The 144,179-nt window shown below is 40.8% G+C and overlaps 3 protein-coding genes across 3 annotated transcripts; all 3 read right to left on the minus strand.

The window, feature by feature from the left end:
* Positions 1-1,848: 1,848 nt before the first annotated feature.
* On the minus strand, positions 1,849-36,761 carry LOC307254492 (uncharacterized protein; the record flags this gene model as incomplete). Its single annotated transcript, XM_080032886.1, has 15 exons — positions 1,849-4,406; positions 4,692-6,090; positions 6,197-6,487; positions 7,403-7,536; positions 8,152-8,388; positions 8,788-9,009; positions 9,942-10,084; positions 10,849-11,375; positions 11,520-11,705; positions 19,827-19,961; positions 20,694-20,863; positions 23,702-23,840; positions 25,154-25,312; positions 29,102-29,218; positions 36,708-36,761. The coding sequence occupies 15 exons, from the start codon at positions 36,759-36,761 to the stop codon at positions 1,849-1,851; spliced, it is 6,471 nt and encodes a 2,156-aa protein (XP_079889012.1).
* Positions 36,762-53,068: 16,307 nt separating this feature from the next.
* LOC307254707 (desmoglein-2.1-like) lies at positions 53,069-77,094 on the minus strand. The gene is made up of 14 exons (XM_080033186.1): positions 76,937-77,094; positions 71,093-71,182; positions 69,847-70,005; positions 68,101-68,242; positions 67,028-67,188; positions 63,438-63,572; positions 63,154-63,339; positions 61,784-62,250; positions 61,559-61,701; positions 60,353-60,574; positions 59,822-60,052; positions 57,568-57,698; positions 57,203-57,442; positions 53,069-55,147 (listed from the first exon to the last, which is right to left on the minus strand). The coding sequence occupies exons 1-14, from the start codon at positions 76,979-76,981 to the stop codon at positions 54,056-54,058; spliced, it is 3,444 nt and encodes a 1,147-aa protein (XP_079889312.1). The 5' UTR covers positions 76,982-77,094; the 3' UTR covers positions 53,069-54,055.
* A 30,514-nt stretch (positions 77,095-107,608) lies between these two features.
* Positions 107,609-132,041, minus strand: LOC307254705 (desmoglein-2.1-like). Its single transcript, XM_080033184.1, has 14 exons — positions 131,923-132,041; positions 124,747-124,872; positions 123,526-123,681; positions 123,231-123,372; positions 119,972-120,132; positions 118,870-119,004; positions 118,594-118,779; positions 115,790-116,247; positions 115,565-115,707; positions 114,226-114,447; positions 112,701-112,931; positions 112,056-112,183; positions 111,647-111,886; positions 107,609-109,898 (listed from the first exon to the last, which is right to left on the minus strand). Exons 1-14 carry the CDS (start codon positions 131,965-131,967, stop codon positions 108,807-108,809), a joined length of 3,465 nt encoding a protein of 1,154 aa, XP_079889310.1. The 5' UTR covers positions 131,968-132,041; the 3' UTR covers positions 107,609-108,806.
* Positions 132,042-144,179: the final 12,138 nt, after the last annotated feature.

Below are 144,179 nucleotides of genomic sequence, written 5' to 3' on the forward strand. Positions count from 1 at the left end.
GATAGATAGATAGATGGATAGATTTTGCAGTTAGAACCTTCTTAAAAATGTAAACTTTTATTCAATACATAAAATCAATGTATTAGAAAAAAACTCAACAACTCAGTGATGTTTTTAATGTGTACACCGAACCATCTGTTCACATCAAAGATTTGATATTTTCTTGAAAAAACATATTACAACTCATAACATTTTACAAACAGAAAATTCCCCAAAGTTGTCTGTACTAGTTTATGCTGACGCTTTATGGCATTTCGCATTGTATGTTTTAATTTGCTTCTGTCCCTTTTTGACTGTCATGTTTTTAAATCAATTATTTTCGCTACAACATTTTCTTAATAGTCTGGACAAGAGAAGCCAGTGTTTTACCTCTGAATATAGTTACTGTCCTTGTGTGTCCTGCAGTGCATCATCTACAAGCTTGCTCTAACACAAACCCAGATGGAAGCATGGCAGAGTTAGCATCAGACCACTAAACTGTTCACCTTAGCAACAACAAACATTCAACCCCTTATTGCCTTACTGCTGCAATCGCTCAAGTACTAAAAGTAACTAGATTAACTAATGATAACAATGTAAACACACAAACATCAAATGTGTTGAGCTCATTTAACCGCTGCTGCAAAGAAGTGTGACACAAGGTGAAATTGATAGGTCCTCCTGAGTAGATAGAGACTTTATATTTATTTTAATAATGAAGAAAACATTTAGGATAAATAAAGCTATCCAAAATCCAAAATGTTACTATTTTTTTAAAGTAGTGCATGTAAATAACCCATTAATGACAAAAAGTCTGATGTTCCCTAATGCAATATGACACAACAAAGTTCAGGATCAACTGCATTTATGTCACTGGTATTAACTACTAGGCCATGTAGTCACCCCTAATGTAAACCTCATCAGGAGATCATTACTCCTAAACAATATCACTTACTTTTAGCAAAACCCAATTAGAAAAATGCTGAATACTGTAATTTTATTTAAGAAGACTATCAATTTAAATTACAGTATACTTTCTGTTGTGTACATTTAGTGTTCTCTTTGGATTTTGCATTTCAATTAAGTAATAGTTTTTATCATTTTAATCTTAAAGCTTATATGATGAGGAAATACGTATGTTCAGTGTGGAGTATTGATGGTGTCAATTGACTGGAGCAAAGTAAACTGGTGACAATTTCAGATAAAGGTTCCCTTTCCACCAGTTAAACATATTCCGTCAAGTAATGATTTACATTTACGTAAAAGCTAGAAAGGAGAGATGCCTCCTAACACAAACAGTAAAATGAAAGATACATCATGCAAAATATTTCAAATTCTATTTGCAAGTGGTTGCAATTAAAATGATTTACCCATCACCAAAATGTTAAACAGAGGATTGGAACTTGCTATATTTACATCAGTGATGTTTGCAATCAAAACGAAAAGCAAAATGTGCATCATAGGTTCAACTGTTGCACTGCAGTGTGTTATGTTTCAGCATTTACTCTTTTACTGTAAATGTAAAATGTGCCACAGTGGCTTGCTTTGAACTAAAAATGTACCCACCATCATTTAAAAAATACTCTGACCAGCCAAAATACATTCTGTTGTTGGTCTCTGGGAAAGGACTCCATTTAGAAAGGGACAAGGTGTTTGCTAAACAGCTGTGTGTAACTGAGCTTTGGGAAAGATAAACACAAAGTCTCAACACTCCAACACAAAGCAAACAGCTGATGTGGTTAATCACTGCCATCTACTAAGCTGAATCAACACATTCAGGAGTTTCCAAATCAACTGGAGCCTACTGCCTCCACATTGAAAGCTGATGGAAGCTGTATACTTGTTGATGCAGCTTTAATCTGAAAGCAATCACTGTTGCTTACATTTTCCAGATGGGCTTTTTGGACTTTGAGACATCTTTTTGGAGCCCTTTTTACTCTTTCTGGATTGGTTCCGAGGAGTTTGGCTGATAACTGTCTCAAGTTGTATAGGACTCACTTGATCACCACCTGCTTCAACTTTTGACTCAACCTCTATGGAAGCAGGTTCCCCCAAGAGGTCTGGGCCTACCCCTGCTGCTCCTCCAGTCATGTGCACACTCTCAGTCTGAATAAGACTACCAGCCTCCTCAGTTACTTCACTCATTGCAACAAAACCTGCAGCTGCTGTCTCTGCTGAGCCTGGGATTGTATCATCTGGTCCCTCTCCAACCTCAAAAGTGACATCTGTTTGGCCGTTTTTGCATGTGAGAACTTCACCCTCACTTTGTTTAGTTGTAATTACATCAATGTTCTGGTACTCACGAGTTGTTTTGCCCTCCGCTACTTGTTCAGATGCCAATATGCTAGTTATGGCCTCTTGTACTTCCTTTGACATAACAACCTGTCCTGTGGCCACCCTGGATGATCTCAGTTCCTCTGTAAATGTAACCACATCGTTCAAACCCTCAATGTCAGCACCCTTCACTAAATCCATATCCATGTCTCCCATCTCTGAAGAGTCTATCTCTTGACGTACTTGATGTGTAGTAACTATACCAGGTATTTTCTCAGTTTCAGTCACCAGTGACATTGTTGCCACCTGAACCATCTCTGCATGTTGACTTGCTAAACAAGAATCTTCCTCAAATAAACATTCAGTCTCTGAAGACTGAGAGTTCTCTTCTAACATTGGGTAAGACCTGGTAGCTTCATCCTCTTCTGAATGTTGCCCATATTGGTCTTCTGGGACACTAGCATTTGGCTGTAAAGGAGACGTCAAAATAGCCTCCTCTTTATCTCCATCATTTATGGTATCTGAGCACATGAGTTGATTCTGCGGCTGAGAACTTGTCCCTGTTAAGTCTTGTCTTTTGCCATCTTGGTCACCTGAAAATCCATAGGTTAGCTGTATGGGGGGCACATCTTTGTCCCCTTTCTCTCCTTCACTTATAGTATCTGAAATGAGCTCCTCCTCTATTTGAGCAGTTGTGTGGGAAGCATATTCTTCTTCACTATCTTCCTCTTCATTTGAGATGCTGGTTGTTTGCTGTATAGATAAATCATCTTCCTTCCCAATATTATCCTTTTTGTCTCCATATCTTATGTTGTCTTCTGAGATGAGCTGATCTTCAACTTGGGAAATCACACTTCCTGAATCTTCACCTACAATCATATCCTGATCATTCGAAATGCTCAGATGTGGAGTCACTTCCTTCGCCATATGCTCGTCTTTTTCTCCAATATTTATATTGCCATCTGTGATGAGCTGATCCTCCACTATAGAACTCTTCCTTGAGGACTGTTTTTTTTCACGGTCTTCTTCAATATCTGAGATGTTACTCGTTTGCTGTAAAGGTGACAACTTTTCCTCCATGATATTCTCATCTTTCTCTCCATCTCCGTCTTCCTCCACCTGGGAAATCACACTTCCTGCATCTTTTCTTCCAATCACTTCATCTTGGCTGTCTGTGATGCTAACTTGTTGATGTACAGGTAAAGCCACTCCCTCCACAACTTTCTCCTTTTTCTCTAGAACATTTTGCTTACCATCTGAAATCAAGACGTCTTCCATTTGACAACTTGTGTGTGATGCATCATCTTTTGAACTATCCTCATCTTGGTCAATTGAGGAACTTATATGTCGCTGTACTGGTGAAACCATTTCCTCCATAGCATCCCCATCTTTCTCTGTCTCTGTATCAGTAATGATGTCATCTGAGATGACCGTATCTGGCATTATAGGACTTGTGCTCAAAGCATGGTGTCGTTCAGTGCATTCATCTTGGTCATCAGGCATGCTGAAACTTTGCGATAACACTTCTTCCTCTAAAATGATCTCACCTTTCATATCTGTCTTTGCATAGCCTAAGTCTGTCTCAACCCCTTCACTATGATCCATCTGGAGTTCTGCCATTGCGCCTTCTTTAGGGATGGACAGCTCTCTAGTCTCATTTAACGAGTCTGTTGAAATCTCATTTGGAGGGGTTGCTGACAATTGATCACCCACAGTGTTGAGTCCTAGTTCAGAATCAGACAATTGCTCCTGCTCAGCCTTAAAATCTTCATGTGCATTACTGGTGACAGTAGTTATTTCTTCTGCCTGGATGCTATCAAGATTTGTTTCTAAGTCTGAAACAACTGTTTTTGCTGGACTGATAACTTCCTCCAGTTCCTTTCCATTTTTAGCATCTTTGATTTCATTTGATTGAGGTTCTGACCCCCCGTCTTCAGAACTTCCATCCTCTGGACCTTCAGCTATGCCAGGTTGAAAAGGTTCTCCTTCTTTTTCCACTTCTTTTTCATCTTCAATGTTTATGTGGTCTGGAGTTGAAGCAGCTCCCTCTCCTTGAGTAAATGCTGTTGTGTCATTATTTTCTATTCCTGTGTAAACTAAATGTGTCTCATCTGATCCAGATAGCAAACCTTCAGTGGAGGCCATGTTAGTGGCTATAGAAATATTTTCCATAGAAAAGCATTCAGAAGGAACATGATTTCCCTGCTGTTCTGTTTGTTGAGCCTTAGCTTCAGTCATTTCATAGAATTGATTGGTCACAATTTCAACCAGCTCATCTCCTGTTTGTTCTACTACTATGTCAGACTGCTCAAATGATGTATGTAGTACATCTGGCCCTTGTAATGATGTCACAATATCTTTCTCAAGATTTGAAATTGAATATTTTTCTGACCCTTTTGTTGGATACTCTTGGATATTCTCATTGTCTTCAAATGTACTTTGGACCAGCTCACTAGGATCCTCATGATCTAATGTTGTGTCTTGCTTAAATGTGTAGGTGATCACATGTTCTGATTGCTTTTCAACAGTATCATCTTGCATGTTCTGAGCTGGATCACTGTCATCCTCAAACAGATTTTCCATCATTACCTCTTTCGCTGAAGGGGAATGAGTTTCAGTGGTTTCAGCGGTAATGACCGTATTTGCAATTATAAGGGTTTTGTCTTCCCCTGATGAATCTATTCTAGGTACTTCTGGAAAACCACTTGCACTGCCTGTTTGCTCCAATGGACAAACTCTGACCTCTGCCTTCTCTTCTACTACATGTCCCATTCCCATTCTTGGCTGCCCAACACCAACTCCCCAAACAGTGACCGACCCTAATCCCATCTGCCCTGGTTTCCCAACCCATGTTTTCCCCAAATTTCTATTAACTTCGACAACACCCCCCTGTTTAGCAACACTGTGTCCTGTTTGAAACTCATACACACTTCCCTGGGCTGCTGGACGTAACACCCCCTGAGGGGGAGCAGTCTCACTTACCAGGATAGAACCTCTGGGCAGAGTGCCCTGAGATGAGCCTGGAGCCACACCTGCCTCACCTGGACCGCTCTTATCTGTAACTAACATATAATTACAATTAGGATTCGGGCCAATTATTTTCCAGCCATCCACAGGGGCCGAGCCCTGCGACACACCTGGGCTAACAGGCAGCAACAGGGTGGAGCAGAGTGGACTGGTCGGGCTGGCAGGGGTTTGGGGGCTTTCAATGCCCCGGATAACTAGCCCAGAAGGAGAGCCTCGCGTTTCATTGACCACATACAGGCCACCAAAATTGGCTCCATGGGTCCCATCTGCCAGTAGAACTGTGTTTTGAAGCTGTGGTTGAACTAAATAGTGCACAGGCTGTAGCATAGGCCTGGTAGTGCAATAAATTGGCTGCTGCTGCTGTAGTACCACTGTCTGAACTTGACAGGGGAGAGTGGCAGAATAACTCATGTTAGAGGAATGACTGATGTTAGTAACAGAAGGGAGTGTCATGGATGTCGGAGCACTGCTATGGTCGGATGATGTTTTGATCTTAGTAGATGACATGACTTTCTCTGTTTTTATGTCAACACATTGCTCAATGTTGGGCTTAACAATGGGTTCAACAATATCAACAGTGGTTTTGACAGGGCCTGCTAATTTGCTTGTCAATAAGGGTTTGGGTGTTTGTTTGGGAGGGGAACAGACTTCAGCCAGAGTCATGAACTTTGACCCAAGGTCATCAAGGAACTGAAGGTCATTGTCAGATTCCAGGAGGCTACAGCAGCCCACTGAGCCAGCAGAGGAGCCCTGGCCCTCGAAATCATACCGCACCAGACCGTCTTTCATTGGCGCAACACAGAGCGCTTTCTGTTCAGAGGAAAGAAAAAGCAAAGACACTGGTATCAATAAACTTTGAACATTTGTTTGTATGTGGAAGATCTGACGGAAAAAAATAAGCATGTGCAAAGCTAACCTGTGAGTAGTAATCATTGAGGAAATAATCAGGTAGTGCCATTTCCTCATACAGGTCTGTCGTGTGTTGTGCACCAAGTGCTTGCCTGCTCAATGTAGCACTTGCATTGCTATTGCTGAACATGTAGGTATTGTCGACTTCCATCCAATTTTGTCTGAATTCATTGCAGGTTGTAGTTGTCTGATAATTTTCTGGGATTTTTGAAGGAACGCAGTTGAAGTTCGGTTCTGATGCCACCTCAATTTTCTCTTTGGTACCCAACATAATAGGAATACTTAGGAGGGGCACTTCCTACAGAAATAACAGAAGCAATTCAATGTGATATAGAATGCATCAATATGACTTGGTGTGGGCGTGGACTGAAAAGCATAATGGTCACAGTGGGCTTAAAAGTCATTACCATGCTAAGATAACATTACAACCAACAGCTGTATTTTTTTATTTAAGGCTTTACATTTTAAAGCAGAAATGTCATACTGTTTTTTTTAAGAAAAGCATTAGTCCACATTGAAAGTGGATGTAACAAACTTTACATAGATGTGGGATATTTGAGTCAGAACTTAACCATCATTTCTTGGAGGGATATTAAAATAGATAATTGAAAGATACAATTACTTATCTTAAAAATAAAATGGGTATAGATGGGTTGAATGAACCATCGGCCTTGTCCTTATTTGGACCCAATTAAAATGGTGATGTCTCTTTATTAACTAAATCTGTCTCATCTGATCTAGATAGTACACATTCTGTGCTATAGTGCTTATAGATATATATTCCTTACAAAATCCTTTAGAAGGAACATTACTTTCCTGCTATCCTGATTGTTGAGCCTTAGGTTCAGTAAATACATTGAATTCATTGGACACAATTTAATCAAGCTTAACTCCTGTTTGTTCTACCACTGTTTCAGACTGCTCAAGTGATGTCTGCAGTACACCTGGGTCTCATAAAGATTTCAAAACATCTTCCTCAGGATTTAAATTTGAAAAAAAAATCTGATTTCTGATCTGTGATGGGATTTGCCCATATGATATCCCAATGACAGACCAAACGGCCTTCTCCAACCTATAGCCTCCAAAGTGTGCATCATGGTGTCTTCCTACACAGGCATGATATTAGGAAATCATCTGAGCCTGTGTATTATTAAACTAAAATAGAACAACTTAAGCATTCTTTTCTTCACATAAAAAGGAGATTTCTGCCAACCTTATCCTCGCCTTTGCCTTCAGTGTGATAAGATATGAGGTGTTCTTTGGCATCAAATGGCAGATCCCTAAATTGGTCAGGGAAGATAGTGCCTGCTCCTCCACACTGACAGAACATCAGGAGAAGAGGGATGACTGTGGAGAGAAGCAAACATTCTGATGAATGTACGGCAAATTGAAATAATACTCAAAGGATAAACATTTAATATTAGCAATTTGATGTTATACATTTACACATTATGGCGAGAACCTTCATAAGTTAAAATTATGTTGAGTCAGAGTGTTATCAGGTAGTGACCTAATGCTTTGGTCATTAAAGCTATACTTCATAGCATCATTATTTCCATTACAACACCATCACGTAATCTATTCCTTTCATAAATGCAAATTAATTTTCAGTAAGTACACTTATTTGCTAATAACTAGAATTGCCCTTAAACATTATGCATGTAACTGCATAATACTGTACTGCATTAAATTAAAACCAACACTAATATTTATTAAGGAAGCACTTAGCATGTACACATCACTTACTTCCCTGAACATCTGTCCTTGCTTAAAGCAAAGAGGTATGTTTGAGACACGGCATGGTTTATTAAGCAGTATACCTTTAGTAACTCCTGAGTAGGGCAATAGCTACCAACAGTATAAACGAATAAAATGAAAATATTAAACATTTGTTTGAAACTGGGCTTATGTTTATCCAATGTGGTAATAATGTACAGGAGTGTTTGTTAAAGCTCAACTCACACAGCAGTAAGCACATTGCCAATAAAAGCAGGCCGATGGCTGGAGCAGAGAGATCAGATGAAGGACTAACTAGTCTCCCCGTTCTACCACAGTCGCCCATTTCCACACAGGTACAAACGTCCACAGTGAACACCTGAGGGGCCGGGCAGGACAGACCCTGAGCATCAAACACTGCCATCTGCACTTCATATGAGCCAGGCCACAGCACCTCACGTGAGTGGAGAGCAGCACTCGTCTCTAGAGACAGCAAAAGAAAGAAAGCTGTCAAATGTGCACTGTTTTATCAATGTGTAGTCCCTATTTTTTTAAATTTAAATATCAGGTTTTAAACTTTATTGTGTCTGATAGATTAAAATAAAATGTACACAAGCACAACATTTTCTTATATTGCATGGAACTAAAATCTCAAATCTTATACTTCTGATTCTGATGTAAATGCATATTCTTGTAACTTGGAAAAAAAATATCCGAATTTTAAGAAGATATGGGCTCTTTATAATGTAACCACATACACTGTAAGTCTGCTATTCATATAAAGATAATTATCAACAATTGGTAATGCAAAAGGGAAAAAAGCTCAATAATAGTGTGTCTGATTTTGTCCTGAGTGCCTGACCAGTGAGCACATATTCTTACCATTGATGATGTCTATGTCCCAGATCCCCTGTGTCCCCTCAGCTATGATTGTGAATGTGAATGGAGCAGCGTTGGGACTATCATCTTCATCAAAGCCAGTCACGTAAACAGTTTTTTGATCAGAGCACAGGCTGCTGTGAGTGGTAGTCAGGGTGGGACAGTGGTCATTGGAGTCAGTTACTTGAATGGCTATTGTTCCTGTGGCTGTCTTTGACGGCATGTCTGAGGATGACAACAGCTTAGTGAGTCAAACAACACACCAACTGTAAGGCTACACCAAAACACAGATCCACTTTCTAGTGTAAATGTCAAGTCAGTAGTGAACACCTGTGTCACTACCACAGCTTTACACAAAATAAGACTTGGACATTAGTCTTGGCATTAGTCTGACATGCTCAGTATGATGACAGCCAAAACCACCTTTATTCCTTTTTTCTGCTTGCTACTACACACACCCTTAATTTAAATTGTGTCCTATAGGAGGTCTGTTAATACTAGCAGTGGATATACATTATTTTGTTCTGGGGCTTCATCTCAGTTTACGGTTGACACACCTTGACTCAGAAAGTGGTTTGGCAGGCTCTGAGGGATCATTGGGTTCTATTTCCTAAATAACCTCAGGCAACAACGTTTATGAACTGCTCAACATGTAGGTGAGGAATCATGTTCAGAGAAGCGCTACATGAATGTACATAAATGTTGCTGATGCATTATTTATTAAAGCATTTACATGGGGCATTCGACTTCCTGAGAACTTACCGGACGATTTACGGCAGGCAAAAGGAAAAAACCTGTGTTAATGAACACTACTAAATCAAAGTTTATTTTGCTTCACCTTGGTCATATTACTATTATTAATCTTACAGAGTCACATATAAATACATTACCTCGTAGCCATATATCCTGCCATCTCATTTTCACTCGCTTCCTAAAAAAATGCACATGCCGCCGGCACGCACTAGCAAAGATCTTTAGCACAGCAGGACTGGTGCCGTAGAAACATCCCGCTTTGGTCTAAAGGGGGCTACAATCAACTACAACTAAAAGTTCCTTGTTGCTTTTAAAATCAGATAGTTCCCCTACACATTAAACAGGAGGAAATTAAGCCTAATTGTTGACAATAAATTTACAGGATTATGTACAAATGGAATTACCTTTAGTTATTGCCAGAATCTTGCCAATGTAGGTACCGTTCACCAAGAACGGCGATTCTCTATCTGGAACCTTGTTGAGTTTAATCTCAGCTGTTTCTTCATCGATGGTAAACCAGTTATCTGGATCAAAGGCTTTGGCGTAACTGGAGCAGAACAAATGTGTAAGAGATGATACAAAAACAGTAATAAAAGTGAAAAATACACAATAAAACGGGACAACAAAATAACAATTAAGTTCAACATTTGCTTAGACACACTCAATCAACTTCTTGCTGAGAGTTAGATGAGAAGATCAATGCTACACAGCTGAAGCCAGAGGACAATAAGATAAGCTTAGCATAAGGATCTGCCAACTCATCTAAAGCCATCAAGTTAATTTCGGGTGAGTTAGAAAATAAACTGGACAGAACTATTGTATATTCAAAGGAAAGCATTTGCTTTGAGTTGTAGAAGGCATGGGTTCTCAGGAAATATATTGACATTATGCCAGAGAGATGTGCTGCTGTGATTGCTGCTGAAGGTGGACATACCAAATATTAAAGTTAAACGTGGATAAAAACAGTAGGAGTGACTGATATTTGTTGTGCTAAGAACAACCAACTGCATATTTCATGAACATTTTGAAAAGAAATCAAGTTTTGGAGACAACAAAAAAAGGGAATATTTTCAGATCTGTCAGGTGTTCTAATTATTTTGGCCACCACTGTAAATATCTTGAAAACTATTGGATCATCATCATCAGGTCAAAATTGTTGTTTACTGTATATGTAAATTATTTATAATGTTATATTATTAAAAATACTTTGGTTAACACTGATGACATCCCGACCAGAACTGTACCAATGCCAACAGTCTCACAGGTTTAATCTTAGACCCTTGAAGTTCTCTTAACTGCAGCTTGAATTACCTGACGTCTTCAGCTGGTTTTCCTGTGTCTGGATCAACAGCGGCAAACTGTGTGATTAAACCATCAACAGGTGCATTATTTGGATCTTCTGATACAGGAACATGCTTGGTGTCAGGTATGAATGCTGGATCCTCTGGCATATTATTCACTGCTATCTTAATTGAATAGTTATTCGCTGGTGCATTTGGTTTGACACCTGGTTCAAGTCCTGCATCCACTCCTCCATCTAGGCCCACGTCTACACCTCCATTCCCCCCTGCATCCAGCCCCAGGTCCACATCCACATCGACTCCAGCCCCTGCTCCAGCACCAGCCCCGGCTCCAGCACCAGCCCCAGCTCCAGCCCCTGCTCCAGCACCAGCACCAGCCCCAGCACCAGCCCCTGCTCCAGCTCCGGCAGCTGGGGAGCCACCCTCTCCAACCTGAAGGCCCACATCCATGGCTATAGCACCACCCTCCACAAAAGGAGCTACATTCTCAATGAGCAAGCCTAGCTCTAGATCCTGGATTTCTTCAAAATCCAGTGGCTGTTTGGTCCAGGATTGAAGGTATAAAATGTCATGGAGAGAAAAGTCAACAGCAGATAAATGTTAGGGAGGTACCCAACACTAGTACAGTACTTCATCAAAAATATTATACTATTTAGAGTTCCAGAACACAAGTCTAAATACCTTGATTAGCTTAAGGATCCCCTCATTTGTTTCCTTGTCTGTCTCAATAGAGAATATATTATCCTCATTTCCTTTGGAGATTGTGAAGACAGTGAGCCAGTTGTCTGTGTGTTCAAGGTCTTTGTCCAGAGATTTGATTTTCATCACAATAACATCAGCAACATTTTCATCCACTGAGCCAGTGTACTGAAAACAGAACAAGATTCAAAAATGCAGTCTGTTATTGAAAAACAGTGAATGTGCCAACAAATGTCATCAAGATTTACTGTCAATTCTCTGTCTGCATGGGCTCTATGCCTTCCTGTGCATATTTTCTTTGCAATTTCAGACTATCAGTGATTCTTAAGAAGCGGGACAAAAGGCCGTCTTCCAATATTAACTGCTGTTATGTTTAAAAGTAAAAATATTTAAAATTGTAGATGTTATTAGGGATTAAGAATAGAATGTCTGGAGCACAATTATCCCCTTACATTTTATTTTATCATTATTATGTCAAATATATGACACTTGTTATCTTCTCACGACATCCAAACCAGTGTCCACAGAGAAGGGTTCAATCATTCATATGCAATAAAACCTATTAAAAATGTACTTTAATGATTAAAAAGAGCTTTTTAATCAAAAGCAACACTGCATAATCTCTCACATCAATAAAAACTGTTTTTCTACAACACATTCATGTTTTATATGGTTTCAAAGTGCTGGGACACTTTTAGTCACCACCGTCAGACAATCCATTCAAATGTAATAAAATCAGGCAAAATAAGGGGCAGCTGTCACTATGAAGGACCTCTTGTCACATTATACCTCTGCAGAGTACATTAGAGTCAGACAGGCTCTGATTAGTGTTGTAGTTTTAGAAGATTTTACATTCCAAATCTTGAAAGTCCTGCGTTACAACCATGTCAACACCAACTTACAATTTCTGAAGAAGTTATTTGAAATGTTTCGATCATTTTATTTTCCTGAAGCAGTTCATACTAGCACCTAACATCAACAGAAAAACCAAATGGCTACTAGATAATATCCATTATGTTATGTAAATATAGAAATAGGGTTTTGTTTTTCTAATACTGTATTTATGGAAACTCTCACAATCTTCTTTTGTCATTGATGATTCTTAAAAAAGTACAGGATGATATACAAAATGAGGCGATTTGGTGTGAGTCTGTTAGAGCAAGTCTGATTGAAAGACTGTAATGTGAATCTTGAATTAACGCTCAACCAATAATACAAGCTGTTATGAAATATCTGTTATTGATTATTGATGGTTAAAATGACTACATCTGGGTTTTTGTCACCGCCGTCAGATATGTCAAATCGATAAGATATACTTGTCAACCCCGTCAGATATGTGTAAACTCCATCAGATTTTAATTGGCTAATATTGCAAAATGCTATTTCATAGTTGTTGAGGAATGGTTGGTCATATGTGAAAATCCAACCAGTCACCTAACATGAGAATGTGTTTTGAAATTTGAAACACATCTTGATTGATGTTCATTCAAAGTAAAAATTCTATTACACAGTTCAACTGAATAACTAAAATGTATATCCATATACATTTTGAAAATATTTTTTGTGGCCTCTGTCAGTCTTGGTGAATATTTGTGCTCACTATACATATCATGGGTCTAGCATAAATTGAGGGAAAATTCATTTGTGTTTTTGGTGTCTGACGGTGTTGACACAAAATAAGGAATAGCAAGGTAAAAAGCCCATTTTGATGAAAAGGATAAAAGCTGGGAGGTTGTGTCAAAGTTAGCTCAGTAGCTTAGTATATGTTGGATACAAACATGTAATTTAATTTGCCTAAACATAGGGTTTGTATTTTTTTAACATTGCACCCTGTTTTGTCCCACTTCTCATGAATCACTGATATGCAGGTTATTTATGAACCGTTATGATCTGTTGGTGTTGTCATCACGTTATCATAAAGAGTTAACCAGGATAAAATAGATAAATAATAAAACATTACATCCATTAAAAAAGAACAAGCTGCTTTTAGAGCTGCAAGACAAAAGCTAAACTAAAATATTATGACTGGAGCAATGTGGCATTTAATTTGATATTAAAATGGGAACTTAAGTACTTACAGTGGCTTGCAGAAGTATTCATACTCCTTGAACTTTTCCACATTTTGCCGCGTTAAGACCACAAACGTACATTTATTTTATTGGGATTTTATGTGATAAACCAACACAAAGTGGTGCATGCTTGTGAAGTGTAATGAAAATGAAACATAGTTTTCAATTTTTTTATAAATAAAAAACTGGGACTCGTCTTCAGAAAGAGTGAGGCAGTGGTTCAGCGAAGCGTTTCGAGCTGTGCTGGCGGTCGGCGCCTGGGGGCATGCACTTTAAAATTTCTGTGGAATTTTCTAGTTGATGTATTGTTCCTGTGTTAAATCATGCAAGAGATACCATTAATCCTAGTGAATTTCTGATAGTTCATGAAGTACTACATGAGTAAATTCATGATAATTCATGTACCTGTACCATTAATATGTTTATACTAGGGCTGTCAAAATTAACGTGTTAACGCAGGGTGATTAATTTCTGGAATTAACGCATGTGCAGAATGATCCGCCCCGTGCATCCCACCCGCTCTGTACTACAGTCACTCTAACGTTGTGGCTGACCCAGGATCAGTAGCTGCGTGCGGCCAAACATAGCAGCACACTAGTCTGTGTTTTAAACTGCTAACCACAAACTGGGGGGTCAGCTGATGGGTTAGCACCTGCTGTGTTTTCAGTTATCTGTGTTTTGTTTTCCTTTTTTTGTGTGTTGTTTTTTTGTTTTTTTTCCTCTGTATTTTGCTACTCTTTTTGTTATCGGAGCAACTCTTTTTACTCTCACTATAACTGAGCTAGATGAAGGGAAATCTTAATTTAATTAGTTGGAATGTCAAGGGGCTAAATCACCAAGTGAAAAGGGGTAAGGTCTTAACCCACCTAAAACGGCTCAGGGCTGGAATAGTTTTCCTTCAAGAAACCCACTTGCATGACTCTGACCATGGGCGACTAAGTAAATGCTGGCGTGGACAATTTTTTCGTTCTAATTTCAGGGCTAAGGCCAGGGGCACAGCTATCCTTATTGATAGTAATATTCCTTTTGAGTCCTCAAACATTATATCAGACAAAAATGGACGTTTTATTATTGTTTCAGGCAAACTTTACAATAAGTCAGTCATCTTGGCCAACGTCTACGCGCCTAACGTCGACGATGTAGAATTCTTTAAGAGATTTTTTTCTCAACTCCCCGATCTCAATTCCCATTCTCTTATTCTTGGTGGGGATTTTAATTGTTATCTAGATCCAGTCTTAGATCGCTCTTCCCCCAAACCTGCCACTCTTAGCAGATCTGCAGGTTATATCAAATCATTTCTTGCTGATTATAGCCTCTCTGATCCATACAGGTTTTTATACCCCACAGGAAGAGAATATTCATTCTTTTCACATGTCCACCACACTTACACCCGAATTGATTATTTTTTTGTTGATAATTCATTGATGTCAGACCTTAAGTCATGCAGTTATGAAAGTATTGTGATCTCTGATCACGCTCCTCTGCTCCTTCAACTGGCTTTCTCTGACGTTGAGTATACAAGAAGGCAGTGACTGGAGACTGGATCCATTGTTGCTCTCAGATGAGAGTTTTCTTTCACACATCTCTACACATATTAAAACTTTTTTGAGTATAAATAAAACACCAGATGTGTCCAATGCAACAATTTGGGAAGCCCTGAAAGCCTATTTGAGAGGTGAAATTATATCATTTGCAGCATACAAAAATAAGTGTACAAAACAGAAACAAACTGAAATTGCTGATCAGATTCTGAACATAGACAGACAGTATGCTAATTCACCTTCATCTGAACTTTACAAAGAACGTTTAAAACTTCAGACAGAATTCAACCTTCTTTCCTCTCGTCAGGAAACCTTTTTCAGTAACCTAAACATGCCTTCCCTTTCTCAAGACCTGAGACATAGCCTTGAGGCACCTATTACTCAGAGGGAAATTATTGCAGCAATAACATCTATGCAATCAGGCAAATCTCCTGGTCCAGACGGACTTCCATCTGACTTTTTTAAGAAATTTTCAGCCGAATTATCGCCTTTTTTATGTTCAGTATTCTCAGACTACTTATTCTTTTTATGTTCAGACTTCATTATGTTCAGACTTCATTTGACTCAGGTAAACTCCCGCCTTCGTTCTACCAGGCCTGTATTTCCCTGTTGTTAAAAAAGGATAAAGATCCTCTAGATTGTGCATCATACCGACCAATTTCACTATTAAATACGGATGTGAAGATACTTGCTAAAATTCTCGCCCACAGATTAGAGGATGTTCTCCCCTCTATCATATCCCCCGACCAAACTGGGTTTATAAAGGGACGCCAATCATTTTATAATATCCGCCGGCTAATGAACATTTTATATTCCCCAGAAATATTGAATCAGAATGCCTCGCTTCTATGGATGCTGAAAAAGCTTTTGATAGAGTAGAATGGAATTATTTGTTTTTCACCCTTGAGAAATTCGGTTTGGGTCCTGTTTTCACTTCTTGGGTTAAATTATTATATGCATGCCCTTCTGCCTCAGTATTAACAAACAGCCGTTACTCAAGTAGTTTTGATCTGCACCGTGGGACCCGGCAGGGTTGTCCTTTGAGCCCACTCCTTTTTGCTATTGCAATCGAACCACTTGCGATTGCCATCAGAGGTAACAAACAGATTCAGGGGATATGGAGAGGAGGAATTGAACATAAGGTATCATTATACGCCGATGACTTACTTTTGTTTGTCGCCAAGCCAGCTACCTCTTTACTGGAGGCACTTTCTGTGTTGGAGGTCTTTAGTCAGTTTTCTGGCTATAAACTTAACTTGAGCAAGAGCGAACTCTTTCCGATTAATAAAGAAGCTCTTAAACTTGATTACACAGCTCTCCCACTCAAAGTGGTGACAGACCATCTGAGTTACCTTGGGGTATGTTTCACCAGAAATTTTAAAAACCTATTTAAATCGAACTTCCTCAAATTATTGGATCAGGCGAAGCAAATATTATCAAAGTGGTCTCCTCTGGCTTTCTCTCTCATAGGCAGAATAAATTCAATTAAAATGACATTACTCCCAAAGTTCCTATATCTATTCCAATGTCTCCCCATCTTTCTCCCCAAATCCTTTTTTCAGGCCCTTGACTCTTTAATGATAAATTATATTTGGAATGGTAAACACCCTCGGTTAAGGAAAGCATTTCTTCAAAGACCAAAACAAACAGGCGGAATGGCCCTCCCTAATTTCCAATACTATTACTGGGCTGCTAATATCCGTTCTTTAGTGTATTGGGTGCATTTTCACCTTGACGACTCAGCCCCAGTATGGGTGACAATGGAGTCCAGCGCTGTTAGCCCATTGTCTCTATCTGCCCTCTTAAGCGCCGCACTTCCACTCTCTTCGGCTATTCCCAACAGTAATCCCGTGATTAAGCACTCCCTTCGAATCTAGACACAATTTAGGAAGAATTTTTCACTTTTCAGCCCAATTGCAGCTAATCATTTATTTATCCCCACGACGGTGGATGGTGCATTCAAGATCTGGCATAAAAAAGGCTTAAAATGCATCGGTGATTTATTTATTAATGATCTATTTGCTAGTTTTTCCCAATTGACAAAACATTTTGGTATCGAAAAGACACATTTTTTCCGTTTTCTGCAAATCAGGCATTTTACGCAGAAGTTAATTCCCCAATTCCCTTATAAACCGCCAGCCAATCATGTTGATTTGTTTCTTTCTGTAAACCCCACATTAAAAGGCTCAATTTCTGTGTTTTTCAACCTTATTTCGAAGTTGCATAGCCCCTCATTAGCAGCTATAAGAACCCTGTGGGAGCAGGACCTAGGTTCTGCCTTCACATATCACATGTGGGATTCAGTCCTGGATCGGATACACTCTACCTCCATGTGCGCCCGACATGCTCTTGTGCAATTTAAAGTAGTACATCGTATCCACATATCTAAAACCAAATTAGCTCGTATGTTCCCCGATGTAGACCCGACCTGTGATAGCTGTAAGAGCGCACCGGCATCACTCTTTCACATGTACTGGTTGTGTCCCACCTTGACTGAGTTCTGGACATCAGTTTTTCAAACGATTTCTGAAGTACTTCAGCATCAAATTAAGCCGAACCCTTTCACTGCAATTTTTGGCATTGCACCAAATTCGGGCTTACCCAAAGTGAAGCTGAGAGTACTGGCCTTCACCTCACTACTTGCTCGCAGGACTATCCTACTCAAGTGGAAAGATCCTGCTCCTCCTTCCCACTCACATTGGATTAGAGACATTATGTCATGTATGAATCTGGAAAAAAATCGTTGCACTACCCAGGGATCTGAGACTAAATTTCATAAAATATGGCGCCCCTTCCTAGACTATTTTAAGAAACCGACCACATTAATTGAAGAGTAGCTACCCCCCCCCCCCCCCCTTTTTATTTGATTCAATTTTATTTCTTTGTGTGTTTTTTTTTTTTTCATGTTGATTGTTTGTTTTTGTTTCTTGTGGTGTGTGTTTTGTGTTGTTGGGTGTGAGGGTGGGATGTGGGTGGGGTATGTTCGGGAGAAAAAGGTGAAAAAATTTGTACTCGATGTGCTACAATTTTGTTATTATTAACATTTAATAAAAAACCTTTGAAAGAAACTGCTAACCACGGACCTCTAACTGCTGCTAACGGCTACGTCTGTGTCGCGGGCGGCAGTTGCTCTCGGAAGCAACAGGAGAAACATTCTGCTCCGTTCACGGGAGGAAACAAACGTCTGCAGTGTGCAAACGTCTGTGTGTGATAAATACGTGACATCAACATAACGTCGGCTTTCTGTTACAAATGAACAGTCCCATAGAACGTGGTCGCGCGTGCAAACAAACACACACACACACACACACGTGCGGCGAACTGCAATTAGGTTGTATTCAGGGATGCAAAACCATGAATTCACCAAATAAATGCCATTCTATAGCCTATCCTTTATTTGCTCAAAGACATAGGAACTTTGGACAGCCAAATTGAAGCATGTGTTTTAGTTGATTATAATTTATTTGCAGAAGGGGTTTTCAAAGTGTGAGAGAGTGAGCCCCCCCTCAGAGAACAAATTTCAGCGGAGTCCCCCCCCCAATTTATTTTTTCTAAAACCCTGCTTGTTTTGAAAGATCTTTTAATTATTTTACAAATTTAAACATATTTTTGAAACATTTTAGCATCTTAACTTGAGTAGTTAAATGTCATTCACAGACCCAGTGTTTTTTCGCTAAAGCCTTCAATGTTCTGATGGAGGAAAATAGTAGCCAGTGGAGAAGAAGACCCTCCTAGGGTAGTCCGGGGGTATGCCCCCCCGGGAGATTTTTTTTCACCCTTTTAAAGGGAAATGCATGAATCTGGTGCACTTTGAGAGGAAAATTAAGAGGCTAAATATGAGGAATTTTGCGTGAACAAATAATTTGGAGACACTGGGTCAGATGAATTAGAAGCTATTGAAGAAAGACACACGGATTTTCCATTAAAATATTAATTTAAAATAAAACAATTTATGAAGGGTCCTCTGGGTTGGGCTTGGTGCTTTTTTTCTTTAACGAGACCCATTTCTCTGTAATATAATGAATGCATTTAAATGCAGTGAGAGGAACGAAGCAGGAGAACTCTTGTCCAGCTATGCCGTGATCTTAATATAAAAAATAAATAAAAATAAATAATCTTTTTTTTTAACATATTCATCCGCGCCCCCCTGCCATAATCCCTCGCCACAGTTTGAAAACCACTGATTTGCAGTATTTACACCATCATTTGTATTTTCAATTAATAAAAAAACTAAATTTAAATGTATATATTCACCTTCTGTCCCTTATCTTTCAATTCATACTACAATATACAGAGAAAATGGTAATTTTTCGGGCCTATTTCGAATGGTAGAATTAATCGCGATTAATCGTGATTTATCCACAGAATCCTGTAATTAATCTGAATAACATTTTTAATTGTTTGACAGCCCTAGTTTATATAAGTGAAGAAAAAATCTGGGTTGGTCCATGTTTAATCATGTTGCACATCATACCACTCTTTCACCTATCTTCCCCAATCCCCTTCTCATTTCCTTATTTAGATACCAGATATATGAATATGGTGTGTGTGTGTGTGTGTGTGTGTGTGTGTGTGTGTGTGTGTGTGTGTGTGTGTGTGTGTGTGTGTGTGTGTGTGTGTGTGTGTGTGTGTGCGTGCGTGGGTGTGTGTGCGTGTGTGTGTCTGTGCATGCTCCTCACATCAGATTTTTCCAGAGTTGGGATGTTGTCATTGATGTCCATGACCTTGACCTCCACAGTTCCTGTTCCCGTCAGCGCCCCTGCTGCCCCTCCAAAATCAGTTAGCTTTACTACCAGTCTGTAGAAGTCACAGGTCTGACAGAGAAGAAAACAAAACGTTTTCAGAAAAACACAAAGAAAGGAACCAGTTCAGTTGGTGAGGGCATCTGGTAAGAATACCCCCTGGGTGCCTCTCTAGGGAGGAGTCCAGCTGGGTGGAGGAAGACCCAGGACTAGGTGGAGAGAGAGTATATCTCCACACTAGGAGCACCTCAGGATCCCCTTGTCAGAGCTGGTTAATGTGGCCCGGGAAGAGAAGTGTGGGGTCCCCTGCTTGAGCTGTTGCCCCTGCAACCCGACCCCGGTTAAGAGGTTGACGATGAGTGAGTGAATGTGTCAAGAAAAACTTATTAGGTGTCAGTCAAGTTCATCAACAATAGCTTTTTTACAGGGTGAGAATCTAGCTCTGGTAAATTGTGCATCCATAACAATAAAAGAACTGTCTTAATTTCCACTTTTCCTGCCAATTTCGCAGACATTTTTGTATAGTTAAAGTTTTCTCAGTGAAACTTTCCCGGAGGAAACCATAGCTCAATGAAGGGTTGGCTCCACCTTTTTATAGGCTAGAGATGTTTTGAGTAGTTCAAATGATGGGGGAATAAGAGAGAAAGATTATATGAATTCAGCCTTAATTCTGTCATTCATTTCACCTGTCAAACTAATCAGTCATATAGTTAAGAGTGACAGTAAAGATCTTTTAAAGCTTTTATAATGAGTTTGCACAAGATAATTCTGCAGGGCATGTGGAGTGTGTTGGTTTATCCTCACCTCTCGGTCCAGCAAGGGCTCTTTGACAAAGAGTTTGCCTGTCTTTTTGTCTATAGTAAACATGGGGCCTGTGCCTTCTGGCTCCTGAATGATGATGTTGTAGGATATCTCTGAATTGATTGTTCCAGCTTGGTCGTCATCTTTCCCTACGATCTGCATCACAAAGGTTCCTGCAGGAGATCACAGCAAGATAACAGGATGAGTGTTCTGAGGACCTGTTCACACATCCACACTGTGTTTACATCTAAAAATACAGACCGCACTCATATCATGACATTGGAGAATAATGAGAATGTTGTGTGATAAGGGAATCTGAAATAAATTTGAATTGGTGCTAAATAAACATTGTTCGTCCATGCAATTTTACTTCCATAACATATCTTCTTTCATACTAGTATAACTTATAGGTCCAAAATGTACATAAAGGTGTTTATTCTTGTTTGTTTGCGTCTGTATATTTCTCCTATACAACCATCTTTTCTTATCTCAACTTGTAAAGCACTTAGGGGCCACTCACACTAGGGCCGCGGCCCCGTGCCAAAGCTCATTAGCATACTAAAGTCTAGAATGTTTGGCTAGTGTGACCACACCATCCGTATTCCAGCATGGAACAGCCCCTTGGCCACGGCACACCTGGGAGAGGTGTGCCGTGGCCAAAGTACAGATGCTAATGAGATGACACGCGCACAAGCAAGCGCACAGGCGGCGTTCCTGACGTGAATTTATTAAGGACGCATTGCATAGTCCTTTAACACCCGCTGCCTTACTAGTCGGCACCAGAATTGCCCACCACTTGGACTTGTAGCTACATAAAATGTGTGAGAATTAACGTGTGTGTAGGCCTAGGTGTGGGCTAATAAAAGAGGGAGAGAGCTAAATAGGTGAGCGCAGAAAGCAAAGCAAAAAAGTTTTCGTGTTTATGTAACCAGGGTGAAACAGCGTTTTTTAGTTGTGTTGAAATGTCACCAATGCTGATTTAAATGTACCAGTATGTGTTTAGGTACATTTGGTAACCTGTTCCTTTGTTGATGTGTTTTTGTACCTGTACTGTAGCTTTAAGAGAAGTCCGTGTTTTGTGACGTGTGTGTGGCGCCAAAGCTCAGAATGCTTTTTACTGTCTGAGCGGAGGTACGTTGTTGTGTTTCTCGTCATACTTTAGCATATAGGTCATTTTGTGTACAATGAAAATGTTTAATTTGCAACTTTATGTGTTAGAGATTAAGTCTGTAAACATGCTACAGCGCTGTTTTAGCAGCTAGCACTTAGTAAATGCACTTTTTCAGAGTTTTTGTTGTGTACATGTGCGTCCGAGTATTACAGTGGTTCCCCGTGTGTTTGTTTGTTAGGAGGGAATGTGGTACCGGCTACGACCGTTATATGCAGTAACACTTTTATGTTTGGCTCATGCAGGTATGAATGTTTATCTGTTTATGTTATTATCAATGCTGGTTATATTTACATTTGTGGATTGCATTTGATGTGTTGTTTTATTTATTTTCATATTATTTTATACATTGAGAATGCTTTTTACTGTCTGAGCGGAGGAGGGAATGTGGTACCGGCTACGACCGTTATATGCAGTAACACTTTTCTGTTTGGCTCATGCAGATCCGAATAAATGTGAACAACCTGCCTCCATTGTGGTCCAATCTCCCATCCTTCCATCCATTCACACACCCCCAGAACACAACGCAGACAATCACACCGTTAACAGATGTGCACTTATATATTAACTTAAGAACATTTGCACACCCGTTACATTTACTCACGTTCGTCAGATGATTTTTTTCTTTTTCCTCCCGTCAGCTGTCATAATACTGCCTTTACGCATGGCGGTGGAGACGAACACAAAACAACACACAACGGGACTCCGCGGCCCGGTGATAAGAAAACGTTTAACAAGACACTTTATAAAGACAGTAAGACACACTTAAAATAACGCTCTCTGCCCATACAAAAAGCTCTGCCTTGGATTACATTACAATTACAATAATGAATAATAATAATAATGGAGAATAGAAGACGAAAAGTACTGTAAAAGTTGTAGTGTGTAAAAAAAAAAAAAAAAAAACGCCTGCTGTTTACATGCGTTTTGTGTTTTAGTTCTAGTTCTAGTTTACAAATTTTGGCTTACAACAAAGTGGACATCATTACAAATAGATGGAGGGGGTGAATCTGATGAAATAAGTTCAACTCTCTTTCAAAATATCAGGTATTTCATGGAAATTACATAATCCAATATGGCCGCCGCCATATGACGTCATAATATGCAAATTAGATGAAAAAATGTATTCCCTAGATAAACTTCAGGACATTCTCAATATTTGTCTCATTAACTTTTTGTCTCTATCTCAAACCACTTTCAATCCAGAGCCTTCTGAAATGTAGGTGTCAAAATAAAGTATTTTTCAAATTTAAATCCGGCGCCTAAAGGGTTAAGATGGAGATTAGATTACCTGGTAGTCTCCACATTAACCTCCATTATTATATTGTTTGAAACAGTATTGTTGTATTAGATAGTATGTAAATTGTGTGAATTTTATTTTATTGATATAAAATAGTTTATTTGTAAGTTACTCGTAATTATATTGTTAAAGTTAATTGTGTTAAATGTGGCACTATTTATAAAAGGGCATTATTTTTTGACAAAGTGTGTGCAATTTGAGGCTTTAAAGTACCGTTTAAGCACCGGAACCGTTTCAAAAGTACCGAGTAGTAACCGGTATAGGAAAAAACCCAACCGATACCCAACCCTACCTACCAGTATGGGTAGGGTTGGCGGTGGAAACACCACCGAGATTCTTAAAAGCGAGCTGTCCCGCTCTGAGCCGCTCCGACCCGACCCGCTCTACTCAGTGGAAACGAGGCAATCTTTCCAAAAGAGCCCTGCCCACACAGACCAGTGAGCAAGAGCCAAAGCACAAATACAGACTATTTGTCTCGTGTTTTGTGTTCAGGATCCACAGTAGCAGGAGGATGTAGACAATAGATGTCAAGGTGTGCCATACCTTCTTGGCTTGCCTCTGTGATGTTGCCACTATGCAGCTCAAAGTAAGGAGCGTTGTCATTCTGGTCCAGGACTGTGACCATCAGTGGGATGTCTCTCTCGGCTGTGGTCCCATCGATGTATCTAGCAATGCCTGTTAGCTGCATGAAGAACATGAAAAGATGGAACAGGAAAATATGGTTGACATGAACACATCTCCAGGTCTGTAGGTGCTGCAGTTGTTACCATGTTAAGGTTACAATGTTACAAACAAATACATAGAAAATTTAGATTTAAATTTTTGTGCAGCAACAATAATTTTTTGATACAGTTAGCCTTGTGTTCACATATTGATTTGACTGGTCCCGAAAACTAATTTAGTAGTTTATCAATTATGACTTGCTTATGATTTGTATCTAAAGTAAGCATTATAATAATGAAATTCACCTGGACTTGTTAATCTTCATATGGCCGTCAGTGTGGAATATTTTCTGCCCTGAATAATATGTGGTCTATTAGAAATATTATATTTCCATGAATAGTTCTGTCAGAGTATTCAATTGTTCCACAAATAAACGTAATGTCATACAAATAAAAGTATTTTCAGCATGTATTTTCCAAACAAAAGTCCCTAAGAAAAAATATACGTAGATTTACACAAAAATAAATAATGAATGAATCACCCTGCTAAGAAAGGTATTAAACTGCTACAAAGAGACACAGAGGTGAGAAGACAGCTGGAAGTCATACAGGAAACTTAGTATAGCGGAGGATTAGAGTAAAGTGGAACTATCAAGTGTGCACCTTTTACCATTGATTACATTGTTAATATAAAGAATGGAGATGGGGATGACCAACCTACTGTAATGGTTGGTGTGTATTCCCTAAGTAAGTGATGACACCACTTTTTTGGTGAAATCTAAATCAATGTTGTTTATATCATAGTTGGAGGTTGTATATCTTGAAAACAAAACTAATGTATCATTTAGTCAGATAAAACTATATCAAGGCATTGATATTCATAGCTAAATGTTATGCAGTTCCATTTGGCCAAAAAGGCTCTGTTTTGTGAGGGAGCTTTCAATTAAATTAATTTGAGCCCTGAGCAGATCTAGGTAGAAGTCAATAGCCATAACCTTGTTCAAACCTCATACACAAGCTGATCACAAGCCTATCACATTAATTCATAACTTATAGCTCTAAAAGGGAGTTAACATGGATTCTTGAAATGAACCAAACTTAAACGGCCATCTAAAGAAAAAGGGGTTGAGACATAGGCCCACTTTAATTCAACACTTTGTCTTCATGATCTACACATATGTGTGAGGGAAGCTTAGTGACATTAGCTTTATGAATTGACATTCATAAAGCCTTAAAGGAAACAGCTATGTTAGGACTGAACCTGCTCTTCCAATAATAACAAGTCCATACAAGTACAGAACTAGGCCTGGATGTTACTTAAAGAAAGACTTACATTGTATGTGTCGCATTTCTCCCGGTCTAGGATATCAGTGACGCGTACAAACCCAGTGTGGCGGTCCACCACAAAGAGGTTGAAGGGTGGCTTGTCGGCTCCTGGTCCAGAGAGATAATACTGCATCTTTGTATTGTCTATGTCTTTATCAGAACGAATCTAAAAAGACACAGACAGGGAAATCAAGGGTTTTAAGCACTGTTAAGATTAGTGGTATTTTAGAGTTTAGGTTTCTTTATTGGAATACTGAATATGCTTAGTGTGCTATTACAGCTTAACCCTCTGGGGTCTAGAGGTATTTTCTCGGATTTTACATACTACTATAAATACCTATTTTGAATGTGCAAGAAGATAAAATATACCATTTTGTATGGAAATGTTCAGAAGACATTAGCCCTTTGTTTTCCGAGTTTGACCTAGACCACTGTGTAAAACATGTTTTGGCTTGAATGCTGAAATAATGAATTGCGGTTTTTGAAAAACCTGGAAATTTGTGTAAAGAAGAACCTTTAGTCATCCTGTTGAATTGTTTTGGCTCTTGAAATTGCTTCTCCTAAGCCTTAGCTTCAAAAATGCAGTGGAAATCTTCCAAAACACAGTAGGGAAGTGCACAAAACATGACCTCAGCATACCATAACATACCGTAGTAAGCGCAAGTTTTAGATTGTCACCATAGCTTCCTCTGAATAAAAGCTGTTTCCTTCGATAAAAAACCCCAGGTATTACGGTAATGGGGGGTGTCCTTATTGTTTTACTTAGTGCTGATTGGTTCATTTTGTTTGACAAACGTTGATAGACAAGCAGATCCAACCAATAGTCACACACAATGGGCTGGCTGGGGGATGTGTTGCGAGCATGGACAAATAAAGAAAAGGACACCGGATTAAAACATGGCTCCCATTCATTCCTATGAAAACTGCTCATTTGCGCAGAGAAACATACAGGATCAGAATTTATTTCGCATCATGGGTGCCTAACACGCCCCTAAAGCATGACGTTCGGATGTAGAAATATTCTCGTTCTCTAGCATTGAAAGCTAGAAGTCATAGGCCCCACCCCTCCTTGGGCTAAACTGAAAATAAAACGGCGATTAAACGCTTGCGGTGTTGTTTTGAAAAGAGAAAACTTCCATTTTATGAGTATATGGTCTTCAGATAAGTATAAGCCTTTGATGGATATCCAGAAACATTTTGCAAAGACACATTCCTGTTTGACGCTTGTATTGGAGTGAACGGGAATATCTGCTTTCGCGCTCGTATGGAATTTACCACCCGTCCACAGCCACCCAAAACAATTTCAATACCAGGCTCGGCCACTGAGGACTGCTGGATTGTGGCCTGGTTGCAAGGCTTGCTTCTTGCGTTGTTTTCTAAGACTGTAAAGGACGGATAGTATCGCAAGAACATACCCCGGAAACGGAAGAAGCTATAGTTTAAGACAATGTTTTTATTTCTTCGCCGTATTTTCGCAGAGATATTCCTAAAAATATGCGCGCACATGCATTTGCGGGCATAGTGGCCCCCGTTGTAGTTTCTGTTAAATGGCACCATTAGAACCAGTTTGGCCATTGTTACAGAGTTCTACCATATTCAGAATCTTTCAAAATTCCACACAGGAAGAAAACACATGAGCAACAAAAAAACACCAGGATGTTCATCGAAAATGAATCTCAAATGCAAATTGAGCTGTTGCAAACTACACCATTTTGAATTCTACTTCTACCACATCTTCAAATAACAACCTTTATGCTGGTTCATGCCTGGTAGTCATATTTGAAATCAATTCAAAAGTTACTACTGCAGGAGTAATTCTAGGTACCAGGCCAAGTGTTTTACCAAACCTGGAACCTTTTTGAACAGGCTAGTCTAAAATGCCTCACACTCAGGCCTTTTATAAAGAAAATTCAAATGTATGTTACACTCAGCTCTAACCCACTTCGTATCACAGCAGTGGAGTTACAAACAACATTGAGCTGGTTGTTGGCAGTCTAAAAGGAGTTTTCACTAGCCAGGTGTGGTCCTGGCTAGTGAATCTACAATAAGTTAATAATGGTAAACTAGAAAATCCCGCAGAGATTTTGAAAGTACGGGCCACCCGGCGCCGACCGCCAGCCCCGTATCGGCGGCGCCCCACCCGTCGGCCGGGCTCGAACGCTTCTACGAACCGCCGCCGCGCGCTTTCCAAACTCGAGTCCCGAGTTGTGGCCAATTGAAGGCTGCATTCGTGGCAAATGTGCAGAAAAATGGCCGCTATCGCGAAGACGTTTTGGTCAACAGCGGCCATGTTTTTTGAGCTATCTCGCTACACGTGTGTATGTCGGTCCCCTGATGCTGTGTACACAATTTGGTGATGATAGGTTGGAAATCCATAAAGTAGATGGCACTTGACTGTAATTCAGGTCACGCAAATTATGGAAGATGATGATATGACCTATGGTCAATGAGTTATGGCCAATTTGCTGATAAGCCACGCCCCTGCGTAAACATTTTGGTCAATGGCGGCCATGTTTTTCAAGCTATCCTACTAATATTTTATGGTCATGTAAACCTTACGCGCCCCACACACATCCTGCGTCTACCTCTGGAGCGCGTCGCGTTACCTTACTGCTGCCTCTCTCGGACTTTTCTCGGACACACATGCAACGTCTCAGCAGCTGCTGCTGCTGCAGCGCTGCTTCTAAAAGCCCTATCTTTCCACATAGAGTTTTCATAGATAATTCCCATTAAAAATGAAGTTCTTTCATGTCATCCATGATGCATATGATTTATATTGAGTCTGCAGTAATCCGTGCGCCCCATTGCCATTTTTCTTCTTTTCTTTTGCCATATTTTCGCTTGTTGGAAGTTTTATTTTGAAGGGGACACACCAGGAAATGGTGAAACTACAGCGAAAGCTGCCAGTATGAAGTCAATATGATTCTCAGCAGAGTATTTCAAAAATCACTTTACTGATTTATACGGGAGAGAGAGAGGGGGGTGTGGTCGGGGAAGAAGAAGGCCGTAGACACAGATAGAGCAACGGAAAACTGTTGCGCTCATCATGATCTTTTTTATTTCTTCACTATATTGGATCTCTATATGTGTCATTTATCCAAAAATGAAATGCCAGAACTAATTGAAAATTAGGTTTTAAATCCCTCGGATTTTGATTGCACAATTAAATCGTGAAATAAAGGGATTATTTGCGTATACGACTGAGGGATGTTTTATTTTGAAATAAACACACCGGGTAAACGTGTAACTAGAGTGAATGCTGCTGGTATGACTGTCAGCAGAGTATTTCTCTATCAGTTAAAGCACAGAGACGCGAGAGAGACGCGCTGCTCTCAGAAAAAAATAGGCGAGCCTCCTGAGGTGAAGGGGAGCGTCGCTGCAGACGTGCCTCCGACGCGCCTCAGCAGTGCGTCTGAGGTTGGATGTGTGCTCGCTCTACGTTGATTTCACAGTCTGTGACCAAAAGTCAGACGCAGACGCGAGGTAGACACGCAGTAGAGGTAGGATGTGTGTGGGGCGCGTTAGTCCCCCGGGGCTTCGTGAGAATTTGGTGTTGATAGAGTTAAATTTGAGAAAGTTGTGGTTAAAACCCTATTTTTCAGTTGATGCTAATTTGCGAAAAATATTGCCAGGCGGACTTTTATAGTCCCAGAGGCTTTTTTGTAGAATACCCTAACATACACCTCTGTGAGAAATTTCAAGTGAATCGGACTTACGGTGTAAGGGGCGTGGCCTCTCAAACTTTTTTCAGTCGGGGCTTAATAACAGCACCCCCTTGTGGAAAATCAAAAAACTGTATAATAGCACACCCCGTGGGGTAGGGACCCACGTTCTGTGAAATTTTTGCATGTCTGCGTGTAACGGTGTGGGAGGAGTAGCGGCTAGAAAAATGGAAGGAAGAAGAAGTAAGAAGAAACAGAAGAATAAGTATGGTGGAGAACAAAAGCCAAATTACCTTAGCAATGAATTCCCTGTTTGTGTAGTCAGTGTTCTCCATCAGCTTGGCAGGAGGAAGGATCCACTCTCTCTTCTTCCTCCTCAGTGTCTTCTCTCTGGCCTCAGCACTGAGCACCTGGAAGAATACACGGATACTTTAATCAGACAGTACACTGCACTACTTTATGGTGCTAGTATAGCGTTAGGGCAAACTAGTAGCTTCCTGAAAGAAAGAGTGTATATATATATATACTGTATATCGCCTATCCAACAATGCTATTTTGGAGCTTGTTAAAGGCTTATTTAGAACTAGAAAATCCCGCAGAGATTTTGAAAGTACGGGCAGCCCGGCACAGGCCGGCAATCCTCGCGTCGGCGGCGCCCCGCCCGTCGGCCGGGCCCGAAAGCGTCTACGAACCTCCGCCGCGGGCTTTCCGAACTCCAGTCCCGAGTTGTGGCCGATCGAAGGTCGCAATCGTGGCTAAACGTCAGGAAAATTGCCGCTCTTAGCAAAGACGTTTTCGTTAAGGGCGGCCATGTTTTTTGAGCTATCTCGCTAAAACGTTATACACACGTGTACGTCGGTCCCCTGATGCTGTGTACACAATTTGGGTGATGATAGGTTGGAAATCCACAAAGTAGATGTCACTTGACTGAATTTCAGGTCATGTAAATTAGGGAAGAAAAAAAATCATGGCTGACCCCTATGGTCCAAGAGGCTTTATTGCAGAGCACCATGAGCTGTACATGTGCAAGCAATGTCAAGTCAATCAGAGTCAGTGGGAGAGGGGCGTGGCCTGTCAAACATTGTATTTTTGAATGATGGTTTTCGCATTTGTGGCACCCCCTATGGGTTAATCTCGACAAGCTTAGAGGGCCATGCTACCACATGTCTTCTGCACATATCCTGCAAGTTTCATGATGATAGGCCCTATGGTGAATTAGTTATGGCCAATTTGTTATTAAGTCAATGGCGGCCATATTTTTCAAGCTTTCTTACTAATCCTGTACGGGCATGTGTGCCATAGTCCCCCAAGGCTCCGTGAGAAATTTGGTGTTGATAAAGTAAAATTTGAGAAAGTTGTGGTTCAAACCCTGTTTTTCAGTTTATGCTAATTAGCGAAAAATATTCCCAGGCGGACTTATATGGTCCCCATAGGCTTTTTTATAGAGCACCCTAACATACACCTGTGTGAGAAATTTCAAGTGAATCGGACTTACGGTGTGCGGGGCGTGGCCGCTGAGCACACACTGCTGTTGTTATTGGTGTGAATGCAGCATTGATATTCTGCATATTTATTCCGTATTATTATTCCGCCCGCTTTTCATGCCGGGCCATATCTTCAACATGCTTCATTCCACAAACTTGGTTCAAACATCTCCATATTCAGCCCATTTTCCACATGCTTGCTTTCATTAAAAATTCTCAAAAAAATTCATAACTTCATAATTAATAAGCAATTTAACCAAAATTATGAAAGGTTTCAAATCTCTTCTTCTCCCTGAAAATTCATCCTAGAAACACCATTCTAACATCTAAATGTTCAGCTCATTCCAGACAACAATTATTCAATACAGTTTTTTCATAAAGTCCATAACTTCAAAGAAAATCTACTTTTTATGAAATTAATATTTCATACAAAATTATGATTTCTCCTACTCATTCATACTTCATCGTAGAAACCAGGGTTCAACATAACTTTTTTTTCCTATATTTTCACTGGCCCTGCACACACTTTTTTTTTCTTCATAATTTAGTGTCAATAATTATAATACCTGTATTAGAAAAATAAAGAAAGATAACCAGACCTAAAGGGAATATATATACTGTAACAGTGTAGATATTCCCTTTAGATTTGGTTATTTTTCTTTTAGTTAATTATATGAAACGTTGATATTGCTCATACACATAATATAAAACCAGGCAAACATATTGAATTAGAAGCCTACAACTGAAAGTATGTTGAAAGAGTCGGCCAGTATTTTAAAGTCCAGTAGTTTGATGGTTGTTTTTATTCTTGAATTTGGGCAGTTTAATGAATAGTTCACCTGCAGAAATCATGTTCAAACTTTAAAAAAAAAAGAGATGAAGGTCTGATCATTCTTTGTGGTGTGGTAGGCTGTTTTTATTACTATCTCTATATGCATTAGGGATGTGAATGTGTCGACCGAATGACCGGTTTTCCACCTGCGCTCAAGTTGACTTTAAAAGTAGAATAGAAATCCGAAAATCAGTGGGTTATGCCGTTTTTTTAATGGGAGATTTCACCGTGTATGTGAGTTCACGTCTGGTCGTGAGCGCGCTGCAGGAGTGTCACTTCTCCATGAAGTGTCAGCTTCACATAAGAGTCCGGTGTGGGACCATTTTTTCAAACTATTGATAAAAAACAATGCAGTGCAAAATATGCAGCATAAGTTAAACGCTCGTCTAAGACTATGACGTTAAATCACCTTAGAAACACACAATGCCTTCGTCCGATCACAGCAGCGTTTCACCGTGTGATCTCGCCAGCGAGTGAGTGAGCCGCCGCGCAGATGAACTGTGGTTTGTGGCTAAACTAATAACCGGGAATATTCTCCCCGTTAGCGATTTCAATGGGAAAGACTTCCGCGATCTGATTGAATGTCTCGAGCCTGAAAACACAGTGCCAAACTGCGCGACTATAGGAACTGTACAGTGAGCGGAGTCCCTCCGTTCGTTTCTGTCTACAACCGACACAATCACCGGAGACGCATTCACAGCGTTTAAATAACGCCTCTCATTTGTATTACCATTGGGGCTTGGATGCAAATACTGTAACATTACGGCGGCAGATAAAGGAAAAGCGCAGTTATCATTTTCTGCACCTCAACCTCTGCTGTGGGAATAAAGAAAGGGGGCAAAGCAAGTCGATTCATTTGTCGACTCGCAGGCGGACGGTAGGCACTGGCAGCTCTGCCAACGGAGCGAGAGTGCACCCGCTTGTTGCTCCGCCTGTCAAAACGCCCACGCATCGGTTGTCCACTGGCCTTTCACTAAAAAATATATTTTATATTAGGTTTATTATATTGAGTCTTAAATAAACACTGCTTTCATTCCGACTCTCAACGCGCATTTCAATGAACCATGATGTAGTCTACAAAAAGATACTGAACTGTGATTGGCCAGTCACTGGCCCGGGCGGGACAGTGACTGGCCAATCAACTTGCCCTGCATATGATTTTACTGGCCCCGGGCCATCGGGCTGTACGTTATGTCGAACCCTGGAAACTCCATTCAAAGTTTTTCATGTTCGTCTTGCACAGGAGCACATTTCCATAATTCACTATTTTTTCATAAAATTCATAACTTCAGAGATAATTAAAGGTTTATTACACCCAAAATCATCATCCGGAATGAATGAGGAAATTGGCAAAATGCTCAGCGTTTTGCCATGATTTCAAACACTTCCAGCTCACTGATAATTCATCCTACAAAGTTAATTCTTTCGACAAACTGTTCAGCTATCTTTCTTCTTTCATTGTTAAAATTTAACCTTTAACCAAAAAAAGCATAGTTTTCAAATTAATCAGCCATGTTTGACGCATGAAACATCAATATTAGTGATTTCTAGAGTGTGCACATCAACTGCCAGAGTGGAGAAGAGGGAATAAAAAAGAACACCAGACATTTTTAAGATTGCGTCAACTCACAAAAATCTAACTCCTTGCGGATGATTTTGGTCTCTAACTGTAGATATTATTGTTGCGGTCGCAGAAATGTTTCTTTGGAGGCAAATGGACATACATATTGGGAGCTGGGAGCTTCTAAGCGGAAAAAAAGTCATACTAAACGAGGCCTCCTGCCTCGTCCACTCTCTTGTTAAATGAGATTCTACATTCCACGACAGAAAATCTAAACGAAAATTGCTCTCAACTCGAAATGTTTTACATTAAAGAAACACATTTGACGCTGAATATTAATTGGAATCTTCTGGTTCTCACGGTATGTTCATTTAATTTTTGTATATCTACGTCTGATCTCAGAAACGGCGTCGGTGTTGGCCCAATATGATCAAGAGGCGAGCCTCCTGCGTTCACGCGGCCAACCGCCGCAGGGGGCCAATGCAGTGTGTTCCCAGCTTTAGATATGAGCTGTCCGGCCACTCATTTCATTTCACTTCAGTAGCTGTAGTGTATTCCTGGATTCCTGCTCGAACCGGTCCAATCGGCGAACAGAGCGAGTGGCTGAGAACGATGACGTTGAAGTCGCGCGGCAGTTTCAGTTGAAGTCAAACGTTATGCGATTGGTTGGCCTATCCAGATTGGCACTGGGCAGATCCAATAGTTTTAAACTTTAACAGACAGACCCGCCTCCAAGTGAGTGAATGTTTGTCAATAGAGCAGTTTCAGACCTTCTGCACAAATTAAATTAAGTAAGATGGTCTGGTAGCACCAGGCTACCTCTGCTCTCCACCCAAACACGGAAACCAGTAAAACACTCAAAACACTCATTTAAATCTACTTCCTCTAACATGTTTGCACCCGTTTGCACCACTCATTTGGGCAGTTAATCAGTTGATCACACGCAGAACAGCCACAAACCTAATGCTCATGCAACAAAGCACTCTTTGTTTTGGATTTTAGTAGATCAATCCCTTTGTGTATTAATTCATACAACATTTTAGTTTAATAAACTGAGGTGTGATCTTATTGAAGAGTGTGTTGAGTCTTGAGGGGAAGAAAGAAAGAGGTCAGTCTGAAGAGGTGGGTCAAGTCTGCTAACATTAGGATAGTGACATGTTGATTATTGTTGGGGCTGCTGTTTCCAACACTTGATGGCGTGTGCAGTTTGACAGTAAAATGGCACACTCAGTGGATAATGTGTTTAACCAAGCAATACATGTTTCATTAGCTCCTTCATTTAACACTGCGTGGGTGTGGTGATCTGGGCGTAGATGAAGCTAGTAATGTGGAAGTTTAGCTGGCATAGTCCCAGTGCTTTTGCTTTTTTCTTTCCTCTCTTGCATTGCTTGTGTAGGCATCATTATGCATAATCAGTCACTGTATGGATAAATAATATAGCAATGCTAGAAATTATACAAAATAAATAAAAAAGTTTTGGTTTAAAATGTTCAAATGTAAATTGAATAGTTTTCAGAGCCACTGAGGGGGCTAAAGCTGGGGGACAGGGCTATTATTTGAGAAAGACAAATTTAAGTCAGACATTCTCAGAAAAAAACTCAGATATGTATGTCGCAATTTACTAGAAAAACATGTCTTAAGAACGTAAGCAACATCTTTTAAATTTCTTAAGTGTTCATTTGCAGTTCATGCCTCTACATTTTCATAAAAGAAAGTACATGTGACATGTAATGCCAGTGCTTGAATCCATGTATCTTCATTTCAATCCATATCTGTTTTGAAATCAAAACATGAAAAATTTAAAAACAAGATTGATTTCATGTTTAAATAATTTTTTAATTTTTTTTTTTTTAAACGGACTGTTTTATTCAAACTGTGCCTGTAAAATATGAATTGATTGCCATTTCTTATTTTGTATGTCTCCCTTAACAAATGGGAAATGAGACAAACAGAAAATGTAAAAAAAAAAAAATTAATTTGTGAAGTTCCAAATAATAATTGAATTAATCAGGGGGCTATACACTGTGTTCCGCTGCCACAATGACACGAGCTATGTGCGGCCAGCGTTGTGAATGGCTCTGACCCATTTTTACCATGGCTATCGCCGTCGGTCATAAACCCCATTAAGGTAGCCTACTGTCGTAGTTGAAACGCATGGTAGTGGAAACGCATGGCAGATCTAGATCCGGACCGACACTGCATGTGTAAAGTAATCCTTTTGTAAAACAGCAGGTTATTTCTGATTGGGTCACAAGTGTGTAAATGTTGTTTCTAATAGTGACTGTGTTACTGCTCTGTCTCTCCACTCATTTACAGTGTGTGTGTACAGTATGTTCTGCTTTGACAGACATACACTGACTGACAAATGCCATATGATTTTTTTTCAGACATGGAAATGTTTAGATCAATGTATTTGTGTGTTGTATGGTAATGAACAATTACAAAAAATTATGTGTGTCTTATTCTGTGATAAACATAGAATGCATTTATAGCCTATATCTTCCATGTATGGCTCACACAAGTACAAGATCAAACTCCCTGTTTGTGTTTTTACATACACATTATGTGTGATATGTGTATTTATGATACAGAGCCCATAAGGGGCTGTTGCAGTGGTCAAAGGTCAGCTGGCGTATACAGTGAAGAGTGGAATTTCCTGTCCAAGAAGAAAGACAGGCTGTTACCTTCGGAATGACTTTTAGAAATTCAGAGCATTTTTCCCCTGACATTGTTGGAATGAGCAGTTGCCCTGAACTGTTGTTACATTGCTTCTGTTCATAGCTGTACTGGTTGCTTTGTAAGGTTTTCACACTATGTCAGGATGTCAGACATGGTGCAAAACAAAATATGTTTAGCTCAACTTCCATTGGAAATAGTTTGATTTGTTTAATGTTAGGATTCTGGTCGAAGCAGTTTCCCACCAACACAAAAACGGAGCCAATAGACTCATTCATGAAGTGCATCATATGTTGTTTTCATACAAAAACCTGTTTTATCCTCCAGTAAATCTGTGGATTTCTGATAATATGATGGTAATATGTTGTCACTTTTTCTGCTGCTTAAAATGTGTAAAGGTAGCAAATCCTCAGGTCTGTGACTTTTTTCTTTGAAACTTAGGTTTGAATTATTTAATGTTATTGGAATTGGAGAGGGAATCCTATTTGCTGAGGCTGAGCTGAAAAAGGAAAAGAAAAAGAAGAACTAAAACTGTCTAGTGGAAATAAATCTGCTTTTATGTGGGCTTCCTCCATACGTTTTTAAACAGGTAAAATTCTCATAAATCCTCAGAATTTCCGTCTAGTTGCAGCATGAATTTTAGCGTTTAAAAGCCCACCAAGAATTGGACATTTGAAATACTTTTCATCATTTAAAAGGCTTTATTATTATACGACAATCTAACTAAGTATTTTTCACATCTCACTTTAATTATGAATAAACATAACTAAAGTTGGCATGTGAACAGAAAAGAGATGGTAATGTCTGTTCTGCAAGCTAAATGACATTACCTCATGAACATGTGTGACACACACAAACACACTACAACTGCATCTAACTCTTTCAATCAAAACATTATTGTTCAGGCATATCTCAAATATAGCAGCTGCATTTTAGGGAAGGTTATTTATGCAGCCAGGGTTAGGGATTTGAAACGAAGCATCTTCTTCTTTATTTATTATCTCTGAGTGTTAACAGTCAGAGAAAGATTTGCAGCACAGAAATATGACTACAGACAAAATGCAGCATCTGTCCTCTATCTCTGTTTGTCAATTCATTATACAATGATGCAGCATCTTATTCATATGAACATTGGGTGCTGTAAATGAAATATGTTCTGCTGTGCATGTGCATGCAACCCTGCATCTGACTTTGAAAGATAATGAATCATGTCAACCTGTTTGCCACGACCAGCAGTTACATGTGATGATTGCACTGTAATCTATTCCACTTGAAGAACAAAGTCCTCATGGCTGTAGCATGTTCTGGTGTGTCAAGGTATGAGTAGCTTTAGGGTGAATACTCACCAAGGCCAGCACTAACAGCACCAGGCCCACTGCTGCAGGGGAGAGCCGAGCCATGAGTTCAGGGAGCCCAAGTATCCTTCAGCCTATATCCTTTCTATGTGTGAAATACCACGGAAGACTTGAGTCAAGTGGTCCAAACATGGAACCTTATATAATGTTCTGTTGAAGACACACCTATGTGTCAGCTTGATCCCCCTCCTTCAATACCTTCACTAACGTGTAGACCCTCCTCCCTTCTCTTCATGTGTGCTTTCATAACCTTCAACTGTCACATGTACGCATGTTTCATAAAGGCGTGTCTGGAAGTTTCAAGTAAAGCCTCAGGGTGTTAACCATCCATCAGGCTTGAGAGCACGCTAACAACCTCAAACCATTTACAACTCTTCAATCATTTGAAGTTCTCACAGTTCAGTTTATTTATTTTGCGTGATGTTTTGGCAGGATTGTCCACAACATAATGCGCTCAGAGGGCTAAGAGTAGCTCCTAATTTGCTGATTTAGGAGTAACTCTTCAAAAAGCTAAGAAAGTCCTCGAGAGGACTCCTAAGTCACTAAGAGTAAATCACAGACAATCATTTGATGGTGTTTTGGAGAGATTTAATGCTAGTGAGCTTTACACATTTTTTATTTTATTTAACCTTTATTTAACCAGGAAAAATTGCTTGAGGTCAAATGACCTCTTTTCCGAGCAAGGCCTGGCCAAAATGGCAGCAGCTAGATGAATAAAATACAAGACAAGAAGAAAGCACAGACATGAGAACATAAGGAGAAAGCACAGACATGAGAACATAAGGAGAAAGCACAGACATGAGAAAACAGAGACAAATACATTTCAGTAAGTGAAAAAGAAGAACAGTTTTCAGACAATGATAAAGTGCTACTCAGTGAAACATTGACACATTCCAAAATTCGTCATTAAAAAACATATTTTAAAATCATTCATAGTGACGAGTTCTTGTAATTTGAGTGTTTTTTGTAAAGTGTTCCAGGCGGAGGGAGCAGAGTACATGAAAGCCCTCTTCCCAAACTCAGTACGAGTTCTGGGGACAGAGGTGGAAAGAAAGTCCAGAGAGCGTAAACTGTATGATGGATTTGATTTAAAAGTGAGGTATGTGCAGAGATATGAGGGGAGTAGTCCAGTAATTGCTTTGTAAATGAAGGTGTACCAGTGAAGAAGCCTGTGAGCTGACAAGGACAGCCAGCCTACTTTAGAATACAGGGTGCAATGATGGGTGAGTGATTTACAGCCGGTAATGAATGAAATTAAAGCACAATGATATGTAGCATCAAGCATATGCAGTGAAGTAGAGCAGGCATTCATGTACAGTACATCACCATAATCTAACAATGGGATAAAAGTAGCAGCAATTAGCCTTTTTTTAGAAACAAAAGAAAAACAGGATTTATGCCTGAAATAAAAGCCCAATCTCACTTTTAGTTTCTTTGCCAGGTTCTCAATATGGGGTTTAAAAGACAAATTGTCGTCAAAGATGATACCAAGGTATTTATAAGTGGAAACAGTCTCAATAAGTGTACCTTGAGCTGTAAATAAAGTGGGCCAACAGTTAGTTTTATCCCTGGATTTAGTGAAGATCATAATTTTAGTTTTATCTACATTAAAGGTCACATATTATGCTAAATGCACTTTTTAAATGTGTTCTAACATATCCATGGGTCCACGGTGTGCCTAGAGACTGCCAAAATATTAAAAAAAATAACAATCTCTCCTTTGCTCACTCTCCCCCTTTCTGAAACACGCACCCCTCCCCCCCCAATATACTCCAGTCAGAATTCTCCTCGTTTCTGACCTCAAAAACTGGAAAGCCAGAAGCTTCCACTGTGCAGCCCACACCTAGCCTGGAAATCCAGACCCTGATATCTTGAACGATAGAGGGTCTGGCCACGATCAATAGTAATTTCCAACTCAAGGGGCGGCTCCTACTCGTGCATTTCAAATGCCACTGCACGCAGTTGGATAGCACTACAACCAATCAGAGCGATGCACAAGGTGACGTAAGCCCCTTTCGTTTAGCGAACAGCTGTTAAACTGTTAAATTAAACGTTTGCCGTTGTCGGTCGGCAAAACAGAACATTCCACTTACTTGCTAATGAAAGATTTAAGTGCCGTCTTCCAAATCGTTAAGTAAAGTGTCGAGGCCAAAGCCGAAGCCAAAGCAGTCACAAACTCACACAACATATCCGCAGCCATCTTTGATGTTTACTATCACGGCTTCGACGTCGCATGCACGTCACTGTCGTCATCCGGTTACGTCCTCCCCAGAGTACCATATAAAGGGCTCTGGCGCGCCCATATTAGATAGAACCAGGCCAGGCTAGCCCACACCCCTATTTCTTATTGGTCCACGGCCCTGACAGACAGAGGACAAGGCGTATCTGGCTTCGCTTTCGGACAGGGGGCGAGGGGAGCTCAAAGATTGTATATTTACGAGCCCCCTACCTGCACCTTCTCTTCTGAGGTGTGTGTTGTTAGCGTGCCAAGTTACCGCTGATAAGAATTGTGTCCCCGCCGGCCGGTGAGCGCGCATGCATCAAACATATTAACCCTTCAATTTCACTCAAGTAAATTCAGAAGATCTTTGGATCGTTTTGTATATTGTTTTTTGGTAATTTAGTTTGAAAATTAGGTTTGCAAAGTAACAAATGGCTCATCCGCCAATAAAAATGCTTTTATTATTCTGTGTAATGAACTGTAGCCTATGTATTGCACATTTATAGCACTTTTCATAACACAAATCTAGGTAGCCTAAGAGGAGGGACCAAGTAACCCAGATGTTTTATTTTAGCCTAGTAGTTTGCATTGGTGTTGAACTGTTCCCTAATTTTTTTTCTTTGAATAAAGCCTAATGCTGCTAGTAAAATACCATACTCAATAGTAGACATGATATAGAATAATTACCTTTATTACAGTTTAACCAAATGTTTTAACAATAGGCTACAGGCGATATTTGAAAGCACTACACATGAATTGAATGCTATTCAATAACATTTGTGTCAGCGAAACTGTGAATGTTCTCTTTTACTTTACATAAAAATGAATGCAGAAAAGGCACACATTGCTTCATAAAAATTAACCAGAATGCAGGAAAGTGTTTAATGCTCAACATTTTCTGGGGGGGGACCCCCAGACCCCCACTTATAATGTGTACACACCCAATGTTTAATTAAAACCTGTCCTACGACTTTGCAATTCATGAATTTGTTTATTTTAATAAGATTTTTGATGTTTTATCACATTTTCCAATTGTCTTTATTTCTGATTTATGAACAATATATAAACTTGCATGACACTAGCAAAAATTATTGGGTGGGAGAGAGGACACGGTTTTGGGTCCCTCGGACAAAAAATCTCACTCCAAACTTTGGGTGAAACTTGGCAGCCCTGGCATAGTACAATAAATTATCTGAAAGTTTTTTTCAGCAAACAATTAAAGAAAAACGTATTAGGGACCACTAAGACCATATAATATGGGAGCTTTAAGTACTAGTCTTAAAGACAGGAGTTGGGCTTCCATCTATCTATCGATCGATCTATCTATCTATCTATCTATCTATCTATCTATCTATCTATCTATCTATCTATCTATCTATCTATCTATCTATCTATCTATCTATCTATCTATCTATCTATCTATCTATCTATCTATCTATCTATCTATCTATAAAGCAAGAAACGTCTGTCTGTCTGTCTGTGTGTCTGTCTGTGTGTGTGTCTGTGGCTCGCATATCTCTCTGAGTTTTGGTCAGATCGGCATGAGCTTCCGGATATTGCTTAAACACAGCACGAAGGTGTGCATCCTTCATCCTTCATCCTTCATTTTGAAGTTGTAGAAGTTATCATATTTATATCATGCTGGCGAATAGTAGCTTACGTGCGCACAGAGCCGACTAAACCCCGCCTCCCTCTGACGAGCGACACACACACACACACACACACACACACACACACACACACACACACACACACACACACACACACACACACACACACAGCAGACCGACACAGCCTTACTTCCTCAACAACTCCTCATCAACTCCTCATCTGCTCCACCTGTCCGCTTTAGTGGTAAAGACTGCACTCCACGCTATTTTCACTATAATAATACAGCACGGTCTCGGATGCTTCCACAAAATGTTTTATATCCGTTTAAAATCTAAACTGAAAGCCCGAGCACGACCGCGCGCACACAAGTCCCCCCCCCCACACACACACACACACTGCTGCCTGCTACTGACACAGTAACGTTAATTGACAGTTATCCAAACTCTGTCTTATCTTTCAAATACCTAACAGTAGCCTGATGGTAATGGGGTTGACCATGTTGTCATGGCGTGCAGCATAGCCTCCTTTTATACACAGTGCAGCCATTTATCAGGCAACTGATTGTAAGTTTGAGTGCATTGTGCAGTATGGATGGCAGTTTGCAAGGTACCATAATATCAGATTGTATAGGTAACACCTGTACAGCTCGATTCTTCTTTAGGATTCAACACTTAATTAATTAACACACTTTCTGTTTCATTTCACTGAACAAAACACATGGAATTAGTTTGTGGTTATCTTTACACAATACACTAAGGAATGTTGCCCTACTCTATAGCCAACTTCTACAAAGTAAGTTACTGATAATAACCTTCAACAGTGTAAAATTAGCCATCACTGATAGCAGCCAAATGTACTGTCTAATATGTTTCTTTGTTTACCTGCTTCCTACGGGCACTGCACTAGTTTCTTTAAAAGCAACTTGCAAGTGTTCAACAGCCATTAACACAGATTCTCCAAAACAATAAATAATAGTATCGTCAGAATAAAAATGGGCATTTGCATTTTGAACATATTTTCCCAAATCATTTATATAAATTGTAAACAACAAGGGACCTAATATAGAGCCTTGTGGCACCCCCTTGTGGACAGCCAAAGTATCAGAGAAGCAGCCATCAATTTTGACACATTGAGTCCTATCTGAAAGATAGTTAGAAAACCAACCAACAGCAGAATTAGTCCTATATTAGCCAACCTTTGCAACAATACCTCGTGGTCCACTGTATCGAAGGCCTTGGAAAAATCAATAAAAGCACAGTGTTTTTTGCTATCCAGGGCCATAACAATATAATTTACTACTTTAGTAGCTGCTGTGACTGTACTGTGAGATTTTCTAAAACCAGATTGAAAACAAGATAAAATGTCATTAAGACTCAAGAAATCCTTCAACTGATCACTAACCAGGCTTTCTAAAATCTTGGCTAAAGGAGACAGATTTGAAATAGGCCTGTAGTTACTGAGGCTGGACGGTTCACCACCTTTTAAGAGGGGAAGAACGTTTGCCGTTTTCCATATTTTTGGGATTTCCTTACTAGTTAGAGTTAAATTAAAAATGTAGGTCAGTGGCTCTGCAATAAAATCTGTGGCAAGTTTAAAAGAATAAACACCTATATTATCTGGCTCTGTTGGTTTTTTGGAATCTAATTTCATAAGGGCTTTATGTACTTCCGAAACAGTGAAGGGTCTAAAGTTACATTTATTATCCAAAGGGGGTTCAGCAAAAGCAAGTGGAGCCATTGCAGTATTGGGCGTATTTAATTTATCAAAAAAAACCTTAAGAAACAAAATACTTATTAAAACAATTGAGCATCTCAGCTCTGTCATGGATAGTGGCAGACTGACACAATGGAAGTTGGAAGACTAGGGGAGTTATTTGGAGATAGAGATTTGATTGTCTGCCAGAATTTTCGTGGGTTATTCAAATTTTCAGTTGTAAGAGAAAGATAATAGCTAGATTTGGCCTTCTTCACTAAGGCATTTATTCCTTAGGCATCTAAAAGTAGTCCAGAGAACATCAGCGTTCAACTTTCTTGCTTTTGCCCAATAATAATTTCTTTCTCAAATTAAATTTCACAATTCTTCAGAGAACCATGGATTTTCCCTGCCCTTAACTCTATACCTTTTATAAGGGGCATGTTTATCAATGATTGGCATAAGCATTTCAGCAAAATAAGACCAGGCTAGTTCAACATCAGGTATTAGGGAGATCCTGTTCCAATCCACAAAATGTAGATCAAATCTGTAGGTCTGTTCACTAAAGTGTTTAGTATCACGTTTTGTGATGTAACGAGGTTTAACTTTTGGAATTCTAGTATCCCTGACACCTGCAATAACACAGTGGTCACTCACGTCATACGGAAATACACTTACAGAGGTATACTTATGAGGATTATTAGTTATAAACAAATCTATTAGAGTAGATTTTTCTGGGCACTTAAGGTTTGGACGAGTGGGGGAATCAACTAATTGTGAAAAAATCATTGAGTTACAGTATGTTTTAAATTCATTTGAGACTGGTGACTGCCAGTCTCAGTTTAGATCACCACAGAGGGCTATCTCATTGTCAGATAATTTAGAAAGAATATTAGATAAGGAGGACAAGGTTTCCTTAGCTGCAGAAGGAGGTCTATAGCAACCAACAACAGTAATATGACAGCCCTTGGACAACTCAACCTGTAAAGCTAAAATGTCCAACTGATTTGGTATTGACTTCTTGATCAATACTTTAGTGTGGAAATTACATTTCGAGTACACAATTATTCCACCACCACGTTTGACACGATCAACACGACTTATATTGTAACCATTAATAGAAACAACACTATCATTAATAGACTTGTTCAGCCACCTCTCAGAAATTACAATTATATCAGCATTAGTTGTCTGTGCCCAAATTCTAACAAAGTCTATTTTAGGTAGAAGACTACGGACATTTAAATGAATGATGCCCAACCCAGACCTTGAGCTAAAATCAGCAGCAGTTTGAATACAATTTAAATCAGGACCAGGGTTAGACTGAACATCACCAGATAACAATAACAGCAACACAATCAAGCACCGTGATTTAAACATCTTGCCTGAGTTAGAGTTTGCGTCTGTGCAATGAATTGAAAATAAGAGAGCATTCAATGGGACAATGCAATATGTTTTGAGCGCATAACTACACAACAAACCGATAGGCAGTTTAGCAGGCACAATGGTGGCAGATTGACTCGGTAATTGTATTGAGTTGATACAGAAAGTACATGTTTTGGAGCTAGGTAGAACCGGAGACGAGAGCAGTCACCCCGGCTCACTCGCACAGGGGTTACCAGCGTAGCCCCAAAATGCTAGCGCCAGTAGCAGGGCTACGAGGCGCCGTGTCGGTCCCATAGTCCGTGATCGGGTCAGATACAGACACGTATGAGACGCGCAAAGTCACTGGTGTTGTATTGTGTGTGTGTGTCTGTGCGTACGTTGGCGGGGGCAAGGAGCAGGAGGGCAGAGTGTGGAGAGAGATACCTGACCCAGGCTAGGAGTGGTAGCAGGTAGACAGGCAGGGAGGAGGAGCAGCAGGTGAGCGCTGGCTGCAGGTGGAGAACGCCAGCAAGCCAAAGCAGAGCAACAATCCACCCAGATTTTCAGGTGAAGCAGGTTTAAAAGAAGGTTTAAAAGGTATAAAAACCAAGTAAAACCACAGACAGAGCAGAGACAGAGCATGCAACCTAACGAGCTGCAATATTGGTTTGTGACACTAGGTACCTTAATAGCTCCAAGGGTTTAATGATCTGTATTTAGAAAGTATAGACACATTTATATTTATTATATTTATATAAAAAAATATTTATTAAGTTCCTTTTCCTGCAGTTGCTTTGGGTTTATGATGCACTGAAAGTTACTGTTGGTGTCACGTTTGGGTTTAATTTCCTACTAGAGGCCTATATGTGGCGCTTCGCAGCATCTCCTCCATTCTACAGTTCCGCTACTGTATAGTTACAGTAGGTCAGAGACTAGCCTATATATTTAACGTGAAGCTCTACTCTACTCTATAGTCGCGTGTCTCGCCTTTTCACCGATTTAGCTGGCTGTTGTTTCTAAATGGTGAATTTCACGGTTTTTCGCTGTCTGACTATCACTCCACAGGGCGTGCAGCTCTTTAAGACTCAAATCATATATATATATATATATATTTTTTTTATGAATATGTGGTGCTATTGTAGGCTAATTGTGGACAGATGTGTGGGAACCCCTGCAGTTTATACTTTGTTACATATTAAATCATTGTCACTCTTCGAAGGGCAGAATGGCACAGACGGCGGGGGAAAGAGAGGGCCAAGAGGCGGTCTGCCTTCATCGCAAACCCCTTTGGAGTCACCAAGCAGTTACTTGGGCAAAAACGAAGCGGCAACCTCGTTTGTCCCAAAGAGGAGATCGACAACCATCTCTGCAACACATACAGTGATGCTGCTTGGGAGGAAGACCTAGGTCCCTACAGATCTTTGATAGACCCCCCTGGACCCACCACAGACTTCAACAGCAAGGAGCCCAGTTGGAAGGAGGTTCAGGAGGTTGTCAAGGCAGCCAGAGCCAGCTCAGCCCCTGGACCAAGCGGAGTGCCATACAAGCTATATAAGAGGTGTCCCAGACTCCTTCACCGGCTGTGGAAGATCCTGAGGGTTATCTGGAGGAGGGGAAAGGTAGCCCAACAATGGAGATTTGCTGAAGGTGTCTGGATTCCCAAGGAGGAGAATGCTAAGAACATCGAGCAGTTTCGAACCATCTCGCTGCTCAGCGTTGAGGGGAAGATATTCTTCGCCATCCTATCCCGTCGGTTGACGGAGTTTCTCCTGAAGAACGAATACATCGACACCTCTGTGCAGAAGGGTGGAATCCCAAAGGTGCCAGGATGCCTCGAACATACAGGTGTGGTCACGCAGTTGATCAGAGAGGCAAGAGAAGGCAAAGGAGACCTAGCAGTGCTGTGGCTCGATCTCACCAATGCTTATGGATCCATTCCTCATAAGCTGGTGGAAACAGCACTGGACCGGCACCATGTCCCAGGTAAAATCAGGGACCTTATCTTGGACTATTACAAGAGTTTCAAGCTGAGAGTCACCTCTGGGACAGTTACATCTGAGTGGCATCGGCTGGAGAAAGGGATCATCACTGGATGCACCATTTCAGTGATCCTCTTTGCCTTGGCCATGAACATGCTGGTCAAGTCAGCCGAAGTCGAGTGCAGAGGTCCGCTCACCAAGTCTGGAGTCCGCCAGCCCCCCATCAGAGCCTTTATGGACGACCTGACAGTAACCACAACGTCAGTGCCGGGGTGCCGATGGATCCTTCAGGGCTTGGAGAAGATCATCACCTGGGCTCGGATGTGTTTCAAGCCTGCAAAATCTAGGTCCCTGGTGCTGAAGAGAGGGAAAGTGACTGACAAGTTCCGCTTCTCTCTGGACGGCACCCAGATTCCATCGGTGACTGAGAAACCCATCAAGAGCCTCGGAAAGACCTTTGATTGCACCCTGAAAGACGCTGCATCCATCAAGGCCACAAATCGGGAGCTGGAAGCGTGGCTGACAGCAGTGGACAAGTCGGGTCTGCCTGGTAAATTCAAGGCCTGGATTTACCAGCACGGTGTTCTCCCCAGGATTCTGTGGCCCCTGCTGGTGTACGAGTTCCCTATAACAACGGTACAGGGCTTCGAGAGGAGGATCAGCTGTTATCTCCGTAGATGGCTGGGCCTGCCACGAAGCCTGAGTAGCATCGCTCTGTACGGGCACAACAACAAACTGAAGCTCCCCATTAGCAGCCTGAATGAGGAGTTTATGGTTACCCGTGCAAGAGAGGTGCTGCAGTACAGGGAATCCAGTGATCCGAAGGTCTCCAAAGCTGGCATCGTAGTCAGGACTGGGAGGAAGTGGAGGGCGCAGGAAGCAGTCGAGCAGGCGGAGTCACGCTTGCGTCACAGCGTGCTGGTCGGCCCAGTGGCATCTGGACGAGCAGGGCTTGGCAGCGTTGCAACCACGCGCTACGACAAAGTTCTGGGCAAAGACAGACGCCGATTGGTCCAAGAGGAAGTGAGAGCTGGCGTGGAGGAACTGCGTGCTAGCCAGATGGTGGGGATGAAACAGCAAGGCGCATGGACGAGATGGGAACAGGCAGTGGACCGCAAGATCTCCTGGTCTGAGCTTTGGCAAGCTGAGCCTTACCGGATCAAGTTCCTGATTGCGTCCGTCTATGACGTCTTACCCAGCCCATCCAACCTCTTCTGCTGGGGCAAGGTTGACGCACCATCATGTCCTTTGTGCCTCAGGAGAGGAACCCTAGAGCATATCCTCAGCTGTTGCCCAAAAGCCCTGGGAGAAGGACGCTACACTTGGCGCCATGACCAGGTGTTGAAGGCGATAGCAGAAACCATCTTCACCAGCATCACTCAGAACAAGCCTCTCCGACCAGCAAGACAGGCGATTGTTTTCATTCGTGCAGGGGAGAAGCCTAAGCCCCAACCAAGGGGGGCAGCAGGACTCCTTGGAACCGCACCGGACTGGCAGATGAAGGCCGACCTGGGAAAGCAGCTCAGATTCCCAGAGCACATCGTGGAAACCACCCTGAGACCAGACCTAGTTCTGTTCTCAGATTCAACAAAACAGGTGGTCCTTCTGGAGCTGACAGTTCCCTGGGAAGAGCGCATGGAAGAGGCCAATGAGAGGAAGCGTGCCAAGTACGCCAACTTAGTGGAGGAGTGCCGCAGTCGGGGGTGGCGTGCCCGGTGTGTGCCAATAGAGGTGGGCTGTAGAGGCTTTGCAGCGCGATCTCTCTGCAAAGCATACAGCATGTTTGGAATCGCAGGTGCACGCCAGAGAAAGGCCATCAAGACCACCACAGAGGCAGCTGAGAAGGCCTCTAGATGGCTGTGGATCAAAAGGGGTGATCCGTGGGTACATGCTACTTAGACACAAGTTGGGACTTGATCAATCCCGGCTGGGTCGCCTGGGTGAGGGTGTATGATGTTGCGAGACCCGAAACACCCAATGACCCCAGGTTCCATCACTGATGATGTGTCTAAGTGCATCAATAGATGTATACTAAACTATCACTTATTATTTTAAATTTTTACTTTAAAGGTTGAGTAAGCGAAATGGTTCGGTTAGTTAATTTCCTTTCACTGACTGCAGTTAGCAGTCTCGTCCCCACTTCACCACATTAATGCATTGCGGTCTTCAAGCAGCGAGTTATCTAGGTTGCGTTCCGAATCGCATACTCTTTATTTTTTCTATTCTACATACTACATCCGACGATGAAAAGAATCTAGTTAGGATGCAGTAGGCATACTATCGGGACATACTTTACTCTCTTATTTCATCATAACATTGCGCCTTGATCTTGCCTCTTGCTTTTATATCCGTCGCATCCCCGTTTGTTTTCATATGGAGGCTTCGTCGATGTTACGTCATAGGGCAAGATAAGTACAGAACTAGATATCTGATCTATTGTAACGTATAAGATAATACCTGTGTTTTATAGTAGAAGTTGTCTACTAAGCTGATACCCTGTTATGTCAACCTTTGAATAAAGTGAATCTTGTTAGACCGACCTCCTACCCCTCCGTGTCTATCTTGAAGCCTGTTGAGATGACTCCTCTCTCTCTAGTAATATCAAATGTAGTGGAACAATGGCCCACTCGGCCACGGTCAACAACACCTCTTGTTCCACTACACTTTTGATGGTGTTTTGGAGAGATTTAATCCTAGTGAGCTTTATAAAAGGTACCTTAATAACTGTGAGGGGTCAATGATCTTAGTAAAGCTATATTTAGAAAGTATAGACACATTTATATTTATTACATTTATATAAAAAAATATTTATTAAGTTTATTTTCCTGCAGTTGCTTTGGGTTTACGATGCACTGAAAGTTACTGTTGGTGTCACGTTTGGGTTTAATTTGTTACTAGAGTAGGCCTATATGTGGCGCTTCGCAGCATCTCCTCCGTTCCACAGGTCCGCTACTGTATAGTTGCACGTCTCGCCTTTTTCCTTCCGCATGCACTTTACGATTTCACCGGCTGTTGTTTCTAAATTGTGAATTTTCTGGTTTGTCGCTGTCTGACTATTGCTGCATAGTCGCCGTTGAGAGAAATACAGTGAGAGTGCATGGCGTGCAGCTGTTCAATGAGGATATTTTTTCTGATTCAAATCATTGTAAAATTTTAAATTAATAGACCTATGTGGCGCTTTTGTAAGTTAATTGTGAACGAATGTGTGGGAAACCCTGCAGTGTCTTGGTTTCATGTTAAATCAGTGTCACTTGACATTAATTGTATATAAAAACTCTTTACTTTAATACAGCGACACGATATGGATATCTCCCACAGTGTTTCTATCATAAATTCACTCTTAGCTCTCATTCCCTCTCCAATCACTGTGGGCATAGAAGGTATAAACATGACGTCATCCATAGCAACAGGGTCAACCACACCCTCTAGTCTTAGCTAAGGAGTCCCTCCCATTCCTTAGTAAAAGTTGGTCTTATCAGCTTTGTGAATAGGTTTTAAGAAATTACTCCTTACTAAGAACTTTTAGTGCTCCTTAGGAGTACTCTTAGCGCTAAGATAAAATGTTTTGTGAATACGGCCCCAGATCCGTAATGCGATAAATCTTGATAAAAACCATCAAAAGAGACAATGGGAAGGATTTTTACCTGCTCCGCCATCGAAGGCGCATACACTTTCACCCCTCTTTAGCTCTCTGTGTGTGCACAGTTTGTAGTGTTCTCTCTACTGATTGGATATCAGGTTGAGAAAAGTTTATCTGCTGATTACATGCAGAGCAGGTGACTGAGAGATCTGTGTTATGAAGTGTGCAAACTATTTAAGTGATCACTGTATGAATATAGAGCGATTTAACATGTATATTAACATAAATATATCACTGACTTCCTCTTTAATAAAGCGACACAACGTGTGTATCTCCCAGTGTTTATATCATAAATTCACTCTTAGCTCTCATTCCCTCTCAACCAATCACTGTGGGCATAGAAGGTATGAACATGACATCATCCATAGCAACAGGGTCAACCCCGCCCTCTTATCTTAGCTTGGAGTTCCTCCCACTCCTTAGTAAAAGTTGAGCTGCATTCCATTAGTAGTTGCACTTCCCCTCGTTCATTTACCCTCAAGGCCTCCACACACATCCTGCGTCTACCTCTGGAGCGCGTCGCCTTACCTTACTGCTGCGTCTCTCGGACTTTTCTCGGACACACATGGAACGTCTCAACTGCTGCTACTACTGCTGCTGCTGCTGCAGCGTTGCTTCAAAATCACTGTCTTTCTCTGTTGTTTCCCTTTGATTATTCTCGTTCACATTGTAACCGAGGGTGTATAATGTGTCCTACTTTGTCATTGTAGAAATAAAGATACGGGAACTCCATTCACTGAACTGCACTTTATTCTAGCGCTCACAACATCGAACTTTTAGTCAGACACATTTACACGGCTGACACTTACGTTCTGCCCCTTCATAATAAAAGCACTCAAGAGGAAATAGATAGACCAGTTGCGCCAACAGCCGATTGCACAATTAAATCGTGAAATAAATGGATTATTTGCGTATACGACTGAGGGATGTTTTATTTTGAAAGAAACACCGGGAAATTGTGTAACTACAGTGAATGCTGCTGGTATGACTGTCAACAGAGTATTTCTCTATCAGTTAAAGCACAGAGACCCGAGAGAGACGCGCGGCTCTCAGGAAAAAATAGGCGAGCCTCCTGAGGTAAAGGGGAGCGTCGCTGCAGACGTGCCTCCGACGTGCATCAGCAGTGCGTCTGAGGTTGGATGTGTGCCCGCTCTAGGTTGATTACACGGTCAGTGACAAAAAGTCAGACGCAGACGCGAGGTAGACGCGCAGTAGATGTGGTGGTAGGATGTGTGTGGGGGCCGTCAGCCTTTGGTATGACGTACCAGCATACGTTGCACGGAGGGAACTTGGAGCACGGAGGGAGAGTGGGCGGGGGAGGAGCAGGGGATTTAAATGGAACCCACTTGCCCTTGTACTCGCAATGGACCGTCAGTTACATAGGTGGTTCTGAATGCAAATAATAAAGAATTATAACATTCTGCTAAGGTAGCCTATATTGCAGAAAGCCATTTCCATAGCATAACAAACATTGCATTTCGACATGGTAACTCAGATTATCAATTACATGTTAGGCTACTTACACATGTAAATTGTTTGCTCCGACGTATTTTCTTATTTCTGTTAGTTTCAACCAAAAACATTTGTTTTAAATAGTCCTATAATTGGCAGCCATCTGTGTTATAGCAGCAATGTGTAAACTGCAATACATTCACTGGATTGTTCCTATGGAAATTGGATAGGCAAATTGAGGCGTTTTGGAATATATTAGGCTAGACTATATATTTGTCCTGTGGGTGGCCGCGATGTCCCTAAAAGCATACAGTCTACCGGAAAATAAAAGAAGAAGAAGAAGAAGAAGAAGACAAACTGCAATGCACTGTGGGTGATATCCACCTCGGAGTGACTATGGTACTCGATTATTCAGCCCTCCGAGGGTCCATATCACCAAGTTCACTTGATGATCAGAGCTCAAGATAAGATGTCCATCTTTGGTAATAATTTTACCAAAACTGTATGATTCAAGTTTCTTGACAAAAACTAAAAAAAAAAAAATTCTGGTACATTTGAACAAGTCATGATGAACTTTTTTTTAAGCTAACTAGCTCTTATCCTGCCAATTTTAACATGGATTTTAAAAACTGGATAACTGTTTTTAACTGACAGGACTTGTTACAGTCCGGTTGTGTGCTTACCTTCGCTGCTTTCAATGTCTGTTGATGCAAACGGTGCCGTTTTTGGACTAGAGTTTAAAGATTTGTTTTAACCCAAAACAGTCGAATGTACAACACTTGTATATATAGGCCTACAGTCTTTGATGCGGACCAGCGATAAGATATGACGCTGAAGTGGTTCGATTTTTAAATTACACGATTAACTTGAAAGCTATTGATTTTCGGATTTTGAATAAAGCAGAACCGGGTCCTTAAACCTAGAATACGCACGCTACATATTGTAACACTATCACTAACGTAGGGTGTATTTCACCCGATATTATATACCCAATACTTCTTGATACTACTTTTCATCTAAATATTAGGGCTGTCAAGCGATTAAAAAAATTCATCAAATTAATTACAGGCTCTGTGATTAATCTAAATTAATCGCATGCTTTTATGACACTTATACCATGTATACCTGTTTATATACTACAGTTTGTTTCTCTCTCTCTCTCTCTCTCCGTCTCTCGCAACTTCTGTCTCCTCCCCTCAGCCAGCTTTATACATGAACTAGCACCAAATTTTCTCAAAAAAACAAGCAGACTAAATTACGACTTTCCAGCTCCCACAACAGACAGCGCTGCACTGCCACCGATGAATCGGCATAGCCTATGCCGATTCATTCACCATTTTCGTACTCATAGGCAAAAATATTGACACACACACAAACACACATGGGGCGGGTGTCCGTTTAAATGCGAGACAGCTAGCAAACAAAATAAGATTGAGAGATAGGCCTACTGTTTTGAACCTAGCCTACATTGTTGCACCCACTAAATCAATAATGCACGGACACTGCGGAGAATAAAGTAAGATGTCTTCCTACCTTCATGCTTATTTGCCCGAAGCATCGCATAAACCGTCCATAGAGCCCTCAAGTCGCTACAGGTGCAGCTCATATGTCCATGGTGCAGCTCCGCACCACTTTTGCACCGGGTCAAAGGGCATTATAGAAGTGCGATTAATCTGCGTTAGTTTTTTTAATCGCGTTAATTTTTCTGTGATTAATTAATCGAAATTAACGCGTTAATTTGACAGCCCTACTAAATATATTAAAGTACAATAACACATTGAGGTACATTTCTTGTATATCCCCTTACACAAAGTCTCATAAAACGAAAAAAGGATATCATGGGGGGGTCCCTATAAAAATGCTGTAAATGCTTCTTGCTCTGGCATGCTTCTTGCTCAGTGAGGCTATATGGTGGTGTTTGGAGCTAAAGGATGTACAGCAAATATAATGTTTACTATGAATCAAAGTATTTGACAGATTATACAGACAGGAGATAGTAATAATTATTTGATTTGCACTTTTCAAAACAAAGTTACAAAGCGCTTACATATTGTGTGCTTGGATAAAAAGTTACAATTATTTTATGAACAATAATGCTAATTTATCTATTGTTGGGTATATTTAACAAGATAAATTAAAACGTTTGCCTCATGGTGACACAAAAGGAATATTCTGGCAGAACACCACAGTATTTATTGTTCATTTTTTGGGGACCATACATGTCTAGAGATTTTATAATAATCCATCCAATAGTTGTTCAGACAATTCAGTCTGGATCAATGTGATGGAACAACTGATCGGCACTGCAATCCCTAAAGCCATGATGCATGGCAAACAGATCAAGACACAAAACCAAGGCAAGGAGAAAGAAAAGATAAATAAGCCAATTAACCAAGTGGTTAAGAAATGATTTAATGGTAAAAAGCAGTTTCCCTGATGTTTAACTCTTACAATATCTACTGCAGAGATCCAGAACACCAAATGGCAATGTCATGAAATAATACAAGATAACTATATGACTGTAGTGCAACCGACATACTACTAAACATTTGGTTGGCCGAGGTGGACTAAGGGGGCTTTCACATATACCTTGTTTGGTCAGGACTTTCGGACTTTCCCATTTGATTGACCTAAATTACAGATGTGAAACCTCCCGCGGACCAAGGTCTGGACTAAACAGGCGGATCTTGGTCCAACCTAAAGCGGTAGTCTCGGCCCCGATGGTTCGGTCAGTGTCCAGTGTGAAAAAGGTTTTGGATGGTTCGGACATTCGGACCAATTACAGGAAGTCCTTTGTGACTATCGCCTGTCACAAAGAAGAGAAATGAGCTGCTGACGGGCGAACTGTAGAGGTTGTAGGGACTTTAAGGTGTGAAAGCCCCCTTAGAGTCGGCTCAACATTTAAAAACTTAATTTTCTGGTATTGGTCTTTGAAACTAGAAACACCCCTGACATACACTGGACAATGAGTGAAACTGGTTTGATTAACTTGATCAAATCAAATCCTTTACATGCTACATGCAAAGTTACAGAAACACTGTATCATTGCAGAAGATAATCATAAAACAAAACATCAGACAGAAATATACTTCATTGTAAAGTTAGGGCAGCTATATGTGGATATAAAAAAATCTCAAAAACCAGGACCATTTTTTGTATAAGAAAGCCCTAGGTTAGGTAGTGCAGAATGTTTAGATATAAATGTGGTTATCAAGTAGAAGCTGTAGTATGAACTTTCAGGTACATGAGGCTCCATTCCCAGACTATCTGCTGACCAACCCTCCACCAACAAACATTTACATGCCGACTGTCTCTCATTAACATGCTTGGGAGACTGCCTTGGAAGAAGCTCAAACTGTAAACAGTGTCTTTACCCACATCACAATTCAGTGAATTTGTCTTGCACCACCACCTTGCGATAGGCAGGGGTTGTGTTCACTGTAGTGGTAGATGAACCCACCACTCTACTCTGAGAGCCACTTGCTGTGCTTCCCTTGCTGTAGAGGACTCTTTGAGCACCAAAGACTTCACTCTTCTGGGACAGACCTTCTGTCTGCTGGAGCAGCTGTCCTCCACTGCTTGCTGACCCTCCGACCACCAGGACTCTCTGAGACCCTGAAAGCCCTCCTGATTGTAGAGTTCCCCCCTGCATGAAGCAGGTCTGGCTCCCATTCAGCACTCTCATTGACCCTGAAGGGACTTTGCCCTCCACGACCATCATGGCTTGAGAGCCTGAGGGGTTGCCAGTGTGGATCAGATTGGAACCACCACTTGTGACCCCACTCCTCTCCACCAGCACCATGCCGGGGCCCTGGGCATGTCCACTGGACATCACTGTCTGCCCCTGGATGACCATGCCTTGGGCAGGTCCAGTGTGGGCGCTGTTAACCAGTACCATGCCCTGTAGGTTGGTGGATGGTGCCTCAGCTACCAGCATGGTGTTCTGAACCTGTGGCTGGACTAAGTACTGCATCGGCTGCATCATGGGGGTGGTGGTATAGTAGACGGGCTGCTGCTGCTGTAGCAGGAGCATCTGGCCTTGATTTGCCATCCCTTTCTCGACTGTAGTTATCCCTTCCCTCACAGCGGCTGTGCTTTCCTTCACAATCTGAGAACGCTCAGATGTATCACTGACCACAGTCTGCCCAGTTTCTTGGACAGTCGGTTGCAGCTTGGGTGAAGGGGGCTGAGGTTTGGTTATCATTGAACTTGATACTGAGCTTTGAGTGCTGATTGAGGCACTGGGCAGAGGAGGGAACACTTGTTTGACTTTAGTTGTGATCTTCTTGCCTCCACAGACTTCAGCTAGGGTCTTGAACTTTGGCCCAAGGTCATCAAGGAACTGCAGGCCATTGTCAGACTCCAGGAGGCTACAGCAGCCCACTGAACCAGCAGAGGAGCCCTGGCCCTCGTAATCATAAACCAAAAGACCGTCCTTTAGTCCAAGGTTCTCATTTCCAATCATGACTTTCTGTGAAAAGACAAACAGGAAATCACCACTATAGGTTCTGAAGTGTAAACCCAGGACAATTTGTTACGTTGTTACATTTGCAGTTGAGCTTTCCAAGCTATAGGAGAGAACGGGGTTAGTTGTCACACGGGTTGGTTGTCACATTCGTTATATCTCCCAAACAGTTGGCTCTGTCTCTGAAATTTTGGTATGGAAATGTCCAGTATTGAGTTCAGAGGTCACCTACATTGTCCTCTTTGGAGTAAGTCAGCTGAATTTTAGGTGAGAGGACTTTTTGTGTTTTTCATGTCAAATTATAAATTGTATTGTATATTATCTCAGTATTCTAGGCTTTTACACAATGGGTTTATAACAAAACACTTTTTACCTTTAAAAGGTGTGAAGGGAAAGCTATAGTTTAGATTGTTGTTAGCTAGCTAAATAGCTGTTTAGATGGTTGTAAGCCTTGATGCTTGCAAGAAATTCCAGTCGGGGTTGGTCGTCACATTCTCTTTGGGGTTAGTTGTCACATGTTATCCAAAGGCTGCAGCCAGAAAAGGAACCCAGTAACGAAAGAAAATGTCAAGCTGTATCCTCACTGACACCCCAGAGAAGGAGAGAATAGAGCAGGAAAAGGCAGCTAGCATGCAAAAGTAAAAAAGGCCACAAAATCTAAATGACCCAGTGCATCCCAATCTAGACCAGATGCCAAGGCTACTGCACCCCAGTGCACTCCACCCCAGCTGGGGAAGAAAAAACAGGAGATAAAGAGACAGGAAGAGTCTTCATCAAATGAAGAGGATAGTTTTTGTTTGGTTTGTATGGAAAGCTTCTCCAACAGCCATTCAGGGGAGGTAAGGGAGAAGCGTTGTATGTGCAACCAATGGGCAAACAAGCTCTGCTTTGTTGGAGTGGGCAGACCCTACATTTGCCATCACTGTGACTCAGATAGTGAATGTGTGTAAACACTAAGAAATCCATGTACCTAAAAGGGTACAAATGCTTTGTCCCCCCAGTGGTACCTTAGCAGGGTACAACACTGTACCTTAAACATTGGTACATACTGTATTTGTACCTTCTTGTCTGTACCCATAGCACATTCCTGAACCCCTAGTGACAGTAATGTACCCATTGGAAAGTTTGCTGCATTTCAGTAAAGCAGTAATCGCCTCACTGTCTTTGTTTGGACGATTATATCTGTAATCATGGCCAATCAGACAACAGATTAAAGAAGTTAGTCTATTCTGATCTAAAGATTACTGCTTATGAAATGCAGAAAACTTGCAGAATTCACATTTTCACTGTAACTTTCCAATGGGTACATTACTGTCACTAGGGGTTCAGGAATGTTCTTTTAGAGGTACAGACAAGAAGGTACAAATATGTACCAATGTTTAAGGTACAGTGTTGTACCCAGCTAAGTTACCACTGAGGGGACAAAGCATTTGTACCCTTTAAGGACCATTCCTGTACCTTGATTTCTTAGTGTATAGCCTAGTTGAGTAGGCTATTATTGTTAGACCAGTTTGTTTTGTTCTTTATGTTGTTACATAGGCTGGTCTTAATATGGGTTTCCTGTTCGTCTTCCCTGCTCATTTTGTGTTAAGATGCATTCAGTTATATACGCCTATTTGTCAACTTAACCATACAAGTACACTTTCAAATTGAGTTCTGGCTTCTTTTTAAGATTTTCCCATCAAGATAACATTGTGACAAACAACCCTATAGTGTGTGACAACCATCCCCGTGATTGGGTTCGTTGCCACAATGTGTCAGGGTGTCTTTGATGGTTAATTTCTTCTTTATTACAATAAGTTGGAAAATTAGAGGGATACACATTTCAAGCCAATGCCCTAAGCTTCAATTTAATGTAGGAATGACTATTGAAAGATGTTTTGGTGATGAGAAATTCACACTAGAGTAAAAAGTGTGTTTACCAACCACGTTCTCCCTTATCTCTTATCCAGTTTAATTTGTTTGTCCACAATTTCAAAATCATCAAAATACATTCAAGATGACAAAAGCTGCAATAGGTAACATAACCTTAAAAGTGTACATATTTAAATTATTCCTCACCTGAGTGTAGTACTCTCTAAGGAAGTGATCTGGCAGAGCCATGCCATCATACATTCCTCCACCTACTCCTGATTCTCTGGTTTCAAACCCAGAGTAGTGGCCACTGTTCCTTGTCTCTGTTAGATAATCCCTGGTCATCCTTTCCGTAGAAAAACCTAGCAAGGGCCTTGGTGCTGATTCAAAGGTGGGTGCTTGATTAGTGGTGTCCACTTGAGTTGGCATGTTCAGTAGTGGCACCTCCTACAAATGGTCAATTATCCAAGGTTAGTGTCAACAGTTATTCTGCTTTTTCAAAAGCGGCCTGTCTGTATGACAACATTCCTGTCCTCAACAGTGTGGTTCAAAGGTAAATATGTTGGAGTTACCGTGTTCTCTCCCTGTCCCTCGGTGCGGTAGTTAATTAGGTGTGACTTGGTGTTGAAAGGCATCTCAGTAAAGCCCCCTGGTAGATCCGCCGCCTCCCCACAATGGCAGAAGAGCAGCAACAGAGGAATCACTGTTTAAGCAAGAAAAAAGTTTAAGTCTGACTTAGTGGATCCTTCAGAGTGATGAGACCTGCTGGAAAGACCCAAATTCATCTAAAATTAAAAAGTTAACAATTCTCAGAATGAACCTTAAACTGGGGATGGAGACTGTTCTTATTCAGTTCTCTTCAGAAAAGTTTCTTCTTTTCTTTAAGATAATTTTTTGGTAGTATTTTTTTGCTTTATTAGACAGTTCGGAGTGACGAACCTAAAGCTGGGAACACACCGCACTGGCCGCGCGGCGAGATTACATACAAAGTCAATGTACTAGCGCGTGGCCGCGCGTCCACCCAATAATCGGCGGCGGGGGCTTGCGCGGCGCGTGGCCGCGCCTCATGAGAGGCGCGTGAATCGGGAGCGCGGCCATTAGCGGCGCATAGAAATTGTGTCATCGAAGGAGCGTGAATCGAAGGCTTGTGCGGCGAGCACGGCGCCGCAGAAAAAGATGAAAATTTTCATCTTTTTCTGCAGCGCCGCCGGGCGCCGCGCCTCCACAGCCAATCAGCGTTGAGATTGCCCGGTGGCGGTGGTCTGCAAGACGAGGTGGGCGTGTGGAGTGAGGACATTGGGCTTCCAATACATTCTGCAAATATGTGTATTTTGCATCTGTTTAGCTGTTGGTTGTACTTTAGCCAAGGTAGCGCCGGTTAGCATAGTGAAACTCACCCAGCTGTGTGCTGCTCCTGAGGATAATATGAACCCAAAGTTGATGGCAGTGTCCGTGTGGAATTCCATATAGTACAGCGAAGCACCGGTGTTGTCCTCCGTCAGCCGGCACACTTTCACTTTCAGGTAGACTGATGTCTGCCTTTATTTGTGCTGCTGAGCACACACTGCTGTTGTTAATGTGTTTAGTATGTTGCTGAATTGCTGTTAATGTGTGTGTATTTGCGATCGGGGTGCGTGTTCAGGCTGTTTTAATGATATTTGTGACAAGACTGCCGCTGGTTACACAGTGAACCTACATCTGTATTTTTTGGCACAGCTGGACCATGTTATTGTTGTTGTTGCACCGTAAGTGTGACAGGTCTGATCTCGGCGTCGGCGTCAGGAATATATGGCCCAATATGATCAAGCGGCGAGCCTCCTGCGGTAACGCGGCCAACCGCTGCCTACGATGAGGCGGCGGTTGGCCACGGCGGCGACTGCGGTGAACATGGCCCAATATGACCAAGCGGCGAACCTCCTGCATTCACGCGGCTAACCGCCGCAGGCGGCCAATGCGGTGTGTTCCCAGCTTAACTGTGTAACTCCCCAACAACACTGGTTTTTTAACATTTAAAAGTTTACATTTAAGTCAATCCGCGATCTAACTGTGGATGATGGGATCCTTCATAAACACTGTTTTCTGAGTTTTTGAGAATTAAAGGTTCAGTAAGTGATTTGGTCCTTTTAGCTAACTTCCTGTCAGTGTCTGCAATTAGCCTCCCTCGTCCCTATGTCACCACCACATGAACACACAGCTGTCTTCATCAGATAGTGCTGCGATGGAGAGCAGCGAGTCATCGTTCACGGGCACAGAGACCCACCTCTTTATAGCACACTGTCTCCTGATTGGATAAAACAAACGGGATACTTAAAATGTTATCTGGCAATTACTGCAAAGCTTAATGACTGGGAGACCTGTGTTATGAACTGTGCATATTGTTTAAGTGAGTGCTGTATGAATATAGAGTGATTCAACATAGATATGAACAAAAAAATATCACTTACTTCCCCTTTGATAATATGTTAATTACTTTAATGGATGATTATATAATCATGGATCTCTAATATGTTTTAGGAAAACACTTAAGATTTTGTTACGATGCAGAGCTTTGTTTGTCAAAGCTACTATTCAATGTTACTCCCAACCTAGCACTACTAAATATTTATGGGGCTGTATATGATATGTAATAGTCTTCAAAAGGCTTAGCATGCATTAGGTAACATCCTGTGAATTCTTAATTTGTATAATAAATATATAAATCTACAATTTTGTTACTAGTTAAAAAGTCTACGAGATAGTTTTGGTCTTTGTTTTAAAGCATTTGCTCTGGAATTATCTTTGGCCTAAGTGTTTTGATTACACGGCCCCTCAGCAGACTATACTCACGCAGCAAGAGTAGCAGACCCAGCAATAGCAGTCCGATGCCTGCAGGTCCTAACTCTGTTCCTTTGCTGGTCCCACGGTTTCCACACACCACTCCATCTTCACAAGTACAAACTTGGACTTGCACTTTCTGTGGTTCTGGACAGGCCTCTCCCTGCTGGTCTGTCACCAGAAATTCCACCTCATAAAAGCCTGGCCACATGGTCTCCTGGGCCCTCAGGATAGCTGCAGTGTCTACATGCAAACAAGATCAAAATGAATGTAAATAAATGAATAGGCTTTATTGTCAGGTTAAGGGTAAGATTGAAGCCTACATTTGGCCTTTCTGTGTTCTAGTTCAATAACAAGGTTATTGGTTCTGGTAGTCCTGGTCTAAGATGCATACCAGCAGCCTTGTTTATAACAAGCTCAGTGCCAGTTTTAAGGTTATAACCTGTTATTTGCTAAGCTTAAAGCAACTCATGTAGAAGTATGAGGAGTTTTCATATGGCAACCCCTAGTTGTAAAAATTGTATTTTATATATTTCTGCTCACCATTGAGATGCTCCACCTGCCATTTGCCCGAAGTGCCCTCTGGGATGATGGTGAAGTCAAAAGGAGGTCCGTTAGGGAATAGATCCTTATCAACAGCGTTCACAATGACAGAATCCTCCGTGATACACATAGTCTGGCTGTTACTGGTCAGAGTGGGGCATTCGTCATTAAAATCTTCCACCTGGATAGCTATGGTTCCAGTTGCTGTTTTACCGGGCATGTCTGTATTGGAAAACAGATCAGATCATTAAGCATTTAGTATTTTTCTATTACCATTCTTCAGAGACAAGTTCATAGACAACTACTGTTGATGGACAACAGGTGTAAACAACTGTTTTCCCTGCTAGCACTAATTGCATGCTCAGGTTCAAGATAAAGCAAAGGCTCTCCTTTCTCCATTCATGACAATTTGACATATGACTAATACCCCTTTCCCACCAATGGGAACCAAGTTTCAGTTTCGGGCTGGTGCTGGGGCCGGTACGTTTCACACCGGCCAGAGCCGGCAACAGAGAGCAACGTCATGACGTCACTGTAAACGTCTGTGTACGACACCTGACGTCTCTGCTATCCTGGCTAGCGCGAAAGCTAGTGCTAGTTTAGGCACAACAACAGCTGCGGATAATTTTACACGTGTTGCCTCTCGCTTTGCTTTGTTAACCAAACACGACCGATCCAGCGTATGTTCGCCGGTCGATTTGATCTCTACGTTTGGTAATAAAGTTATGTTTACGGCTCGTAGTAGCGGTGTTTTTAAATATGCCGGGCATGAAGTTTTAGTTAATCTGGTTTGTCAGGATAATCCCTCCCCTGGCCCCTGACGTAAGCGGAACCAGTTTTTCAGGCTGGGAACCAGCTCTCTGGCGGCGGGAAACCAAAGAACTGGTTCCCGAACCAGGCACAATTTTGCATCTGTGGGAAAAGGGTATAATTGGTGCAGTCCGTGTTTATAATAAAACAAACAGTGTACAGATGTTAGTGGTAGCTAAAACTATTGGTGGTAGCAAAAATTGTCTGTTTTTGTTTCATCTGTCATTTCCATATTGTCGGGTATATGGATACACACTCCATCCTGTAAAGGTCTGAAACAGAGTGTACATTTGTGTCATACCATTGCACAGTTACACGTAGTCACATACAGTTACACAGTCTGCAGTAAGAGTACATGTAAAACATCTGATGCAGTCACAAAGTGGAAGATAGTACCTTCTGAAATGCACAGTACTTTGGCCTCATATGTTCCATTGACCAGGTAAAGAGATTCTCTGTCAGGCATCTTATTCAGTCTGATCTCAGCAGTGTCTGGGTCGATGGTTAGCCAGTTGTCAGGGTCCCAACCTTTGACATATCTGCAGCAGGAATAAACTGTGTCACTTCTTATGATTGTAGGAAATGAGGCATTCATGTTTATGTGTTTGTGTATCCACTGACCTGACATTCTTAGCTTCTTTCCTTGTGTCTTTATCCGTTGCAGGGTAGCGGGCAATAACATCCTTCATGTTGAAGTTGCCTCCTTCTGAGATGGGTATAGCTTTGGTTTTAGGTTCAAATCCCGGTCCCTCAATCTGGTTCTTTACATTGATTTTGATTGGATAGGTTTTCAATTTGGTCCCACCTTGCCATGAAGACCCACTTCCACCACTTGCTCCCCCTCCCCCTCCTGCTGCCCCGCCTGCTCCTGTTCCTGCTCCCCCTCCTCCCCCCCCTGACCCTCCTCCTCCTCCTCCCCCTGACCCTCCTCCTCCTCCCCCCCCTGACCCTCCTCCCCCTCCTCCACTGCTGCCCCCTCCGATACCTATACTACCTCCAGAACTTGCTCCAGATCCATCATAAAATGCAGCCTTGTTTCTGACAGATAGTCCTAGGTCAAGGTCCTTCACGTCCTCATAATCAACAGCCTGTGAAATGGAACACACAATGAATGAATATTATCATTATAACAGCAACAGGTATTAACAATTGTCAAAACAGGGTTACTAAATTGGTTAAAATGAGTACTGAAATGCGGATGTTGTAATTGTGTAGAACTGTAATGTAAAGGTAATGGTCCATGGCTAAGTAATTCTCACTCTTCCTACACATAAAACAGTGATGTTGATGCCTATACCTCAGGACTGATCTAAATGTAATTCCCTGGTGGGGAATAAGTTAGAACTGATATGGGAGGTGGACAAACATGAAACCAGCACTGTTCCTATTGTATTGGGAGTTGGATGAGTTAAAGGCTCATGGGTCGGTCTGTCTGTCTGTCTGTCCGTCCATCCGTCTGTATGTACGGCAGGCTGGGGCAGTTCTAATTCTGTCCAGTACAACCAGAGTGAGTTTTGTCCAAATACTCAGGAAGTCAAGTGCTCAGTAGAAGCAAAGTGTCCACACCGGAACTCTGTATTGTTATGAAGGTAAACCTGAGCCCAAAGTTCTTTATGTACTGCTTTATGTTTGTTCCAACCCTGACCTATTTATACATATTTGGTAATGACCAAAAGAATGGTTTCACCTCACAGAAAATAAGTATAAATTAGTAAAGCAGGGAAACACTGCAAATTTCCATTGAAACGACTCAGCTGAGGTAGTTCCAGCATCTGAAGTCTTGCTTAGCCCACAGCCACACCTTTTTGTGAAATACTACTTCTGTTTCGGAGAGATTTCTATACCTACATCGTTAATTATGTGCTTTATCCCCCTTTTTGTGTGCAGCATTTTCAATACCAAATTCCTCCATCAAAAGACTGGGAGACCAACACTGACAATTCTTCTCAATTCAAAGGGCAGACACACTGCTGTATTGCTGTCAGCAGTACCTTGTCAAGCATTAGGATGCCCTCATTGGTTATTGGGTCAGTTTTAATGCTGAAGTATCCAGCTTCATTGCCTTTCACAATGTCATACACAGCTTCCCAGTTTTCTGTGTTCTTTACGTCCAGGTCCTCTGCTTTGATTCTCATCACCTCCACACCCTGTGTGTTCTCCTCAATGCTGCCTTCATACTGCAAGTCAAACACAGAATCAGATCAAAGTAACAAGGTTCATTTCTTCAACATGTAATGTTGTGAGAGTTGTGTGATAGTGCGAGAAAGAAAACTACCTCCTCTCTTTCCAGAGTGGGAAGGTTGTCATTGACATCCCTGACATTAATAGTGACAGTGCTTGTTGCACTGAGTCCGCCTGGTTTGCCATTTAAGTCTTGAGCTTGCACTGTCAGAATGTACTGATCTGCCGCCTGAAATTAGAAGAAAGAGACTGTATCACACATTGAGAATAAACTCAAGCTGAACGTCGACAAGACCAAGGAGCTTATAGTGGACTTCAGCAGGAAACAGCAGAGGAGCTTCCAACCTCTCTGCATAAACAGAGCCCTGTTGGAAAGGGTGGATAGCTTTAAATACCTCTGTGTTCATATCACACAGGACCTGTCATGGTCCTGTCACACCAACACTGTTGTGAAGAAAGCCCGTCAGCGTCTCTACTATCTCAGACGACTGAGAGACTTTAAACTCCCACTCAGTGTGCTCAGGAACTTCTACACCTGCACCATATAACCTATACCATAACCCTAACCACCATAGAGAGCATTCTGAGTGGGAGTATCACCACCTGGATGGGGAGCGCCACCAAGCAGGATCAGTTGGCTCTAAGGAGGGTGGTCCGCTCAGCTGAGAGAACCATCAGGACCAGCCTCCCCAATCTGCAGGACATTCACATCAAACCATGCAGAAAAAGAGCCAAAAAGATCACTAGTGATGTCAGCTACCCCAACAACAGTCTGTTTACCCTGCTGCCTTCAGGGAGACGCTACTGTCTGCTGAGGGCCAACACAGAGAGGATGAGGAGGAGTTTCTTTCCCCAGGCCATCAGACTGTTAAACCAGACTGACAATGTCACTTAGCCCACCACCCACTGACCACCCAATCATTATTATAATCTTGCACTTTATGTATGTAGTTGAATTACAGCGGGACTGGTACATAAGAATTTCACTACGCATTGCCCTGTGCAATTGTGTATGTGACACATAATAGAAACTAAACAAAACATTGCTGTGATATAGGACCTATGTAAAATGTGTGAATTATAAGAGGTGCAGTATAACTAAACCATATAACCATTGCTGTATGGTAGCATCCTATTTTACTGTAATTTATTAGAAATTATATGATTTATTCACAATGAACAATGGTGTTGTACTTAGAGAAGAAGTTGACATCCAAGACAAGTTTTTGTTGTTAGACCTCAAAAGGGAATGTAACATAATCCCCTGAACTACCTGCAAATGAATCAAGAACATGACCACCAGGTGATGAATAGTGTGTAGCCTATTTAAAGAAAAAAGCATGCAACCATATATTTTGAAGGTTGCAGAGCCTGTATCCCTAGAAAATGTCTCAAGGCCGAATTCCACCGGCTGCATCTCCGGTCCTTCTCCGCTCCAGCACGGCAGAAACAAAAATAGAATTAAGAGCAGTCAGTGGGTGAGTTTCCACCACGGCCGCTGCGCCGTCTCTCTGCTCCGCTGCTGCTCCAGCTCTCCGGTGAAATACGCAGTGCTTCTATTTCTGCCGGATGCCTGAGCTCACTGCATCAATTTAGCACAGAACACATCGAGATAGACAGGAACACAAGCGCCGACAAAACAATAAAACCTCCGGTTAATTTTCAAAATAAGACACTCGGTGTTCACTGCAGGTGACATTCTCAAAACAGAGACACATACAAGCATGTCCACTGTTCTTTTACTCGTTCGGATGGGAATAATAACCTTCCGTGCGTTCGTTGTTGTGTAAATACCATATAGGAGAATCATATTATCAAGAGCGATCGCCCGTCACTTTTATTACCGCGGGAACTCCTCGTTCTCGCGACTCCAGCTGTTCAGCGGAGCTGGCCGTGCCTGCTTTGAAAACGGAGCCGGTGGGTATTGCCGGACGTGAGCGCACGGAGCAAAACCGTTGGACACCGCACCCGCAGCCAGTGGAATTCCGGGGTCAGTCAAGGTGGTCACTGCCCAGGGCCATGGGAGGCGCGGCGCTGTGCGCGGAAATTTGGGCGGTATTTTGCTCAATGATGCCAATGCACAGTAAAGAAATAAACAACTGCTTATTTGAATACAAAAATACAACAGACCTTACAGTTGTGCAATTGTGTTTGCTATGTGCAGGTACAAATTTTGTGCAAACATGCAGACAGTACAAAGCACAATTAAAGACAACTTCTACTGTTTTGGTGCAATACCATGCAGACATAATAAATACAAATACACTTAACATGTGTATGCACATCAAAGTGCAAATTCAACTTTTTAAAGTTCCTTTTTGGAAGGGGGGCTGTTGTGCGATTATTGTGGACAATAGGCCTACTGTGATGCGATAGCCTATAATTCATTATGGTTATATTAGCCTACTTGCTTGATTTCTTTTTAACCCATTGATGACGGCTGCTGCGCGACGCCACATTGTATCTCCTGCCTGATGCTGCATTGCACAGCATTGTTACTTTTTCTAATTTTCATGGAGTGCGCAGCATAGAATGTACCGTCATTGGATCAAATACACATGAGGTGGGTCTTGTTGATTTTTTAAGACCACGTGACCACCCAAAAGTTGTGTGGTTTGCCAAAAATCACGTAAATAAAAAAATAATGAATAAAAAATAATAATAAAAAAAATACGCCGGCTGTGACGGCGATAGTGTATTACAGAACAGTTTGTGGCGTTCGGAGCGCAGAATCTAGGTCTACTATAGGCTACTGACGAAAATCACTCAACACATTGCATCTATTTATTAACAATATTTATGAATTTAGGCTATATTTTGCTGCTCCAACTCAAATTCAGCCCAGCCAGGCGATAGTTAAGTTTCAGTTTCGTTTTCATCTCCATGGTATACAGCTGTTTGGACCAGCTGATCGGCTCCCGACAGCAGGAGTCAGTCAGCGTTCCAGTTGTACTGGGAAGTTGGATTTATGGTGCCAGTGAAAGCTATAAAATAAAGCTATCTCCTCCTTCCTATATCTGTCTATCTTTATCCCTCCACTGCACACTCAGTCACTACTATCCATGCTAAAAGGAAGCAGGATTATAACCTCATTTAGCACATTATTTTTAAATATTTTATATTATTTATTATTATTTTTTCTCCCCCATCTAATTTTGACGATTTTTAGAAAAATGTGTTGGTTTGTAAGCGCTAAGGGAGCATGTTTAAATAAAACCTGTGAACCTTAACTTTTAAATGTATTTTATTTCATTTTTCTATGTGCTACACAGGCTTAGATATTAAGGTTTTGGTAGACTTGACAATTCGTACTATTTTTCAGAAAACCCTCAGGCATTAAGGACATGCATCTTAGATTGCCATAGTCATCAATGGGTTAAATACAGAGGTAATTGGTCGTTTTGGAACATGTATTTCCCAATTTAAAACATAAAAATATAGCAGCATCCTTTGCACTGATGATATTGTTTGCTGTGACATGTAATTTATGATCGTCAGAGGAAAAATTTGACTGTTTCATAAATATTAAAAATGTCCTTAAAGTACCTTTAATGTGTAGTTAATGAACTGTTAATGCATTAACTAACAGTTAAATGTACCCTAATTGTAAAGTGTTTCCAAAGTTTTTAGTCTTCTGGAATCGACAAGATCCCTGTGAATGTGTTAGTGAACCTCATACTGTACCTCTCTGTCAAGGGCAGAATTTTTGACAGTGATGGTCCCATCATTGCTAATGGAGAACATGTCATGGGGTGGATTCTGATCTACGATGGTGTAGGTGATTTGAGAGTTTTCATTGCCTGCTTCGTCAGCATCAGTTGCAGTTATTTTCATAACTGAAGTCCCTATAAACAAAAGCATTAAATAAAATCGTCAAACTCAAATGTGCCCTGTACAGTTTTGTTTGTTACATTTCAACATTTCAAATGTTAAGCTTTTTGCCTCACCGGTTGGCTCAAGAAAAGGTGACAGAAACCGTTCCTGTAACTGTGCGTGAATTTTTTATATAAAAATAGGCAATGTAGTAATTAAACAAGCACATAGGACTGTTTAATAATTTTGTAAAGTTTATCTGTTGACTTGCTTCCCTTGCGACTTTTGCCCACTTCTATATCAAAAATGCACACACAGTTACAGGAACGGTTTCTGGCGCCTTTTCTTGAGCCGGAGAGTAAAGCAAACAAATAAAAATTCAAATTGTTCAACTATTCCTTTAAACATTTCTTTACAGCCAGTATCTTTACCTAAACACATTGCATGTATCCTTGTGGTCTGACAAATGTGTTTTGTCATTGCCTTAGTCTGCATTGATAAAGCACAAAATGGCATCACAGAACAGAGGTTGTGATCTACTAGCTGATGGCATCAGCATTTTCAAACATGATTCAGAATCAATGGAACATTTGCAACTGTATAGCTGGTAACATGCTGCATGGGACAAAGGAAACTAAAAACAAAATTGTCTGCGGGTGAGGTAATGAACAATCCTAATAACCATAACCTGCTTTGCAAATGTTTAAGGAAGAATACAATTCACTCAACATGTTTGTTAGAGCTCAAGGATACCATGTTTTTGGTGACACTGAATGTAAGCATAAGATACGTAAAAAAAAGAAAAAGAAAAGCTTGCAGATACAAATTTAAAGGTTTTGCCTTATTTGTCCTTTTTTTATTATTTATTGAAGTTTTCATTAACTGTGCCATCACAAACAGGATAGACATTGGTCAGAGATGTACACTAGAGCAGAAACACTAACCTGCACCACTGAGCTCATACACCTCCCCGGGCTTGATGACTCCAAACACTGGAGCGTTGTCGTTCTGATCTTTAACCTTGAATTGTATTGGAATTTTTTCCTCTGCATGACTGCCATCCTTGTATCTAGCAACACCTGACAGCTGGAACAGAACATACAAATGTCTTTATCATCACTCTTAGTAAATACATTTATAAACATATACAGTTTGTGTATATGGGCTGCAACAACGAATCGATAAAATCGATTAAAATCGATTACTAAAAGCGTTGGCAACGAATTTGGTCATCGATTCGTTGAGTCGCGCGATTAATAAGTCACTTGCAGGCGCGTCACTGTTTACATCCAGCCGCCGACAGGTTCATGCACGCCCACAGCGAGCCTTCCGCACGTGAAGGCTCGCTTCACGTGCGGGAAAGCTATAGTGTGAGCGGCCACAGCTTGTATTTTGGTCATTTCTAACACTGGACTGTAGCCCTATATAAAAGTGTTGTACCTTTGCTTTCTTTGGGTTAAAAAAACTCCTTCAACTCAGTATCCGTCTAGTCCAAAAAAACTGTCAGCTGCTGCTGCTGCAGACGGTGTGCAGACGGGCTCGGAGAGTCGGCATCGGCGCATCAACAGTCATTCAAAGCAGCGGCAGTAATCACACAACCGAACGGTGTAGAAAGTCCCGTCAGTTAAAAATAGTAATCCAGTTTTTAAATCCATGTTAAAATCGGAAGGATATAGAGCTAGTTAGCTTAAAAAAAGTAGCAAACATGTCAACTGTGATGTGTTCAGCGGGCTCAGTAATATGATTGATGTGTTCAAATGCAACACAAAAAAAATCGAAACTTGTTTTCCCAGCAATATAAAATAGATAGTAAAGATGGAATTATGACCTGTTTAATGTCTTATCTTGAGCTATGATCATATCAGCAATTAAAGCAATAATACAAGTTCTATTTCAACAAAATACTAGAAAATTATCAATTGTGATATCAATAAAGACTTGGATCGTTAAGGAGTCTTGAAAATGGTATCAATATCAATACAAATTAACGATCTCCTGTCATCTGAGAAAAATTAAGATGATTTAATTTTTTCAACCGTTAGTATTTACCGGTTAAAAATCTTAACGGTTGACTGGTTTACCATGGACATCCATTATATACTGTATAAATGTATATCATACATTGTATTTTTTTTTGTGTTATCCCAGTTAAGTTTATTATACATTTTTTATCATTTAATATTACTTTTAATAGTTCCGGGACGTTGGAGCAATAACCTGGTGTTTTGACACTTCAGTCTGCACTGTGAATTTGAAGTAATGTTCAGTTTTTTTTTTTAAAAAGAGTTATTTTTTTTGGCATTTTGAAGCTTTATTAGATAGTACAGAGTTGAAATGGGGAGACAGAGAGAGAGGGGGGATGACCTGCAGTAAAGGTCCGCGGGTCGGATTCGAACCCGCGACCACTGCAACGAAGGCCGGAGCCAACATGGTACGCGCTGTATCCACTACGCCACCGGAGCACCCGTAATGTTCAGTTTTTGAATAAAGATGCGGCATTTACAAATGTTTCTTTTTTTTATCCGATTCATCGATTCATCGAAAAAATAATTGACCGATTAATCGATTATTGAAATAATCGTTAGTTGCAGCCCTTATGTGTAGCACATCACTGCCCAATGCATCAATATCAAATGTGAAAATAAAAAGCATAAAGACCAAGAGAATAGAACAGAAAATGTATCACTCACATTGTACATATGGATGAACTCCCTGTCAAGCACTTTGGTCACACGAATTAGTCCACTGCTAGGGTTGACAACGAACACATTGAAGGGATCCTTGGTTGCACCAACTCCTTCTAGAGAATAGCCAATATTCCCTTTGCCATCGTCATTATCTGAATGAATCTGAAACACAGAGAAGAAGTGGCTAAGTCACAGTGGTTTCAGTGCACAGAACAATACATACCATTTGCAACAGAAACAAAACAAGAACAGCAAGTTGCATGTGTTTGGGATGTACAGTATATGCAAAACTAAGCATACTGTGTGTACATGGGGGTGATGTCTTGACCATTGGCTATGATTGATATAACAGTCATTTGATCAAAGTTATTATGGTCGATGCATTCTCATGTAAGCATTTCATCAATTCAGAGACATATTAACATATTTCGGACCAGGAGTGGTGTGCTCAATAGCCAGACCTTGACATGCATTCAACAAACAGATAGTGGAGCTCTTGAAAAAAAGGGTTGAAATCTTAGGCAATTTCGACATACAGTGTAGAATGTAGAGTTTTGATAAAAAACCTTACATACCTTACTTACATGGCTTGTTCATGCCAATTTTAAAGAATTGTTTGTCACCATAGTCTGATCCTTTTCTAAATTGTTTCACGGTTATGTCCAATATATATAAAGATAACCCTATCCCAAAATTGCATAACATCATTCATTTCTACCTGGATATACTGTTGCATCCAGTTTGAAAATCATAAAAGTCTCTCAGGAGTATGTAAAAGATACCCATCTCTAATACTTGGTGTGTAACCCCTTCCAAACCTTCAATTCTTGAAATGAACCATTATTTATGCAAACAGTCCTTTTAAATTATGGAATTTAGAAAGTCTTCACAGCTTTTTTTATTCTGTATTTTTTAGAGAGTTCATACCTTAGGTGTCTTTATGTGTGTCCCAATATATAAAATAGACTGGAAAACAAAATGCTATGCCTCAAATGTGCTGTTACAATTACGAAATATTTTCCAATTTAACGTCCAATCAGTTTTAAAAATCGATCAATGTGTCAATGCCATAGCAGTGATGATAAAATTACGTACCAACTCTATCTGCTGAGGGATAACATAGAACTACTTTTTCCTTTATGGGCATCAGGTAAAACGCTTTTTTTCTGGCTGCGGAGTCAGCTGTGATTCAAAGACAAAGTTAGTGATTGGCATTCAAGAGCGCTGAAGACAAAGAGCAGTGACTCACCTTAGCAACAGATTCATCTCGAGTGTAGTCTACATTTTCAATCAGTGGCTTCCTTGGGGGAATCCAGTTGGCCTTCACCACAGCAACACACTGTAGAGTGATACAACAGCAGATGTTCTCACGTCACAATTAACCCTTAATTGTCAGAGAGACGGTGTAACACAAGTGGGCATATCCAATAGAGCAGCATGAGATACAATTGTTTAAATAGATAAACAATGTGATTACAGGGATTTACCTTAGAAACCATCCAATGTCTTTCCATATGCATAGACAATCTTTATGATTATGTGAGTGCTATCCAAACTAGTCGACATCTTAACATAACTATACCCTTATTATATTACAGACAATTAGACACAAATTAATATGACAAAATGACTATGTTGTAGTTTTAGATCCTTTGTATTTGTGCTAAGATGAGGGGGATAAGGTAGTAGTTGTTGAACATCTGTATGTTCACAATTAACCTTTGTGTGAAAAAGAAATCACAATTCTAGATGTGGAGGACGAAGAAGAGGGATATGAGAAAAATGACAGATACACAAGGGTTCTGTCAGCAGAAGTGCCAAACAGAGACATTCATGCAAATCGGGTTGAGTATGTCCAAGGCACAGGCTGTGTTTGGAAAGCCATACTAACGTCATACTCATACTAATTTTGACTTCAATTTGAGTATGTGACGGTTGGGTATGCGAGTTTGGGTATGCAAGAATTGCCGGTATGAGTACTAACTTCCAAGATTTTGGGTATGGATCGATTGGATACTTTTCCTACTTAACCATTATAACTATTCTTTATTGACAATTCTGCATTTCCTTCACAACACAGGACTGTATGTAAAAATCTAGTTCAATATCTAACCTGTGGAGGGCGGTAATACGCTAAACAGGCAATTGATAGCCTATCTATGACTGCCATTTAGCCTACCAAGCCATTGATGAGAGCACTGACAACCCAGATATGCTATAGCTTAGTCCCGATGTGCATAGGCTATAGCCGTACGTTCGTTATGTTGATGGAAAGCAGCTTCTGCTTTTTTTGCGCCGATTAATGTTTGTAGCCTATTGCCCCATTCTTCTTTCTAAAAAGCTGTTAATGTAAATGCTTTTCTTATGTGCAGCGCGCTGTATAATATTAAGATAACGTCCTGTCATCAGACACACAGCCTACCGGATGGATTTAACACATGGGTCGCTCCGTCCAGTTATCCAACTTGAGCTCTTTGTATGGGCAGAGATCGTTATTTAAAGTGTTTCTTCATAAAGTTTCTTGTTAAACGTTAGCATAGGCTACTGTTTCCTTATCACCGGAGCGCCGAGTCCAGCTGTGTGTTGTTTTGGGTTTGTCTCCAGCGCCAGGAAAAAGGAAAAGAAAAAGAAAAAAAACGGCCGACGAACAAGAGTAAACACAGCGGACCTTCAGCGGCCAAGAAAACCTTTTTTGCTTTGTGCTCTCACCTTTTTACCTCTCTCCCTCTTTTATTAGCCCACACCTACAGGCCTACACACACGTTCATTCTCACACACGTAGCCTAATGTTCAAGTCCAAGTGATGGGCAATAGCCTACATTATAACCGACAATTTCTGGTGCCGACCAGCGAGGCAGCGGACGTTCAAACGTTTAACCGACTAGTCCTGTTCTATAGTAGCAGTAGACCTACTATAAGCCATAGTAGGTCTACTGCGGCGTTTTTATTTATTTAGCCTATTTATTTTTACAGCCCACATGCTGGCTATTTCAGAACCAGGCGCTGTCTACTAAGCCTACCTGCCGCCAGACTGATAGGCTATAGGCCTACGTGAAATAGGCCTAAATGTTTTAAAGTAGCCTGTGTCTTTCATAGCCTACTCACAACACTCATTAAAAAAGCATAATGTTACACCTTTCCTCACAGCAGCACCCATACGCTATAGGCCTACAGGATACTCTCTCTGGCCCTCATTTATCAACCGTGCGTAGACCAGAAAAATGGGTGTACGTACATTTCCACGCAAATCTCGGCATTTATCAATATGGACGTGAGCGTAGGATACGCTCAAATCCCACGCCAGCTCTCAGCTCGTGTACGCAATTTTGTAAACAGCATGGACTCGCAGTGCAGGCTGTGCCGGGTAGCCGATTACTTTGTTGGACAATTATTAGAAGATAATACAAATGCAGTGTTTGCTCAGACCGAAATAAAGATATTAATCACTTAAAATTGTGCAGCTTATGGTGTGCAACTGAGTAGGAGCACTGATTCAATAGTGCGCACACTGGCCACTTAGGAGCGCTGCATGGGACTGTGTAAGGGCAGTTATCTCCGACTTGGAGCAGCTGGGGGGACACTGAGCACGGGGGCTGCATTCATTCAAAATGTTAGCCTAAGTAGCCTATTAAATATGTAGTAGGCCTACTCTGCTCTTTATGATAAAAAATACACATTAACATTTAAAATTAACATTTTATTTATGTGAAGCACTTTTTAGATGTTAGTTCCTCTTTTAATGTGTCATTGATCGCTTAAGCGAGCGATTTATTTCCACCGTTAACCGGCACGTTTTTCCGACCTGCCGGTGGAGCAGGACGGTGGGCGCTCTCACAGCTGATCGTTGCCGGGTCGGTTTGTGCAAATGTGTTATTTTTAGTTTTTAAACCCCTTTTGAGTAGTGCTATCTAAAAGGGCCAATACATTTTAATCATTCAAATCTCTGCAGACGTGTATTTCTTTTATGGGGACCATTATCGGACAGTTGGTGCATCTTTTTCTCCTCTACCACTTATATTATGCCCGCACCCCCAGCCCAGTTGGTTGCATTTCAGAACAGCAACACACTTTTTTTAGTGGCGATTTTTGAGTCAGACCACTTTTTCTTCGTCTATGTAAAGAAATGGCGACATATAATTGTATAATTGCTGTTTTATAGAATTTGAGCGATAGCCTTCTGATGTAATCCTCAAATGCAAAATCCTCAGCTGGAGATAGTTTGTTGTCAACACCAACGCTGTTGACCGCAACAGTTATTTCCTTCCTAACTGCTGCCTTCTGTCGTTCTTTGATGCCGCTTGTAATGCTCCGAAATTAAACTCTTTTTTTTTTCTACTTTCGCTGTAATTTCTACTTCAGTGAAGTTCCTCTTCTGTGCCGTAAAACGCATATCCATGTCGTAAAACCTCTGGTCGAGGCCTCTAAAATGAGAAAATATAGGGGCGTGATACGATTGTTTTCAGCCGCCGTATTTATCAATAATGGCCTGGCGTACGCTGAGATTGGCGAGATACGACTGTTTGATAAATCCCACGCGATACTTGGCGTAGGGAGGTATTTGCGCCAGAATCTGCACCAGTTTCCACGCAAGTTTGATAAATGAGGGCCTCTGTCACTCCGCTCGCTCTTTTCGCTCGACCACGCACACACACGCACACGCACACACACACACACACACACAATTCTCGTAACACAGGCATTCTTTGCGGGGCTATATTATGATCACTATGACAAAACTGGCTTCACAACATTGAGTAGACAATGGGCAGGACTGCATGAAAACGCAGAATTTAAACAACTGGCAAGATGCTATATTTTCCATTGATCTTAAAGGCTTAGATGCAGATACAAATAAAATAAAATAAAGGCTTTTTTTTGCACACTAAAATATAAAGTCATTTTTTCCCATGAACATCTGGGGCCGTATTCACAAAACATTTTATCTTAGCGCTAAGAGTACTCCTAAGGAGCACTAAAAGTTATTTCTTAAAACCTATTCACAAAGCTAAGACCTACTTTTACTAAGGAATGGGAGGGACTCCTAAGCTAAGAGTAGAGGGCGGTGTTGACCCTGTTGCTAAGGATGATGTCATGTTCATACCTTCTATGCCCACAGTGATTGGCTGAGAGAGGGAATGAGAGCTGAATTTATGATAGAAACACTGTGGGAGATATCCATATCGTGTCGCTGTATTAAAGTAAATAGTTTTTATATGCAATTAATGTGACACTGATTTAACATGAAACCAAGACACTGCAGGGTTTCCCACACCTTCGTTCACAATTAACCTACAAAAGCGCCACATTGGTCTATTAATTTTAAATTGTACAATGATTTGAACAGCTGCACGCCATGCACTCTCACTGTATTTCTCTCAACGGTGGACTATGCAGCAATAGTCAGACAGCGACAAACCAGGAAATTCACAATTTAGAAACAACAGCCGGCGAAATCGTAAAGTGCATCTGGAAGGAAAAAGGCGAGACGCGCAACTATACAGTAGTGGACCTGTGGAACGGAGGAGATGCTGCGAAGCGCCACATATAGCCCTACTCTAGTAACAAATTAAACCCAAACGTGACACCAACAGTAACTTTCAGCGCATCGTAAACCCAAAGCAACTGCAGGAAGAGGAAGTAATTTTTTATATAAATGTAATAAATATAAATGTGTCTATACTTTCTAAATATAGCTTTACTAAGATCATTAAACCCTTACAGTTATTAAGGTACCTTTTATAAAGCTCACTAGGATTAAATCTCTCCAAAACACCATCAAAAGATTGTCTGTGATTTACTCATAGTGACTTAGGAGTCCTCTCGAGGTTTTAGCGCTAAAATGCTTTGTGAATTACACTTATCTTAAAAAGTTAGGAGTCCTAAAATTAGGAGTGAAACGCCCCTTATTTTTGAGAGTTACTCCTAAATCAGCACGTTAGGACCCACTCTTAGCCTTAAAATGAGAATAAGAGGTTTAAAATGTTTTGCCATTTAAAAAAAAAAATTTGTTATGGATTTATTGGCATACAAATCGGAAAGATTAAGTTTGGCATAGGACTGGATTTCTGTGCATAGTTTGGTGAGTTTTCACACATGGATTTCTATGGAAAAATAATCAACTGGCAAGATCAATATGACCCTCTCAGCTTCACTGCTCGGCCCCTCATAATTCTCACTACAGTTGCGATATCTCTGCTATCGTGAAAGTATGTATTTAGTATTTTTCCTTTAAAAGGAAATATATACGTTTTGTCTTTTCACCCTTTCTGTAGTTCTTCTATTTAAATAGGTAACCATTTAGATCTCCATTTAATATTATTATTAGTAAACTTATTGCCTCATTTTTGTATTTTTCATACATAATAAATTAGAAAAAGCATTTTATCAATTACTCTGCCAGGTTAATGCTATCATAAGAAACTGCCAGAAACTTATTTTAGTTTGCTGCAACTAGGAGGCTGACATGAATGTTGTTTCCTACTGGAATGTTTATAATTAGGTACTGTGAGGCCTTTGTGTAAAAGTTTGAACCTGTGAGGCAGCATGTAGCTGCTTGTGTTCAGAGGACACACCCTACCACTCCTAGAACTAAGCCTCATGAAGCCAATGCTTAGGCATGTCAGGATAACAGAGAGCTATGATGAGAAAAAGAGAAGGGAGAGGCTTCACATCTTTTAATGAGAAAGAACTTAGTCTGACTCATCCTGAAAAAACTGCTGAGCATGTAATGTAACTCCTAACAGGAGCTCTATGTCTTCATCATTCATCTGAGCGATATCTTGTAGAGAAGAGAATGTAATAGGAATTGTCTGAAAATGTATTAGCCTAGATTATAGGCCAATATGGTGGTTGAATAAGATAACAAGCAGCCTGACCTAGTTGGGCCTGAAGTGAGATCAGTCACAGTAAATACATCCACCACAACTGTCAACACTATGACCAAAACAGAAAGACACTCCCTTAGAAACTGAACAGACTATCAAGCAGCCTTGACAAGTACCTGTACAGCTTAAAAAAAATCAATTTAGGCTATTCTGTTACAGTAGTAAACAGTTAACAGTTAAAAGAGAAAGAGTCCTTCTTCTGTACTCACCACAACCAGTAACAACACAAACAGGGGCGAAGAGACCCAAATCATGATTGGACTAAAGTCCCTGTGTCCGTCTCAGGTGAATAGATAGAGTTCCAATGACACTGAGTAGAGTTCCTGAGTGACTGTGAGCTGATGGAGAGGAGGAGGAGGCTTATGAAAGGAGACAAGTGCTCCACCACCGAAACACCTCAGGACAGGGTGTGTGTGAGGGTGTGGCAGCATTGGCCAACTGCTACACTCTAACATTTAACCTTTCAGTGGCCTACTGAAAGAATGTTGTCATCAACCATGTGATGCTCAACATGGGTCAAAAGTGACGACTGAGTTTCTATTTTGCCTATCTTTGCAATAGATACCTTTTATTATCCAGTATTTCATCTAATTGGTTTTCTTGTTTAATTTTTCTTTTTGATTGAAGTTAATTAAACTTCACTACCCTTTTAATGACCACAACATGGGTCAAACATAACCCACATTTATTTCCCATGACATGAAAAAGACATTATAATATTATTTTTCTTTCCATCTTTACTTTTGACAGTGATTTGGATTAAACAATAATACATGTAATATTTTAAAAGTGTTCCTGTATATGACTAGAAAATATTCACTGAAGAAACTATCCATATGCTACAAATTTGACAATTCAACACAGCCGCATTTGGGCATGTTAAAATTGGTCTACCTATTCAAATAGTTCATGTCTTGTTAAATATAACTGTATATGATAACAATTACGTTATGGTTACCTTGACCTTGATATTTTTTTACTAATGAGAAGGAGAAAGATGTTTAATACTAGCTTGGGCGTGTTTACACCAGCTTTGTATAGTGTGATTGAAACGAAACCCTGGAGCGTTTAAGCCCTTGGTGTGGTTCATTTGGGTTGGTCTGAACGCAGTCCCAGACTCTGGTGAGCACTAAAGAACCAGACTCTGGTGAGCACTAAAGAACCGGACTCACACAAAGAGGTGGTCTGGGCTGTTTGTAAGTGAACTCTGGAGCGGATCATCTCTGGTGTGAACCCCATCCGCACTAATCACGCTGTATTTACACATCATTTTACCGTCTTTTGCATAATATCTTTCATTAAATGCACATGATATTAAGTTATTTAACACACATTGTCAGAGCCCCTATGCTCCGCCCATCACTAGATAACTAGATCAATAAATTAAGTAATTTATACTCAATCCCAGTGGCGTTTTCTCCCGGAGGCCAAGGGAAGCCAGGCTTCCCTGTTTTTTAGGCTGTAGTTGTCATCCAATAAAAACATTTATATTAACAGTTTTGGTAATTATTTGATGCTGTGCTCCTATTTATTCCCCATTTTTCTCCTCTCATTGAGCATTTCACAATGCGCGAAACAGCGCCCCTTTAAAGTTGCATACTGAAGACGCGGCGAAACACGACACTGCACACTGTACTGTATGTCCCGAGGAAGCCAGCCCGAGCTGGCATCCCTTAGTGAAAAAAAGAAAGAAGGATTGACCAATCAGGTGAGGCTGTTGTCTTGACACTGCCCTCCTGTGATTGGTCAGGAGGGTGTCATGAGGGTGCCAAGGGAAGCCACTCGGCCCTTGGCTTCACACCAATCAAATCAAAGCATCATTATCAACGTCACTGAAATTTAACAACAATAACAATAGCGGGAGATTAGCATGTTTGCATTGTTATCATATTAGCAAGAACAGTTATGGAGGGTGGAGATTTTGAGTATTTAGTAACAAATTATTTTACCAAACTGCCAATTGAGAAGCCATTAAAAATCAAATCTGACGGCACACAATGCGTGTGTAGAGAAAGAAAGTTTATCGCACTTTCCGTGAGGAGAACTATGTCCGCACCGAGTGGCTAGCTGGTAGCGGCAAACTTCAGCTAATGGCCTTCCTCTACAAATAGTGAGTAAAATACACACCTTCTCCCGGCGCGGGTTAACTGTTCCCTTAACTGTCTGTGTAGCTATGTGTGTTATGTTTTGTGTTATTTTATTGCTAATTGTGCCTTGATTGCCTGGATTAAGTTGCATTGGTAGGCTTACTGTATATCCACTGAAGTTGTTCTGGGTTGTCTTAAGTATAGTGTTGTAATGAACATTTGGCCTAGTTCTTAAACGAAAAGGATGTATAGAAAGTATGTGTGTATGTCAAGCACCTACAACTGATTGTGTGAGTCCTGTCTCATGTGAACGTGAAACTTAAAATAGCCTAAAACGTCCCCTAATTATATTGTGAATGAATTCGAATCTGCATTGGGCATTAAGCGGCTAGTTGTGCATTCCGGTCGGGGTGGGGGGTGCATTTATAATAAAATGTATAATTTAATAAGACAATAAGGAAGTGTGTGAGTGAGTGAGTGAGAGAGAGAGAGAGAGAGAGAGAGAGAGAGAGAGAGAGAGAGAGAGAGAGAGAGAGAGAGAGAGAGAGAGAGAGAGCGAACGAGCGCTGTCGGACAGATTTCAGGCGTGTGTAAGTCCTGGTAAAGTGACCAGGCGCTATAATAGCTCTTGTAGTTAGGCCTACATTAAATACAAGCTGCGACGTAGCCTACTCTTTTCTTTCCCCCACCTTCCAATACACATGTAGATTAAAGGTGTTGTCTCACTTGGCTTCCTCAAAAAAAATACCCACGCCACGCCACTGCTCAATCCTCCAATTGATTTGCATTTGAAGAAATATGGAAATAGGGAAAGTTGTAAAAACTGCCTCAAAAATTACTGGCATCCAGTTGGAGAGCCTCGACTCTTTTTACCACAGACAGTTGCTTAATAAAGCTTTTTACATCCGTCAGGACCAGGCCCATCCACTCTACTCTGAGTTTATGTTGTTGCCATCAGGCCTTCGTCTGTGTGTCCCTAGGATAGCCAACAATAGATACAAATACTCCTTTGTCCCTTCATCCATCCGTGCAATCAATTCGGCCAGCAGCAGGTGATTGATGATGATGTTGATGTTGACTTGATTTTTATTTTGTTGCAGATGTCTTTGTTTTTATCTGTTTTTATTTTTTAATTGTTTTTATTTTTATTTAGTTTTTATTTTTATTTAGTTTTTATATCCAGGCACTTTATTTTTATGCACTTTCTTGTCCTCCTCAGGCTTGTGTACATATTATTGTGCACATAATGGTGTTGTGTGCCCATTGATGTCATTGTCGTGTGTTTGATATCCTGTTGTAAACAATTTGCCCTTTTGGGACATTTAATAAAAACCTTGAACCTTGAACCTTGAAATATTCCCTTTACCAATTTGATTTTATTCCATCAATTTCTTTTATTCAGTTACTACGCCTCAATATTTTGGATGTATTTTCCTCATCAGCACTATTTAGAAGAAATTGAAGGTACTATATACTGCACCACCATTGTCATACCTTTCTATGAACCTAATGACACAATAGGCCTTTTTTATTGTCATACTTCTCAAAATTTCAGTTTGCTGTTACATTTTGGGTTGTTACATTTCGGCTCTTACAGGCCTTCGTAAGACGCACCTTGTGAATGTAATTAACCTCTGGATTTGTTATTTCACATGCCATGTTAACACCCTGCAAGCCTCCACAGCCTTATTCACCTCTAGAGAAACAGTGAAGGTTGTTCCCAACACTGTGAGAGTAACTGCCATGATTGTCACACCAAAAGAAGACTATGGGTTACTCTGAATTCCTTGAATTCAATTCATGTTCTGATTGGGTCATTCCTTTTCCAATTAAGCTCATTTTGATATTGATTTGCAAACGTACGGTCTCTCGGCACAAAGACATCCTGGTATGTTTATTCTTGTGTTTTGTAGTGTGTGAGCAGCACTGCAGGAGCATCATGTTCCATCCTACTGGTTTGTGATATGGTCTGTCTTCTGCAGGACTCCTAAAACCAAAGTGTTACACAGTGTTCTATGCTTCATGACCAGAAATGTGAATACATTTTTATCTAGCCGATTGTGTTAGATCTGTATGAAACTGTAAAGAAATGTATCATGTGGGTAACACCTTACAATAAGGGTACATTAATTAACTGTTAGTTAATGCTGAGGTAATACTTGTAAGCATCAACTAAGCAATAACTAGCCACTGCTTAGTTAATGCTTAATACGCATAAAGTAATCATTAACTAAGCGTTTTGCTTAGTTAATGCTTAACAAAACATTAGTTAACCAAAATTAGTTAATGCTTAACCAAGCATTAACTAACCACTACTAACTAAGCATTAACAGTTACTTAATGCTTAATAAGCATTTACTAACCATCGATATCATTAAATAAGCATTAACTAAGAGTTCATTAATGTACCCTTATTGTTAAGTGTTACCGACATGTGATATCCAGCTGTATACAAAAGGTAATCTGCTATTTTTCCAAGTTTTGATCTAAGATGAAACACTCGAGTGTCCTTGGTAAATTATATTTTTGTCTGAGAAAGCACAAAGCCGAGTGTGGACAGAGACTGCTGTGCGCGCTCAGATGAGAGGAAGAGTTTCCCGAAAATCTACATAGTTTTTTGTGATGTGATTCGTGTCAGATTGCTCTATAGCAGTTTTTAACAAGAAATTAAGACCAGAAAAGTAGTATAATAGGAGATCTTTAAACTACTGTGCCTGTACTTCTTGGTCAGACTTTCAAAGTACACTGGTGTACGAGACCGGCCCTTTCAGCTGAAATAGATTGACATTGTTAAACTCTGTTCTGTTACACTCTTTACTTTTTCAACTTTATTAAAAATACAAAAGTCTCTTATTGTCGTATGAACTTTATTTGTTCGGTTATCTGCAAGGACATTCATTTCCACCACAGTATCATATGGACCAATTGGTGGACAAGTGAGTCATCAACTACATACTTAAGCAGGCTTATGTCTCGTTTGTCTGGATGCTTTCATAGTTTCTCATTGCTGTCAATAGGCTCTCTGATTTGATCCGTTTGTGAAAGTGTTCATCATGAAAAGGTTTCAAGACATTGAAATCTCTAAAACTGCCCCAAAATGGAATGTTTCCAAGGTGCAATTTAACCATATATTAGGATTGAAGCTGTTAAATGAGATGATTCAATGGAACTAAGCAGAAAAGAAATCCTTCTATTATTTCTAATCCAAACAAAACAAACAGGCAGGGTGTGGTGTTACCAGCAGGTGTGTCTGTCTATTTATGACTCATGGTTCTTTGTGAGATGTGTTGCTTGGTGGTAAAATTTAAATGCGTTAATTGTGTCAGCGAGTATCTGTTGGTGCCTCCAGCAATTTGGCACGACTCCTCACATGGATTTAGTGGGATAAAATGTGCATGGCACCTGGGTGGTGCAGTGATTAAAGTACCTGAATGTGACATGTTCACACATTGGGCCTCATTTATCTTGCGTGGAAACTGGTGCAGATTCTGGCGCAAATACCTCCCTACGCCAGGTATCGCGTGGGATTTATCAAACAGTCGTATCTCGCCAATCTCGGCGTACGCCAGGCCATTATTGATAAATGCGGCGGCTGAAAACAATCGTTATTTGAATATCACGCCCCTATATTTTCTCAGTTTAGAGGCATCAGTAGGCTATCGCTCAAATGCTATAAAACATATACAATTATATGTCGCCATTTCTTTACATAGATAAAGAAAAAGTAGTCTGACTCAAAAATCGGCACTAAAAAAGTGTGTTGCTGCTCTGAAATGCAACCAACTGGGGGTGCGGGCATAATATAGCCTAAGTGGTTGATGAGGAAAAGACGCACCAACTGTCCGATAATGGTCCCCATGAAAGAAATACACGTCTGCAGAGATTTGAATGATTAGAATGTATTGGCCCTTTTAGATAGCACTACTCAAAAGGGGTTTAAAAACTAAAAATAACACATTCTGCGTTTTACTGTGACAGCATGCGCTTGGCATGAGTTGTCAGCCCGGCCGTCAGCTGCACAAGCCGACCCGGCAACGATCAGCTGTGAGAGCGCCCACCGTCCTGCTCCACCAGCAGATCAGAAAAACAAGCCGAAACGTGCCGGTTAATGGTGGAAATAAATCGCTCGCTTAAGCGATCAATGACACATTAAAAGAGGAACTACCATCTCAAAAGTGCGTAAAATTAATAAAATGTTAAGCTGAATGTTGTGCCGGGTATTTTTTATCATAAAGAGCAGTGTAGGCCTACTACATATTTAATACTTAGGCTAACATTTTGAATTAATGCAACCCCCGTGCCTCAGTGTCCCCCCAGCTGCTCCAAGTCGGAGATAACTGCCCTTACGCAGTCCCATGCAGCGCTCCTAAGTGGCCGGTGTGCGCACTATTGAATCAGCTCTCATACTCAGTTGCACACCATAAGCTGCACATTGTTAAGTGATTAATATCTTTATTTCGGTCTGAGCAAAAACTGCATTTGTATTATCTTCTAATAATCGTCCAACAAAGTCATCGGCTACCCGGCACAGCCTGCACTGCGAGTCCATGCTGTTTACAAACTTGCGTACACGATGCGAGAGCTGGCGTGGGATTTGAGCGTATCCTACGCTCACGTCCATATTGATAAATGCCGAGGTTTGCGTGGAAATGTGCATACACCCACTTTTCTGGTCTACGCACGGTTGATAAATGAGGCCCATTATCTGTAGTTCAACATGAAACTCTGAGGTACATAAGGTCACACACAAAGGACATGGGCAACATCACTAGCTGGATCTCGATTCAGGGGTTGCGGCCTACGAAGGCTGCATTTGAAGACCGATTGCGTCATAGCGGCGCGCAAAGGCGTGTTCCATTTGCAACGATTTGCAAGGCTCCTTCATATGCGGCCGAGAAATGCAGCCTTCGTTTCACGGTTTTGAAGGCTGCAACAGATGGATCCTTCGCGGCCCAACATATCCCAAGATTCATTGCGTTTTTTTCAGAGATGGCATAAAATAAGATAAAAAATAACAAAACAGCAACGTGTTGCTCCATCTTCTTAACTTTTATCTTCCTTTCTTTTTTTCTTGTACTTTTTTTGCTTTTCGTCTGGTAGGCCATCACAGGCTATAGCCTTCATAGACCGCGTAGACCGCGTCCTTCCAAGGACCCGGTCTCTGGATTGAGATCCAGCTACTGTGTGAACTTCAGTCAACTGAAACGGGGTAACTCAAACAATGCTATAATTATCCAAAAAGAGCTCTTATGCAAATTGCATAAGCTGCTATACATGTATTCCGCTGGCACTTTTCACAAAAGTATTCTTCACCAAAAGAGCTTTTTCTCTAGCCTGGAAATCCAGACTTGCCACTGGCAAATTAAATTTGCTGCGCCTGTTGGTCTGGGCACGATCCATTGAAGCTCATTAACTATGTCTGAAAATTCAGGGTTGCCAATCAAATCATGCTATCTGATATGGAAGGGCCAGAGCCCTATGTATTGGTCTCTGGGGCGGACGTAACCAGATGACGACAGTGCTCAGCATAAGCTGTCATGATAAAAATCAAAGGTGGCTGCAGATACGTTGTTTCAGTTTTGAAACGGCTTCCACACAATCATGGTCTTCTTGAAAGATGCAGACTTTTTCCTCTTGAAAATTAACAGCAATCAAGATGTGTTTCAAATTTCAAAACACATTCTCTGTTAGGTGACTGGTTAGATTTTCACATATGACCAACCATTCCTCAACAACTATGAAATATCATTATGCAATATTATCAAAGTAATATAAATCTGACGGAGTTGACACATATCTGACGGAGTTGATAAGTATATCTTATGGATTTGACATATCTGACGGTGGTGACAAAAACCTAGAGTAGTCATTTTAACCATCAATAATCAATAACAGTGATTTTATAACAGCTTATATTATTGGTTGAGCGTTAATTCAAGATTCACATTACAGTCTTTCAATCAGACTTGCTCTAACAGACTCACACCAAATCGCCTCATTTTGTATATCATCCGGTGCTTTTTTAAGAATCATCAATGACAAAAGAAGATTGTGAGAGTTTCCATTAATACAGTATTAGAAAAACTGAACCCTATTTCTATATTTAATAATAATGGATTGGATTTATAAAGCGCTTTATTCCCTAAGGACTCAAAGCACTTTACAGGGTTCCAGGTTCCATTCATTCACACACAGTCATACCGGTGGTGGTAAACTATGATAGTAGCCACAGCTGCACTGGGACAGACTGATGGAAGCGTGGCTGCCATTGCGCGCCAACGGCCCCTCCAACCACCACCTCAAATATACAGCAGTCATACACATTGACACGAGGCAAGGTGGGTGAAGTGTCTTGCCCAAGGACACAACAACCATGACACATGTTGCCGGGCGGGGATCTAACCGCCAACCCTCGGATCATTGGCCAACCCGCTCTACCAACTGAGCCACGGTCGCCCTGATATTTAATATCAGCGTAGCGCACGCTCAACTTCTAGTCGGTCGAGAGCTTAGTTCCCTTCCCATTTAGGAGTGGGCAAGGAATTATGACAGATGTTTTTTGACACATGTTTGTCATGTTTGTCATGTGTGTCATCACTTGTGGTGTGCACTTTATGTGGCAGAGGGGAAGTTTGGTGGATTGGTAGGGTCAATGAGGGAGTTGTAAATGATCTCCACAACTTCAAAGTTTGTTATGTTTTGTAGATGTAAAACAGCAATTTTGTTTTGTCTGACCATCTTGATTTTCTCCCACAAACACTCTCACACTTGTTGCTGGTTTGCCTCTGCTGAAGGCAGTGTACAGCTGGCCGTGTCCTGTGGGGCAGGAACACACCAACTCTCTTGTCCTGCAGAAGACACAGGGTCAGGTATTACCAATCAAAAGAAAGTGCAATGTGAAAATGTGCATATGCAAGATGGATTGTATCTCACCTTTACTGATTGTGACAGCAAAGGCCAGGCGAAGGGGGAACTGACTCTGGACCACAGTGAATAGGAACTCCTGGGCCCGGTCATGGTGAGGAGTCCATGGCAGGAAGTAAGAATTCTGGCACAATGTGTTGTTGTTTAAGGTGTGGAACCAACGCCATGGTGCGATTGTCTCTTACTGGCAGCTTGAGTTCCTTCCAAGACCATCCACATTTTCGGCAGCGGTTAACAGTTGGTTGTTTTTGTCCTGTGTATGAAAAAGTATTTCTGTTATTATTACTTAGGCCTATATAACTAACTTTGATCTGGGATGTGAATGTGATCCGTCATGATAATGATCAGTTAAATGCATGTGTCATAGGGGAATGTTCACAATTGTTAAAGCCACTACGAGTAACAAGCCACTACGAGTAACATTTAAATATCTTTAAAACAGCCTCATGTTTCCTCTCATAATCATAAATTACCTTTAACAGCAAACGAGACCATCAGTGCAAAGAAAGACGTTTTGATATAGTTTTTATTACTGCATTTGGTCTGGTCGCACACCCAGTCCGATTTTCGGTTTGCGCATGCAAGCTCTATGGTCACATATTCGTATTGGTCGCAGATTTCAGTGTAGCGCAGCAACGCGATTTAAGAAGCCTATCCCTCCAGGTGAGGGAAGGGGAGCGGGAGCCTTGTTTGAGACAGTTATTTGTCGTCATAATGACTGATAACGGGGCTGAACCATCAAAGAAAAAAAAGAAAATGCAATGAAGAAAAGCTAAAAGGGAGAGTGATAGACGGGCGGGAAGAAGGGAGTTGCCAAGCAACGTGTACACAATTTCATGGGAGTGAACTAGACTGCAGTGTGCAGTGTCACTACCGCTCATTCATTACTAAATGAATGAGCGGTTGGTACTAAAACAAAGTTTACTTTGTTTCACCATCATCAGATGACCATTATTCATCTGAAATAGTCATTATTTACAACAACATAAACACATTACTTCATCGTGATCCATACTAACTGCCGTCTCTCGCTTTCTGAGAGGACACGGAATCTTTCAGCTCCGTGAGAGTAGTTAGGTGACACTGCATCAACTCATTGCAATCAGGTGTGTGTGGCACTGACTGGCATTATAGTAGTTATATTATAGTAGTATGATTATAATAACTTGAAAACCACCCACATATGATGCCTTCACATTGAATGTCAACTCCGTCATTGGCCTGTCACCACCGTCAGACAGGAAATCTGACGGAGTTGACATCCGCTTTATAAGAAAGGGAGTAAACTGGACCCTGGCAACTATAGACCTCTCTATTCTGAGTAGTCTCTCAAAGATCATCGAAAAGATCATTTTTGAACAAATTGACAAATACGTATCTTCACAAAATATACTTTGAGTTCCAATCTGGCTTCCGTAAATCTCATTCTACAGATTTACACTCAACAAAAATATAAACGCAACACTTTTGTTTTTGCTCCCATTTTTCATGAGATGGACTTAAAGATCTAAAATTCATTCCAGATACACAATATTACTAGCCTGGTGCTACCAGACCATCGTACTTCTTTTCATTTGTACAGAAGGTCTGGCAGTGCTGTAATTGGCAAACGTTCACTCATGGAGGCGGGTGTCTGTTAAAGTTTAAAACTATTGGATCTGCCCAGTGCCACTCTGGATTAGCCAACCAATCGCATAACGTTTGGTCGTCACGTGTGTCATGAGCCGGCTTCTGGCAACTGAAACTGGAGCGCGACTTCGACGTCATCGTTCTCAGCCACTCGCTCTGTTCGCTGATTGGACCGGCTGTCGAATCTCCGGCAACACCCAGACTGACTACTGAAGGGAAAATAAAATTTGGCCGGAAGTAGGCGGGCGGGCGGAGCCAGGCTACAATATTACCATTTCTCTCAAACATTGTTCACAAATCTGTCTAAATGTGTGATAGTGAGCACTTCTGCTTTGCTGAGATAATCCATCCCACCTCACAGGTGTGCCACATCAAGATGCTGATCTGACATCATGATTAGTGCACAGGTGTGCCTTAGACTGTCCACAATAAAAGGCCACTCTAAAATGTGCATTTTTTTGCTTTATTGGACTCAGAACCAGTCAGTATCTGGTGTGACCACCATTTGCCTCATGCAGTGCAACACATCTTCTTCGCATAGAGTTTATCAGATTGTCAATTGTGGCCTGTGGAATGTTGGTCCACTCCTCTTCAATGGCTGTGCGAAGTTGCTGGATATTAGTGGGAAGTGGTGCACGCTGTCGTATACGCCGGTCAAGCACATCCCAAACATGCTCAATGGGTGACATGTCCGGTGAGTATGCTGGCCATGCAAGAACTGGGACATTTTCAGCTTCCAAGAATTGTGTACAGATCCTTGCAACATGGGGCCGTGCATTATCTTGCTGAAACGTGAGGTGATGTTCATGGATGTATGGCACAACAATGGGCCTCAGGATCTCATCACGGTATCTCTGTACATTCAAAATGCCATCAATAAAATGCACCTGTGTTCTTCGTCCATAACAGATGCCTGCCCATACCATAACCCCACCACCACCATGGGCCACTCGATCCACAACATTGACATTAGCAAAGCGCTCACCCACACGACGCCACACACGCTGTCTGCCATCTGCCCTGAACAATGTAAACCGAGATTCATCCGTGAAGAGAACACCTCTCCAACGTGCCAGACGCCATCGAATGTGAGCATTTGCCCACTCAAGTCTGTTACGGCGACGAGCTGGAGTCAGGTCAAGACCCTGATGAGGACGACGAGCATGCAGTTGAGCTTCCCTGAGACGGTTTCTGACAGTTTGTGCAGAAATTGTTTGGTTATGCAAACCAATTGTTTCAGCAGCTGTCTCAGTGGCTGGTCTCAGACGATCTTGGAGGTGAACCTGCTGGATGTGGAGGTCCTGGGCTGGTGTGGTTACACGTGGTCTGCGGTTGTGAGGCCGGTTGGATGTACTGCCATATTCTCTGAAACGCCTTTGGAGACGGCTTATGGTGGAGAAATGAACATTCAATGCACGAGCAACAGATCTGGTTTACATTCCTGCTGTCAGCATGCCAATTGCACGCTCCCTCAATGCTTGTGGCATCTGTGGCATTTTGCTGTGAGACAAAACTGCACATTTCAGGGTGGCCTATTATTGTGGACAGTCTAAGGCACACCTGTGCACTAATCATGATGTCAGATCAGCATCTTGATGTGGCACACCTGTGAGGTGGGATGGATTATCTCAGCAAAGCAGAAGTGCTCACTATCACACATTTAGACAGATTTGTGAACAATGTTTGAGAGAAATGGTAATATTGTGTATCTGGAATGAATTTTAGATCTTTAAGTCCATCTCATGAAAAATGGGAGCAAAAACAAAAGTGTTGCGTTTATATTTTTGTGAGTGTACATTTCTGATCTGCTGATACGTTATGAACCGTCCATAGCTCTCAGGTCGTCCAGGACAGGTCTACTTACAAGTCCCCAGAGTTAGGACTAAACAAGGAGGAGCAGCTTTTAGTTTTATGCACCACATATCTGGAACAAACTCCCAGAAAACTTGAGGTCTGCAGCAACTCTCAGCTCTTTTAAATAAAGTCTGAAGACTTTTCTGTGTCCTATTTAACCTGAATTTTCTATATTTTTTTCTTCACTTTTTCTAATGTGTATTCTATGCTCAATGTATTTTAATCTTGATGTATTTCGCCTGAATTGTGTCAGAATTGTGCTATAGAAATACAGTGATGCCCAGTGTCCACTCCTCTCGACGGGAAGGGGGGGGGGGTAGGGGAGAGGTGCACTGATGCCCAGTGTCCACTCCTCTTGACCGGAAGGGGGGGAGAATGCCATCTGAAAGAAGCAGAGGTGTGCAGATGTATTTATCTTGAGACCTTCAACTTCATACAATTAGTCTCGTCAGGGATTTGTCTCCATATTTACAACTTAAATGTACCTATGATCTTGGACGGCAGATGTTATCACAGTACCCCCCGTCGTAGCTGTCGGAATATATTCCTTCCAGTTTGCCTCTTTTCCCTGTACCAACATATCCTAAAACAGACAAAAAAAAATCATAGTCTAACCACACACTTTGCATGCAGTCTATACAGGTATAGTCTCGCAAAGCCAGACCAAACTACAGCAAGTAGTATGGTCTGGAAGCACTCCGTTTAGAGCCGTCTATTCGGGGGGAAACTGGGCTGGCCTGTTTTTATTTCTTTAAACCAATCACAATCATCTAGGGCGGGGCTAACCCCGGGAAACAGCAGCGGTGTCCGTGCAAAATAGTGCCGGGGGGAGAACTTACTTTGATGGAACGTCTTCACGTCCAAAGGCTGTCAGAGAAATGGGTAAATCTAACCCGCAAACGCCACAACAAAACTATTAAAGACAAAAGGAATACACATAGACCAAAAGAATTATGCAGCCGGTGTTTGTATTGATCTCAAAAAAGCATTTGATACCATAAATCATGACAGAATAATCAATAAATTAGAACGGTATGGTATCAGGGGGGTTGTATTAAACTGGCTGAGGAGCTATTTACAGAACAGGCAACCGTTTGTGAAGATGGGTGAGCATATGTCATCTTGTTTGGACATTGCCTGTGGGGTCCCCCAGGGGTCAGTATTAGGGCCAATTCTTTTTATTCTCTACATTAATGATATATGCAAAACATCAAAGATTTTACAATTCGTGTTATTTGCAGACGACACTAATGTTTTTTGTACGGGAGAGGACTTGCAGCAGCTTCTGGAGTTAATTACAACTGAAATGAGCAAATTAAAAAAGTGGTTTGACAATAATAAATTGTCATTGAATCTAAGTAAAACAAAAATCATGTTGTTTGGAAATTGTAATTTAAATAATGACGTAAATGTTAAGATTGACAGTGTTAATATTGAAAGAGTGTATGTAAATAAATTCCTTGGTGTGACAATAGACCATAAGCTCAGCTGGAAACCTCACATTAAACATGTTAAATCTAAACTGTCACGAAGCATCCTGTGTAAAGCAAAGCATATATTGGATCAAAAATCATTGCATATTCTTTACTGCTCAATGATCTTACCTTATTTAAATTACTGTGTGGAGGTCTGGGGGACCACTTACAAAAGCTCACTGCTACCATTAGTCACAATACAAAAACGAGCCATAAGAATAATCAATAAAGCTGGATATTATGATCACACCAACCTCCTCTTTTTACATTCCCGTATCATAAAGTTCAATGACCTGGTTGAATATCAAGTTGCACAAATCATGTTTAAAGCTAGAAATAAACTGTTACCAGGTAACATTCAAAAACTTTTTTTTGACCGAGAGGGGGGTTACAATTTGAGGCAACAGTTAAACTTTAAGACACTGGCTGTACGCATGACTTTAAAATGTCATTGCATCTCAATTGGGGGTGTGAAACTGTGGAATGGGATGAGCATGGAGCTAAAGCAATGTCCAAACATGATCCAGTTTAAAAAAAAAGGTTCAAAGCAATGATTTTCAAAAGGTACAGGGATGAGGGTGTGAAGTAAGAAGGAAATTATAATTATATGGATATATTTACTGATTGTATAGATATGTATGTAGATATGGATATATTGATTGTTTATAAATATAAATATAGATATATGCATGATATAAATATATAAAATATAAAAAATATAAAAAATTCATAGTATATTAAGTAGTATGGATGTATGTATAGTTCGTAAATGGCAAATATAATATAGTATCGCCAATTGTACAGAGAGTATATGGTTTAAGAGAAGCGAATATAATAAAAAAAAAAAAAAATTTATTTAATAAATATTTTTATTTTTTATTTTGTTTTGCTATGGAAAAGGGGTAGGATTAAATAAGTGTATACTTCTTCCTGCTCCTTTTCAGGCATATCTCAGAAATACAGATAATTTTTTTTTTTTTGTGAAAACATAATTTGTTTATTGTATTTCCATGCTTTTCATTTTGTTTTGTCTGTTTGATATGTCTGAAATAAATTGAATCAAAAAAACAAAAAAAACAAAACATAGTGTGTTGCTTTCTAACCAGCATGTCAAGACACCATACACTTTAGCCCCCGAGCTCACGGGATAACTTAACCGGAATTAACTAGCCACGTAGTCACGCATTTATCTCTGGTAACATTATCATCGGCGGCCCGTTGTCCTGTAAATCACCAAAGAAAGGGAACGGCGGACCTTAATCTAGCTGGTTATAAGGTCCGGTGCTCAATTCAAACCCCCACGCTTCATTTTCCAGAGTGTATGAGGGTATTTCTGCCCGGGGGAAGTTGTATAATGAAATTGGACAGCTAGGCTAGGCTAAGCTAGGCTGCATCCCGGACCACCGCCGCCAATATTATTATCCCGAAGTATCGCCACACTTTATTTCTGTCTACAGTATTATTTCTGTCTACAGTAATGTGACTTCTCACACCCTGTGTGTGTGTGTGTGTGTGTGAGAGAGAGAGAGGGAGAGCGCTGCACAGAAGCACACGGGTTGACTGTGAGCGAATTGTTTCCTAGTTTGAGGGGGAGCTCAATACGGGAACGCCAGCAACAGGAAATGGAGGCGTAGCGTTGTTAGCCGACGCCAGCGCTAATAGACGCTGGCGGAAACGGTTCAGCCAGACTAATACAGGTATGACCTCAACACTTCATGTACTGACACATACGATTAGGGACTTGGAGCAGCAACAGTTGAGTGGAGGGCTTCCTCGAGAACAACTTTTGGTATTCTGGAATTTATGTTATCACCTCCCGTTCCAGTAGTCCGTCTGTTTATAAGGAGGAATGGGTGTTTTGTCAAGCAAGTAGAGAGTGGCTAAGTGATACTTGAGTTATATTACGGCAACCCGGTGCCGTTGCCTCCCATAAAACGTTGCTGCTTAAAGTCCCTATTATCGAAGGTAAGAACCTGTGCAGTTTTTGTAGAGCCGACCACATGCCATGCAGGTCCCAATACTGTACATGGTGTAGAACTCCGCTCTGTAGTTGGCGGAGAATCTACACCATGTAGTGAGGCCTGTGACAAACAAAGTGTAAGATGAAAGAGCACATTTATTTTTATAGAGCAGTAAAACCATGTATAGACCCCACAGGACATTACATTATTATATTAAATTAGGATATTGTACACTGATGCACCCTTCACTGAAGCACTTACTGTTGAGCCACAGAAAATGTGCCTGTCTTCTGAACATGTCAGTGGACACTATGTTCCTGAAGGTGGAACACACCAGAGCCAGAGTTGAGTATGCTTTTTCTCTTGGAGTACCACCTCAGTGAGGATGTCAGACAGCACTGACTTTGGCAACTGTAAAATATATGTCAGGCAAGATTTCATAGATAACACAACAACAACACAGTTTCAAACGCAATGGGGCGTTTAAAGCTTTTTGCATAAGGCTGCAGCAATTTCAATATCGAAAATTATATGTAAATTGATAATAACACATCCCCATATGTGCCAATTTGGTTTCCACTACCACAAAAACATATGGGATGTAAAGTGTTTAATTCTTTATCAATGTCCTTTAAAGAGCTAAAGAAAGCAGTCGATGAGTTAATAATATTTACAGCACCAGTGAAGTAAAAACAATTACCTCCAAAATGAAGCACCGGTCAGACTTCTCAGACTGAACCTTTGAAGGATAAATAAACTCTTATTGTTCAATTACATAAAAAAAAGCTTAGTATGGATAAACGATGTACAGACAGATTGATATTGACAGGAAGCAGCGTGTGAGGCTGGGGAAGCACTTCTCTGAATCCCAGACCATCAGCACCGGATCCCCCCAAGGCTGCGTTCTATCCCCTCTGCTCTTCCCCCTGTACACAAACAGCTGCACCTCCAGTCACCAGTCCGTCAAGCTCCTGAAGTTCGCGGACGACACCACGCTCATCGGGCTCATCTCTGGCGGGGATGAGTCCGCCTACAAGTGGGAGGTTGACCATCTAGTGACCTGGTGCAGCCAGAACAACCTGGAGTTTAACGCTTTAAAAACTGTGGAGATTATTGTGGATTACAGGAAGAACCCAGCCGCCCCCCGTCATCCTGTGTGGCTCCCCATTCGACTCTGTGGAGTCTTGCCGCTGGAGTCATCATCAGCCAGGACCTAAAATGGGAGCTGAACATCAGGTCACTAACCAAAAAAGGCCAGCAGAGGTTGTTCTTCCTGCGCCAGTTGAAGAAGTAGGGGAGAACGGGTTAGTAGGCACACTTTTTACTCTAGTGAGAATTGCTTATCACCTAAACATCTTTCAATAGTCATTCCTATATTAAATTGAAGCTTAAGATGTTGGCTTGAAATGTGTACCCCTCACTTTTTCTATCGTATCGTAATAAAGAAGAAATTAATCATCAAAGACACCCTTACACATTGTGACAACCAACCCCATCAAGGGGTCGGTTGTCAAACACTATGGGGTTGTTTGTCACAATGTAATCTTAATGGGAATAATCTTAAAAAGAAGGCAAGAAGGTAGAACTAAATTTGAAAGTTTAATTGCATTGTCAAGTTGACAAATAGGCCTACATAACGTTCTGTAGCCTTGGCAGCTGGTCTAGTTTGGGATGCACTGGGTTGTTTTGATTTTGTTGCCCTTTTTTCTTTTGCTTGCTAGTAGGCCAGGCAAAGTAAGGCATTTTGGGGCCAAAAATAGAATAAATTGTAAAAGAATTTTTTTCAGCTCAGATAATTTCTATGAGGTGTCCAGAACAACATACTAAAAGTCCTAAGAAATCCTAGTTGGGGAAATATGTTTAATTCTCATCAATCCGAGATGTGTGCCAATAAGGCGAGACACCAATAAATCCCGATGGGGCAATTTTTTTCCTTTACTCCTATCAAAATGAAACTTTACACAATGAAAGTATCCATGAAAATTTAAATGTTTTGTATTACAAGTTTCTTTGGAAATTTATTTTAATATGCAAATTAGCTATACACTAATCGTACACGCCCAAAATAAACCCAAATAGGCTTAATTTTTTCCTTTACTCCTACCACAATAAAACTTTACATAGTAAAAGTATACTTGAAAAGTAAAACATTTTGTATTACAAGTTTCTTTTTAAATGAATTTGAATATGCACATGAGCTCCACACTTATTGAATATCCAATCATCGTACTGCCAATGGGTGATGGCAATGCTGCTTTTAGACTGGCCTCTAACCTGAAAAACTGCCTGGCTTACCTGCCAGGGGTATAACAGGTGCCTCTCATGAATTAGATTTGTCTCTTCAAATACCACTGCACGCAATTTGATGGCACTACATCCAATCAGAGCAATGAACAATGTGACGTATTAAGCCCCGTTCGTTTAGTGAACAGCGGGGTTAACTGTTAAATCGAACTTTTGCCGCGGTCGGTCAGCAAAACAGAACATTCCTCTTACTTGCTAATGAAAGATTTGCGTGCCGTCTTCCAAATTGTAAAGGGTCGAGGCCCCAGAGCACCATACATAGGGCTCTGGCCCGCCCATATCAGATAGAACCAATTAAAACGCAGCTCAGGATTTCTTGACATATTTAATGAGCTTCAATGGAGAGTGCCCAGACCAACAGGCGCAGCACATTTAATTTGCCAGCGCCTAGTGGCAGGTCTGGAGTTCCAGGCTAGTGCCATTCCCTTTCCTATGCCAAATAGACGAGATGTAGAATCACAGCCTGAAATGGCGAAAAGAAGGAGAAAGAGGAGATTGTCACACACCTTGGGACCAAGTAACTCCTTTGTCTACTTTATGCACCATATCCGTCTTGTTTTTGTTGCTTTCTTTGGTTCTGGTGCCAGAAACAGCTTGTGTGCATTCAGATCAGCATGATGCAACAAGAGTACTAACAAGTCTGTGTCATTACCTACTGAGACTGTGTCTTTTGTTCTGGCAGAGGCAATGGCAGTTTGGACAATGAGCACATCTGCATCGTGCTTTGCATGGTTTGTTATACACCATTTTTATCTTACAAGTTTCTTTGAAAATGAATTTTAATATGCAAATGAGCTATACTCTAATCAAATATAGGCTACCCAAAATATATCCGCATAGGCTTCATTTTTTCCTTTAAAGATCCAAGTGACTGCTGCAGATATTGCTACGGTTGGTTGCATACACATTCAGTACTTTATGATTCCTCCTATACGTGAACCTATTGTGTATCAGCCACTGGCTCTGTTGCCAGCAGATAACAAAACATCACAGCTGGATGTTTTGTGGAAGACATCCCTACTCCTTCACTCTCAAAGGCCATCATGGTCTGGTATGATGCAGATCCTGCATCTTCTAGATGAACACCCTGGGAGAGCTTCAGTAACATTACTTCCAATGATTGATCTTGATCCCAATGATGAATCCTGCATATACTCAACATTGAGGTTTGTGGCAACTCAAGCTCTGCAGTATGATGTGACCCCTGTTCTGACGTTCGACCAACCCCTTCTGGAAAGCCTTGACCAATATAAGTTAACTTCTAATACAAATGTTTTACTTTTCATGTAGACTTTCATTGTGTAAAGTTTTAATGTGGTAGGAGTAAAGGTAAAAATGAAGCCTCTGCAGATATATTTTGGGTAGCCTATATTTGATTAGTGCATAGCTCATTTGCATATTAAAATTCATTTTCAAAGAAACTTGTAAGACAAAAAATGGTGTATCACAAACCATGCAAAGCACGATGCAGATGTGCTCATTGTCCAAACTGCCATTGCCTGTGCCAGAACAAAAGACACAGTCTCAGTAGGTGATGACACAGACTTGTTAGTACTCTTGTTGCATCATACTGATCTGAATGCACACAAGCTGTTTATGGCACAAGAACCAAATAAATTAATGTATAGCTGTCCCCAGACAAATGTGCAACATCACATCTCTCTTCCTGAGATCCTCTGAGATTGTCTTTCCCTTTTGGCATGTCTAATCTGTATGGGTTCACTTTCGTGGGCCTACACTGACCTGGTTTAATCTCTGTTTTATCTGGTGCCGCCCAATTACTTCCCTAAAGATCTCTCATTACATTGGTCCATTTCATCACTAAATTTGGCCCACCTGATTGTGTTTACCTGCTCCATTTAAGCAATGCAGCTCAGGGTTCACAAACTTTTGCACATACAAAAGTTGTCAAATAATTAATTTTTTATCAGTTTTAACAATTGATTTCCGGTAAAGAAAAATGTGGAATTGATAAACAAAAATCTGTTATTTCATATAAAAAATACTGGTATTGATAAAAATTAATTAATCATAGTCAAAATAAATAAAATTCCAAAAGGCGAGTTAATTGGTCCCAAGGTGTGTGACAATCTCCTCTTTCTCCATGCCATTTCAGGCTGTGATTCTACGTCTCGTCTATTTGGCATTGGAAAGGGAATGGCACTGAAAAAAGTAAAAAATGACACTAGCTGGGGGGGGGGGGGGTTAATCTAATTCATGAGAGGCACCTGTTATAAGTAAGCCAGGCAGTTTTTCAGGTTAGAGGCCAGTCTAAAAGCAGCATCGCCATCACCCATTGGCAGTACGATGATTGGATATTCAATAAGTGTGGAGCTCATGTGCATATTCCAATTCATTTAAAAAGAAACTTGTAATACAAAATGTTTTACTTTTCAAGTATACTTTTACTATGTAAAGTTTTATTGTGGTAGGAGTAAAGGAAAAAATTAAGCCTATTTGGGTTTATTTTGGGCGTGTACGATTAGTGTATAGCTCATTTGCACATTAAAATACATTTTCAAAGAAACTTGTAATACAAAACATTTAAATTGTCATTGATACTTTCATTGTGTAAAGTTTCATTTTGATAGGACTAAAGGGAAAAAAACAACCATCTGACAACTAATTAGTTTGCTAACCACAATCTAAACTATAGTTTACCCTTCACACTTTGTATGGGTAACAAATGTTTTGTTATAAACCCATTGTGTAAAAGCCTAGAAGAAAAATACTGAGCGTTTGACTTTCCATACATCAGGTCGGCAATCAGGCCACGCCCCCTTTGGGGGGAAAACAAACCGAACGTGCCATTGACTATAATGCAAAATTGCGGTCCAAAACAGCACAAAAAGAAAACGATCAGATAAGTTAAAATTTGACCGATAGACACAATGCCAAAATCCTTTACAACAACTCTGCTGGCTGGATAACGTTAAAGACACTTATAAATGATTAATTTGGTCAATCTAAAACCATGTCTTTTTAGTCTCTCAGCATCAAGCTGGCGCAATGATCCGACCCATTGGCCAGAGATATCATGCCCTGATATATATCTTCACCTCACTGAGTCTCTATGTAAGCTGATTACACGTGAAATAATTGTTATTTTAAGTTTTGTTGTCTGTAATAATGCTTACTATGTTAATATTATAGCGCTATGCCTTGACTAGACTGTACCAACGGTCCTAACGGCTCATTACGATAGCAAACTCCCACTGAAATGCAGAGCACGGGGGAAGCCGGGAGCTTCCTGCTGTCATACAGCCCTTATTTAGGGGAATTTTTGGGGGCATGGCGAAGGAATAAAACCATGATGTTTGTTTTTTACCATGTAAACCACACAACAGCTCAGGACATTGCAGATATGAGCTATAACGGCTTATTTTGAATGATCGCGCTGTCTATGTCTATGGAGTAGCCGTATTGTTTTCCCCCAAAGGGGGTCACGAGAGTTCCGTCCAGATGACGTATTGCCGACCTGATGTATAGCCTACGTTCTAAACATGCGACCATGTTAGCAGTTGAAGGACGTGTGTTAACCACGGCGACCTGATGTCCAGTAAAAATCACCAAATAAAAGGAACGGCGTATAATCTATCTGATCATAAGGTCCGCTGCTCAATCCAAACCACCACGCTTCATTTTGCAGAGTTTATGAGTCTATTTCTGCCCGGGGGAAGTTGTACAATGAAGTAGGAAAGCTAGGCTAAGCTAGGCTAGGCTAGGCTAAACTAGGCTGCGACCGGATCGCTGCCGCTATTATTACCGTAAGTCTGAGCGTATATCCACACAATATTTCTGTCTACAGTAACGTGACTTCACACACTGTGTGTGTGTGTATGTGAATGTCTGAATGGCTGAGCACTGCCCCCAAAGACTACCTTTATTTATACAGGTATATCCCATTGAGTCCGAAGACTCTTTTTCAAGGGAGACCTGTTCCCTTTCCCACGTTACCATTCACACACACATTCATACACCGATAGCAGGCTAACTATCGACATTCACACGAGGCAAGGTGGGTGAAGTGTCTTGCCCAAGGACACAACAACTATGACACAGGTGGCAGGGCGGGGATCGAACCTCCAACCCTTTGATCATCGGCCGAACCGCTCTACCAACTGAGCCACAGACAAAGAGACTCGTCCACAGCCAACCTGTCACACAAACACACACACAGACAGTTGACCCAGTGAGCCGAGTGATTTTGTCAGTTTGGTTAACTGTCCCAGAGATGTTGGACTCAGCGCTAGCGAGATCAACCGGCACATCACGGGGACAGTAAAATACGACCCTCTTAGTGCAAGCCCCAGCACTTCTGCTCTCAATTCACCGGCCAGTGTTGTTGTTGTAAAGCAGCTGACCGGCGCGGCGCTAAATGTTTACATCACACCTAACCAGTGACGTGCGGTGAGGTCAGTGAGTGGGTAGGCACTGAGTTCTGAAAGCCAGATTTCCTCGAAACCTATATATCGTTAAATCAAAAACAATAAACAACAAACAGGCACGCACGGCCGATTTCAAATAAGTTCCTTCCTCTTTCTCTCTTTTTCTCTCTCTCTCACACACACCCCGACACACACACACACACAGACGGGACTTATATGAAATGTCACGACGGTGACTGCAGGTTTGCCCGTAGCCTACTACCGTAGGAGGCTCGCCGCTTGGTCATATTGGGCCATATATTCCTGACGCCGACGCCGAGATCAGACCTGTCACACTTACGGTGTAACAACAACAATTACATGGTCAAGCTGTGACAAAAAATACAGATGTAGGTACCCTGTGTAACCAGCAGCAGTCATGTCACAAATATCATTAACGAATATATGAAGACGCACCCCGATCGAAAAATAACACACATTAACAGCAATTCAGCAACATACTAAACACAATAACAACAGCAGTGTGTGCTCAGCTGCAAAAATAAAGGCAGACATCAGCCTACCTGAAAGTGAAAGTGTGCGGTCTGACGGAGGACAACACCGGTGCTTCGCTGTACTATATTGGAATTCCACACGGACACTGCCGTCAAGTTTGGGTTCATATTATCCTCAGGAACAGCACACAGCTGGGTGAGTTTCACTATGCTAACCGGCGCTACCTTGGCTAAAGTACAACCAACAGGCAACAGCTAAACAGGTGCAAAATACACATATTTGCAGAATGTATTGGAAGCCCAATGTCCTCACTCTACACGCCCACCTCGTCTTGCAGACCACCGGGCAATCTCAACGCTGATCGTGGCGCGGTGACGCAAAAGAGATAAATAATTTCATCTTCTGCGTTCGCCGCACATGTTGGCCGCGCCGCAAATGGCAGCGCCTTCGATTCATGCGCTTCGATGAGGCGCGGCCACGCACCGCACAAGCGCCCGACGCCGATTCTTGAGTGGACGCGTGCGGTGTGTTCGCGGCTTTATGTTTATTTGCGTACATGTTAAAGAATACAGATCGAAGTGCGCATGCGCAAAAATATGTTTTTGCTTGCCGTCCACAATGAATAGGAGGCAAAGGCACAGCTTATTTTGGCGTAACTTACTAACTGCCACCTTTCTCATCAAAACGTCCACACTTTTTTAAAGTAATCGCGGATTACATGTAAAGATCGAAATAATTAACAGTAATAATACAAATAGAAGTTTATTAAATAAAACATTTATTTTATTTTATTTATTTTTTTTGCACACGGCGCCTGGGTAGGCACTGCACCTGACGCTGCTTACAAGCACCTCTTTCATTCCGGAACTCTGTGAAAAAGGGGCCACTGATGCGCCAGCAGGCCGGCGTTGCTTGGTTCTGTGTAAATAACACCTAACCAAGCAGAGCCGGCAAATTGCTGCTCTTTCGTTCCGTCAATATGCTGCAATCTCTGTGTAAAAGGGTAAGGTAAGGTAAGGTAAGGTAACTTTATTTGTACCCGAGGGTAGATTTGGTTGCAGTTAAAAAGAATTACACACACGCAGACAACATTAACAACAACAGGGGCTTATGATGGTGCACTTCTACACTGCCATCATTGAGTCTATCCTCACCTCATCCATCACTGTCTGGTACACTGCTGCTACGGCTAAGGAAAAGAGCAGACTGCAGCGTATCATATGCTCTGCTGAGAAGGTGATTGGTGACCGGCACAGCTCCAGGACTCTGAGGCGGGCAGGCAGGATTATGGCCGACGACTCCCATCCTGGTTACAGCCTATATGAGACTCTCCCCTCTGGCAGGAGGCTGCGGTCCATCAGGACCAAAACCTCCCGCCACTTGAACAGTTTCTTCCCCTCTTCAGTGGGGATCCTTAACAGGTCCGGAGCCCACCACCCCCACTGACTGACACTGACTCGGGCACTGATACCCATCACCAATTTAAATTCTTAAAAATTTTAAGTATCTTTACCTTAGTTTTTATTCTATTTTTATACTATTTTTAACTTATCACTTATGTCTCTGCTTGTTTATATATTGTGTTATATTTTATATATGATAGTCACTGTTCGTTCATTGTTTATTGTCTTAATGTATGCACCTTATTCACCAAGACAAATTCCTTGTTGGCAATAAAATCCTTTCTGATTCTGATTCTGATATAAATATATATATGCGCATCGCATATATGATCAAAACTGCATTTCTTCAAGCACCTTATGTTCATTCTTTCTGGCCTTTGGGACCCTAAACACTGGCTCCAGCAACCCTGCGAGCAATGCTCGGGCCTCCTTGGTCCGGTATGTAAGCCTCCGTCCGTGGCTTTTGAGTGAGATAGTAACATAATAGTTAAACCTATTTATAAAAAAAAAATGATTTAAGAAATTACTTTTAAAGTTCTGTCATACCCATTGATCTGGAAACGTTCCAGGAAATGCACCACCATTTCCTGATGACTGCCATGTCCAGCTAAAAGTAATGGAAGAATGTATGCATTAGGTTGAGTACTAATTGTCATTTTCAGCCAATAATCAGTACTTCATAACTTCTCTGCTCAACATTAAACATTTTGCATGCAAGTCCAGGGCTGCCAAGTTTCACCCAAAGTTTGGAGTGAGATTTTTTGTCCGAGGGACCCAAAACCGTGTCCTCTCTCCCACCCAATCATTTTTGCTAGTGTCCTGCAAGTTTATATATTGTTCATAAATCAGAAATAAAGACAATTGGAAAATGTGATAAAACATCAAAAATTAAAATAAACTAATTCATGAAGTGCAAAGTCGTAGGACAGGTTTTAATTAAACATTGGGTGTGGACACATTATAAGTGGGGGTCCCCCCCAGAAAATTGAGCATTAAACACTTAATTTCCTGCATTCTGGTGAATTTTTATGAAGCAATGTGTGCCTTTTTTGCATACATTTTTATGTAAAGTAAAAGAGAACATTCACGGTTTCGACACAAATGTTATTGAATAGCATTCAATTCATGTGTAGTGCTTTCAAATATCGCCTGTAGCCTATTGTTAAAACATTTGGTTAAACTGTAATAAAGGTAATTATTCTATATCATGTCTACTATTGAGTATGGTATTTTACTAGCAGCATAAAGCTGCGAACACACCGCACTGGCCGCGCGGCGAGATTACATACAAAGTCAATGTACTAGCGCGTGGCCTTTTATTGTGGACAGTCTAAGGCACACCTGTGCACTAATCATGATGTCAGATCAGCATCTTGATGTGGCACACCTGTGAGGTGGGATGGATTATCTCAGCAAAGCAGAAGTGCTCACTATCACACATTTAGACAGATTTGTGAACAATGTTTGAGAGAAATGGTACAATTGTGTATCTGGAATGAATTTTAGATCTTTAAGTCCATCTCATGAAAAATGGGAGCAAAAACAAAAGTGTTGCGTTTATATTTTTGTTGAGTGTATGTTTTCAAGCCCCTCTCATTTCCCCTTGGCCCTGAAAGAGAGGACCTCATGGTGCTGTGGTAAGCATGTTTTTTTCGCCAAAATAGGTATTTTGCATGTAAAAGTAAATTTTCTTGCTGTCAACTTAATCAACTGTTGTGCCAAAGCAAATGTATTCACGTAGAAAAACTTCTATCATACGTGTTGATGAACTACCAACATATGAAACCATGTGATGCTGATAACTGAAGATTAGCCTGAAATGCTAAGAGAGGTAGTTTTTTCTCAAATTGTGGTGGTGGGGGAAAGTGAGCCAAATGCTGTCGGGGAAAGTGAGCCACTGTCTCACTTTCCCCCACCATGAGGCACAAGTTAAGTTTAGTCTTAAACATATTTTAATGTAATATTACATAACATATGTTTTATTTTAATGTCATACACATTGTAGAAAAGCCATCATGACAAGGAAATACACCAGGAAGATGACCTGGGGCAACCACACAGAAAGAGCAGAGTAGGCCTAGTTGTAGAGTATGACAGGCTGATGTTATAATCCAATTGGGTCTTCTCCTGTGTTCTGAGTCCCAGGCTGTTCTCGCTGGTTCTGATTTTCCTATGCTTTGACCCCCAGACACAAGCTAAGGGTGTTCTGACCCCCAGACTGTGTTCTAATCTAACTGGTCTATCTTTAATTTGAATTTTATTAAAACCTTTTGAATTATAATATGTTGTATTTGATTTTGTTCAGAGTTACTTTCAAGTGTTTAGAAAATTAGCTTTGCTTAATTGACCAAACCCCATCATTCTTTTACTAGTCCGACATTAGTTCTGGAATGTGTGGCTAGCTTTCAGGATTCTTACTGTTACAATATGTGTTGTTATGGTAGTTTCAGAGTGGAAAAAGTAAGTGGATCAGTTCACCCCACAGCTGGGGTAAAGTGAGCCACATGACAACTTTTTTTTAAACAATCATATTTTCACTGCCCTTTGTCTTGAAAAAATTCTGCTAATGCCCATTTCTAGGAAACATCCTGTTCTACATATCTCCACACAAGCCCTCGTATTCTCTGCAGCTGAGTACTGTGCCCCAACCTGGAGTAGAAGCCCACATGCCAAGAAGGTCGATACGGCCATCAACAATGCCCTCCGGATCATAAGTGGCTGCCTGAAACCCACCCCCGTGTTCTACCTGCCAGTCCTAGCAGGAATAGCGCCAGCCGGCCTATGGCGAGAGGCCGCTACCCTCGCCCTGGCAAGGAAAGCCCAGGAACACAGCTGGCACCTCCTCCATGAAACCACCACCATGGCAACACCTCCAAGCAGACTCAAGTCCCGCCACCCATACAATCAGGCCGCACAAGAGATGCTTATTTCCATCCCGGAGGATCTGACAACCAAAACCTGGCTGGCAGCGGCATGGAAGCAGGAGTGGGAGTCAGCAGGACAGACACGCCTACACCATTACATCCAGGATCCTGGAGGTGGCGTTGAGGGAGAAGATCTACCTCGCCGGCAATGGACCCTCCTGAACCGCCTTCGCACAGGGGTTGGCTGCTTCAAAGCGTCCATGAAGAAGTGGGGCCTAACAGACAGTGCAGCGTGTGAGTGCGGGGAGCCTGAGCAGACTGCCGACCACATCATCACCACCTGTCCCCGGCATAGACCACCTTCTGAGGAGGGCCTCTTCCAAGTGGGACCTGAGACGAGGGAGTGGCTACACGACACGAAGTTGGACATATGAAGACGATACACGAAAGAAGAAGAAGAAGATCCTGAATTAATGGGAAATGTGTAAATTTGAGTGCTAAATCATTTTAGCTCCCTTAGAGGGGAGCAAATGTAAAAAGTGGCTCAGATTACCCCGTTCTTCCCTATATAAAATATGTATAAAAAATGTACAGTGTATGTTTATAAATAGCGAACTGACTGACTTTTTGAAGTATAAAAAGTGTAGAATATGACAGGGATATAGAGTGCCACCATAAGATGCATTGAAAGCGAGGTACTTGTGTTGTGAACAGTTTATGGGCTTTGCCAGTCCGTTTGCCCGGGTGGGGAGGGGGTTTAGGAGGAGAAAAGGCTGCTTTTCTCCTGTGTCCTGCAGCTGGGTGCCCTGAGGGGAGCCACTTAAAAGCGGGATGTAGAGCGTGTGAGGGGTCCTGCATGATCCTGTTGGCTAACCGGAGTGTTTGCTGGTCATGGATGGAGGAGAGAGTTCTTGTCTCCAGGCGGTTTCTGTTCTGGAGGCTGATGGAGTGGAACCAGCAAGTTATGGAGAATGTACAAATGCTCTCGATGAAGGAGTAATAGAAAGTTAACAAGATGTTTTTGCTGACTTCAAAGGAATTGCTCTGAACACTTGTGCAAACCTTTGCTTATCTGATTGATTTTCTACCTTTTGATGCTTCAACATTTTATTCATGCCCATGGACTATGTTGGAATATATATTGTTGAATGACTATGTTGGAACATTTGGTTTAGTTTTTTTCCTCTAAATTGCCTATGTGAGGTTTTATTTCTTAACCATTTTTCAACCCTTGATTTTAGTTTCAATACTGTCTTTTGTAACTCTCTTTGATGCATTGATGGAGGGCCTTTTTGGCATATTGTGGTTGTCAGATGTTCTGTGATTTTTGGCAAAGTTCTTTCAATTGCTCCCTGCCTTGAGTTTTTCCTAGATTATCTTTCTTCTTAAGATTAAAACGCACCCATTTTGGTCCATATGGCAAGACTCACAGATCATCTGTCACTTTAAAATTTTAAGGTTGCTATGCTATTGTTTTGCCTTTCACATTATTTTGGTTCCATATTTATTTTCTACACCTATGTCTTTAATTTGAGTTTTACTTTTTTCTCAGAGTGCCTGATTAGGACTACAAAAAAAAATGTGGAGTGTGGTGGCAGATATTGAATGTTGGAATGCTTATTAATGCAATAGGAAACATTGTATTCATCTTGTATTACTCCTGTATGTCTAAGGTTAAATTCCTCAAATGTTTATTGAAGAGTACTCAGACTGTACCTCCCCAACCCCCCCCCCCCCCCTCCCTTGGATACCCCCCCTGCAACAGTAAACAGTCTGTCACTGAGCCCTCCCCCTCACCTGACTGCTGACAGTTTATTATACTATCTATGGTTGAAACACACAACACTCTTGTTGATGCTGATCTGACTTGTGTTTAAGATGTGACTTGCCATCTGATCGGGGCCATTCTTCTCAGAAAGTCACCGCGGGGCTTCCTGGGTCGGATGGACCTCCATGTTCTTACTGGATAGAACATGAAGCCTCTGTTGTTTGATTAAGATACTCCTTGCTTGATTATTAAATACTCTTTGCTTGATTATTACAGCCTTATGATCTCACTTTCTCACTACATTGCGTCGCTATGACGAACAGCTACATCAAATGGCACTTAAATCTCCACTGGACAACGAAGCAAAAAGCGGTGTTAAGAGTATGTCCGTACCCGTAGTGAAAAAGTGCAATTAGTTGACAAGTTAGAAAAATTTAATATTTTCAGTTTGCATAATCCGTTTGAAATTGATACACATTTTTTGAGCGTTCAAGATCCAGTCCCCGTTCAAGTGTAGGTCATTTCATGCAAGAGAAACGATAATAGTCAGATATCACCTCAACATGAAGGGAAACTTCCTTCAATTTTTCCGTAGCTGGCTGTCAGTGGCCAGGTAAGGTTTGCAGGTAAGTTACTGTTAATTCAAACGGAACATGTCCTACAGCGTAATTTCACATTAAAATCATTTAACTGGCAAAACGACTAAACGTCAAGTCAATTCTGACTTTTATTTTGAAGCAGAAACCGAAACCTAGCTTTTCCTAGCTCAGCTGCGCGACCTTCACTAGTAGTCTTCCGTGTTGTGACTGGGACTTCGCGGAAAAAGAACAGTAAAGAAAACCTGTCATTTGCAAAAGCCTTACTTATAACTCTGCGCGCACACCAAAACCTCCTTGAGTGTTAGTGGCAGCCGGCAGTCATTTATTTTCACTTTATTTTTCGCTACGAAGGGCGACTGAAGCCTCGGCTGCAGCAGCGCCATGGCAACCACCTGGCACCCACCGGCAGTCCGGCACACAAACGTATAGTGTGTCCACTCCACACACAGTCCGAAATAAGCCGTGGATGAAAGACTCCCAAAACATTTAGGCCTACAGCAACCAGTTTGTAGAAAACGTACTTTGTAAATATTACTGTGATGTCACAGTAAAAGACATCACAGTAATATTTACAAAGTAAGTTTTTTTTTAACCCTATATTTCTCTTTCTGTGATGTCACGAGAAAGAGAAATATAGGGTTAAAAAAAACACTCTTTCTGCCTTTTCTCAGGCTAGGATGAACCGATTTCAATTTTTTCCGCACATTTATACTACATAGGATCTCAGAATTCAATACACCTTCATATTCAAACCGGTGAAGTAGGCCTTTAATACTTATTTGTTTTGTATAGCCTATGTTGTTTTATGGTTTGGTTTTTAAATAAAAAAAGAAGTTCCAATTATGTTTGGGTATGCTGTTCTAGGGATGAGGGGTGGGGGTCTACATTGTGGGTTATTTGCACTGAATTGCAAATTATGATATGTTTGAAGAAATACACTGAATTACAAGGGTGTAGAGAAGGGGTGTGATAAGAGCATTAACATGAGAAAAAATTATTGGACAAAAATAAATCAAGGGACATTCAGGCTAGAATAGATGCGATTAATCGCGAGTTAACTATGACATTGATGCGATTAATCGCGATTAAATATTTTAATCGTTTGATAACACTAATTTTATTAGATAGATTTTTTTATTGATACAAAAACACTCAAAATACAGCAAATGTTAAAACAATACAAATAGTGTCATGAATATGTTTATGAAATATTTGTTCGATGCTGCCTGGAACTTTTCTAAAAGATGGATGTAATTTTGCATAATAAAGTGTGATGTAAAATAAAGAAAGAGTAGTGTTGACGTGGATGAATAAAACTATTGATCAATAACCAACTGAAAATGAAGAAAAAAACATACTTTTCATCTCTTTAATATGACGTGTTAGGTTAAGGAATTGTTTTTCAATCAGTCTCTCTTAGTGCTGATGACTACAAGGGTGGAGTGATACTATTCAGTGTGCTCAGGATGAAAACCGGTTCAGCAGGAAACTGTACTGCAAACCTGTAGCAGCAGCATTCTCTCACACACACACACACACACACACACACAGTAAAGAAGGACATAGCTGCCAATAGTATTTACCATCTACAATGACTCCTACAACCAGAGGAAATGGACTGCCCAAAGTTATAATTCACTTTTGATCATTATTAATAAACAATACAATTTCCCCTCAGCGATGAATCAAGTATCTATCGCTACCTACTATCTATCACACCTCCACTAATGGGAGGATTCCACTGACCCAGAGTGAAGTATTTGGTTACATTACAGAGATCAGATAACAAGAGAGGGACAAGGATACCTGTGTTTTTTTGACAGCTGATATAAACTCCAAGACAATCTGGTTTTCAGATTTATTTTGTGTTGGTGCAATTGCAAAACAACAAGGCAGATAGCTTTTGACTTTGTGAGAAATAGGAAAATAGGAGAAAGGACAACAACAAAAAACATGAAGATGTAGCCTACTCATTGTATACTGAACATGATTTTGTCTGTACATACTGTGTCACTGCACAGTGCTGTAAAAAATAAAATAAAAAAGCACATGTATGTAAAACATGTTAAAACAAATGTGGAAAGGGAGCCGTCTGAGTTAGCCATGATGCAGTCCTATGTAACCAAAGACAGGTTTGAATGGATTGACAAAACATTTTTTTTTGAGAATTGTATTATATTATATCAAATATAAAGTGGGGAGTATAGAGAACCTTGCGTCTTTCCATTCGCTGTCTTGCATAAATTGAGTCCCAAAAGCTTCCCATCACCAGTTGGACCCAGCCAGAGTCTTATTGGCGTTACTAAAAAGGTCCTGATAATAACTCGATCAGTGTATTTCTCTTGTCTCCTGCACCACCACCTTGCGGTAAGAGGGGGTTGTGTTCACTGTAGTGGTAGATGAACCCACCACTCTACTCTGAGAGCCACTTGCTGTGCTTCCATTGCTGTAGAGGACTCTTTGAGCACCAAAGACTTCACTCTTCTGGGACAGACCTTCTGTCTGCTGGAGCAGCTGTCCTCCACTGCTTGCTGACCCTCCGACCACCAGGACTCTCTGAGACCCTGAAAGCCCTCCTGATTGTAGAGTTCCCCCCTGCATGAAGCAGGTCTGGCTCCCATTCAGCACTCTCATTGACCCTGAAGGGACTTTGCCCTCCACGACCATCATGGCTTGAGAGCCTGAGGGGTTGCCAGTGTGGATCAGATTGGAACCACCACTTGTGACCCCACTCCTCTCCACCAGCACCATGCCGGGGCCCTGGGCATGTCCACTGGACATCACTGTCTGCCCCTGGATGACCATGCCTTGGGCAGGTCCAGTGTGGGCGCTGTTAAACAGTACCATGCCCTGTAGGTTGGCGGATGGTGCCTCAGCTACCAGCATGGTGTTCTGAACCTGTGGCTGGACTAAGTACTGCATCGGCTGCATCATGGGGGTGGTGGTATAGTAGACGGGCTGCTGCTGCTGTAGCAGGAGCATCTGGCCTTGATTTGCCATCCCTTTCTCGACTGTAGTTATCCCTTCCCTCACAGTGGCTGTGCTTTCCTTCACAATCTGAGAACGCTCAGATGTATCACTGACCACAGTCTGCCCAGTTTCTTGGACAGTCGGTTGCAGCTTGGGTGAAGGGGGCTGAGGTTTGGTTATCATTGAACTTGATACTGAGCTTTGAGTGCTGATTGAGGCACTGGGCAGAGGAGGGAACACTTGTTTGACTTCAGTTGTGATCTTCTTGCCTCCACAGACTTCAGCTAGGGTCTTGAACTTTGGCCCAAGGTCATCAAGGAACTGCAGGCCATTGTCAGACTCCAGGAGGCTACAGCAGCCCACTGAACCAGCAGAGGAGCCCTGGCCCTCGTAATCATAAACCAAAAGACCGTCCTTTAGTCCAAGGTTCTCATTTCCACTCATGACTTTCTGTGAAAAGACAAACAGGAAATCATTACCAAGGTTACCGTTTTTGTCTTTAATTGGCTTTCACTATGCAGGCCATGTTTTAATTCAACTGTAAAATGACCTGTTCTTAAAAGCTTTTTAAGTCTGTGTTCAAACCGGTATGCCATTAACATAGACTGAGTTTGTTAGGTTTTTGTGATTCTTTAAAATAGGTTTCAAAAGAGTACAAACTTATCGATTGCTTTGATTGACTTTATAATAGGTCCATGGTACGCTCCCAGAAAGATAGCCAGTCACAACTTATGGTCACAACACTCCCCTGCCATGTGTTTGTATAATTTAATTAACAGCGTGGGCTGCCGCTAGCTTAAAACCCATTGATGACTATGGCAATCTAGGATGCATGTCCTTAATGCCTGAGGGTTTTCTGAAAAAATAGTACGAATTGTCAAGTCTACCAAAACCTTAATATCTAAGCCTGTGTAACACATAGAAACATGAAATAAAATACATTTAAAAGTTAAGGTTCACAGGTTTTATTTAAACATGCTCCCTTAGCGCTTACAAACCAACAAATATTTCAAAAAATCGTCAAAATTAGATGAATTAGAAAATTATTAAATATTGTTAATAAATAGATGCAATGTGTTGTGTGATTTTCGTCAGTAGTCTATAGTAGACCTTGATTCTGCGCAACAAACGCCACTAACTGTTCTGTCGCCGACACAGCCGGCGTATTTTTTTTTATTATTTTGTTTTATTTTTTTATTTTTTATTTTTTTGATTGACGTGATTTTCGGCAAACCACACAACTTTTGGGTGGTCACGTGGTCTTAAAAAAATCAACAAAACCCACCTCATGTGTATTTGAACCAATGACAGTGCATTCTATGCTGGGAAGGCCATGAAAATTAGATAAAGTAACAATGCTGTGCGACGCAGCATCAGGCAGGAGATACAATGTGGCATCGAGCAGCAGCCGTCATCAATGGGTTAACTTAGCCTTCTTGAGGTGGATGCTGTTCTGCATTTATCACCGTCTCAGTGAGTGTGAGAGAGTGACAGACAGGCAGTGAGTGCCCCTGCACAGACACAGAGAGGTCTGCCATGCTTGGGTGCGAGGACCAATAGCGAAAATCCGTCATAAACAAAAGCGTAAAGTACCGTTATGCTGTACTGATAACGTTGGAGTTTATCAATACTACGGCCTTTCAAAATGTTGCCCCGTGCTCAGCACTACTTAGCACCGGGTTTCCGTAGGCTACCCATCCCCTAAGCCTGTGTGTGTGTGTAAATGTCCCTTTTCAGTCACTTATTTCACTTTCTGCTCCTACATTCGCATACTAGACCTCTTCTCACAACAGACAATGTGCCGTGTGAATGTTATGTTAAATTAATATGCAGGTCTTTGGAACAAAAAAAGTTCGGGAGCCCTGCTATAATGTTTCATGTATTTCACTATAAATAGGCTACATTAAATCTTAATAGTTAACCGGTTAATAACCGTTAATTATTGTGGTTAAGTAAGTAAGTAAGTAAGTAAGTAAGTAAGCAAGCTTTATTTATATAAACCGGTTAACCGGTTAAAGAAAAAATTCTATGGCCATCCCTAATTGACAGTTTAAGAAAACAGGGTTTTTTTAACTGGGAAATAAATATTACCTTTACCAGCTATTCATTTTTAATTTTTTTATTCTGTTTGATTTTTCTCTGGACATTTGAAAAAAAATAAAAAATTCTGCAATATGTTAAAGAAATTGTTTATTTACCTGAGCGTAGTACTCTTTAAGGAAGTGATCTGGAAGAGCCATGCCGTCATATATTCCTCCACCCACTCCTGATTCTTTGGCCCCCAACTCCCAGCGACCACCTTGATTCATATCCCATTCTTCTCTAAAGTGGCCACTGATCCCATCCGTAATAGTGAAACCTGGCATGGGAGCCATTCCTGAAACTGAATTAGCTGTACCCACTGCCACCTGTGTCGGAATGCTCAGAAGCGGCACCTCCTACAAAAGGTCAATGATAATAATGTTAGAACAGAGTCGACAGTTATTCTGCTGGGTCAAATATCACTTCATGCAGCGTTCAAGCAGACATATTCTCTAAAGCGACCAGTCTGTATGACAACATTTCTGTCCTCAACAGTGATGGTCATGTGTTTCGCGTTGGAGTTACCGTGTTCTCTCCCTGTCCCTCGGTGCGGTAGTTAATTAGGTGTGACTTGGTGTCAAAAGGCATCTCAGTAAAGCCCCCTGGTAGACCCCCACTCCCACAATGGCAGAAGAGCAGCAACAAAGGAATGACTGTTAAAACAAGAACAACCTTTTAGTCCAACTTAGTGGCTTTGTAAGGGTGATTGGACCTGCTGGAAAGACTCACAGGCACATCTAAAAGAAATCAGATCTCAGAGTTAACCTTAAACTGGGACTGTTAGAGACTATGATCTGATTATTTTCCAATCACAACACTGGTTCCCTGTGGCTTAACATTTGAAAGTTTACATTTAAATCAAATCAACCTAAAACTTAGCTTGGCGAAATGCTTCTAACTGTGGATGATGGGATTCTTAATCACACTGTTTTGTTATAAAGTTCCAAGAGTCATGTTAATTTCAATACCAAGATTTGATAACAAGTTTTTGAGTTTTTAATTTATTTATTTAATTGATGCTAATATACTCATTAATATATTATGTTATAGGTAAGAACTTTAGATTTGAAGCCGATTCAGTTTTCAGATCACACAATCTGCATGTTTTTGGACTGTTGAAAAAACACTGGATGTTGTTTTGATCACACACCCTCAGCAGAATATACTCACGCAGCAAGAGTAGCAGACCCAGCAATAGCAGTCCGATGCATGCAGGTCCTAACTCTGTTCCTTTGCTGGTCCCACGGTTTCCACACACCACTCCATCTTCACAAGTACAAACTTGGACTTGCACTTTCTGTGGTTCTGGACAGGCCTCTCCCTGCTGGTCTGTCACCCGAAATTCCACCTCATAAAAGCCTGGCCACATGGTCCCCTGGGCCCTCAGGATAGCTGCAGTGTCTACAGGCAAACAAGATGTTAATAAATGAATAGGCTTCATTGTCAGGTTTATGGTATTCTGGATTGAAGACTAAAGCCTAAATCTGGCCTTTCCATGTTGTAGTTCAATAACACGGTTCTAGTAGTCCTAGTCTTGGATGTAGTTTTAAGGTTATGACCTATTATCTGCAAAACCTAAAGTATCTGTTGTAGAAGACAGTGTAGTGTGTTCCCTTAATGCAGCAATTACATGTTGTGTACTCAACATGACGGCGCGCAGCAGTGCAGCGGCTTCTCAGTTAACGGCAACCAGCGTACTAACTCTACTAACTTTTCCCACTAACATGGGAAATGATGTGCTGAAGTACAGTTCATCTGCTGATGATTCCCAACACAAGGATTAGATCGTAGCTGACGGAAAGGAGGAAGTGGTGTTTACAGAGACAGAAGTGGGGTTGTGGTGCCGACATGTCTGAAGACATCTTCCATCATCCCGTGTCCTAAAACTCAGCTGTGAGATGTTTGAATGACTATCGTCTAGTGGCTCTCACTCTGACAGTCATGAAATGCTTTGAGCATTCTGTCTGGTCATGGCCTGCATAAAAGACACCATCAACATAAACGTGGATCCTTATCAGAATGCCTATGGGGTGTGTACTAAGCCCTCTTCTGTACATGTTACTTATAATACAGTTGTTGGCGATTCCCTCGACAAATACAGACACTATGTAGATTCCACAATGAATGATTTAAAAAAATATATGTATGTATACTTTCCCGGTTTCACTGTCCGTATCGGTGAAGTAATCCTTTAAAGGCAGCTTCTTTCTAGAGGCTGTGAGACTCAAGAACTATGCGCCTCTCTGACTGACTGCCTGACCCATCTGCCTCGCTGCTGCTAATGCTGCTGCTCTGCTTTATAAACTATGTTTTGAACATGTAGACTAAAGTATGTTTTAGTTCATGGTGCATTTTTTATTAATACAGTATATATGTTTTAGATATAATCTCAGGTATTAAATTATTCTAGTTAGTAATGTATTTATTCTTACTGTCACTTTTAATTCTGTCACTACGGTACGCTGCTGAACCTGAGTCACAAGTTTCATTCCATTCATGTGCTTACATGTATTGAATGACAATAAATGAACCTTGAACCTTGAGAATGTTGAGAAGTTTCAATTTGGCAACCAAAAAAAGACTATCTGAGGCAGACACCAGTTCATGTAGAAACAGAGCTATCTCAACCTTCTATCAAGTACATTTTTCTATCTATGTACTATAACATTTAAATAATCAGAAGGTTTCTGCTCACCATTGAGATGCTCCACCTGCCATTTGCCCGAAGTGCCCTCTGGGACGATGGTGAAGTCAAAAGGAGGTCCGTTAGGGAATAGATCCTTATCAACAGCGTTCACAATGACAGAATCCTCCATGATACACATAGTCTGGATGTTACTGGTCAGAGTGGGGCATTCGTCATTAAAATCTTCCACCTGGATAGCAACGGTGCCTGTGGCTGTTTTACCGGGCATGTCTGTATTGGAAAACAGATCAGATCATTATTTTTCATAGACAACTACTGTTGATGGACAACAGGTGTGACGCGCACAGAGCCTGAAGCTGAAACCCTCGTTCAACATAGGAGGTTGATAACTGCCTTCGTAGTACAGGTCAGCTCTGAGCGAGGGTTTGTGTTATCTTGAACCAGATCAGGAAAAGAGAGACAGGCTCTGTTGAGTTTGCTTCGAAGTATACCCCTCAGGTTCAAGATAAGGCAATTCATATCCTTTCTTTATTTGTGTAAACTTGACAGCTTGGTGCAGTATGTATTCATTCAACAGCCAGTATAATGTTTTTACAGATGTTAGTGGTAGCTAACATGCAACTTTACATACATGTTTCTGTTACTCAGATCTTAAAACTTGTTTTTAGTCTTTACATTGGGCAAATGATTTAACCCCCAGGGGAGGCACCATTTTGCCTTGCCTTCCTATATCCACTTCTCATCTTGTACACAAGATACTGAGAGCAAACAACTGGATATCCACAACATTTGTTGACATGTCTAGTTTGATATACACATCTGCATTTTGGAGCGGTAACACTTTACATTAAGGGTAACTGTTCATTAATGCTAACATAATGCTATTAACGGTGAGTAAATGTTTATTAAGTATTAACTAACTGTTAATGCTTGGTTATTAACAGTAAGTTCATGTTTGGTTAGGCATTAACTATGCCAAGTTAACTCATTTGTATTGTTAAAGGTGAACTAAGCGATTTATTTATGTTAATATAAGTGTTAAATCGCTCTTTATTCATACAGTGATCACTTATATAGTGTGCGCATTTCATAAAGCCGATCCCTCAGTCACTCGCTCTGCATGTAATCGTCATTAACCACGTCATTAATGTGGTGAAGTGGGGACGAGGGAGGGGACCGCTAACTGCAGTCACTGACAGGAAGTTAGCTAAACTGACCATTCCGCTTACTGAACCTTGAAGTATCAAGCATTTCCTAAGCATCTATTAATTGTAACCTAATGATGAGTTAATGTTTAGTATTGACTAAGCATTAACTAACAGTAAAATAAATGTACCCTTATTGAAAAGTGTTACCTTTGGAGCAGTCACAAAGTGGAAGATAGTACCTTCTGAAATGCACAGTACTTTGGCCTCATATGTTCCATTGACCAGGTATAGAGATTCTCTGTCAGGCATCTTATTCAGTCTGATCTCAGCAGTGTCTGGGTCGATGGTTAGCCAGTTGTCAGGGTCCCAACCTTTGACATATCTGCAGCAGGAATAAGCTGTGTCACTTCTTATGAGTGTAGGAAATGAGGCTTTCATGTTTATGTGTTTGTGTATCCACTGACCTGACATTCTTAGCTTCTTTCCTTGTGTCTTTATCCTTTGCAGGGTAGCGGGCAATAACATCCTTCATGTTGAAGGTGCCTCCTTCTGAGATGGGTATAGCTTTGGTTTTAGGTTCAAATCCCGGTCCCTCAATCTGGTTCTTTACATTGATTTTGATTGGATAGGATTTCAATTGAGTCCCTCCTTGCCATGAAGACCCTCCAGACCAACTTCCAGCACCACTGGCACCACTGGCACCACTTGCTCCCCCTCCTCCTCCTCCCCCCCCTGACCCTCCTCCTCCTCCTCCCCCTGACCCTCCTCCTCCTCCCCCCCCTGACCCTCCTCCTGCTCCACTGCTGCCCCCTCCGATACCTATACTACCTCCAGAACTTGCTCCAGATCCATCAAATAATGGAGCTTTGTTTCTGACAGATAGTCCTAGGTCAAGGTCCTTCACGTCCTCATAATCAACAGCCTGTGAAATGGAACACACAATGAACACATACAAAATGTAAAAGACAGTGCAGGTTAACCCACCACACACATTCTAGTGAGGTAGAAGGGATAATTGAGAGGAATTGTTTTCAGTTGACTCTATAATACATTTTTTAATGAAAATGGTGCAGTCAACTTTTTAAAATTGCATTTTCAATTGATATTTAAATTACATTATTATTCATTATTTATTCATTAGTGATTGTTTTAAGATATTTTTGTAAATCCTCTTTTAGTTCTGACTTAACTGGTGGAATAATATTTCATTCGTAAATTATTTTAATACAGTCATATGAAAAAGTTTGGGAACCCCTCTCAGCCGGCATTATAATTGACTCTGCTTTCACACAAAAAAGATAAAAGTGGTATGTCTTTAATTTACCAGGAACAGCTAAGTACTGGGATGTTTTCCAAACAAAGATTTTTTGAAAAGCAGTATTTAGTTTTATGAAATTAAATAAAATGTGAAAAACTGGCTGTGCAAAAATATGGGAACCCTTGTGGTCTTGCTGATTTTAATGCATGTAACAGCATGTAAAACTGAGGACTTTAAACAAAACATTGGTTGGATTATGTTGTTAAGCCTTGAACCTCATATAAAGGTCTGTTTAATCATGATAAAAGGTAGTTTAGGTGCCTAAATGCAAGTTCTACTTCTCTTTGACTCTCTGCAGAAGTGAGACAGAATGGGATCATCAAAACAGCTCCCAAAAGATCTTAAAAACAAAGATTATTCATTGTCATGGTTTAGGGGAAGGCTACAAGAAGCTTTCCCAAAGGTTTCAATTGTCAATTTCTACTGTAAGGAACGTTGTCAGGGAATGGAAGGACACAGGCACAGTTGCAGTTAAACCCAGGTCTAGCAGACCAAGAAAAGTACAAGAGCGGCATATGCGGCGGATTGTGAGAATGGTTGCACACAACCCAAAGATCACCTCCAAAGACCTGCAAGAACATCTGGCTGCAGATTGTGTATCTGTACATGGTTCTACAATTCAGTGCAATTTGCACCAAAACATCTGTATGGCCGGGTGATGAGAAGGAAGCCCTTTCTGCGCCCACGCCACAGATACAGTTGCATGGAGTATGCAAAAGCTCATTTAGACAAGCCAGCTTCATATTGGAAGAAAATGCTTTGGACTGATGAGACAAAAATTAAGTTATTTGGTCTTTATAAAAAGCAGATGTTTTGGTGCAAATTGCGCTGAATTGTTGAACGATGTACAGATACACAATCTGCAGCCAGATGTTCTTGCAGGTCTTTGGAGGTGATCTGTGGGTTGTGTGCAACCATTCTCACAATCCTCCACCTATACCGCTCCTGTTTTTTTCTTGGTCTGCCATGCCTGGGTTTAGCTGCCACTATGCCTGTGTCCTTCCATTTCCTGACAACGTTCCCTACAGTCGAAATTGACAATTGAAACCTTTGGGAAAGCTTCTTGCAGCCTTCCCCTAAACCATGACAATGAACAATCTTTGTTTTTCAGATCTTTTGGGAGCTGTTTTGATGATCCCATTCTGTCTCACTTCAGCAGAGAGTCAAAGAGAAGTGCAACTTGCATTTAGGCACCTAAAATAAATTTTCTCATGATTAAACAGACATTTCTATGAGGTTCAAGGCTTAACAACATAATCCAACCAACTTTGTGTTTAAAGTCATCAGTTTTACATGCTGTTACAGGCATTAAAATCAACAAAACCACAAGGGTTCCTATATTTTTGCACAGCCAGTTTTTCACATTTTATTTTATTTCATACAACCAAATACTGCTTTTCAAAAAATCTTTGTTTGGAAAACATCCCAGTACTTAGCTGTTCCTGGTAAATTAAAGACATACCACTTTTATATTTTTTTTGTGAAAGCAGAGTCAATTATAATGCCGGCTGAGAGGGGTTCCCAAACTTTTTCATATGACTGTATATATATTTTTTCCCATTACAATATCAAATAATGAATTACTTATCAGTGTTAATATATGAATAAATATAAATGCATGAAAGACTATTTTATCTGTAAAAGTAGTTATTAATGAATAAAATGCTTTATTAATTATGTGACTCTTGTGGTCCTCCATAGACCATCACCGCTTTTTTTCAATGAAAACCTGACCTTTTTTTCTCAGTGTTGGACCAAAAACCAACCTAAAAAAAGTCTAGTCATGTTTACACCTACACCTTTTCATGATGTGTGAGAGGATGCATGATGTGTGAGTATACAGCATGATAAATATTGCAAAATTCCTCCATCAAAAGACTTGGAGATCAACACTGACAATTCTTCTCAATTCAAAGGGCAGAAACACTGCTGTATTGCTGTCAGCAGTACCTTGTCAAGCATTAGGATGCCCTCATTGGTTATTGGGTCAGTTTTAATGCTGAAGTATCCAGCTTCATTGCCTTTCACAATGTCATACACAGCTTCCCAGTTTTCTGTGTTCTTTACGTCCAGGTCCTCTGCTTTGATTCTCATCACCTCCACACCCTGTGTGTTCTCCTCAATGCTGCCTTCATACTGCAAGTCAAACACAGAATCAGATCAAAGTAACAAGGTTCATTTCTTCAACATGTAATGTTGTGAGAGTTGTGTGAGAAAGAAAACTACCTCCTCTCTTTCCAGAGTGGGAAGGTTGTCATTGACATCCCTGACATTAATAGTGACAGTGCTTGTTGCACTGCGTCCGCCTGGGTTGCCATTTAAGTCTTGAGCTTGCACTGTCAGAATGTACTGATCTGCCGCCTGAAATAAGAAACAAAAAAAACATTAGAAAATCATAAATACAATTTTAAGTCTATAAAAAGACGATGACTTACCAACTATGATTACATTTTTTTTTATTGGTGCATCTTGGATAATTAAGAGCAACAACTGTCATGTACAGCATTACTGTATAAGATTCACATTCATTCAGTGTATGTGAATCCGGGCTGTCCATGGACACCCATAGATCTCGCAGGCAGTCAGGACTTGTATGCTGAATGTTCAGTCAAATTATCAAATTCAAATGATCTAATACACATAGCTACAGAAAAAACAGTACTGTATTATACTATGTAAACTATGTGAGACATACACATTTTCAGTGCTTGAAATAATACAATGTTGTAGATGACACAACATCCTGTGGGATACTGAACTCTCCACTTCTCTTTAATGCAGCAGAGGCTATATTAAGTGTAATGTTCTAGTTCATTATTATAAATATCTACACCGGCAAATGTTCTTTACTTATTTGAGTCCATTCCTCCCCACTAGATGATACATTAAGGGAAGGTAATCATGGACTGCTCTTGTTTGGCAGTTGGGAAACAGCAGCATTACCCTTACAAGCCTTTATGAATATTGTAAGCAATATGTATTGCCAGTGGTACACTGACAGTGTGTTTAGACAGCGGCAGACAGTGGCGTCTTTAGAGATACACTATTTTGTGTTTGTAGAATTAGCAATAGTTAAAGTCATGAGGGCGAGAATAGAAAATAAGTTATTTGAGACAGGGGAAGGACTCCGACCTGTTGTCAACAGAATGTGATGAAGCTAATGGAGTAAACCTTTCAGTTATCTGTCTGGACAATAAATGACCATTTACTCATCTCTTTTTAGCGCACGCATTTACCATGATTTTATCCAAGGAAAAGGTTTTCATTTATAAAGTATACATATTAAATATATTTAAAAGAAAAACAACAATGTTGCTGTTGTCCATACCTCTCTGTCCAGGGAAAGCTTTTTGACAGTGATGGTCCCATCATTGCTAATGGAGAACATGTCATGGGATGGATTCTGATCTACTATAGTGTAGGCCATTTGAGAGTTTTCATTGCCTGGTTCATCTGCATCAGTTGCAGTTATTTTCATAACCAGAGTGCCTATAAACAACAGTGTTAAATGAAACCATCATTAAACAGGATAGTTTATGTAGGTATACCTTACTATCTTCAGTCTGATGTACTCTAACAGCCAATTGGATGCATTGCATTTCACACATAAGCCAAGGAACAGACTATCTTGGATCACAAAACAGTTTAACATTAATGTTGAGACTGTTCCTGCGTTCCGAATCGCATACACTTTCTTTTTTCTATTCTACGTAATACATCCGACGATAAAAAGAATCTAGTTAGGATGCAGCAGGCATACTATTGGGACATACTTTTACTTGTTTATTTCATCATAACATTGCGCCTTGATTTTGCCTCTTGCTTTTATATCCATCGCATCACCATTTGTTATCATATGGAGGCTCCGTTGATGTGACGTCACTGTGGTGGATTAGAATAGACTATATTCACCAGGGTTGCTGAGCAGATAGTCTTAAAGGCCTACTTCACCGGTTTGAATATGAAGGTGTATTGAATTCTGAGATCCTATGTAGTATAAATGTGCAAAACATTTTTAAATTGGTTCATCCTAGCCTGAGAAAAGGCAGAAAGAGTTTTTTTTTTAACCCTATATTAATCTTACTGTGACATCACAGTAAGATAAATATAGGGTTAAAAAAAAATGACTTTGTAAATATTACTGTGATGTCACAGTAGGAGAAATCACAGTAATATTTACAAAGTAAGTTTTTTTTTTTAACCCTATATTTATCTTACTGTGATGTCACAGTAAGATTAATATAGGGTTAAAAAAAACACTCTTTCTGCCTTTTCTCAGGCTAGGATGAACCAATTTCAATTTTTTTTGCACATTTATACTACATAGGATCTCAGAATTCAATACACCTTCATATTCAAACCGGTGAAGTAGGCCTTTAAAGGTTAGGGGTCACTGGTAAGAGACGAAAACACCCATGAATGGACATGTGTTTGACTTGTTGTGGGGATGATAGCCTGTCTATTTGTAGATATTAACACACCTGATACACCCCACACACAGATATAAACGAGTCCTGTAACTTTAAAGAGAGTGCCATGCGGCATCTCAGCCTGCTGCTTCAACGCTCCACGAAATCCTCTGTAAATGTCCTGATGGAATCTCTTCTGAAATAAACCTGAAACTGATGAACTGTCCAGTCTGCCGCCTCTGTCTTTGTCAAGCCATGGGGGAATTCGGTACCACATCACTTTAAGGTGCGCACTGGATTAAGGGTCAGAATCACCCAAATAGGATGCTGTTTTCAACACTAAAAATCTTGGCCGGATGTAGCAGACATCCAGGTCTTTCTAACCATCCTAAATCTGGCCACAAGAATCGGGAAAAACGAAATCTTTTTTCTACCATACTAAATAGTAGAAAGCATGCGATTCGGAACGGAGGGTGTATCTTGGTTTATCCAGTGGTTGAAAATCTAAGTGTTGTAACAGTTTACCAGAGGTGCTAGCTGCTATGTAATATCAATTCAAGTTTTCTATTAAGATACATACATGCTGTATAAACCATTAAAAAAAATATATATCTTATGCGGATGCAGGCAGAGTAAAAAGCTGTAAGGGTGCACTTTTTTTAATACACGTTTGCGTGTATAAAAGGTTTTGCAAACTGAATTTCAATAAAACGTGGAAACAATAACACTTATGGTTTGCAGTGAGGACCGAGTTGAAAATAACACCTGAGGTCCATTTAGTTATTTTGCCTTAATGAATATGCAACGTCGAGGGTTTCTTCCTGAGTGCGCAAAATATGGGAGAAGAAAATCTAAACAGGTTAATTAAGCACCTGCACTGTGATTTACAAAGCCTGAAAATAATTGTAGTTGTTGTGATTTAAATCTGATCATTTGAGGTGTAGTAGGTGCTTAACGGCACAGCATTGCATTCAGACAAGGTGGTGAGGAGGAGAGTAGAGAACGCGTTTTTTGTTTTATGTATTTTGATAGAATTGACAGAAACAAAAAATAATCCAGACATATCGCTCAATCCAGCAATGCAATTTGGAGCTTTGAGTTAAAGACTGATGTGTAGCTGAAGGAGTCAAACAACCCCTGACATTTCCTCTCATCCGGGTCGTACCAGCGCACTGGGTGCACTGTAACTATTTCTGCTGCCGTCTCCCACAGCAGTTTCGAAGGTGTTGCCTACTGTCCCCAGTCCTTTATGGTATGTCATGCAGGATCAGGATCGGGATGCACAGAATGAAGCCAAGCGGGGCTTTTATGCAGTTGCTGTATTCACAAAAGTAATAGGAGCGATTGACTGTACTTGTATGCAACCTTTTTTATTTGCAGAGGCTTTTATTTGAGCTATATTTAATTTTATTCTCTTCCAATAACACCTCTAATTTCATGGCATTACATTTATCTTTGTGCTTGCGGTCACTCTGCTATCCCTCCCAATGTGGAACCAGTAACACAATGATCATGTTTGCCCTCTCAGGAAGGATACAAGATCTTTAATGTACATGCTGTTCTAATGTGCAGCGCGCTGTTTATTATTAATATAACGGCCCGTCATCAGACACATGTAGCCTACCGGATGGTTTTATACATCAATCGCTCCATCAATTTATCCAAGTCAGAACTTTTTGTATAGGCAGAGATCGTTATTTTAAGTGTCTTACTGTCTTTATAAAGTGTCTTGTAAAACGTTTTCTTATCGCTGGACCGCAGAGTCCCGCTGTGTGTTGTTTTGGGTTTTAAAAATTCAAAACTGCAAAAGTAACTTTTGTCATGAAATTACGTTTAACAGCAATTAAGGGAAACCAATACAGTAGATAATTAAAAACATAGTTTACATACTGTTTATAATAAATGTTTGGTCTGCAACTCAATTTTTACTATTTCTACATCATTTTGGGGGGCAATGTCTTTCCACACACACACACACACACACACACACACACACACACACACACACACACACACACACACACACACACAGGCTGATAGTGATCCCAATCAGCTTACAGGAAATAAGTAACACAATAGATAATCCTTTTTATACAAAAACAATTCATAGTGCAATCATTATTTGCTATAACAGGATAGACATTGGTCAGAGATGTACACTAGAGCAGAAACACTAACCTGCACCACTGAGCTCATACACCTCCCCGGGCTTGATGACTCCAAATACTGGAGCGTTGTCGTTCTGATCTTTAACCTTGATTCGTATTTCAATTTTTTTCTCGGCATGACTGCCATCCGTGTGTGTAGCAACACCTGACAGCTGGAACAGAACATACAAATGTCTTTATCATCACTCTTAGTAAATACATTTATAAACATATACAGTGTGTGTCAATAATGAGTGTGATTTGAGTGTTTTAAAATGCGTAAAAAGACCAAGAGAATAGAATACAATCTGTCATACATCACTCACATTGTACATATGGATAGACTCCCTGTCAAGCTTTTGGGTCACACGAATAAGTCCGGTCTTGCGGTCGACAACGAACACATTGAAGGGATCCTGATCTGCACCAATGCCTTCTAGAGAGTAGTCAATAGAATGACTACTTTCATAATCTGATCGAATCTGAAACACAGAACAGAAGACGTGTTCAATTAATTGCACAAGATTAAATAAATAAATAAATAAAAATGTACAGCAGAAACACAATTTGACAGTACATCACACATGCTGGTGTGTGGTAAGATATCCTCCACTGTTAGGATGCTGAACATGTTTCACTGCCCCCCTCTGGTGAGTGAAGGTGGGTTTGTTTTATTTATTATTTATAAGTGACACATACTACTGAAGCTTGGTGAAGCTCATACAGGTGTTGTATCTTTGAGCACATGTTACTCCATGGAGTGCAGAGGGACCTACGTATATGTTTAGATCTATTTATTCAATGTATGCAACACAATGTCCTGTAGTGTGTTTGTAACTTTTTTATCTTGGCCTTCGAAGGCAAACGTGTTCTTGGTGCTGCAATACACTCTAAACTGACCCTGCGTTCCGAATCGCATCCTTTGTACTATTTAGTATGGTAGAAAAAAGATTTAGGATCTCCCGATTCTTGTGGCCAGATTTAGGACTGTTAGAAGTACCCGGATGTCCTACTACATCCGGCCAAGAATGTTAGTGTTGATAACAGCATCCAATTTGGGCCATTCTTTTTAAATTTTTTATATGCTTTTTATTGATAGTGTAGAGACAGAGTTGAAATGGGGCAGAGAGGGGAGTGACGTGCAGAAAGCGACCGCGGGCTGGAATCGAACCCGGGTCCACCGCTGGCCGAGGCCCATGGGGGGGACGCCCTACCAACTGAGCTAAGGGCGCCCCCTTATTTGGGCGATTCTGACCCACAATCCGTTGTGCACGTGAAGTGATGTCACATTGACGAAGCCTCCATATGAAAACAAACGGGGATGCGGCGGATATAAAAGCAAGAGGCAAGATCAAGGCGCAATGTTATGATGAAATAAACAAGTAAAAGTATGTCCCAATTGTAGCGTACTGCATCCTAACTAGATTCTTTTTATTGCCAGATGTAGTATGTAGAATAGAGAAAAGAAAGAGTATGCAATTCGGAATGCAATACTTCCAGTAACTTCAGCGTGATTTTTTGGGGGGTTATTTTCCAAAATGACTCACCTTGGCAACGGATACTTCTTGAGTGTAGTCCACATTTTCCTCCAGTGTCTTAGGAGGGACAATCCATTCCCTTCTTTTTCTTACAAGGTTGTCTCCAGGGTTCGCCTTCACCACATGGTTAAACAGCTAGATGAGTGAGAGGCAGCAATAAAACATTTAATTATTTCCTCTTATATCATTGGATCTATAATCCATTTGTCACTCTGCCATGTTTTGTTTTTGTATGCCTACAACACAATGGATGGATGGTGGATGGATTCATTGATTAATGCCCAAGTGTGAAACTGGACAACAATCCAGTTCCCCACTATGCAACATTTTGTTAAAAATAAAATTATAGAGTCTCACAAAAGTAATCAGACTCAATTTCCCTTCTGCCTCACTAGAATGTGTGGTGGTGTTTACCTGCACGGTCCTCGGAGGAGGGAGAGGACACCACTTTCCAGTTAGACATACAGTACAGTATATGTCAGTGTGTTAGCCACTGAGCTAACCAAAGCTAACCCCAGTCAAGGAAGTGGAGAGGCTTCTGCTCTGTGTTCTGGGCCTCGTGAAGTAGCAGGGAAGAGCTTAGACCTGAGGGGTATACTACAAAGCTTCACTCAAGAGGAAGAGTTTGTCAGTCTGAATTATCACAGAACAGCAGAAAACAGAGAGCCGAAAAAAACTCTTACTGCAAATAAGGAGAGAGTGGAATGTTGTCAGAAAATTGGGCTACTGAATTGATTAATTTATTTTACAGATCGTTCTCGCAGTGCGTAACGTGACATTATAAAGCAATTAAAGGTTGAACTCGGATTTAAACAGTACACCATTTAGCCTAGTTGATAATCCTACACTTAAGAATCTGATTCAAGTCTGACACTGTCCCCTAATGAATAGCATAGCAGCCTATGTGGAAAATCACGTTAGTTTTGGGCCACATCAAAATTAAAACAATTTTGATTTTGATTTAGGCTAATAGCCCTTTATTTGCATCTTATAAATACCATTAAAATAAATAGCCTAGATACAAAACCTGTAGGCTAGTCTGTATTTTCCGGACAAATATGAATCTACTGTGAGAAGCTTAACCTGCGAGTCTGCAGCGATGTCCGAACTGTGACAGCTGTCACCTGTCACGTAACTGTAATCGCTACTTATGAAAAGAAAGAAGCCTACAGTGAAATAATGTTGCAACCTGTGATTTTATAGAACGCTTCATTAGAGCCAGTGTGTGTAGATCACCAGGTAAAATCATTTGAGGTGAGAGCATAGAGTGGCGCTGCATACAGTAGGTCTAGGCTATTTTACATTTTCTGCATCAATAACTGTATGCATGTGGCAAAAAGCCGCAGCGCGATGTTACAGTTCACTCTAATGTAAGCCTTATGTCACGGCTTCGTTTTGTTCATTAACTTACTGATCAATAAGTTTACTGATTTAACTAGTTTACTCAGTGAGAAGTATCGCTCAGACAATATAGTCAGGTCCGCGCCTCCGCGGGATTTCAAAATGTGTAGTTTCCTTAAAGGGCAGCGCTCTAAGAGCCGAATTTAAACTCAAACTCTGGAACAAAAACTGGTCTGGGCAGGTTAGCCGTGCAGCCTCTGTTACCACGGTGATCTAGCCAGGTAGAAAGAGAGCCACCTTTCGTGATACTGAAAACTCTGGCTTTAGACCGCTTTAGACTCAACAGACCTCGCTCAGCCCTTAATCTCGCTTTGTAGTATACCCCCCAGAGTCTTCTGTTTACAAAACAATACCAACAAATGTTACTATGTAAAATACAGCCAGAGAGAGGAGGACTGTGCAGATAAACACACCACCACATATTCTAGTGGGGCAGAAGTGATCATTGAGAGGGATTATTTTTGTGTGACTCTATAATTTATTTTTTCATTGAAATGTTGCACAGTCTGCCTTTAAAAATAAAAATACCAAGATAAACAATGGTCCACTTCAATAGTTAAATGATAATAAAATAAAATGACAGAAGATATAAAAGAGAATTAAATGAACAATGCGTAAGATAGCTTGGCATCCTGTCAGTGTGCAATATTGCCTCAAAATAATAACAATATGAATATACAGTAACTACAGCAGCATCAAATCAGCAGTCCTGATAAAAAGTTCTAGATGCTGCAAAGGAACAAAAGACCGCCAACATCTTTCTGTTGAACATCTAGGTCAGGGGTGGCCAACCCGCGGCTCGCGAGCCGCATGCGGCTCTTTGCCCAGCTTCGTGCGGCTCTTCAGTTCATATCAAATTATGTGATAATATTTTTTTTTTTTTTTTTTTTTTTATACTTTTTTTTTTTGTGTGGGCCTATGTGTGTGCATGTTCGCAAACGTTTCATGCGGCTCTTACGTTCGTTTTACATGTTGTCTATTATTTCATGTTTTATTTTATTAATGTGTAGGCCCTATGTGTATGCCTGTTCGCAAATGTTTAATTGAGGACGCAACATAACGTTCGCAAACGTTTGGTGCGGACGCAACATAAAACTGCCCGCTCAGCTTGGAGGGAGGTTTTCCGTGAGTAAACTATTTGTGTCAAGTTCGCTCCGAAACAGAGTGGGAGAGTTCATATTTTTTGTTGAACGTTATGCCAAGCCATTCTGCCTTATATGCCAGGTGTCATTTGCGCATTTCAAGGCTTCAAATCTTCAGCGCCACTTCAGCTCTCTCCATGCTAAAAGTAAGTCCCACAAAGCAACATGCATAGTAAGAGAAAAACGCTATTTTAAATTGTTACATTTTTGTTTGTGGACTTGGTTGAACTGAGAGTTTGTGTGTGAGGCAGTGCACACAATGTTCATTGTTGAAAATGACTGCCCTGTCGTCTTTAGTCCAGTCCTGTCATTATCACAGGGGCGGCCTTAACGATCTGGGGGCCCGTTTCAAGTCCTAGTGTGGGGCCCTTTTTTTTTTTTTTTTTTTAATTTTTTTTTTATTAATAAATAATGCTGGTGCATGCATGTGCAAGCTCCCCGCGAAAATAAAAAAGCCCCCCCCCCCCCTGAAATCTTACTGGCCACTCCAGTGCCCCCCCCCCCCCCAGTTCAAATGTTATTTTTTATTTTCATTTTATTTTTTTGATTACATTTTTTTCCTGATATGTATCCTAGTTCAGAGATGATATGTATTATTTTTTCTTTATTAACTTTTTTTGATAGGTAGTTGCCAAGTTCATCACACAAACACTCCAATCCACTGATATGAGATCAGTTTGCAATTTTCAATTACTAAATTAATGGTAGGACTGTGGCCACTAAAACTGGTCTCTGGTCAGCAAAGGTCTTGAAAACAGCATAAGTGTGCTTGTGACATGCGTGCCACCCATGCACATGTATAGGCACGTGTCCCCGCAGATTTTTGAAATCTGAATAAAAAAATTTAAGTTTGTAGTTAGCAAGTGTAACATGTTCTTAGCAAGGGCAGACTTTCATAAATAAAGGTTTATTTTTTTAGCAAGATATTTGGTCAAAAGCTAGTGGTCATCCGTCCCTCTGTCCAGTTGTTAGGCATCTGGCTGCTAGCAAGTTATGTTGTCTTGCTAATTTTACTATTCATCTGAGCTGAAATAAATATTGACTTTTTCCTTTATTATCTTCGCGAGAATGCACCAGAATGCTTAGATTACATGTTAAAAACACAAAAAAATCTTCTGGGGGGGATGCCCCCAGACACCCCTTCAGGGGTTTAGTTTTCTGACAAACATTACAATGGATACTAACATGATTTGGGCATTTGGGATTATAAATCATCTTTGAATTGGTTGTACAGCATATCACATGCTATTCATTCAGGTGTGCGATGGCCATCCCACTCTAACTCTGTGGCCCACCTTTGCCACTGTGTGTACCCGTGTGTACGATGTGGCTCTTTGCAGTAACACAGTAAAATATGTGGCTCTTTGTCTCTGACTGGTTGGCCACCCCTGATCTAGGTAATAGGAGCCGTTCACTCCTGCTACTTCTAACTGAAGTGCTGCGCAGGAGGTGGTTATCACGTGACAGGGCAGCATTAAGTTCCCTGCTCTGTGTTTACCTCCAGAGAACTGGGGCTCATACCATGATGGATAAATGATGATTTACACAGCAAAGTTGCAAAAATGTTCTTTTTTTTTTACGTTTCGACCGTTTGTTTACATGACAACTGCAATTTGGGGGAGTAAAAACTAAAACTTTTCAAACCAGGTTCCAGCGTGAAATCTTTTGAATAGGCATCTCCAGCATCGCCGTGTAAACTAGCAAAGATGGTCCCCGTGGAAACAATTACATCACAGCTTCTCTTCACACATGCATATTTGCAGTAAAATAGCCATGCATTAATTAAAAGACAACATAAACCAATTAGCGGACTACAGAGCTGTGTTTGTGTTGTTATCCCTGATAAGTTTATGAGCACTCATTACTGTTTACTTTGATCAGCGGAGACAGATTATAGACATGAGCCAAATTGCACCTGAAGGGCAATCTACTACAAAGTTTAACCGCCAACTACTGGCCTGGCTGCATACTACAGCGATGTAGGTCCCTAAAATACAGTCATCTTAAGTCAAAAGGAGGTAAAGGAAAAACGTTCCTGTTTTTAAGCTAGACTGTTGTCTAGTCGAACACTTCTTTAAAAGGGAGTCTCCTCTTTCTTATTACAGCGAAGCTGAGGGAGCCTTACCCCGGAATTCCACTGGCTGCGGGTGCGGTGTCCAACGGTTTTGCTCCGTGCGCTCACGTCCGGCAATACCCACCGGCTCCGTTTTCAAAGCAGGCACGGCCAGCTCCGCTGAACAGCTGGAGTCGCGAGACCGAGGAGTTCCCGCGGTAATAAAAGTGACGGGCGATCGCTCTTGATAATATGATTCTCCTATATGGTATTTACACAACAACGAACGCACGGAAGGTTATTATTCCCATCCGAACGAGTAAAAGAACAGTGGACATGCTTGTATGTGTCTCTGTTTTGAGATTGTTACCTGCAGTGAACACCGAGTGTCTTATTTTGAAAATTAACCGGAGGTTTTATTGTTTTGTCGGCGCTTGTGTTCCTGTCTATCTCGATGTGTTCTGTGCTAAATTGATGCGGTGAGCTCAGGCATCCGGCAGAAATAGAAGCACTGCGTGGTTGCGTTCCGAATCGCATACTTTCTACTATATAGTATGTAGAAAAAAGATTTAGGATGTCCCGATTCTTGTGGCCAGATTTAGGATGGTTAGAATACCCGGATGGTCTACTTCATGCGGCCAAGATTGTTAGTGTTGAAAAGTGCATCCTATTTGGGCGATTCTGACCCACAATCCAGTGCGCACGTGAAGTGACGTAACATCGACGAAGCCTATAGGTCCATGTTATGAAAACAAACGGGGATGCGACGGATATAAAAGCAAGAGGCAAGATCAAGGCGCAATGTTATGATGAAATAAGAGAGAAAAGTATGTCCCAATAGTATGTCTACTGCATCCTAACTAGATTCTTTTTATCGTCGAATGTAGTATGTAGAATAGAAAAAAGAAAGAGTATGCGATTCGGAACGCAACCTATATTTCACTGGAGAGCTGGAGCAGCAGCGGAGCAGAGAGACGGCGCAGCGGCCGTGGTGGAAACTCACCCACTGACTGCTCTTAATTCTATTTTTGTTTCTGCCGTGCTGGAGCGGAGAAGGACCGGAGATGCAGCCGGTGGAATTCGGCCTTCAGGCCCCAACAGTTGGCTGCTAAGACCACAGCTATGTAAAACATTATAATATCTTGTTGCACACATTGAGGGATCTAAGCTTCCTCATACAGTAGAGTCTGCTCTGTCCCTTCCTGTAGGGAAGCAGCTTCCATGTTACATTTCCAGTCCAGTCTGTTGTCTAGGTCAAGCAGGTATCTTTAGCCCTCCAGCAATAAAGTAGAGGGAGATGAGCAGATCTCATCTAGTGCTGCTTATGCAAAGTTCACTTTGGCTGAAACAGACCATTTTCTTGCTGCTTAGTGGAAGAATACAAGTGTTATCCCAACCTGATAGTCAGCCAATAGAATGAGAGGAATTGCAAGCATGAACTGCTAGAACCAGCTTGAATTAAGATAACATTAAGGCCTTTGTGTTGTGTTTTCTTTTCAGAGGAATGGCCCACACCCCCTTAGGAGATTGACATCAAGCCTCATATTCAGTCAACTATCACCAGGCAGGTGCATAACTTTTATGGGAAACTGACTGAGCAAAAAGAACATGCACAGGGTGTTAATCCATTGAAGACATACAGTATATACAGACAGCAGTGTCTGTATATACAGCAGTATATACTGAAAGGACACAGCAGCAGTGTCCTTTCTTTCACAATCAAATTAGTTTGTGTGGATCTGAATGAAGTCCAATACTTATACACTGAAGAACAGAAAACATCTAGATATTGATGTATGGTAAAAAAAAAAAAAAAGCATCACTCTTGGTCGGTAAGTCAGTCTATCTCGCTTAATTAATCAAAACACCTTGAGCAACCATACTACACCTATATACCTGGTCTGGTATCTCAACTCTGGCCACATAATATATTAGTTATGAATTGGTATTACCCATAGAATTGGCATATTGTGCTTGGAGATCGTTTTCTAAACAAACAAGCAAAAAAACTTGACATTTTCTGTCAAGTAGCCTATTCAACATCAAAAAGTATGAGTAGGCTACAATAACAAGGAATTTGACTCAGGTTTACCACTGATGCTCCGGGCATGTGTTTTTTTCTTTTTTCCTTTCAAGGTTATAATACATTATTTACTACTTTGGTTTTTAAGATGCTTACCCGTTTCATAATGCATTTCTATGATTCATTCTGGATTCATTGAACTCTTGTAAGCAAGCTCACAGGTTATGATAAGGGCATGTCAGAGCCCACATCCGCGTAACCATGGTAGCCAGGTATTTGAACATGGTTAGGTAAACACACCTTAACAGCTATCTGAAGAATATTGTTGGCCTTCGACTTTGTTTTGCCTTAGAACAGAGTGGATTTTTTGTTTGTGTGTGGTTTTTTTCCCCACAGTTTCGGCCAGGTAAAAGGCGGTTATGTAGTTTTACTGCTTATGTTTCCATTTATAACTATAAACACTAGTTTGAAGACAATTCAGCAATAGAAACTGAATTGATTGTCAGTTTCTAAAAATGTATTTCAGTCTGTAACAGAAGGAAAACCAAAACACATGAAGTACTCACCGCAACCAGTAACAACACAAACAGGGGCGAAGAGACCCGAATCATGACTGGACTAAAGTCCCTCTGTCCGTCTCAGGTGAATAGATAGAGTTCCAATGACACTGAGTAGAGTTCCTGAGCGACTGTGAGCTGATGGAGAGGAGGAGGAGGCTTATGAAAGGAGAGAGAACACACCCTGAGGGGGAGGGGAGAGATAGAGGGGGGAGTTTGTCCACTCCATATATAGTATATAAATAAACTACTCTGACAGTTGAATGAGATAGCAGCCTAGTATCTGCAGTGCATTTTATGGACCAGGGGACATATTATGCTAAATTTCGATTTTAAATGTGTATTTCCAAGGTCTACTAGAAAAGGTTTTCATGGTTTTTATTTTATTTATTTCAATGTTTATTTGACAAGGACAATACATACAACATTGCCACAAACAATGGGAAAATGTGATGCATATAAGACGTCTAGCTTCAGCTAATTTATTGTTCAAATAACCCGTTAGTTTTCTACCATTGCCCATTTCTTCATGGCCTTTTCCAGCCTTTTCTGGTCTTAGTGGAGGTCCTGGGAGAGTTTTGTATGCGCTTCTTTTAGCGGAGAATATCTCAACTGTTATAGACTAATATGACCCCAGTGTCCTGAAAATGACTACAACAGGTTACACTAGTATCATATTACGTGGTGAATGGGACTTATTTTTTCCTTTATAGATATCCTCATACTTTTTACCAGATTAATCTTCATATTATGAGAAACACACTCAACAAAAATATAAACGCAACACTTTTGTTTTTGCTCCCATTTTTCATGAGATGGACTTAAAGATCTAAAATTCATTCCAGATACACAATATTACCATTTCTCTCAAACATTGTTCACAAATCTGTCTAAATGTGTGATAGTGAGCACTTCTGCTTTGCTGAGATAATCCATCCCACCTCACAGGTGTGCCACATCAAGATGCTGATCTGACATCATGATTAGTGCACAGGTGTGCCTTAGACTGTCCACAATAAAAGGCCACTCTGAAATGTGCATTTTTTTGCTTTATTGGGGGTCTGGGGACTCAGAACCAGTCAGTATCTGGTGTGACCACCATTTGCCTCATGCAGTGCAACACATCTTCTTCGCATAGAGTTTATCAGATTGTCAATTGTGGCCTGTGGAATGTTGGTCCACTCCTCTTCAATGGCTATTAGTGGGAAGTGGTGCATGCTGTCGTATACGCCGGTCAAGCACATCCCAAACATGCTCAATGGGTGACATGTCCGGTGAGTATGCTGGCGATGCAAGAACTGGGACATTTTCAGCTTCCAAGAATTGTGTACAGATCCTTGCAACATGGGCCCGTGCATTATCTTGCTGAAACGTGAGGTGATGTTCATGGATGTATGGCACAACAATGGGCCTCAGGATCTCATCACGGTATCTCTGTGCATTCAAAATGCCATCAATAAAATGCACCTGTGTTCTTCGTCCATAACAGATGCCTGCCGATACTATAACCCCACCACCACGGGCCACTCGATCCACAACACTGACATCAGCAAAGCGCTCACCCACACGACGCCACACACGCTGTCTGCCATCTGCCCTGAACAATGTAAACCGAGATTCATCCGTGAAGAGAACACCTCTCCAACGTGCCAGATGGATGCCTTTGGAGACGGCTTATGGTGGAGAAATGAACATTCAATGCACGAGCAACAGATCTGGTTGACATTCCTGCTGTCAGCATGCCAATTGCACGCTCCCTCAATGCTTGTGGCATCTGTGCCATTTTGCTGTGAGACAAAACTGCACATTTCAGGGTGGCCTTTTATTGTGGACAGTCTAAGGTACACCTGTGCACTAATCATGATGTCAGATCAGCATCTTGATGTGGCACACCTGTGAGGTGGGATGGATTATCTCAGCAAAGCAGAAGTGCTCACTATCACACATTTAGACAGATTTGTGAACAATGTTTGAGAGAAATGGTAATATTGTGTATCTGGAATGAATTTTAGATCTTTAAGTCCATCTCATGAAAAATGGGAGCAAAAACAAAAGTGTTGCGTTTATATTTTTGTTGAGTGTACTTTTTGTATTACACTTTGTCTAAAACATTTAATAAAATATGCAAATTAGGCCAGGGTATCTGCAGGTTTCAGCATTTCAAATTTAAGACTTTTTAAGACCTTTTTAATACCACCATGAATGAAATTTAAGACCTAAGGCGATAGTTGGGGGGTCCAGCTGTATTACAACCCAAGCATAACTTGTGTGTCACTCAATGAGACTCATTCAAGTTTACTTTTTGTCTGTTTATTGAACATAAAGTGATACTCATTTATATCAGAAGCTAGGAAGAAAGTAGCCTCTCTCAGGGTATCTGCACATTTTAAGACCTCTAATGAACACCAATACCTTGGCAAATCTACAAACAAGTAATACACTATAGTATATGCTCTGTAAAGAGTTTTATTAAGTTTGAATATCAAATATTCAATGCACTTTAGCTAACAACTGCTGTCTAATTACAGAAAATAAAAAATGTTCAGCAGTCTGAATGAAGACAATGTCCCCCGAATTTACCATCAAATAAATATAAGATCACTGTAAAAGCAACGTGAAAACCCATCATTACCACCTTTTCAACCTATTATAGAGCTGTATCAATTGATTTACATCTTCTGATTAATCAAGTCACAAGAACAGTTTAATCAATAAAGAAAATGTGTAAGCTGCAGCATGCAGTATTAGAATGAAATACAAAAATCTGGTAATTTATGGGGAAGAATGTCCTTCAAATTTTAATTAGCCTACTTATTCAATAAACAACAAACTTAGTCCATTAACTTTATTTTTCAGAACTTATGGCAGAAACTATTTAAAAATTAGTTCCAGAGGTGAATGTTTTTGCACTTTCAAAATCGGGAAATAGGCTACTGTAAAGTAGGCATAGCATACTGTATACAGGTTTGCATAACTGGGGGATGCCCACGGGACTTGCGGTAATTTGCGAAATGTTTTATTTTCTTCATATTGTTGCAGGCAGCCAGGTTAATAAACTGCGGGTATTAGGGTTGTACCGAATGGTGATGGAAATGTAGGCTACTGTCTGCGATTGACGGGAGGATCGGCAATAGTTCTTAACTAGCCGTCAGAGCGAGGGCAGAGTGGAGAGAACGAAAGCGACAGACAGAGAGAGAAGCAGACACTCGCGTCTCACTCTGTGAGCTCACAGCAACGCGACCTGAATGACCGTCTGATGAGCAGCTATTAATTAATAAATATAGATACATAATTTTTTTTACTGAAAACACAATAAATCTGTTTGTTTCTGTGTGATTTGCGTTTGGGTCAGTAGCCTACCTACATCGCCAGGGGGCGGGTGGTTGCACACCTACGGAGTAGCGGCAGTGTGTGGTCACGGGGTGAATAAAGCCAGCCATGATATTTGTCGTCCACCCTCCACCTCTCACTGAATTTATAATAGCAGGGCATGCATTTCGCTGGGTCGTTCTCCCCTTTCTTGCTTTCACGCGACCGACTTCAAATTCGGAGGCAGGGGACACACATTCTTCTTCTATGCTACGTTTATATGCGGATCACAGCCACACACGGCCGTACTGCCTCTAGCGTAGTGTTGGACTTTTATATGAGCAGTTAGTTTGAAAGTAGCCTCTCTACATCTCCTTCTCGGAAAGTCGCGGAAGAAAACATATATATAACATTGAATAGTCCTGCCCCGACAAATTTAAGACCTTTGAGTAATGGATTTAAGACCAGCATATCAAATTTTTAATGAATTTAAGACTTTTTAAGGCCTTCATTTTAGATACATGAATTTAAGACTTTTTAAGACTTCCGCGGACACCCTGTAGGCAATATCTCATTCAATATGCGTACATACAGTACGTAATAGGTTGACTGTTTTTTAGCCATTTTCATTATATATCAAATCAGAATGTTAACACTCTTCTATGACCTTATAATTGTTGTCATTGTGAACATTGTGATCCCCTCAGAAAATCTGTAACTTCAAGGGTTTATATGTATGCATATTTAATGAGATATTGGCTAATTTGCACATTTTATTAAATTCTTTAGACAAAATGTAATACAAAAAGTATTTCTCTTAGTATGAAGATTAATCTTGTAGAAACGTATGAGGATATCTATAAAGGAAAACAATTCCCATTCACCACGTAGTGTACTAGTGTAACCTGTTGTGGTCATTTTCAGGACTTTCGTCCCGGGTAGAGATTTTGGCACACATCCCATGTTGTTCACTGGGGTCATATTAGTCTATAACAGTTGAGATATTTTCCGCTAAATGAAGCGCATACAAAACTTTCCCAGGACCTAGACTATCTGACATCAGCCCCCCTTCGCAAAAATCCTAGTCTGCTCTGACTGGTCAGATCTACATGGGCGTGCATGCACCGCCCTGCTCATTTACTCTATACCTACCTATATGGGCATGGCACACGTATGCCCTGCTGTCAGTTTTGTTTACTTTTGGCCAATGCCGCATGGAGACCAATGTAACCAAGTTTAGCTTAATTTCTACAGCAAATGTCAGCACATTTACCACTTCTAAACCAAAAGCTTTACAACTGAACCTTGTCAGCCAGGAGTCTGAGCTGAAAACTGTGAAAATTGCATCAAGATTTCTGATTTCCCTGACATTATCCTCAAAAATCTCAGAAAATTTGAATATTACATAAAATCAATAAAAAAAGGATTTTAAATACAGACTGGTGGAAACACCACTGAGATTCTAAAAAGCGAGCTGTCCCGCTCTGAGCTGCTCAGACCCGACCCGATCTACTCGGTGGAAACAAGGGGTAAGTGGACCAGTGTGTTTTACTACACTGGTTTAACATAAACAGACTGGCAGGGAGTGGTGTTTTTTCTTCAGTTTTATGCTGGTGTGCCAAGGAGTCAAGATGTTAAAATATTTGTGATGAGTCAGTTTTCGGCTTAGGACCAATGGCACCTTTGGCAGTGTGGTACGTGCACAGATATGTTTCACAACATACAGTAATGTGGTCGGTGCCTGCGATTAGTTTCTGTTCCACCTCAAACTTTTTTTATTTATTTTTATTAAGTTATTTAACTTAATACAACTTTAACTAACCAAAGTGACTCATTGACCTTATACTTAATTTATTTTCTTTTTCTGTGCTTTCTTTCTTTCATCTGTGTATTAGATAATAACCCTTTATAAACAGTGCCTTGTTAGAGCCTGGTACCGGGACCGTGCCTATGTTCCCACAGCCCTATATTTCAACAGCCCTATGTTCCCACATTTCTAAGATTTTTTTCAAAGTTAGGCCCTATGTTCCCACAGGAGCGTGTCTATCTTCCCACAACCCAATGGTCCCACAGCCGGATGGTTCCACAGCGATTTTTAACTGGCTGTGGAAATCGTGTCCACCATTGTACCCTGTATGCCACTGCAAAATGTCCATCGCTATCTGTACGCAGACTCTCACATTGGTTATTTTTTGTTTACAAGTGTCTTATTGGGCTGGTCCCTTCATATCTATGTGTTTACATGTCCACAAACAAATGTAGCTATGGTTTGCGTTCTAGGGATGTGTTACAGATGTTGGTACCCAGAGCTAGAACTGAGTTAGGGAAAAAGGCCTTTAAATATGCTGCGCCTTCTGCCTGGAACACTGTGCAAAAGCATCTGAAGCTGCCGGAGCTGGTCACCTTGGGAGAATTCAAAGGAATCCTGATGGACAGAGAAGATAGTTCTCTTGGTCAATGCAATTGTTTGTAAAGCTATTTTCTGATAACGGCCAGGTTTATTCATTCATCTGTCACCAGTTTATTTATTTCATTTATAACTGTACTCATTTCAATCTTCATATAGTCTTGTCCCTGATCTTGTATTGTACTTTAATTGATGTTGAATGTGGTGTGTGAGAATTGTGGTTGATTGTTCTTATTGTATCATGGTGCTGCCTTCTCAGGGTTTTTCCTGGCTCAGAATGGGCCTTTGGGGGGTCAGTACGCGACTGACTTTTTTTGGAGTCGCGACTATGTGCAACAGTAAAGGCAAACGGTTTGTGTATTTTAAGAGGGTGTGGGGTTAAGGAGAGGGCAGTTTCTGTCCAGCTCAAGAGCATTTCAGTCAGCCTGTCAATCACTGCGTAACCATGGAGCTCACTGACGCTTATGAAATCACAATAAACAACCTGTAGATATGAAGTCAAAATACTAATAATGACTAGGCCTACCTATTTAATACTTTAATTGTTTCTAATTGATCTAAACCATGGCAATTGCAAGAAGAAAGAAACAATCATAATCATGATTATTTTGAGTAATCACATTGTGTTATCACGATTATTAAAGACAGTTAATCATTATGCATTTATTTTACTTTTAACAAGGTTTTTTTCTAATAACACCATGACTTTGGACTTTAAACAAAGGCGTAATTGAACTGAAAACAGGGAGAATAGAAATAGGCTAAATAAGTGAAACATATTTTTGATAATTGAATAAAATAAATATATGTCAAAATAAAAATAACTCGTTGAAAATGGTGTTGATAGGGCACGTCTTTTGATAGCATTAAATGTAAGGGCATGATTTATTTATGTCAAGGAGCAGGGTAGATAGGCAGTTGCATTGTAGTGTTGACAGTTGTGGTGGCAGGAGTAAGGAGCTTTAAACTTCCTGTGTTTTTTATTCAGTGATTGCTTGGTCATAGACCACTATGATTCGACTTAAAGTGAATAAAAAAATTGGTCGGGATGTTTAGAGGTGCAGATCAGGTCGTATAGGCCTACCTTTTTTCTCTCTCTCTCTCTCTCTCTGTCTCGCGGTCGCGTATGTCACGTTACTCGCGTGTCCGCGAGTGACAAATCTTGCACATTATTTTAGTTTGTTGTGAGTCTGAAGTGTTTTCAGACAACACAATTAGTTTTACCTTTATTCTCGTCATCTAGAAGTTTTTCAAAACACCCGGCAATGCGCAACATTTCCCTCCTACTCTCTGGACCAGCCGATAGCTAAATTATCAGGTGAGGGAGGGGCAGAGCGAGCGCACCGCTCGGCTGAAAGGGTTTGCTGCATTTAACAGCCAGCATGCCCCGGCGTGCGGAACAATGATAGTTCAATAACGATTATTTTGTTTTCATGATTGAGGGAAGCCGTAATAGCCTATTGAAAATGAAATTCAAGTTATTGTCCAACCCCTCAAGAAGGATGACTTTAATTGGGCTGAATTTGGAGAGGTTTTAAATAGCTATATTTATTCTCAATCTTTATCATTTTGGCGCTCCTGATTTTCCTTTGGCGCTGGATAAATCCGCTTTGGCGGGCGCCAAAATTTTCTCTATGCAGGAAAAACCCTGCTTCTTGGCCAGGTCATTCTTGAAAAAGAGATTTTAATCTCAATGAATTTTACCTGGTTAAATAAAGGATATTGATATTGATTGGATGGTCCCACTGCCGGATGGTCCCACATTTCATGTAATCTAACTATATAATAGAGAAAAGTATGTCTGTGTGTGTGGGTATCACTCTTATTCTAACCTCTCCCTGTCCCCTCACCCTTACCCTAACCACCCAGCTGTGATGACCTGAACAGAATCGCCATTTCCAGGACCATAGGGCTGTGGGACCATCGAGTTGTGGGAACATAGGGCCTCATTTTGAGGGAAGGAAAATCTTAGAAATGTGTGAACATAGGGCTGTGGGAACATAGGGCTGACCCCGTGGTACCACTTTGAAATGTGTGTTGCTGACAACTTGGAGCTATGTGTTCTAAATGAAAGAAATTACCTTGAAAAAAAAACATACATTATTGCTGACCTAGCCTGGCACCGCCCGCCTACCTACTTCCGCTCAATTTTAATTTCCCTTCAGTAGTCAGTCTGGGTCTGCGGTATATTCTTTGGTTTTCTCCGGACAGATTTTTGGCGGCCCAATCAGCGAACAGAAGGAGTAGCTCAGAAGCCGGCGCATGACATATGTCACAACCAAACGTTATGCGATTGGTTGGCAGATCCAGAGGGGCACTGGGCAGGCACATCCAATAGTTTTAAACTACAACAGACACCCGCCTTCAAGTGAGTGTGTCAATTGAGCGATTCCAGACCTTCTGTACAAATGAAATGAAGAATGATGGTCTGGTAGGCCCAGGCTATTGCTGAAAAAATTACAATGGAGTAATTAATTTATAACAAATGATATGTAACTTTTAACAATAACACAACAGCTTACTTCAACTATGAACCAATAAATGTACAACGTTTAACTCTTTTAACCTAACTTTAACCTCTTTAATGGACCATGTTGGCGTGAAAATAAAAAAAAGTGAGAAATGTGTCCGTCTGTCGGATGATTACAGTCTATTCAACGTTCTAAGTGTGAAAAACCGGTTCTACTGGAAACTGCCTTCCTCTGAAACATGAGCATGAGTCATCTGAGGACAGAGAGAAAGAGATTGAAACAGTCAGTAAGGTTTTAAAGTGATATCTTTTATAACTAAAATATATTTAATATATATCTAAATATATTTAATATAAATATATTTAGATTAAAATCACAGAAAGAGTGATTTTACCTTTTGTTCATCAAAGAAATTTCACAGTTCTTTTTTAGGAAGTTCTTGATATGAACTGCAATGAACACTAAAGACTGAAATCAGAATGTACTGAGAGTTTCATTAAAGCAGCTACGAGTAACATTTAAATATCTTTTAAACAGCCCCATCTTTCCTCTGATAGTCATAAATTACCTTTAACAGCAAACGAGACCATCAGCGCAAAGAAAGACGTTTTTATATAGTTTTTATTACTGCGTTTGGTCTGGTCGCACACCCAGTCCGATTTTCGGTTCGCGGATGCAGGCTTTATGGTCACATATCCGTATTGGTCGCAGATTTCAGTGTAGCGCTGTAACGCGATTTGAGAAGCGTATCCCACCAGGTGAGGGAAGGGGAGCGGGAGCCTTGTTTGAGACAGTTATTTGTCGTCATAATGACTGATAACGGGGCTGAACCATCAAAGAAAAAAAAGAAAATGCAATGAAGAAAAGCTAAAAGGGAAAGTGATAGACGGGCGGGAGGAGGCGAGGGTGTTGCCAAGCAACGTGTATACAATTACACGGGAGTGAACTAGACTGCAGTGTTTACTCCTAAATGAATGAGCGGTTGGTACTAAAACAAAGTTTACTTTGCTTCACCATCATCAGATGACCATTATTCATCTGAAATAGTCATTATTTACAACAACATAAACACATTACCTCATCGTGATCCATACTAACTGCCGTCTCTCGTTCATTCGCTTTCTGTGAGGACACGGAATCTTTCAGCTCCGTGATAGTAGTTAGGTGACACTGCATCAACTCATTGCAATCAGGTGTGTGTGGCACTGACTGGCATTAGTTGATGCAGAGTCACTAACCACTCTCACGGAGCCGAAAAGAGTCCGGTGCCCTCACGGCTTTCAACACACGGACATGCACTATATTGCTTCCTGATCAATTGAGACTGGCACGCCTGGCACGAGCTAGAAAACAGCTTTACGACAGCTGGCGTCGTAAAAATACTACCGCTTTTGTCCAAAGGGGCTGCCAACGGACAAAGTTACTCCTAGTGGCTTTAAGTGACTGTAGATATGATTAACCAACTTAAAAATTATTAAGAGTCACTGTTTTGGGTGCACTGTGTTTTTCTTCATCTCTAGCTCGATATATCTGGAATATATTCTATTGTATCTGTTGTAAAGTATTTTTTCCGGCAAAGGACAGTATTTCTCAATCATTCGTTCAGTCATGTCACGACTAGAGAACTAGAGTTAGATGGAAGTCCTCAGTGGGCTAACTGTTGTGTTTTTCTTAGTAACTGTGGCCTCTGCTCAGCCTCAGCCACTCCCTCCCTGGGTTTCACCTGACTGAAACATGAAGCTTTAGTGATGGGAAATGGGTGGCACTGTGACGTGAGTTCTCAGGTTACATCCTCTAACAAACAACCCACTGTTGGCAGAATACTGGAGAGCTTCAGCAGCAGCATTACTGATTGGTTACTGAAGGGAATGTGAATTTGAGCAGAAAGTAGTAGGCGGAATCATTTAGTAGTTCAGGGCGAGATTTTCTTCATTTCAGTCTGACAAAAAATATTCTTCCAGGAGTCACATGGCAGAGGCAGTGTTCTCTTATAAGTTACATTTGTACATTTCAGTCTTAATGAAATGTGGTTAGCGCTATATGGATGAAACTGAAACACTTTGTTGAAGTACAAAAAATCTGATGCAATAAAGTACATTTTCTAATCTTAAAATCTTGTCATATTTCAGGATAAGTTGAAGTGACAGGGAAAGTGTAGAACATGTTGTTATGCATGTGTTGTGCAACAGTCTGCCATCACAGACCTGTCAGGACATATTTTATTTTTTCATTGGAACCTGTCACAGGTTGACAGTAAATAACGTCACGCTGTATCTTGTCTCTGGGCGTTGCCTTTAACCTTTGAATGACAGATTAATGATACTACAACACCGACTTTGGGAATGTTGGGTTTCACTAGACCAGATGTGAGGCATGTGCTCAGTGTCTGGGGATTTTCTTAGAACAACATTAAAATAATAAAATGCAGATTAAATCCTTAGTTCTTTCTTACACACAGCAGACCAGTTTACCAAATAACCCCACACTCCCCGATCTGATGTCTGAAAGGTTTGTCTGTAGAGCTGTGTGGTTAGAGAGTTCTGGCACCTTTAAACCCTCCTTATAGAGTCAGTAGTCAAGGTCACATTGTCCTGATGCCTTTATGAATTTATTGTTACCAATTAGAGATTGTACTAGGATGTCTGTTACAGTCCTCTCCATATCTTTCCATTTTGTACTTTAGCCTTCATCGCACCACTTCATTACTGTTCCTAGCTGTGATGATTGGAAATAATCTTTTAAATTAGGTAATACCATACCGCCTTTCTCCTTTGTCAATTGTAGTGTGCAATATTTTACATGTAGTTTTCTACCATTCCATTTTAACCTGGAGATTATTTAATCACAAATCTCAAACTTTCCTTGGGGAATTTTAATAGGGAGAGATTTGAAAAAATACAGCAGTCTAGGTAGAACATTCATCTTGGTGATTTCAATTCTTGAGCTAAAATCCAGTGTTAAGGTGAACCATCTTTTAATGTCTTGAGTGGGTCTGGTCATAACTTGCTCTATACAGATTGGTTCACACCAAGATATTTTATAGATTTTGAATTCCACTTCAAATGAAAGGCTTTCTTACTTTAGATGGAATGACGTTAAAGGTCAGAATTTGAGTTTAACTGACATATCAGTGATTCTTGAGAACCGGGACAAAAGGCCGTCTTCCATATGTAACTGCTGTTATGTTTAAAACTAAAAATATTTAAAATTGTAGATGTTATTAGGGATTAAGAATAGAATGTCTGAAGCACAATTATCCCTTTCAATTTAATTTTATCATTATTATGTCAAATATATGACCATTTCATTATGTAAAATGTAATAAAATCAGGCGAAATAAGGGGCAGCTGTCACTTTGAAGGACCTCTTGTCAAATTCTACCTCTGCAGAGTACATTAGAGTCAGACAGGCTCTGATAAGTGTTGTAGTTTTAGAATATTTTACATTCCGAATCTTGAATGTCCTGTTGTTGCATGCAAACTCATAAGCCATGAAAAAGGTGAGAAGTCAGAAAACAAACCCCGGTAGGGGGGTCTTGGGGCAGTATTTATATTGTGGCAAACAGGATTTGCCTTATCTTTGTTACACAACCATCAATCAAACACATAAGAATACACTCTGTCACCACAGTTAATCTTGTGTTCACACACACACACACACACACACACACACACACACACACACACACACACACACACACACACACACACACACATACACCTCAGTCGTGCGCAGGAACATAATGGAGCAAAATGGGACGATAGTGGAGGACGCAGGTGAGTGTGTTGTTTCGGCGCTGATCTGCTAAAATCACATGGTGATGGTGCATGGTGTTCGGCCAGAACACCATGCACCATTCAAAAACCGTGAAAACAGCAATAGACACATTATTAACTTTGCAAATGCTACTTGAACGCTCCGATGACTCGGAGAGAAAAAAATATAAACTTCCCTGCAGACGCTCTGACTGACTGATGTCACCGCCCCTCAATGACAAATACTGTTTCTGATTGGCCAAATGACCGTAAAAGCTCATATGATAGGAGTTAACATCCGTCAATCATAGTTAGTCACTCCAC

Source organism: Ammodytes marinus, assembly GCF_949987685.1.
Source record: "Ammodytes marinus genome assembly, chromosome: 8".
Lineage (NCBI taxonomy): Eukaryota > Metazoa > Chordata > Actinopteri > Uranoscopiformes > Ammodytidae > Ammodytes > Ammodytes marinus.

What these genes read in the sequence shown, in the direction of transcription:
- LOC307254707 (XM_080033186.1), bottom strand. Translation starts at nt 76,981, where the DNA reads ATGATTTGGGTCTCTTCGCCCCTGTTTGTGTTGTTACTGGTTGTG. An exon ending in AGTACTGTGCATTTCAGAAG is followed by an intron (nt 60,575 to 61,558) that starts GTACTATCTTCC and finishes TTTCCAATACAG; the next exon opens with ACATGCCCGGTAAAACAGCA. An exon ending in GGGTCTGCTACTCTTGCTGC is followed by an intron (nt 57,699 to 59,821) that starts GTGAGTATAGTC and finishes TTGCTTAAACAG; the next exon opens with TGATTCCTCTGTTGCTGCTC.
- LOC307254705 (XM_080033184.1), bottom strand. Translation starts at nt 131,967, where the DNA reads ATGATTCGGGTCTCTTCGCCCCTGTTTGTGTTGTTACTGGTTGCG. An exon ending in AAAGAAGCTAAGAATGTCAG is followed by an intron (nt 115,708 to 115,789) that starts GTCAGTGGATAC and finishes TTCCTGCTGCAG; the next exon opens with ATATGTCAAAGGTTGGGACC. An exon ending in GCAGGTGGAGCATCTCAATG is followed by an intron (nt 112,932 to 114,225) that starts GTGAGCAGAAAC and finishes GTTTGCCTGTAG; the next exon opens with ACACTGCAGCTATCCTGAGG.